The 144179-nt window shown below is 36.3% G+C and overlaps 5 protein-coding genes and 3 pseudogenes across 10 annotated transcripts; 6 read left to right on the top strand and 2 right to left on the bottom strand.

Moving 5' to 3' along the window:
• The first annotated feature begins 2837 nt into the window (after positions 1–2837).
• On the top strand, positions 2838–8694 carry LOC132161775 (DNA-directed RNA polymerases II, IV and V subunit 6A). The gene is made up of 6 exons (XM_059571958.2): positions 2838–3021; positions 6948–6981; positions 7101–7273; positions 7364–7415; positions 8146–8213; positions 8444–8694. The coding sequence occupies exons 1-6, from the start codon at positions 2987–2989 to the stop codon at positions 8511–8513; spliced, it is 432 nt and encodes a 143-aa protein (XP_059427941.1). The 5' UTR covers positions 2838–2986; the 3' UTR covers positions 8514–8694.
• Positions 8695–18540: 9846 nt separating this feature from the next.
• LOC132161963 (putative hydrolase C7D4.05) lies at positions 18541–23283 on the top strand. The gene is made up of 6 exons (XM_059572191.2): positions 18541–18957; positions 19282–19388; positions 21469–21577; positions 21669–21830; positions 22127–22300; positions 23034–23283. The coding sequence occupies exons 1-6, from the start codon at positions 18700–18702 to the stop codon at positions 23061–23063; spliced, it is 840 nt and encodes a 279-aa protein (XP_059428174.2). The 5' UTR covers positions 18541–18699; the 3' UTR covers positions 23064–23283.
• Positions 23284–27739: 4456 nt separating this feature from the next.
• LOC132161669 (P-loop containing nucleoside triphosphate hydrolases superfamily protein) lies at positions 27740–64288 on the top strand. 5 transcript variants are annotated; one of them, XM_088511205.1, is made up of 33 exons: positions 27740–27913; positions 28007–28096; positions 28240–28358; positions 28799–28912; positions 28996–29077; positions 29463–29530; positions 29608–29682; positions 29874–30019; positions 30092–30194; positions 34334–34414; positions 34604–34672; positions 34815–34874; positions 34953–35114; positions 38642–38698; positions 40409–40654; positions 40727–40792; positions 40985–41170; positions 41249–41353; positions 43552–43635; positions 43757–43906; positions 44020–44133; positions 54522–54575; positions 54653–54856; positions 54940–55128; positions 56231–56437; positions 56591–56680; positions 56784–56924; positions 59604–59701; positions 62049–62127; positions 62221–62382; positions 62526–62645; positions 62717–62794; positions 63895–64288. In XM_088511205.1, the coding sequence occupies exons 1-33, from the start codon at positions 27790–27792 to the stop codon at positions 64120–64122; spliced, it is 3951 nt and encodes a 1316-aa protein (XP_088367331.1). In that variant the 5' UTR covers positions 27740–27789; the 3' UTR covers positions 64123–64288. The 5 variants fall into 5 exon arrangements, 3 of the variants coding, with proteins under 3 accessions (XP_088367331.1, XP_088367332.1, XP_088367333.1); XM_088511206.1 differs by having other exon boundaries at positions 62723–62794; XM_088511207.1 differs by having other exon boundaries at positions 62230–62382.
• Positions 64289–68544: 4256 nt separating this feature from the next.
• Positions 68545–109004, top strand: LOC132162253 (uncharacterized; annotated as a pseudogene).
• LOC148583300 (uncharacterized) lies at positions 91857–93235 on the bottom strand (annotated as a pseudogene).
• Positions 109005–115746: 6742 nt separating the features above from the next.
• Positions 115747–116781, bottom strand: LOC148583301 (uncharacterized). Its single transcript, XM_088511346.1, has one exon. It carries the CDS (start codon positions 116779–116781, stop codon positions 115747–115749), a length of 1035 nt encoding a protein of 344 aa, XP_088367472.1.
• Positions 116782–121850: 5069 nt separating this feature from the next.
• LOC132162254 (transcription factor ORG2-like) lies at positions 121851–125130 on the top strand. The gene is made up of 3 exons (XM_059572515.2): positions 121851–122144; positions 124176–124532; positions 125056–125130. Exons 1-3 carry the CDS (start codon positions 121851–121853, stop codon positions 125128–125130), a joined length of 726 nt encoding a protein of 241 aa, XP_059428498.2.
• Positions 125131–141638: 16508 nt separating this feature from the next.
• LOC132162256 (transcription factor ORG2 pseudogene) lies at positions 141639–142919 on the top strand (annotated as a pseudogene). Its single transcript, XR_015909375.1, has 3 exons — positions 141639–141971; positions 142086–142451; positions 142556–142919. The product of XR_015909375.1 is annotated as a transcription factor ORG2 pseudogene (transcript).
• The last annotated feature ends 1260 nt before the right edge of the window (positions 142920–144179 follow it).

Genomic DNA, 144179 nt, shown 5'->3' on the forward strand with positions numbered 1-144179 from the left:
GAAGAAGCAGAAAAGAAATGAGGAATGGGCTTTGGCGAAAAAGGAAGAGCTTGAAGCCACGAAAAAATAAAGGAGGAAGTGCTTGAAGCCACTGATTTGCAGTTCCGTCGAATATCTGGTTTCCGTTCAATTTGGGGAAGACAACATTAAAACTCACCGTTTTGGCACCAAAAAATTCGACTAATGTGACCTTTAGTAAAACGCACTGTTTCAACAAATCTAACAGCAGTAACAAAATTTTAACGGTAAGGATTTTATTGGTATTTCAATTGATTCAGTGAGTAAATTTTCAAAAAAAAAAAAAAAAAAGGCTTAGGGATTTTTTAAATTTTGGCGGATTGACTCAGGGACTTATTATACATTTACCCAAAATATTAAAATAATATGTAACAAAAAAAAAAAACCATGGAAAAACCTATAAAAAAAAAAAAAAAAAAAAAAAAAACCACGAAATATCTAACACTCCTTTAGTTTCTTTCTCTTCATTCTCCAACCCCCTAGGTTTTTGCAGACCCAAAAACCGACTACCCATCTTCCTCCCTCAATGCCGTCGCCGTCCCTCTCAAAGCCGTCGTTGTTCCTCTCAATGCCATCGCCACCCGTCCCTCTCAACTTACCAATAATTAAAAAGTAAATAAATAAGAAGAAAGAAAAAAATATTCTTGTGGCACCCAAAAACATAGGTATCACGCCACATGTCGCCTTGAAACCACAGGTACTAGTCCACTTGTAAGGGTTCCGTGGAGCTCTGTTAAAAAAACTAACGGAATCATGACGAAAGTACTAAGTGAGTTTATTTACCTACCAAAGGTACCATTTGTGATATTTTTTAAAATCAAGGTGGCTATTTGATTCTTGCGCAAAACACACAGGTACTGAAAAGACATTTAACCCTAAAAAATAATATCAATTTAAGACGAAGAGAACATTAAAAGAAGACCTAACATTTCTCTCCATAAGTTTATTTTCAATATTACTTGGCCTCATGTTCCTGCGTTTTTTTTAACTAAGAAGGAAATTGATAGATTTTAAATTAAAGAAAGCATTGATAAGTCTAAATTAAAAGAATTATAAATAAGTGAAAGGCCTTTTGTATACGGCTGTTCTAGTTCTAGTTCTTTTTATCTGGCTTTTGTCTTCTTCTTCTTCTTCTTCTTTTTTTTTTTTTTTTTTTTTTTGTGTGTGTGTTTATGATGTGTAATTCTTAATCAAAGTAAAACAGTTCCAATAGAAGAGGATAATGGTCTCCTTAGTAACGATTTGGAAGATATTAAGACAAAATATTACACTTGAAAAAAAAAAAAATAGTAACAAATCATTTAAAATACAAAACACTTTTTTTCACAACACCACCCAACTTTTTTTAAAAAGATCTTTACTGTTTTAATTTGTTATAAATACATGTAATCAAAACCCATACACTTGAAAAATAAATTACGCATTGGAGTGGGCCTTGGAAAAGCCCACCGTTTTAAATTCTTGTTGGGCCACTACTGTAATTAAGAGAATAGAAGATTACTGGAAGGCCCTCTAGATTCAGCTCTATCAATCTACCGCCAAGATCCAAGCCCAAACCCACAAAGAAAAAGGCCTAAAATTGTCCATAATTGCCCCCAGGCGGGATTAGATCCAGGAGACAATTCCGTCCGGCGAATCTATTTCCTTCCTACAAAAAAAAAATATAATATTAACTATTTTGAGAAATGTTTATTTTTTGAGAAGTGATTTGTAATTTGTTTTGAAAAGTATATTAGTAATGGAGGTGACATCTAAAATTTTTATATCCACATCGCTGATGCTAGACATAGTATATGATAAATAAGTACGAAGAGTATCGTTATTCAAATGATTAATATAACAAGCCAAACGTATTAACTTAAAAAATAAAAAATAAAAAAAAAATTAAAGTGGTTGTGGCTGTGGCATCGTCCAGCTGTGGCATGGGCAGAACGAGCCGATTTTCCAGCGGTGGTGAAGCCTCTCATCGCAGAGGGAATTTTTGGGGCGGAAATTGGGGGAGGGTTTCTAGAATGAATTTGGCAAGGGCGGTGTTTAGGAAGAAAGACGTGGTGTCATTTAAAAAAAAAAAAAAAAAAAGTTAAATACTTATTTTGTCCATGTGATTTAACAACTTTATTTTTTGCCTCCTCAATTTCGTTTTGTATCACAGTTGATACCTCGGTTATGGATAAAAATGGAGATGATACCTCCGTCTAAAATTTGACGGAAATTCACATCATTGTCCCTAAAACCTTGACACGTGTTCATATACATAATTAAAAAAAAAAATTAAATTAAAATTTAAAATATATATATATATATATATATATATATATATATATATATATATATTTGGAAAAGAGGTAGCTTCCAGCCACCCCCATTTTGCCCTAAGGGGTGGCCGATTTGGCCCCCAAGCTGCAAAATGGGGGTGGCCGAAACAACCCCTAAGGCTGTTGGGGGTGGCGGCCACCCCAAAAGGGCCATTGGGGTGGTTCAACCACCTCCAAGGGCCATGAGGATGATTCAGTCACCCCTAGACTGGCATTCTAGGGTGACCGAAACCAGGCCAAACGGGAAGAGTCTTGGGGGTGGTTTCGGCCACCCCATTTTGCCAAATAGGGTGGCTGTCTTTTTCAAAAAAAAGAAGAAAAAATTAATTAATTAATTTAATTTAATTTTTTAATGTTTTTAATCATTTTAATTTTTAATTATATATATAAACACGTGTCAAGTTTTTAGAGGTACTAACGTGTACAAAACTAGATAAAAAAATAAAGTTATTAAATGGTCAAAGGTATCTAACCCTCAAAAAAAAAATAAGTGCCTGACGTGGCATGGTGCTAGCGTTACTTACTTCGAAACCCTAATCCCTCTATTCCGAAATTGTTTTTTTAATTCTCCCGTCTACCTTCACACAGCGATCTTCAAGCTTTCTAACTGCAACAGCCATCTTCAAGCTTCAGACACCAATCCGCAATCAACAATGGCCGACGAAGATTACAACGATTTGGACATGGGGTTATGTCTCTCTCTCTGTATATATGTATAAATATGCTGAAAATTCGTATTGTTTTGAGTTTTCTGTATATTTTCTAAGCTGTTTCTATTCTTGAACATCAAACCCCATCTAAGAATCCTTCAAGAACTTATTGAGCAACCTACTCTGGTACTGAATATTTTCATCAATAATTATCTTATGTAGCCCCCTTTCAACCTCTGTACCTTGTGCTTGAAAACGTGGATATCGCTGTGGCAAGCCTTTTTTTGTTTCATTAGTTCTATTGTAATTGGTTGCAGTTTGGAGTGGGTTTGACCCCTTGATCTCATTTATATGTTTCTGCTACAACGTTGATATTGAATTTATTCAAGAATAGAATATATGTTTTCTCTGTATTTCCGCTTGTCTTCAGCTTGTTTGCGGCTCCAATTGTTGAGCATTTTGTTTTCAATTCGAACTAGAAACATATGAAAAAAGTAAGGGGAACAATGTGGAGAACAAAATTTTTATTAAGAAGCATGGATTTGAGAGCTTGCAGACGCACTCGCGCAGTAGAAGTTTAAGCAGTCTTCTTGCATAAAGAATGTTAATGAGGTGGGCTTTGCCCTGATGCTCTTATGCTTGTTACTTTTTACTTGCAGTTGACCTGGCTTGTAGGTTTTATTATGATAAGTAATAACCAGTCTTATTAAAAGCATAAGGCACCCCAAAGTTCCATTATACAAGAGGAATCACCTAACTAGAAAGGGAAAAGAGAACAAGAAAATCATCATAACTAATCGACAATGGGGACACAAACACTACAGTCCAAAGATACAATGTATAAAAACAAGAGGATAAAATGTTCTTCGATGACCTCTCCAAGTCCTCAAAGCACCTATTGTTCCTTTCCCTCCATAAACACAAAAAAAGGCAAGTAGGCACCATCTTCTAGACCGTAGCGCCCCTCCGCCTTCCAGAAGACCACCAACAGGCAAACAAATTGAAAATACGTCTAGGCATAACCCAAGACATCCCAAAACGACTAAAGATGGCCCTCCACAAAGCATAAGCTACCTCACAATAAAGAAGAAGATGGTCCACTATCTCCTCACTTCTCTTAAACATGCAACATCTATTCATCACAATGACATGCCGCTTTCTGAGATTATCTAAGGTCAGGATTTTACCCAGAGCCGCCGACGACGCAAAAAAAACCGCCCTCGGGGGAGCCTGCATCCGCCACACACTCTTCCATGGTAAGCGCCTACCTTCAGTACAAGCCAAGGAGTAAAAGAAGGACTTGACCTTGAAAAGACCTCTTTTGGAGGAAATCCACCACAATCTATCTTCACACCCTCGTCTCACTTTGACTGAATGCAACACCTAGAGAAAGGAGGCAAAGACTTCTAACTCCCAATCATGTGCCTCTCTAGATAATCTCACATTCCACTGATTGGATCCACCCAATAGCTCCATGTTAGCCGCAACTGAGGCATCCTTCGCACAAACAATACCAAATAAAACTGGAAAAGCTACCTTAAGAACCGTATCTCTGCACCACAAATCATGCCAAAAGCTAATCGTAGTCCCATCCCCCACCTCATGTCTAGTAAAGCCTTTGAGAGCCTCCCACCCTTTCCTGATATTCTTTCACAACCCCACCCCAAAAGCTCCTCCAAGCTCAAGAGAACACCACCCGCCCCATAAGCTGCCAAACTTCGAATCTACCACAACTCTCCACCAAGCATCTCTCTCAATCCCATAGCGCCACAACCATTTTCCTAAAAGAGTGTGGTTGAACACCATTAAATTTCTGATACCCAATCCTTCCTCATTAATTGGAGGGCAAACCTTCGACCAATTCATCAAGTGGTACTTGAACTCTCCACCTATCCCACCCCATAAAAAATTGCGCTATAACTTCTCAATGTGCTTAGCAACACTCACCTGGATATGAAAGAGAGGCAAGTAGTATGTGGGCAAATTAGCAAGGATACTCTTGATAAGGGTGACCCTACCACCCCTTGACAAATACAACATTTTCCAACTGTCCAACCGATGTTCGAACTTCTCGATAACGCCATCCCAAATATGCTTAGCTAAGGGTGTTCGTGAGTGAAGCTGCTCGCGAGCGAGCTCGGGATCGGCTTGTGCTCAACTCGATTATTAAATGAGGCACTTGGTGAACACAAATCCTGGCTGGAATATTAAACGAAGCAGGCTCGGACACACACACATATATAACAAATATATGTATATAATTTTTTTAACAAAAATTTGGTGAGCGAGAGTGAGAGAGTGGGAAATGAAAGTTGGGGTGGAAGATGCGTTGCGACTGGTGAGGGAAATAGAGAGAGAGTGAGACTTTGAAAAAATATTTTTTTGTAGGGGGCATTGTCCCACTGCAGTCTGAATACAACCTGTGAACTTGTCCTACATTGCTAAGAAAACATTACTCCCCAAGTTTGCTTATCTATAAAAAGATGCATATCCTTTCTTTTCGAAACCAAGTGCCTTGATGTATTGATTCAGGCTTCATACTCGGTTAGCCAGACTAAGCAAATGCTCATATGCAAACTGGCTTCTTAAGCCGTTTAAGAGTACTTGAAATTTAAATTTATAAAAAAAAAATTAAATTAAATATAAGAGCCAGCTTGTGAGCTGGTTCGACTCAACTCGACTTATTATGAACTCGAGCTCGATTTTTTGGCTCGTCCTTGAGCTCGGCTCAAGTTCGAGATCGAGTAAAATTTAAACAAGCCGAGCCCGAACAAGGGAAGCATGCTCAAGTTCGGCTCGTTTACACCCCTATGCTTAGCCTTATAGGAAGCCCCCAACGGAAGACCAAGGTACTTCATTGGCAAAGTGGCAACCCCACACCCTAAGATATCGGCTGACATTCCCACTTGATCCACATTCCCCACCGGAATTAAAACCGACTTGGCCAAGTTAACCTTCAAACCGGAGGCAACTTCAAACAGTAAAAACACACTCTGCAAATGACATAATTGGGCGGGCATAGCATTGCAAAAAATCAAGGTGTCATCGGCAAACAGAAGATGAGAGAAAGTAGTATTACCGACTTTGAAGCCTTCTAACAGTCCCCCCCATTAACCGCAGCAGAAATCATCCTGCTTGTAGGCTTGTGAACCCAATTCCTAATCTAGTCCACAAACTCTCTTTTGCTTTGCGTATATGAGCTCTAGGTGATTTGTCGACCATTGTGGGGAGGAGATCTTTCTAGCGAGTGGTAGTATCCGTCAGGATCTTAATTTGGTGCAATATTCCATTATATGAATTATATATACTCACATTGAGACGCCTCTTTGAAGTGAATTTGTATCTTTTTAGAAAGACTTCTTGCATGCCAGTTATCATGAGAAACACCAATACCTTGCTGAGAATAGAAAGTATGAAAGGTCACTCATTGCGTTACAAAGCTGATATCAAGTAAGGATCACAGGTACTACGGCTAGCATTAGCTTATGGGGTGTGGTAAAGAGGACTATGGGAAATGAATTACATTTTTTTCTTCTTTCTGAGCTGAAATTAATTACATGAACATCTGCATAATTATTTGAAATGGATACAATGTCATGCATTAACATCCATAAAATCTGCTTTGAAAGGTGTGCTTAGTATCAAAACTCTGATTCAAATGATTTAAACGCTCCAATTCTAAAATCCAAGTATGATTTAGACAGCCTTTAGGCATGAGTCCTGTGCAAAACCATGTGAAAGAAAAATATGCCTTTCATTTTCTATTTTAATGGATAGAATATCTGCCTCTCTTTTTTCTCTCTATCAATGCTTGAAAGACCCCAACTACAGCACCAATACATAGAATTGCCTGTAGCTATGATCATCCTCACTAATAATAAGATAAAATGATGGGAAATCAATATATATGTATTATGCTTAGGGAAAAATCAGATTCAAATATTAACAAAATGTTTGGCTGCAGATATGAGGATGAACCAGTGGAGCCTGAGATTGAAGTAAGGAGTCATTTTTGCTTCCTGGAAGAATATGATGAACTGAATTTTTTTGGGTTTTTTTTCTTTTCTTTTCTTTTCATTCAAACAGTTGATTAACATATTGCCTGAATGATGGGCAGGAAGGTGCTGAGGAAGAAGTAGAGAATAATAACAATGAAGACGTTGCTGGAGATCCCGTTGAAACTGAGGAGAAAGAAGAGCAGCAACCGGTACAGCGCCCTCGTAAAACCTCAAAATATATGACAAAGTATGAGCGTGCCAGAATCTTGGGTACCCGCGCTCTCCAGATCAGGTTTTCTTTTCATAACCTATCAGTCTAAAATTTTGCTGTCTAGTTGGGTTGATTCCATAATATGATATAATTTTCCTTCTTGGTGAGCAGCATGAATGCGCCTGTGATGGTTGAGTTGGAGGGTGAAACTGACCCACTCGAGGTTAGATTATTTAACAGCTATCTGATGGCACTTTCCTGAAAAAGCTTTGTTAGATTAAATTTTAATAGCAGATCCTTCATCTCGTTCTTTCATCTTATATATTCATGCAACCAGACCTTTATTAGGCTCGATAATTATTGCTGAACTCATGGTTTGCTGCATTCAGACATTGAACCTCATCTCTTTTGCATGTAAAGGCTTGATATGCATAATGTTGACATTGTTGCTTTCATCGGCTAACTTTTGGTTCTGTATCTTTTTTTCTTTTTCTTGTTGTCAAGAATAGGTCCAAGAAGTTCTCTGTTTTATTTGAAACAAAATAGCATATCCATATCAAACTTTGCAGGTTACTAAATTATCTGCTAGTATTCCACTATTCTTATTCCTCAAGCCAATGTCTGTCTAGAATAGTTCCATGAAGTCCTCTTTTTGATTTGAAACAAACTAGTGGTATCCATATTGGACTTTGCATTTAACTAAATTATCTAATAGTATTCCACCATTCTTATTTGATAAACCAATGTCTGTCTAGAATAGCTCCACTGCTATAGGATGATGAAAGTGGAGTTTCCCATTCTATGGTGTGTGATGAACATAATAGGAGAAGTCTAATATGTTTGTAGATAAGAATGGTGAAATCTTTCATGCCATAATTCTTTTAGCTGATTAATTGTGTTTCTCTGTTTTATTGAAAGCAGTTAGTAATATCTCATTTATCCAACCTTTTCAGATTGCAATGAAGGAGCTTCGGGAGCGGAAGGTACCCTTCACCATTCGCCGCTACCTGCCTGATGGAAGGTAAGGTTCTCAATTCAAAGTTTCCATTTTTTTTTTCTTGATTCAGTGGAAATTTGGTTTCTAGCTAAAGCTAAAAATTACAGTTTTAAGTTAGAGAAAAAAATATTTGACAAGTGTGGCTCGATGATTATCCGTGGATGCTGCCTTTACTTTTGGGCATGGGTCTAATTACATGCTTCTTTTTTCTTTTTTTGTTCTTTTCTGTATTGTTTCCATGAATTTTTTTCCAGTTATGAAGACTGGGGAGTCGATGAATTGATTGTGGAAGACTCCTGGAAGAGGCAAGTGGGAGGTGATTGATCTTCTTTTGTATTAGTCATTATTAATGGACTCTAGAAGTTATATATGATGTGCACTGTAATCTTGTATAGCTCTCTTCTGTAGTCCAGAAAAAAAAGTTGGGGAATCGAAACTTCTTAACTTCTTGATTGTAATCCTTTAATGGTGCTTTAGTTAATATTATGTTATTGACTTCGACTTCTTCTTCTTTGGGTGGTATATAAATGCACTTTTTGCGTGCAATTCTAAAGGGAAAAAATAAATAAAAAAATAAGAGAGTTGGAATTCAGAGAACCAAGTGCAGCCATTAATGTAGATTCAGAAAATCAATCTATGGTTTCCCTCTGAATGTCTGTATATGTGAGCTTACGAAGATGTAAGGAAAAGTTTTTAGGCAAATTGTGAATTATCTCTCTATTATTGGAAATAATGGCTAATTAATTGTGTTATAAAAAGAAGAGAGACCTGCTATTTTTTCAATTATTTTGTTCATCACTTATCCAACTCTTTTTCAAATTTACTATTAGATTTACTTACAACACCCATACGTAAGTTCTATAGATTTAATGGTAAATTTGACAAAAAAAAATAGATTAAAAAAAAATAGATTGAATTTGATGAAATTTTTTTTCTTTTTTTTTTAAATGGATAGAATTTGACGTGAATTGAATAGGAAAAAGAAAAATAGCGTTTCTCAAAAGAATGGACTTAGATTCTCTTCATTTCAAATGAAATGGAGAGGAACAAGTTAGTTGGTTTTAGGGGGTAATTTTATCATTTTTGGACTCTCTATTTCTCATTTGGACATAAATGTCCTCTTAAAACAACCAAATGGATCATCTCCATTTCAAGATGAATGTTAGGCTTACAAAGAAATTTTACAGAAAAAATTTTTACAAACTGTTGTTACACAACATGATTGAATATAAGATAAATTCAAATTTTGAAAAATTTAATCATATTGTGTTACATCAATCTTTAAAAAAAAATTATAAAATTTATTTATAAGCCAACACTCCTCTCATTTCAAATGAAATGGAGAGGATCTTTCTCCATATGTGGTTGATATTTTCCTTGTGTAGTGGCCAAAAAAGGGGGCCCATTTACACGTTCTCAGCCACATAAGGAGATCCTTCGGCCACATGATTGCTGGCGAGTGGATCCCAGTCTATCTACCAACCAAAAGAAAAAGGCCCCCTTTCAATGATCAATCCTCGTCTTCAATTCCAACCACTACAACTAGCGAAAAAAGACAAGGGCTATTGATTCGAACCCAACCATTAAAGTCAATCAAATTAATATCAGCCTTAATTTTAAATTCAATCATATTACTCAAATTCTTTTATTCGTAAAATAACTTTGACTTTGGAAACAGGATTGTCTCCAGTTTATTTTAGCTAGATAATATTTAGTTAGTTATAGTGGAGGGGTATTTTTGTCTTTTTACTTTTTAATAAAACAAAAATAACTATCCATTATACCTAACTGAATATTATCCAGTTTAAATAGATTGAATAGATCCTAATTCCTAATTTTTGTTAGGGGCAGAGATTCATAGTAATTAACTATTCAAATTCTTATGAGAAAATGAGGTAGAATTCAGTTGTCCGAATAGGTGGTTGGGAAGGTCAAAAATTATAATAATGCTATATTTATTCCTATTTTCTTACACTTATTTTTTAGGGTAAGTGTAGTATTACCCCAAAAATTATTTGGGCCGTCAGATTTCACCTGGCTCTCTCACAACAACTGTAATTTTATGAGAACTAAAATAGATGGATGAGATATTGCCATTATTTAAGACGATGACCGTTATTTTTCAGTTATGATATCATTATGATATTTTTTTATTATTATGATAAGTAATTTTAGGTGACCTATTTGTATCTTACTAAAACTGATGTGACTATTAAAATTACCATTGGGCTTGTAATTGATCATTGTTAAATTTTAATCAAATGATGATTTTAACAGGCATATCATTCTTAGTGGGACACAAGTAGGCTACCTAGAATTACTTATATTTTCTAGTAGGTGATATAACAGTTTTTTTTTTTTTTTTTTTTTTAACAAATGTAAGGAAAATACTATTGATGAAAAAACACCCCATCAAAAAATGCTGGGCATCTGACAGTATTTATAAAATATTTTACAAATATCAAAACAAACATTTTGAAGTTCTATGTTACATAGGAGTAAATACGAGTAATGTTATAAAGAGAATTAGAGTTTTTAGAGTACTCTCAAGTATGACGGGGCTTCAAATTCTCTTTATCTTGTGCATGCGTGTACGCTTGGCTTTCCTTGACTTTTAGTTTTCATCACTATCCGAATGTGCAAAAACCTAAGAAAAACAATCGAAATGGAACCACAAAATGTCAAAAACCATTATCTGCAAATAAGTTTTATCCGTTAGAATTTAATGGAAAAAATGAACGAATGAGTGACATCGTAAAAAATTAAAAATTTAATATATTAAATTGAGAGTTTTTAAACTTTAAAAGGTCTTATTTTTTAATAAAAGTGATGCATTATTTATATATATAAAAACAAAATATCAAAAATTAAGGTGTAGAAGATAAAATAGAAAAAAGACAAAAGGTTGTAAAAAAAAAATATTCTTTAAAAATTAAGAAAGAAACAACATTATAAATGGAGTAGTGCTCTCTTCTTCTTCTTTTTTTTGACTGTGCTCTTATAAAATATAAATGACTAGCTTTGGAAAATGATTTTTTTTTTTTTTTTTTGGATGGAAAATGAAAGGTTAAAAGAAGAAGAATCATACGAGTACGAGTTCTAGAACAAAAAAAAGTCCGAAGTTTTTTTTTCAGGATACCAGTGGGGTCCACTTCTGGATGACAGACAGTTGGTCCCACATGCCTTGCGTTATCTTAATACCATCAGTTTCAAAATGGTGGACAACGGTTTACACGGTGTCCAACTCAGGCAGCGCCATGTGTCCCCATGTCAAACTCAATCCATTCCATTGAGCTGTCGCTTTTTCCCGTAAGGAAATTATAAACAGGAAAAGTACCTCTGTACCTATATACTCTCCTCGCACTAGTATCGCAATGTGAATGACTTTCTAAATAATTAATTGTGTTAATGTGCTTTTAAATTATCAAAATAATATTAATGCCCTTAGACCAATAAAAATAAAATAAAAAATGACTTTAAAAAAACTTAAATAAGAAAATAATATTTTAATAAATTTGAAAAAAAAAAAAAAAAACATAAAAAGGGAAAAAAAAAACAAAAACAAAAATTAATTGTTTAAAAAAAAAAATTTTAAAGGAAAAAATTAAAATGACCCTTAGTTTTTCATTTTCTTTCTTATTTTTTAGATTTTTTTTAGTTTTTTGTTATAATTTTTTAAAAAAATATATATATTTTATGAACGATATTTTTGTAATTTATGGAGTTTAATTATATTTTGAGGGGTATTTTTGTATTCTCAAAAAGTGAAATGACAAAAATACCCCTCCAATATAATTAACTGAGTATGATCAAGTTCAAATGAACTGGAGATGATCATATTTCCTATAGTAATTCTAGGTGGTCTACTTGTATCCTACTAAGAATGATGTAGCTATTAAAATCATCATTGGGCTTTTGATTGATCGATAATTATTAAATTTTGATCAAATAATAATTTTAATAATCACATCATTTTTAATAGGACACAAATAGGCCATTTAGAATTAATCTGTTCCCTAGGTTTATTTACTCTTAGGCTCTGCTTGAGTGGATTGAAGGTAAGTTTGTTTGGATATTTTCTATGTTATGAATTTTGAAGAGATTCCTAGACCATACACGTGTGATGCCTTGGATTTAAAATTTGTTACTCTCCTAGTCTCCTCCAATCCATGATTTTTCTCTCATTCAATAATATGCCATGCCATAAACAGCCAAACTAATTGAATTATTATATTTATACGTGTTATGGACCTTTCGACCAGACCAATCTATACCACAAAGTATAAACGAAGAAAGGAGAACAAATAAAAAATAAAAAATAAATATTGTCATATGCTTTTGTTTTGTTACAAACTTCCATTATTCCATACGGTTGAAAAAGTTAATAAATATGTAGACTTTTCAATCAAGGTCGAATTTTGATTCATGAGGCTTGGGTTGTCCCCTCGCATTTAACGCTTGGCCACAAATTGTGAGGAGGACCCGAGGCGATGTTTCGGGGAGCGGAAGTGGGATCCACATTACGTGGAGATTCGAGAAGCGGGCCCCACTTTTCGATATGATTTATGGTTGTCATGGGGGGAAATTTGCTGACGCGGATTTAAAACCGCATCCATCGTCGGCCACATCAGCACTTCCGTTTCCAACTTTCGAAAGCCTGCAGAGTTGAGTTGATCGCTTGTTCAGATGTTCTCTCGTCCTTTGGGCGGGCTGCTAAATAGCCTAAATCAACTGAATAAACATATATATAAATGCACATCGTTTTCAGTTTATTTTCAAAATTACCAGGCCTCTTGTTCTTGCATTTTTTTTTTTTTTTCTTAACTAATAGGGAATTTGATAGATTATAAATTAAAGAAAGCATTGATAAGTCTAAATAAATAAAGAAAAAGGAAAAAAAAATCATATTTCCTCATCAAATTTTCAATTTTAAGAATAAAGTCTCTTTTTTTTACCAGATTTTGAATTGGACAATGCCGACATCAAAGTTAATGATTTTTTTTTTTTTTTTTTTTTATCTTAAATTTGGTAAACTTTATTGATAATAAATCGTCAGTGAAGAATACACCTTCAACAAACAATCATCGAGATAGAGCTAATTGCTCTATCAAAATAATATCACTAATACAATTGGGAGTGGTATCCCTCCAAATTCTATCACTGATATCAATAGTAGCCGATTTCGCTATTCTATGAGCCGCCTCATTTGCTTCGCGAGGGACGAAAACACAATTCCAACTTGATAAAGTGAGAAGTATCCGTCTTGTGTCTTCTATTAGATGCCCAAAACGACTCCATAAGCCTGTTTCATTCCGTATAGCCTCCACAATTTGCTTGGCATCTCCCTCCAAAGTTACACATTGTACTCCTAGATCTCGGCATAAGCATACTGCCTGAAAAGCAGCATATGCTTCCCCCATAGCTGGCTCTAAAATTCCCACCCTCGTTCTACATACACTACAAATTTAGAAGATTATGACTTTTATTTATGGAGTTGGGTTTTTTGTTTTTTTGTTTTTCTCTAAAAATGACTTAAGCTTAACGATAAGACATTGATATTAGATGTTGATATGAATGCTGGCGTGTCAATTGAAATACACTGACATATGACATACCATTCATTTTGACGAAAAAATGATAGAAAGACATATTTAGAAAATGAATGATACAGTCCCAACTTGGAGCCAACTTTGGACTAACTATTTTCTTATTTTTTAATTTTAAAAAATTAAAAAAAGTTTCTGAAGCAATAATTTTTATTTTGGTAAAAAATTGGTCATTATTATGAATAAAAGTACAATTTTTATTTTTTTTAAAAAAATACCAAATAAAAGAGGGACCAAAATAAAAATAATTGCTTCATAAACTTTTTTAATTTTTAATTTTGTTATTTTTTAAATTAAAAAATAAGGAAAAAGTTCCTGAAACAAAATACAGTTTTTATTTTTAAAAAAATGCCAAAAAAAATAACCAAAATAAAAATTATTGCTTCAAAAACTTTTTTTTTTATTTTTTAAATTAAAAAATTAGGCAAAAGTTTGCTCAAAGTTAGGCAAAATAGTTGTGCCTTCTAATATTTTCCTATTTAAAATATGCGCAAAACTTAATTATCATATTCTTGAAATTATAAATTCAATTACTTTCTAGTTTTATTGAATTTAAATCCAATAAAAACATAATGACTAAATATGATTGTTCCCTTCTTTTTATCTTCTTTTGGCTTTATTATTATTATTATTATTATTATTATTATTTTATTTTTTTTTTTAATGATGTGCAATTCTTACTAAAGTAAAATTGTTCTAATAGAAGAGGATAATTGTACCCCATAATAACGATGCTTTTCAAATGTAAACTACACAACAACAAAATACTATGATCACATTAAAATATATTTTTTATACCAAGACAAAAAAATGCATTTCAAAATAATTACAAGCATATCAGTTTTCTTCCCATTTTTACATGACATAGGCAAGGGGCCGCTTAATTTCTTTTAATACTAGAAGCCGCCGTACACTTGCAAAAAATATAATGTGTAGAAAATAATTATAGTTTAAAAAAATATATATATTTATGCCTACCTTTTTTTTTTTTTCTTTTTTTTTTTATAAGTATATTTATGCCTACCTTATTTCTAGTTTAATTAGATCTCTCCATAGAGGGCAACCTTTTGATGTTTTAAGAAGTCAAATGACTCTAGTAACCTTTTTTTCGTAAAGGAAAGTTACTGAGAAATTACAAACTCAAATATATATATATATATATATATATATATATATATATATATATTTTTTTTTTTTTTTTTCTAATTAGTGACCTCTGCTTTATGAGACGTGGTCTACAGTTAATTGAGCTATCCCTTAAAAACGTTTTGAGTTTTGAAAATAGTACAAATTAAGAATTGATTTTGTGCCGCTACATTTAAAAAAAAGTGTAGCATGTAAAGCCCACGAATGAAAATTGGTTTTGTAAAATTTTCAAATATATATATATATAGATTTTTACTTTATTTGTTATACATGTAATTAACTCTAAAAAAATTGTACATAAAAATCTCTTCCTTGGAAAAAAATATAAATTAATTATTTTGAGTATATCTTTTGAGAAGTGTTTTTTAGTTTGTTTTGAAAAATGTATTAATAGGGATGCCGCCATCTAGAATTATTTTAATTAAGTATAATTTGAAAAAAGTTTTCAATGAAAGAAAAGGTACTTCAAAGTTCAAACTTTTTCTTTAACCCAACGCTACTTTACTTTTCTTTTTTTTTGTCCCCACTTTCCACTTTCCACGAGTAATATGCTAATATTTCTGACCTTTTTTTTGAGTTTTTTTTTTTTTTCTTTTTCTTTTTTTCTTATAAATTGTTTTTAGAGACTAGAGAGTATTAAGGCATCTAGGGCTAATGATCATCCTATGCCCGATACACCTGGTTATAAATAATGTTAGGGATCATCTTTTTATTATTTTATTATCCTTCTAGCGTTTGTGTGACTTTTAAAATTACTATTAAATTTATGATGAATTACTATTGCATTTGATAAAATGGTTATTCTAAAAGTCACATTAATTCTGGGAAGATAAAAAAAAATGATCCCCAACATTATTCCATGTCCATGAGGATCACTCTCAATAGGATAACACCTAGGGTTTGAATTAGTCTCAAGGTGTAGATAGTTTAGTTTATATTCAAATTTGAATATAATCAAATGTAGTGAAGATAAATGTAAAGATAAATAATATAAATAAAAGCTTCTTATAAGTGCAAGTTAACACCCAACATACCTCTTGGGCTGTTTTACCAAATCATAGTGTCATTCTATGAGGATGTTAAATCATAAGATAGTTGTATGATCAATAATCTTGTCAATTAATAGTGTTAGCTTCCACCTTACTTTAATTTAAGAATTATTGTAAATAAAATCGCAAAATATGTCTCATTTGGGAGTACAATTGAAAGAAAAAAAAACGATAGTTTTTTTTTAAAAAAAAAATCTCGATTTTAAAGGGCAAACTACAATTTTACCAAACATTTGCTTAACTTACTTTTAAAAACTGTGTTTTCATTAACTGCGTCATGAAATAGTAATATTTTTAAATCACATGTTTTGAAACTGCTAAAATAAATGGATAAGCACCGAGACATTAACCCAATGAGATAGAGGTAAGTGAGTAGAGTAATGCTAGAAGGAGAATACTTGTCATTCCAAATGTGATGTAACTTTTAAAATTACCAATATATCAAAATTCAACAATGATCATCTTAAATTATTTAGTGAGTTTAAAAGTTAGATCATATTTGGGATGATACAATGTGGATAATAGTCTTCATTCTAACATTACTTGCGTGGGTAATGCTAATAACTATCATTTTATCTTATTTTTATTCTCTAAATGTTGATGTGAATTTTAAAATCACCATTAAATTTAGGTTTAAAAATGTGCATTTAAAAGTGTGAGAGTAAAAGTATAAGTAATATTTCTTTGTATAAATCTAATAAAAATAAGGAAAAATACAAAATCAGTTCATGTAGTTTACCTTATTTATAATTAGCTAAATGTGGTATGACAATGAGTTAAAAGGTCCCGATAGTATGCAAAAATTGTTACACTATTAGAATTTGTTAATTTAATGGACAAAATTTGATGATAAGATGTAAATTTTCTTTTTGGCTATCATCAAAAGCTAACCCATAACCGGCCCGACAATAGAAGAAAGAAAAAAAAAAAAAAAAAAAAAAAAGAAGAAGAAGAAGAAAGAAGCATGGTTTGCACTTTGCACACCACGTTTTTCCATTTTAAACACATCATATTTTATCGAGTAATACTATAAGTTACTCTTGTGTTATTTTTGTATCACTTCAAGAATGACGTGTCTTTTAAATCATGTGATTCATCACACTATTAAAATTTGATCAAGTGATATTATAAAATAGGAAATACTATGTGATTTCCTAGTATTCTTTTGATGTTCTCCTAGTTCTAGGTAAATATTATTTTTTTAAAATTAAGTGAGAGAAATAAGTGCCATTTTTTTTTTTTTTTTGGGGTTTCTTTAAAAAGTAATATCAACGTAAAACTATCTTACTTTTTGAGTGACATGAGAAAAACGTAAGAAAGATTTATAGAAGAAAGGGTCTATAACCAAAATAATAGTGAAACCTATGAGCATGTCAAAACATGTGATTTAAAAATATAACTATTTCAAGAAACTTCTAAAATAGATGGATAAGCATTTAGACATCAACCCAATGAGATAGAGGTGAGTGAGTAGAGTAATGCTAGAAGGATAACACTTATTATTTCATATGTGAATATGTGATTTGGCTCTTAAAATTTAATAATAATCATCACCAATGGATTGAAATTCAATAATAATCACTTCAAATCCAATCGTGATTTTAAAAGGCACGTCATAGACTCACATTTGGGATGACTCTAAGAAGACTCTAGTGACCTAGTCCTCCTTATATCATTATTATTTTTTTTTTTTTTGAGTGATAGGAGATAAACATGAGTAATAATACAAGGATGACTAAAATCTTCATAGAGTTTTTCAAAATGTGATGTGACATTTTTTTAATTTTTTTATTATTATTATTATTTTTGCTCTGAATTTTTTTTTTTTAATTCAAATAATTCTGCAGAATACAAAAAAACATCTAGAGCCTCAAGCTCTAAAACATCAAAGAGCATATAACTCTAAACACCAAGAGCAGATTGCTCTAAAACAATTACATCATGAATAATATATGGGGTCTCTTCCATCCAAATTCTAGAGAAGCTAATGAAGCGGCTCACGGTTTGGCAAAGGTGGTTGGGAATGGTGGTGTCTCTAAATGTGATGTGACATTTAAAATTACTGATAGATCAAAATTCAATAATGATCATCTTAAATTTAATAGTGATTTTAAAAGCTACATCACATTTCCTAGAGTCCTCTTTATATCATTACTCGAGAAATACAATAGCGACTTCTAAAATTATTGTTTTACCAAGGAATGCTATAAGTCTCTCTTATGTTAATTTTGTGTTCTTCCAAGAATGATGAAGCTCTTAAAATTACTATTGGTCTTGTGATTGATCATCATTGAATTTTGATCAAATAATAATTTTAAGAGTCACATCAATCTTGTCCCCAAGGGGTAGCTCAATCGTCTGTGAACTAGTTCGAATCCCCCCTCCTCCTTCCCTTGTGTGGACATGTAAAAAAAAAAAGCCACATCAATCTTGGAAAGAGACAAAATAAACTTATAAAATTACTGAGTTTTACCTAGTCTTCCCTGCACCTGAAAGGGTCTATAACCGAAATAATAGTGAAACCCAGGGGCATTTCAACAGCACTCCTCACTTTCGGGATCTATATAATTTCTTCCCAGCCACCGCTCTGTTTCCTCGACTTGCACCCAACGGAAGCGAAAGAGAAATTTAATTGGCAACCGTAACCAGAAGGGAAACACTCAAAAGGACTGCGAAATTGAAGAAAAAACCTCAAATGAGACTCGCACAATGGCTCTAATGGCAACGAGAACGAAGCTCCCCAGGCTTCTCTCTTCTGGGTCTCGGTCCCCGTTGTCTGGGAGGCTCGGGGCAATGCGTTCGTCCACTGCGGCGGCTCCGGTGGAGTCGAGGCCGGTGGGATTGGGGATGTTGGGACTGAAAGACTATGAGGACTATCGGAGGTCTTTGTACGGTGAGATCACCCACAAGGCCTTGCTGGTTGACGCCGCCGGCACGCTTCTTGTTCCTTCCCAGCCTATGGCCCAGGTTTGTCTCTCTGCCTCATTTACAAACGCATGTATTGTATGTATGTAGAGATGTATGTGTTTTTGTTCACGTATGGGATTTTTGGGTTTGTGGGTCTTTGTGTGCATGTGTTGGAGGTCTGGCTTTCTGAGTGTTTTTAGTAGTGGAACAGTGAATTGTTTTACTGGGTTCCAAGTGAACGTATGTATGAATTAAATTAAATGGATTTCTGGGTTTTCTTGGGTCTCCTTGTTTTTCTCTTTCATTTGGAGTATAATTTATGAGTTTGGCCTTGTAGATTTGACCTCTCTCTCTCTCTTTCTCTTCGTGTATGCTTCGTTATAGATTTACAGGACGATTGGGGAGAAGTATGGGGTGAAGTTCTCAGAGGATGAGATACTGTACAGATACAGAAGAGCTTATGGCCAGCCTTGGGGTAGATCTCGTCTCAGGTCTGTTCCAATTCTTCTCTCCATTTTCCATTTTTGTTTTGGGTTATTTGGTAGTTAATTATGTTTTTCTCAATACCCATTTCCTTTATCTTTTCTCACTTCGATTTTTTTTTTTTTTTTTTTTCATTTTGTATTTATCATGAATATTTTGTGTAATATTCCCTTCTTTTCTTTTTATCCAATTTATTTGCCCATATTTGCTGCAAGTGATTGGAAAGTGTTTTCTATATTCAACTTTCTTTCTCTGACAAAGCACTGATGCAGAGCAACAAGTGGATCAAAATTGTAATTATGACTTAGTTTCTTTACTAAAGTGATACTTCTGCCAGATTCATCAAGTTACACAAAAGAATTTTCCGTATTTATCCCATGTGTAACTAATGGGTTTGATGTTACAATCTTTCAATTATGACTCACCCGTAGAATTTTATAGTTATCTACAAAAAAGTAGATTTGGGAACTGTTTAGTTATGATTTTGTGTAAGGTTTAGAAACTTTTGTGCCATGATAAAGATATTATTGTACCAGTTTTTGTCTAGCAAATAGGCAAGATGCCGTGGAATTTACTCTAGGGTATTGATCAATGTTCATTACTGATGCTTTTTTTACATCAGCAATGGGTTGTTGGGGAGACATGGCTTTTAATTGTTATGTCCTCTTTTGAAGACATGTGGCCTCTTTGTCAATTCTTACATTGACTTGAGTTGGGTTCTCTACTTTGATACGAGTTGGATCCAAGCATACCAACCATTGATTCAAGAACACCAAGATCTCTGAAGCAATATTTTTGTGGTCAAATATTATATATTATTGGGAGTTTGAAGGGAAAGATGAGGAGATGGGAGAAAAAGGAGAAGAGACGTTGGAGGTTTTTCCTTTAGGTGATTGGATGTGTAGGAAAGAAAGAAGAGGATATTGGGTTAAATTACAATGATAGCCCTTCTTCTGTTATTTTTTCTTTTATTTAGATGAGGGTAATTTTTGTCTTTATACTACACCTCACTTTACAGGCTTCTTTCTGCCCAAATGGCCAACAGCTATGCCTTCATCCTTCTTTCTGCTTTCGTTTTCTCCCCTTCCCCTTCAATCTCCTCCTCCCAGCCAGAGCATTAATTGATGAGATAAAATCTAGTTTTTGAGACAGTCTTGGAGTGGATGAGTTTGTGGTTTGTTTAGAAATTTCACGATTACTAGATGAGTTGAACTCCATCTAACTTAATATCAAATTTGTGGTTTTGATCTCTTTCTCTCTTGACGTATTTTCTTGAATGGATAATTGAAAAAGAAAAAGTTGTCTTTTCCACATGTCAGAAGGGAAAGTTTGGGGACCAGTGCAGGTTTCTCAAGGATAAGCATTCAAGTGGGGGAATATTTTATGCAGGACCATTTTGCATCTTTCCGAGATAATGAAGCCCGGTAGAAAATTTGGAGGGATATTAAAGACTGTATTTGCTTTGTGGTTAGGATGAGAACCAAGTTAACATATATATATATATATATATAAGAAGATGAAGAAGAAACTAAAAAATGAAAAAAGCATTAGGGTAACCGCTGGAACTGAAAAAGTTCATGTACTACATCCCAAAACAATTTTTATCTTTAGATTTGATCTCTTCTCTCTCTCTCTCTCTCTTGGTTGGAATGAACTTACCAAGTGCAGCAATCTAGTAGTTCATTCTCTTGTATTTTAGTTTTGTTTATAAAAGTTCATCATCTAATTACTTAAGAGTATGAGTGCTTTAAAATATTGTCATCAGCGATGTTGTGATCTTGTTCTATTTCTATGGAAATGAGGACAATCCATTTTTTCCTGCCTTCTACCTCTAAAGGGTCCAGTATTTCTCAAGGTATTTTACCCACATGCCATCTTTTCAGGCTCTCTCAAACTAGTGGCAACAGACACACTTCCACATGTTTTCTTGTCTTTACCTTTTCTTACCGAGTAGAATTAAGATTTTACAAGATTATACCTTTTACATTCCCCTTGCTTCAACTGCAAAAGTTCACAATTCTTTTGTCATGTTTATTATGGATCTTTCTCCTCCAGATCAATGATGTTAGGGTTTTTCTTCAATTGCAGATATGTTAATGATGGGAGGCCCTTCTGGCAATATATAGTCAGTTACTCCACTGGATGTTCGGATACTCAGTACTTCGAAGAACTTTATAACTACTATACCACCAAGAAGGTTGGGTCGTTGAAGATTAGCTTTTATGAATTACTTGCTATCAGTTTTAAATATTTATGGCAATAATGCTTCTCAATATTTGTTTTCATAGGCTTGGCACCTCTGTGATCCTGATGCCGAGAAGATATTTAAAGCGCTTAGAAAAGCGGGTGTGAAGTTGGGTGTTGTCTCAAATTTTGACACTCGATTAAGACCTCTATTGCGGGCTCTAAATTGTGATAATTGGTTTGATGCCATGGCAGTGTCAGCTGAAGTACGTTGATTTATTTCTTCTTGGTTATATGTGGTGCTTTTTCTTTCATATGCAAGTTCAATGGGTGTTGCGTGTGTGTTGTACTTGTACTTGCACGTTTTAGCTTGAATTTAATTTAGGATTCGCGTGATCATCATCATCATCATATATATATATATATATATATATATATATATATATAGTTGTCTTGGCAATCTAGTGACGGTCATTTCTTATAAAGGTTTTGTTTTCCTGTACTATATATAGCTTTGGCTACACCTGATCATTTCCCCACCCTTCCCTTCCGCCCTTAACAGGTCGAAGCAGAGAAGCCAAATCCAACAATATTTCTAAAAGCTTGCGATTTATTGGGAGTGAAGCCCGAGGATGCTGTACATGTAGGGGATGACCGCAGGAATGATATATGGGGTGCCAGAGATGCAGGTTGTGATGCTTGGCTTTGGGGAAGTGACGTTCACTCTTTTAAGGAGGTAAACTGTCATACACATCTCTTATTTTTCTGGGTCTTACTTGAAAGAGAGTTTTAGCCTCTCAATTTTGATGTTTGTAATAACAACTTTAGGAAGAGAACATCAAGGGCAGTCTTCAGTTCATTTTCTTCTATTCTTCTTGTGATTCTTTCAATTGTTTTTCGAAACCAGTTGTTCTGTGTGTGAGAGAGAGAGAGGATGTGAAAATCTTTGTTTCTTGAAATTGCCTCAAATACACTCTTGGAAATTCTATAAGTTCAACTCGTCTCTGTTTTAGCTTTCCTTCTTGTCCTTCAAAGCTTCTTCCCATTCTGGAGTTAAATAACAAAGGAGTAGGGTGAGAGGAAGAACGAATGTGAAAGTTCTGAGGGAAAAAGATTCATTTATGATTTCCAGGGAAAAAAAAAATTATAAGATAGAACATGCTATTCAGGAATTTTGAGGAAATGTCCTTAACCCAAAAATGTATATAAAAAAAAGGAGGAAATGATCTTTATGTAAAATGGGAAATTGCTTTGAAATGCAGTAACTAAGTGCATATGTGCAGATCAAGTGTCTTAGCAGAATCATGGGCTGGAAATTTTATTTTATTTTCTCTCCTTATAATTGAAATAACAAATGAAAATTACTCTTCAAAGCCTGTTTACTGTTATGGATTTCCTTCAAACTTCCGATCACGTCATTGCGTCATTCGAAGTGTGCTTACGGTTTCATCTGTATTTTCTTGATGCAGGTTGCTCAGAGGATAGGGGTCCGGATTTAAAAGAAGCAAATGTTCTTAAGCGAGTTCAAGCTTGATTGAAGGATGCTCTAGATATTTACAGGTTTATTTTAGCTTTGTGTAAGAGGTGTATATATTCTTCTCTGGTGTAGCATGTATAAGAGATGTGTGTGGCAGGGAGTGCTGTTCTAACAAAGTAGATAAATAATAGTGAGACGATTTTGTCCTTTCTATGAAATCCCTGTATCCACAGCTTTTTTCTTTTTGCCTGGGCAACGATTAGAAGCCAGCAAAGAATTTCCTAGAAAATAATAATCAACTCTTTTTTTTTTTTTTTTTTTTTTTTGTCTTGCAACTGCAATCTTCATCCAGCACCCAAAAATTGGTATGGAACTGTTGAGGCCGGCTCGAACGATTTTGAGGCCTAACGTAAGACATTTTTTATATTTAAATATTAATTAAATAACAATTATTTTAGTTTTTATATTATAATTTTGGGTTAAGTCCACTTAACTCTCTCAAATTATCACAATCTACCTCAAAACTATCAATTATGACAATTTACCTCCAAACTACCAAAACAATAACAATGTATCCTCCAATGCTAGCAAAATGATGAAATTACCCCTATAGAATTTTTAATAAGACAAAAATACCCTTAAAATTTGAAAAAAAAGAATTAGTATTTTTATTTTTATCTTAGTAAGGGTAATTTTGTCATTTTTTAAAAAAAATTTGAAAGTATATTGTCATTGTTTGGGTAGTTTATGGGGTAAATCGTTGTAATTGATAGTTTAGGGGTAGATTGTCATTGGGTGGTAGTTTGAGGGGATTAAATAAACTTTACCTTATAATTTTTAATTTAATATTTTTTTTGCTTTTGGGATGCAATTACTAATTAAGTTTTTTTCAACACTTTTTTTTTTTTTCAATTGATAATATGGCTAATCTACATTAAAATAATAATAATAATAATAATAATGTCTAGGGTTCTCAACTTCAGGAAAATTATCGTCTAGGGTTTTCAACTTCAGGAAAATTATCGTCTCTAATTTAACCATTTTCTATACTAATAAATCTCTTTTATATATATATATATATATATATATATATATTCATTGACCTGAGTCGGAAATATTTGTATGAATAGAAATAGATACGTCATTAGCTTTTTTATTTTCTTCTAAATTTTCCTCGAGTTCTTCATTAAGAATTGTTAAATTGCATATTTTAGCACGATTATGATTTTTTTTTTAGGTACCATTATGATTATTTTCACTGTCATCTTTATATATATAACTAATATAAGTAATATTTTCATTGTCGTCTTTTTGTTGCATTATTTCATCATTTTCTAACTTTTTTTTTTTTTTTGCTGAATCTCGTGTTCATTTGTGAAATTTTCACCTAAATTATCTCTTATATTTTTATTTATTGCTAGTATAAGATTTATCTAACATATTTTTTCAGTTTCAATTAATTTTTTTATTCCTCTATTTTTATATATTAAACACGCAAAATGTAAATATTGCAACTGTACGTACTTTTGAAGTGGGTGAGACGTAGAACGGTCCAAATAATATTAAAACGTTCTTGAAAACTCGCTTCTCCACTTGGCAACCAGCACCTCTATGGTCCTAAACCTAAAATATAATGTCGCTTGTCACAATTTTAGCCTATTCTCTTAAAGATTATATGATATATGATTATCTCAAAAAAGGGACACCAAATTCAAGTAATTAATGATTATTTTTTTAAGAAAACAAACATTAGATATGCATAGGAAAATATTTGGCTTTAGATCCATTAATTACAATTCTAATGAATTGAGGTCTACTGCAATTTCTTTTACTCAAGTTGTTCATTCAAGATGAAGGGCTTAGATTAAATTACATAATTATTTAAAATAATAATTAAAAAAGTAAAATATGCTTCGTCTTTTTTTTTTTTTTAACATATCTGTATAAGAGAGCGGAGGAGGATTCGAATTAGTGACCTCCACTTCATTAGGCGTGGTTTCAGCTGATTGAGCTACTTCTCAAAAACAAAAGTAAAAGATTAAAGTGTAGCCAAAGGTGTACATGCAGTTGTGATTGCGTACAATTATGTCACATCTATGACTAATGAACAAAAGCTTTATCAAATACTCTCACAACCATAAAACAGTGCACTACAACCTAAGTTCCATATAAATCGATTCTTAACCTGAAATATTATCCTCTAACATGAAATAAAAGGTAGGTCAATATAAAAAATTATAAAGAATTGATAGAACAACTCTTAAGCCCATATAGCATAACTCTTTCAATTTATCTCACAAACGATTCCTCTAAACTTCAATCTCTAACATCATTTGTAGAAAATGATATTTTTGATTCAAGACTTGTTTCAGCTCGAACTTTAAATTCCCTCTATCTTCGAATATTAAAAGCTTTTATCTAAAGATTGTTATTTTCAACATTCTTACAAGAAGCGCTCACTCTTAACAAAATAGTGTAGGAGTTGGTATTAAAAACCAAAACGACGTCATTTTCTATATTATTATATTTAATTATATATAATATATATAATAGTAGGCGGTTAGCCGTTATTAATCGTTTTTGCCTACCCTTAAAATTGCTAACTGCAATTGCTCTAAGCAGTTATGCGGTTATTAATCACCAATTGGAAAAAACCGGTAACCGGGTACCTCAGTTCCGGTTCCAATTTTTGGCACCCGGTTATAACTGAGTAACCATGTAACACATTAGATAATGAAGCGGAACAAAAAAAGCCACTGACAAATGAAAATAATGAGGAATTTTCTGGGCATGATACACATATAAAACCACCTCATCCTGCCTCAACCTAGAAATATTCCAGAATTCAAAGAGAGATCCTTGCTGCTGAAAACCTACTTGGCAATGAAGTTTGCTCATCACAGGATGATATAGAGCTGGAAAGCATCGTGTCCAATGTGCTAGACCCTGGACCAAACTCAGAAAAAGAAAAACGGAAGTCGAATGTATAACAAAAAGCAAGTTCAATTGCAGTGGCTGTATCAGAGGTCCATGTGAAGGGTTAGCCCAAGGGCTGGGAAGGATGCAACCAGTAGATGCGGGATTGACATCAGTAAAACAGACGACGAAAAGCCTTAAAAATGAGGCATATCCTTTTTACTTTAAAAAGGAACCCTCCAATCCCACATATTAATATAAAACTCTCACATTGCTAAAAAAATGGAACCCTCCAAACTTCCTTTTCTATAAAAAGGAGGCATATCCTTCCTTTTAAATCCAAGCTAGCTTGTTGAACCCAATTTTTTTTAAAAAAAAACGGGTTACCCGGTCTAAATAACTAGGTACAAATCAGAATCGGCCGGTTAATCGGGAACTGGTTACCCAGTTTTGATTTCCCAAAATCAATAATTGGGGTACCCTAATTCCGATTTTTTGATTTTGGCCAATAACTGGAAACCGGGACTAGGTTGACACTCCTAGCCTTGCTTGTACACTCTTAATGGTAGAATCATTATTTAAATTGATTGGTCACCCTTTTAAAGAGGTAGCCGACCACTCACTTTGGATTGGTTGACTGATGCAGCGCAACTCAGTAAGAAAGAAGCAATCATTCTCAAAACGTTGAGTCTATCAAGGAACTAATGAATTCTTCTTAAAATGTAAAGTTTATCTAGTATTTGAGGATAAATATAGAAGAAACTCAAACTCTAAGCTTTCTTATTAAAAATTTGACAAAATGCATAAAAGCTATGTTCTTGAGGCTCTAAACATGTATTTATAGGCCCTCAAACTCTTAACCCTAATAACAATACGAAATAAGTCGGTTTTAACAATTCTACGCTGCCCGTTTTGGACGAAACATTTCCCTATTTGGACAACAATAAAACAAAAACTTAAAAAAACATGAATTTTATTCTCCGTTTGCATGCTCGTTTGAACGGGCTAGTGAATGATCCTCTCTGAAATGCTCCGTTTGCAATTCCGCTTAGGCAAGATAACGAACGGAGGTTTTAGGACGTCTTTTAGACAGCTTGTTTGACCTAGTAAACATTGAAATTAGCCAACTCTCATGAAATATGACTTTGTAGATCTCTGAGTTAGCTTTCCAATGCCGCAACTCGCTCCAATCCGAGGTCTGAAACTCTTGATATGACCTTCTTAGTAAAACTCGTCAGGTACGAATTTCTCCCTACATCATACTCTTCAGACTAGAGAGGATTTGCTCTCGAATTCGCATCCTCATCGGAAGAGTCGCTAGTGAACAAAACTCGAACTATGACCTTTTTAATAAAACTCGTCATGCGTGAATTCCACCCTACATCAATTGACCACACATGCACTCTCAACGACCTCAATCCAAAGTTAATGATAACACATGTGCTATTTATAACTTAGGGATGGGTGGTAGTGACACGCATCCGTGGAAACCAAAATGACAAATTTCAGAGAATTGGCTTGTTTTTATTTCATAATTATCTCACAGTAACAAGTAAGAGTCTCAACCAATTTTATTTTTTTATTTTTTATTTTTTAACAAAGACGGATATAATAGTTGATTGAAACTATTAAATCAGTATAAAAATATAGTTTCCAAATTATATTATACAAAAAAAGTCCTTATTATCAAACGAAAAGGCTATTTAAGTAATCCGACAGTCCACACTGTTACTCAGTCGTCGAGGCGGGAAAACAAAATCATTCGGCATTTGCAAGTTGCAGGTGCCCTCATTCACACTGCGCTGCACTGAGAGAAACTTGAGTGAGTGAGAATGGAGAGAATACACGTGGCCGTACGCGCGAGGCCGCTCTCAGCAGAGGAGGCCAAGACCAGCCCTTGGCGAATCTCCGGGAACTCCATTCTTATTCCCAACAACTCCTTCAAGTTCGAATTCGGTAAAATCCACGCATTATTTCCCTCTCAATTTTCCCTTTTCCCTTCAGACCTAACATTCTTTTTCTAAAACTACTCAAATTTCTGTTTCTTAGATCGGATTTTCGGTGAAGATTGCAAGACCATCCAGGTCTATCAGGCTCGAACCAAAGAAATAGTCGCTGCAGCAGTTCGCGGCTTCAACGGTACGCCGAGTAATCTCTATCTAGTTTGAAACAACAATTTCTGCTCCGCTGGCTGTGATTTGTTTTTTATTTTTTATTTTTTATTTTGTTTAATTTTATGATTGACATTATTTTATCATTTATATATGTTTGTTTTGTTGTAGGAACTGTGTTTGCTTATGGGCAAACAAACAGTGGGAAAACGCATACAATGAGAGGCTCAGCCACGGAACCGGGAGTCATTCCTCTTTCTGTCCATGAATTGTTCGAAACCATTCAACAGGTACTTAAAGCAAGATTTATTTTTGAAGTTCCGAAACGTATTTGACTAGATTAGTTTTTGGCTACACAATCACCTTGGAAATGGGTATTGGTTCTAATGTGACAAATTCCATTGCATAATTTCTTAGGGCTCATGTATTGGTACAATGTATATAGGTGATTGGTCTGGTGCTTGTTCTTACTACATTGCTTCAAATAATGAACTCTTCCTGTTCCACTTAAAACTTTCATTTGTTGAGTTGTTAGATCTTGCCTTGAGGAAAGCAATGATATTTTTAGATCATTTTATACTATAGGTATTGTGAACTTGAAGGCAACTTTTCTGTGATGCTACCTAATGATCTTGATTTCTAGCGCTTTGGATTTTTAATTCTGTTCAACTGTTTTTTCACATTGGGATATGCGGCTAAGTAAATGTTATAAATCTGTTTTGTACATTAGGATGTGGATCGAGAATTTCTTTTACGGATGTCGTATATGGAGATCTACAATGAGGAAATAAATGATTTGTTGGCTCCTGAGCACCGAAAATTGCAGATTCATGAAAGTCTTGAGGTACTGTGCTATTTACTATAATAAATTTATGGTAACTTCTTGTTACTAACTTACTGTTTATTCTGTTCCCCTCATGTTTGTAGCGGGGGATACACGTTGCTGGTTTGCGAGAAGAAATTGTTGCCTCTCCCGAGCAAGTCCTTGATTTCATGGAGTTTGGAGAATGTAATTTTTACTCTTTATATTATCTTACTCTTTATATTATCTTACATATTTTTTTCTACATTTAAATAGTGCTCAAAAGCACTATTTTCACTTCTGTAATGCTGCCTATGTGGATTACATCCCTCCTCTTGATACTTTTCGAGTAACATGTTACTTAGCTTAAAATAATATGGGTGCTTAAGTTCAATACTTGACTTTTAAAGGCTCCCATTTCTGAGCTTTTTCTTTTTTATATCTTCACCTATTTGAACATTGATTAACTCAGTCGTCAAATATCTATAATCTTTCTCTCCCTGTTTCAAATCCCTTATACTGATGTCCCTTGCCATAAAATATACTGGCCAAGGGGGTTGCTTATTTTATATTTTTTTGACTTTAATTTCAGCTCATCGGCATATTGGAGAGACAAATATGAATCTGTACAGTAGTCGGTCACACACTATCTTTCGCATGGTATAGTTATTCAGCCTTCCCTTTGTACTCGTTATAGGGTTAAATATGTTCATCTTCATTATCATTTATTTGAATAGATAATAGAGAGTCGGGACAAAAGTGAAGATGAAGATATTGTCAGTTCTTGTGATGCTGTCCGTGTATCAGTTTTGGTAGGTGATTACTGAAACTATCATTTATTTTCCTTTTTTTTTTTTTTTTTTTTTTAAATTTATTTTTCCTTATTCGGTGCCTTCTTTTTTATTTGTATTCGTGTTGATGGTTTGTTTTGATTGCGCTTGGCATGATGGATGCTTTTGTTATGTTATTCACTTTCTTCCTAATTGCTTATTCTTTCCTCCAGAATTTAGTGGACCTTGCTGGTTCAGAACGTGCTGCAAAAACTGGAGCAGAAGGTGTTCGGCTTAAAGAGGGTTCCCACATTAATAAAAGCTTGATGACACTAGGAACTGTGATTAAAAAATTGAGTGAAGGTGCTGAGAGTCAAGGGTAGGTTCCTTGATTGCTTAAGAATGTTATCTCTTTCCATATGTAATTGAACTTATTCAATATTTGTTGCAGGGGTCATGTTCCATATCGAGATAGCAAACTTACACGCATTTTACAACCTGCCTTGGGTGGAAATTCAAATACAGCTATAATATGCAATATCACGCTTGCACAGGTTCATAGAGTCATTTCATTCTTCATTGAGATTGTTGTGTAAAGTTTATTAAGCTTTACAACTCCTTTTATGAATCATTTACTATAAGTCTTTCATTCATATAAGCAGTAAGTGTAGAACATTGCTTTTAGGATTCCAACATGTTTTGAAGACTTGACTTTTGCAACCTGCCTTGGGTTGAAATTCAAATACAGCTATAATATGCAATATCACGCTTGCACAAGTTGATATTCATAGAGTCATTTCATGCTTCATTGAGATTGTTGTGTAAAGTTTATTAAGCTTTGCAACTCCCTTCATGAATCATTTACTAGAAGTCTTTCATTGATATAAACGTCAAGTGTAGAGCATTGCTTTTAGGATTCCAACAGGTTTTGAAGACTTGACTTTTCAAAGGATTTTATCATGCATGTGTATGTGTTGCATGAACTTGTTATACATCTTTTCTTTGGGACTAATTGGTTACTGACTCATTGGTAAGTCACAAAAACTATTTCTTTCGATGTAAAATATTTTTCATGGAAAAATATTTTTTACAAAAATCACTGATTTTATGCGGTTTGGGTGAAACCTTGAAAATGATTCTGAAAGTATTTTTACTGTTTAATTTGCTTTGAACATTAATCTTGAGTTCTTCTCCATGTTCTCTTATCTGCCAATGAATCTAACATCTTGCTCCAGACATGTGACTATGTAAGTGTCCACCTGTGCGCCCCCCTGTTACCCTCTTCGCCTTCTGCCAAGACCCCCTCAGCCATGTCATGGTCCTTTTCTGACTCCAATTCCATTGCCTCCTCTTTGCCCTTAGCCCTCCTGCTGCATCCAAACACCACCAACACCATTGTTGACACGAGCATAGGGATGCTACTCGCCTTCATGATCGTCAGATCAAACCCTTTACTTGGATGGATGAACCATCAGGACCCCCTTTTATCGAATTATCCCACAAGTTGTTGGAAAGTCTGCATCATCCATCCTTTTGCTAGCATAGGATGATGTCGCCTTTGGGGACATGATTGGGAAGAAATTTGTGGTGTTGTTGTAGCTCCCCTAGTGTTGGGGAGATAGTCTCCATAGAGATGGGGAGGTTGGAACAAGAGGTTAAGAGCTGGGCTGGAAGAGGAGGAGAGGAGGGTGTTGTTAGTAGAGGGACGTGGGAAATTTGTTAAATTTAATCTTAATCTTCACTAACTCAACAAACAACCGAACCATGCAATCCTCAACGAAACATGCCAGAACATGCCCTCACACGCTGATAACACTCACGGGAATGGATAGGTGCACTTGAGTGCAAAGGCCAAATAGTTGCCATTATGTAGTTATATAGTGTTAATTTGATTATTACTTCCATGCAAAAGAAGGATGGCAAAGCCAAAAGAAAGCTTGTAGAAGAAAATGGAGAGGGAATGACTCTCAATGAAAAAACAATAAAAGCTGTTCTATTAGAAAAATGAAATACATTGATAGGACTATTACTTTCCTCATACCTAGTTTGAATCCCCTTTGTTAGCGGAGCATCTAGATTGCTTAATTCTTTGTGGTACTCTATTCCGCTTTAGGCCTTTCGTGTTTTTCTTTCCTTTTCTGGAACCGGTCATGCATTTGATCAATGCTGATGATTAGGGACGAAACCAGGAATTCTTTTTCGAGGGGGGCCAAAACATAAAGACATTAACTTTGTAACCTAGAGTCTTGTAGTAGTGAAGCTTATCTTCTTTGTGTATTATTTTTTTCTCAATTTTTCGGTGTTGCTCGATTGTCTGAATTTTCTTTTCTCAATTTTTGTCTTTTTAATTTATTTTTTGTTATTGTTTATTAGGAACTAAAAACTATTATGGTTATTAAATAACAATTAGATATATTGAAGTATGCAATCAATTAACTTAAGACCTGTTTAATTTTTTTGGTTTATTTTAAGTTATTTTATTTTGGTTGTTTTGGTGCCTTAACTTAGTTGATACCCATATGATAATGTATTTCACATTGTAGAATCATTTATTGGCTTAAGACCCCGTTTGATTTCTGTAGAAAACTTATTTAAATTAAAAAAATCTTTCAGTGTAAAAAGTAAAAGCTTATGCTTTTCCGAAACTACCTCAATATGATATGTTTATTGGACATTCTAAAATTTCAGCATGTAATATTCATTAACACTTCAATATCAATAGAATTCCTCAAGGCTACTAAGTTCTTCATGTCAAAAACAAAGAATTAAACAAAAAAAGGGGGGGAAAGAACCATGCAATTATCCTATCTCAATATGCAAATAACAGCGTATGAAATTTTCATACCTTGACGTGTTGCTAAAAAGGCTAAGATTGGGTCTTTTTATGAGTTTTTAAATGAAATTTGGGTATTTATAATTGGTCATAAAAATGTTGAGTTCATAAGGGCCAAACTTAAATTTTTATCCCCAATATAATATATATTTCTCACTATATATATATATATAAGTTTTGACTTAAAAAAAAAAAAGGTTTTGAGAATTGGGGGTGGCCATGGCCCCTATGGGCCACCCCTGTATCTGCCCCAATTGATGATGATCTTGCGTTTGTTGTTTTTATTAATTTGGGTTAAATTCACTTTACTCCCTGAAGTTTCAGAAGTTTTTCAATTTGAACCTCAATGTTTAAAAATTGTCAATGTATCCCTCAAATGTTTCAAAAATTTTCAATTTAGACTCTCCGTTACTAATTTTCGTCTAATTGGGCGGAAATCATCCCATGTGCGTCTTGTGTGGGATTTTGATGCCCTCTATTCTAATTTTGCCCTCATTAAAACTTATGAAATTGTGTAATTACCCTCAATTTCAAAGATTTTAATGAGGGTAATTACGTAATTTCATAGGTTTTAATGAGGGCAAAATTAGAATAGAGGGCATCAAAATCCTACTCGAGATGTACGTGGGATGATTTCCGTCCAATTAGACGAAAATTAATAACGGAGGGTCTGAATTGAAAAACCCTTGAAACTTTAGGGGGGTAAAGTGAATTTTTCCCTGTTAATTTTTATTTGGATTCTCTTGAAGCTACCGAAGCATTTGTCATTTTAATTCTTTACTATTGCTATAAAACCTGGTCAAATCTTCATATATCCTGAATGCTGGGGTTTCATTTATTTAAAAATGCTTGGTGGCATTGTTGATGAAAAGCCAAAACCACTTTCAACCTAATGATTCTGGTATGTGGATAGATATCTCTATATTCTTGATAAAAGCCATTGAGTATATAAATGATAAATATGATCAAATTTATAGTTACTATGGCTATAGTGAGGATTTGACTGAGATATAGGCAAGTGTCTTGATTTGTTGCTAGAACAAATGATATTTGAAATATCTGTCATTACTCTTGTATATCGTGATAAATCTACATTTTGACAGACAGTCGAAACCAGTAGTTAGTGGACATTTTCTCATATTTATTTACATTAAAAATGAGGAGTTGTTTTTCTAGAATATGCTTATAGTTTATGTTAATTTCTGTTCCTTTTGATCTACGTAATAAAATTTTAAGCTCACACTTCTATACAACCTGGTTGCGTTCAGATGGCCAGGTTAACATGAACTGGAAAATTCGGTGTACTGATGAGAGAGGAGATCATTTAGCAAACACAACTATGTACATTGGTGGAACTGAATTTTAGGAGAGTGGAGACAAAATTAAAAAATAAATAAATTTGAGGGGTAAACAATTAATTTTGAAGGGTCCATCTCATAAAAGAACTGGTATTCTGATTGCTATCTGTTCGCACCAATTTGTTTCTGTTATATATTTTTTTTATTTGGAGTAAGTCAAACATGTACATGGTGAGGTGATAACTTTGGAACGCTCATCCACTTGCTCTACGGACTTCCCAAGTATTTCTTGAAAAATGTATCCACTTATTCGAACCATGTTATGTACATTTCATTTTTCTCAAAGTTCTCCGAGAAGGAATTTCATTAAATGCCAAAAGTTAGATTTTACAACTATCAACCAGGGGATATTGAGACTACTTTGGCACCAAATGGGTACAGAAAAATTACTTTCTTTTGTGATTTATTCTTTGCTTGGGTATTTGTGTCTTCTGCATCGTGTGCTGTTGTTTTGAGATGTACTCCCTATCTTGATTGCTTACCACCTTTTGTTTGGTGGCAGATTCATGCAGATGAGACTAAAAGCAGTCTCCAGTTTGCAAGCAGAGCTTTACGTGTTACAAACTGTGCTCGTGTGAATGAGGTTTTGCGCTAATTTTGTTTGCATACTGCCATGATCTTTTTCATTTGCATTCTTTCTTGCAGTCAAGTTCAAATTTCCTTAAAGATGTTTTATAATACGGACTTACTTTGGGCTTTTGGCTGGTCTTTGCATGTTATACGTTGCTTTTTCTCTGCTTTTATTTCAACTTAGTTCATTGTTTCATGCCAGATTTTAACAGATGCTGCTTTGCTAAAGCGTCAAAGGAAAGAAATTGAGGAGCTTCGAGCCAAACTGCAGGTTTGTCCAATTGTTATAATAGGTTTAGGTATTTGAATGGAGTTACTTATGAAATGTAGGCCAGTTTAACATTTGCCTTGTTTTTGTTGCTGTTCTTTCTTTTTTTTTTCTTTTTTTTTTTTTTTGGGCTTCTTTGTTTTAGGGTTCTCATTCAGAGCATTTAGAAGATGAGATCCTCAATTTGCGGAACACATTGCTACAGGTTTGACAATGTCCATTTTATGATTTTTTATATCATTAGAATATGTCTCTTCTAAAAGCTGTGATGCTGGCCTGGCAGACTGAATTGGAGAGGGAGCGAATAGCTTTGGAATTGGTGGAGGAAAAGAAAGCCCAAGCTGAATGGGAGAAGAGGGTACAAGAGCAAGCCAAGAAAATTGAAAACTTAAGCTCAATGGTTTTGTATTCAACTAGGGATGAGAATCGTGACCGTAATAAAAAGGTTTGTACCATGATAAATTTTATGCATAGTTTCATTTGTTCTATTGAAATATAAATAAATTACTGGTATTAGAAGTCATTTTGCCTTGTTATGCAGGCCATCAATTTTGAAGTTTTGATTTGTAGGCAATATAATTTAAAAATAATCCTTCTTCTCCCTAAACTCTCTCCTCTTGCCCTTGCTCTACTTTTTCTCTTTCCTCTAGCGGCGGCGCGTGTAGGTGCGTCTAGCTAGGGTTCGCCTTCCATTCGTCTTACCTGAGTGCGAGGTGGTGTGTTTTTGGCGTATTTTGGTTCAGTTTGGTCTTTTCTAGTGAGCTCTGGTTTGGTTTTGGTTCGTCATTGCTGAGTTCGCCTGGTGTTAGTCTCCTACTGTTGGTGGAGTGCCGATGTGGTGTCTGCTCTCGAGACTTGTTATGCGTTGCTGTTATGGAGTGCCGATTCTCCGTGGAAGCTAAAGCTTTCTTCTTTTCGGTGAAAGAAGGCAAGTCAGAGCTCCGTTTGGAGGAAAGGAGGAAGGGTTTTGTTGGGTTTGTGTTTTTGGGGTTTCATTGTTTTGCCTGGTTGGTGGCTCTGGTGGAGGAGGCGTTGAAGTCTCCCGGGAAGGAGGATTTTGTCAAGTCTTTCCGGGAGGATGTGAAGGTGTTGTTTGTCCGTGGTGGCAGTAACAAGGCTGCCCGGTTTTTGGAGGTGGCTGTCTATGCAGAGGGCGGGCGAAAAGGGATGATTTGGCTCCCTAAGGGTTGTGAAGGGCGGGGATGGAGGCGAGTGGCGGGTGAGCTTAGCAAGTTGGTGGCCTTTCTTGAACATTCGTCTGGATCGAAGGCTGCTGTTGAGGGTTCTTCCGTGGGGAAGGAAGTGCAGATTTTTTCTGGTGGGCCTTTTTTTAGGGCTAATCGTGCTATGGGTGGGGATTCTCTGTCTTTCGCAAAGGCGGTGCGCGAGGTCTACGTTCATGATGTCAAGCCTTATGGGTTGCCGGTTCTGGAGGTTGATCTGTGGGGGTTGGATCTGCTTCCAGTGGCATTGTGTAGAGATGTGGAAGATGGGAGAATGGCGGTGAACTGCTTTGATTTGGAGGAGCAATTGTCTAGGTTGACGTAGAAGAGGATGAAGCATGTCTGGACCTATAGCGGTGGCGAGGTTAGGAAGAAGAATAAGTTCGGGTTTTTTCGCACGTGGAAGAAGATTCTCGTGCTTATCAGGTCTACTTTGGATCGGGTTTTAGCTTCCAGGTTAAGATATTTTGGGCTGGGTTTGAAACCCAACTTCTCTCTTGGGGTTAGATTGAAGACTGGTGGCAGCTGGGTTGGGCCTAAGCCCATGTTGAAGAAGACTTCTTTGTAGGATCACGCGGGTTCTAGGCTTTCATCCGGGATCTCAGATTTTGGCTCTTTGGTTATTGGGCACAGTTCAGGTCACGTTTCGGGTCTTGTTCCAAATCCAGGTTTGGATCCCGGTTCGGATTTTCTTTATCCCCTGGAGTTTCGGATCCCAGAGTTTGTAACACCTTGGTGTCATATTAGAAAGATGAGGAGTAACCTACATAGAGTGGGTGATTTATAAAGATAGTAATAATTGTTAAATCACACATTGCCTAGTTATTAGGTGAAACTGAGCTTTATAAAGAATTCTAGAGAAGCTCAAAATTGACTAGTCCTTTTGAGGTGATAGCGTAGATGTAGCTAGCGCTTTTCATTAGGTCGTTATAGGAAATGGCTAGAGATGTGTAAAGGCATGTGCAAAGTTTCCATGTGTGTCAAAAGGGGAAGGGAACAACTATTAATTCAGGCCTGTATCTGCCTCTACCTGTACCAAACAGACCTTGGATGTGCATTAGCATGGATTTTGTGCTTGGTCTTCCACCTACCCAAAGGAAGAATGATTCAATCTTGTCGGAAGACCATGGATGCTTCAAACGTTGCAAATATTTTCGTTAAAGAGCTCAACAAGTTACATGGAGTACCTACTTCTATTGTGTGCAATAAAGATGCCAAGTTCCTTGCTCACTTTTGGAGAACTCTTTGGAGGAAAGTGGGGACTGAGTTGAGTTTTAGTACTTCTTTTCATCCTCAAACTGATGGTCAAACTGAAGTAGTCAACTGAAGCCTTGGAAATTTGTTGGGATGTCTAGTTGGTGAGAATCCTAGAAGCTAGGAAATTATTCTTCCCTTGGCTGAGTTTGCCCATAACTCTTCTCTCAATCAGACTATCAATACTTCTTTTGAAGTTGTATACGGTTCGAACCCTTCAAGGGTCATAGATTTGACTCCTTTGCCACTTTCTAAGAAGACAAACACAAGGCTGTGGAGATGGCAGATTTTATGAAGAATGTTCATGCTCAAATGAAGTCTAAGATTGAAGAATCCAATGCAAAATATAAGCTAGCAGCTAATGTTCATTCAAAGAAGCTTCTTTTCAAAGAAGGAAACCTTGTGTGGGTGGTTTTGAGTAAAGAAAGACAACCTGCTGGATCTTATACAAATCTGAATGATAGAAAAAGTAGGTCCTTGCAAGGTCTCAATGATAATGCTTATCAAGTGCAGCTTCCACCCCACTTCAACATTTCTAATGTCTCCAATGTGAAGCTCTTATTGCCTTACTATGCGGCTGAAGAAGATGCTTCTGCTACTGTTCCTAGTTGAGGACAAGTATTCTTTTAGAGGGGAAGTCTAATGCAGAGCATTTTCTATAATTTTCTGTAATGTTTTGAGTGTGCTGTCATTTTACTTGAGTAACCAAGATGTAAGGGTAGCATAGCCTATATTAGCTGTTAGAGAATATAAATAACAGATTACCTGCCTTTTGTAATCAGTTTTTGACAATTGTAAAAGAATTTTTAATACCAATAACAGAGCCTAGAGTCGGCTATCTGTTTCCCAGATCAGCTGTTCTTCTTTAAACCCTACATCTCTCTTTTCTTCTTAAATCAGAAGCTTGAAGCATCACCTCACTGCACAATTTATCTTTCGACCTGAGATATATTTGAAGATTTCCTTTAAATAAGATAAAAAATTCTTGATCATAGAAAGTACGTTTGACACTAAGTGTTGTTTGGAAGATTGCTTGCCTAGTTTTCACTTCAGAGGTCATTTACTTGTAGTGCATTAAAGAAGATTATATCAATTGAAATTTACTGTGGCTCTATTTGTGTTTTGGACATCCTACAGGGGATGTCCATCACAGCAGCTGCTGGTCAAAATAAGAAAGATTTAAATACTTGCCTTAATGCTATTTTCACTTGGTCATAGATAATCTATTTGTGTTTCATAAATGAACTAAAGAGTGGCACTTGTTTCCATGGAACCAAAGTCATGACCGGTTTTAAATAAAAAGGTGCCAAATGTTCTTTTTGCAGATTTGTTGGTTACTTGTCTTGAGAGTATTATAACAGTAGGCATCTCTATCCAATGCTCAATTGCATTTTGTGCTCCCTTTGTGCTATTATGAATCACCTTTTTAATTTTCACTCCCTTCTTCAATTTCTCTCTCTGGTTCTTGATAAGCTTTCCTTTTTCACTTCTACAGGAGAAAAGGCGGGATACGTGGTGCCCAGGAAATCTTTCGCGAGAGGTTCTTAGGGAGGTGAACTCTTTTTTTTTCTTCTTCCGTCTGATGTATCATTCATGAAACTGTAAATTACTTTCCTTTTTCTTTTATAAATTTATCATATGTTTTACACTGTACATAAAGTATATATTTCTGCTTGTGCATTTATAACAACAAAAATGAATTTTGTGTTGGAGATATGTGGCTGAGGTGATTTAGATTTGATTTCCTTTACACACATTTTCTGATTTATGGTAATTCCATATTAGGGTGTGTTGCTTCTCTATTTAAGTCGGTGTAGATGTATCATTGTATCATTGGGAAATAATAAGAATTATTCCTGATCTTTCAACTTTTTGTGGTGCCTATCATATTATTGTTGTTATTTCCCATGTGTAAGTAGACTTTGTTAAGCACTAACGAGATTTTGATGCTCAAATACAAAGTACTTTGGGCAGTATAAGGAGTTACTTTGATAGGTTACAATGTTAAACTCTTCATGTGCATAGGTTACAATGTTAAACTCTTCATGTGCATTGGGAGTATATATCACGGGATCATTGATTTTTATTTTTGGTTGATATGTGTGGATGTATGTGTAACAAGTACAGAGTTGATATGATCTGCAAGAGCAATTTTGTGCTATTTAGGGAGTGCCTTGATAGGTTATAATATGAATTTCTTCCGCTAACTTCAGTGTGTATTGGAATCAATAATGGCACCATCAATTCTGTGTTCCTTTTTTCCCCCCTGTCTCTCCGTGTGTGTACACAAGACAAAGTTGATATGACATTGTAAGAACTACTTGGATTATGTAGAGAGTGCCTTGATAGGTTATAATGTGAAATTCATAAGGTGATTTGAGCGGATAGGAGTCTAATGATGGCAACAGTGGATCCCTTTCTTTTATTACTGTTTTTACTACTATTGTATTTTTTTTTTTTGTTGACGAAAGACTTTTGTGAGTGGGACTGCAGTTTAGTGGTTGATAAATTGCTTTCTTCTAGTCATATATCACTTGACTTCTAGGGTTTCCATGTTGATAATCTTGTTTTTTAGCATCTCTCTTTTGAATTCAAGACAATTGTTGATTTCCTTATAATGGAAGATTTTCACAAATATGACTGAAGTGTCTTCCCTTGTCTGGCTGTGAGTAGTGTCTTGTAATTCTGTGAGTGTAATTGATCACTGATTCCAGTCCATCCAATTCCCACCATTGCTAGCTGATCTCTGTTTACTTGATCATTAACAGAAAGGAACATTTTGAGTGTACTGGTTCAAGCTGAAGGCATTCTAAGCATGGTGAGGGAAAATATGGGATTTGCCAAAGAAAAAAAAAGGGAAAAATTTAGAACTTCAATTTGACAAATTTAAGTTTTTGGACTATGTTCTATGTCACATGGACTTGGTAGTCAACAAAAAAGGTTTCATGGACTGGGTATGGACGTCATGTGTGGGTTTCTATTCAAGTGTTGAATTAATTTCCACCATTTTAGAGCATCAGACAGCAATACTTTTACCCATGTCATATATTGTAGTCATTAGCGTAGCTGGGTTAAGGGTTTGGGTAAACAGATTCTACGTGTCATACATAGCTCAGGCTACGTGTTATAAAGAATACTGACGACTCTGGAAATATGCTTTGTTGACCTATTCCTTGCCATGTACTCTAAGAACTCTGGCTGTTCAGTTCAATATGTCAAAAAATGGACTACTTAGCTAATGCTTATTTCTTCTGCAATTTAGGCATCTTTCACCATCCAATCAACAGCTTCTGGTGTAAAACCTAAGAGACCCAAGCGTGATATGGGACCACTTCTTCCTTTTGAAGAACTGGTGAATGAAATTGAAGTTGCTTTGGATGACTCCTGCAAACAAGATGAAGATGATATAAGTAATGCACTGGAAGACTGCTCTCTTCCGGAGCCATGTGCTTTACTACATGTAACAAATAGGCGAAAAATGCCACTCAGGAACAAAAGTTTACCCATGGTTTGACACACACCTTTTCCTCTCCATTTTCTTATACCTGGTTCTGGGACCTAATTTCTGCACTTCTGGCAGGCGGACAATGAGTTAGAGGAAATGCAAGTGGAATATGAAGATTTGTTTTTAAAATTTGAGACTCAGGTTATTATTTTATGCTGGCTTTTTTTTTTTTTTTTTTTCTAATTTATGAATCATAATTTTTTGAAAAGCAACAAAAGGTGGCCACAAATACGTATACACTGGAATTGATACTTTTGTTCTTTTTAAGACATTAGCAAATTGTGGTTCCTTTGTTTATTAATATTATGTTTTGTTTTTAAATTTTTGGTGCAGAGAACTATGGATGAGATACAAATTGATTTTTTAACCAGAAAGCTTATTATGGCTAATTTTTGTTGGGTTGAGAAATCAAATGACTATTCCATGTATCATATCAATAAAGATTCTGTTACTGGGGACAAAAATGTTAGTACAAGGGAGTCGGAGGCTATTCTTGTGATCAAGAGGCTTCAAGAGCAGGTTTATGTCAATTTTTATTTTTTGCTTACTCTATAGGTTTCTTATTTAATTTAATTTTCGAAACTGTCTATCTCATAGATTAAGATGTTGGAAACGGAGAGGTCTTCGAGCCAGCAAAATTTGGATAGTATTGTTGAGATGGCGACAGAACAGAACATATGCGCTAGGGAAAAGTGTGAACAGGTAATCATTGTCTAAATCATGCATGATCTTGTTGTGTTAGTGAATATATGCTTTAAAAATTTGATTGAAGTCATCTAGGAATTTGAAGCTTGAGTCTGTTATAGTGATAAACTTCACTGGATAATGAAAAAGTAAGTGTACTCCATATGAATTGTATTGAATACCTTCAACCATATGAGTTTTCAATTATGCTCGTCATGTTAATTTTCCAAATGCTAAAGTCAATGCACAAGGCAAGCAATTATCCTTTTATTATTATTATTATTATTATCATTTTATATGTAATTCAATCTCGTTAGAAAATCCCAGAAAGGTGCAACCCTAGTACACATCAGGTGCTATTATCCATGTGTATAAAGCGCTGAACATAATCATTTTCAGCTCTACCACCAAAGTTTCTATGTCTTCAAAATTTCGTGCATTTCGCTCTCTTCAAAGACACCACATTAAAACAACGGAGATAATCTCCAAACATATTCTATCCACGTCTCCTTGCCTTACTTTGAGAGGATACATGTCAAAGAAAGAGAAGATCACATCCACCTCCCAATCTTGCATGGGTCTAGTAAAAATTATTTTTTGTTGAATATTTTCATCTCGAAATTGCATATAATCTGCCGCCTAGGCATCATTCAAAAAACTGAACCAGTCTAGGTAAGATATCTTTAATAGTTGATCTCCACATCACACATCATGCCAAAAATTGACTTTTGACCCATCACCCAATCGTTGATACCTGCCTTTATTCACCAGAGAATTCTCATCACCTTCTTTTAACTTTTTATTTTGCTCTACTGGATTGTCAACAGCCTTATAACCAAACATCCTCGTTTCTTTGAGTAGATCAAGAACATATTTGCATTGGGAGAGGAAGATACCATGTCTCGATCTTACTACTTCAATACCGAAAAAGTATTTCAAATTGCCTAAGTCTTTTATCTCAAATTCACTGGTCTATTTTTTTTCAATCTTTATATTTCCTTATTATCAGCACCAGGCAACTCGATTCAACCTATCGTTTTTCATTCAACCCTAAACGACCTGTCATTTTTTCACTTCTAGAACTACCGTTGTAGCTATTAGAGAACACGCCATCGCCACTAAAACTTTTTTATGAAAGATAAGAAGGAAGAATTCTTATTTTTTCTCGACAATTCAATGATACATCTACACTTGTTTATGTATAGAAGCAACACAAACCAATGTGGAATTACAATAAATGAGAAAATGTATGGAAGGAAATCAAATCCTATAATAAAATCAACCATATCAGACGCATATCTTCAACACCTTCTTGGGCACTACCTAGATAATATTAAAGTCTAAAGAGAGGAAAGAACAAGTGACACTGATCCACCACTATTACAAATTGGAGGATGGTTCGCTGTCCCACCACTATTCTTTTGCAATGTGGAATTACAATAAATGAGAAAATGTATGGAATCAAATCCTATAATAAAATCAAACCACATCAGACGCATATCTTCAACACCTTCTTGGGCACTACCTAGATAATATTAAAGTCTAAAGAGAGGAAAGAACAAGCGACACTGATCCACCACTATTACAAATTGGAGGATGGTTCGCTGTCCCACCACCATGCTTTTGCATGCCACCAATCTAATACTTCCTTTTTCCACTCTGTAAGATTGTGCAGTGTTAGAATTTTACCCAACTTGTTGGCCAATTAAAGGAAGCCACTCTAGGTTGGAATTTCGCCTACCAAATTCTTCTCAAAGGGAAAGAAGAATCTGCTCTTTCTTAGACTCTATTAAGTTCTTACCTCAACATCCTTGTCCCTATATGGAAGTCATAACATCCTATCCTCACCAAACCCTCTAAAATTATTAGCATATGGTAAATCAAGAAAGGATACCAAGCTTCCAACTCCGAGTCTTGCACCACCCTAAGAAGTGGTGAAAATAATACACAATAGTTTTTGGATTTACTGTAGATTTGTTTGTCTGCGAAAGAGTAAATTAAGTGTCAGTAGTATATCCATACAATTCTGGAGCTAAATATGGATAAGTAGTTTCTTTGTTTTGTGTGTGTGTGCCTCTATCTGTCTCTCTGTCTGTGTTTGTGTCTGTGTCTATGTGATTCTCTCACTTTGTTGTTTTAGGTGTTTTAGGTTTTGTTCTTTTTGTCTTATGCCACTTATGGATTTTTTATTGGTGAACACTGTTTAATTTTCTTAGCTCAATGACGAGCTTCTACATGCACGGGAAGAGGCTAGGATGGCTCATGAGCAACTTGCTTTCGGTGAATCTGAGAGAATTGATGTATCTTTTGCTTCTCTGATCTCTTACATATTTTTTGGTTTTTTGTTATGTTATTATTGTAAGTTGTATCTATCATATATGCAGATTTCTTATGAGAATGGTCTTTATTACCTTCATTTAGGATGGGAATTCCGATTTTGTTATTAAGCTTTCAGTGGAAGTCCAAGAATTGATGTCAGAAGTCGAAAACTCGAAAGAAGTAGTTGAGAGTGCCTCATCACTTATGGATGAGGTTTCTAAGAGTTTTTCTGACCTTATTGATGTGTTCCTTGTGAGTACTCTTGAAATATATTGTGAGGACTATTTCTAAGTTCAACTAGCATTGCAAATTAATTATTTTCAATATTTTGTTTGCTGTTATCATTCATTTTCCTTTTAATGCAGGATTTCAAGACTTTGATCTACCAGAATTCTCTACAACAAAATTCAATTATTGGTAACCATGAGAAGTTAACTTGTCACTTGAGCCAAAGAGTTTCTGGCCTTGAGAATGAGAAGGTGCGGTTTTTTGTCTACTTTTGGTACATGGGAAATTAGAGAACCATGGTCGTGAGCGTGTGAGGACGTGGTTAGTTGAGGCACAGCGTGTGTGGGTGAGCAAGTGTTCGAAACAATAAGGCCCCGTTTGGTTTGCGGAATAAACCTTTGGATTGGACTAGCTAACCCTAGGTATAGCTATTCATTTGTTTGGTAACACTCTATTCCTAAGAATAGTCTATTTTCATGGGACTACTAATCCCATACACACAGGGTTAGCTAAGCCACTAAAAAATGAGTGGCTTAGCTAATCTTTTCCTGTGGGATTAAAAAAAATCCCCACCCTCTCACACTCACACCGTCTCTCAAACTGCGACTCTTTCTCCTCTCTTCGATCTCTCTTCTTTGTTTCTTCTCTATTTCGTTCTCTATCTTTCTGTTTCTCTTTTCTCCGTTTCTCTACAAAGCAACGATTTTTCACGCCTCTCTCTCTTTCTCTTTCTCTATCTCTCTGTTTCTCCGTTTCTCTACAAAGAATTTTTTTTTCATCCCCCTCTCTCTCTCTGTGTTTCTCTATCTCTCTCTCCATTTTTTTTTTCCTGTTTTTTGATTCCTTCTTTTGTTCCTTTTTTTTTTTTTTTTGATGGCATCCTCTGATTATCACATACCAGTTTTTTTTGGTATGTATATATATTGTAAACAAATTTTTTTCATCCCTCTCTCTCTTTCTGTTTCTCTATCTCTCTCTCCGTTTCTGTACCAGGTTTTTTTTTTTTTTTTTTTTTAAATTTTAATTCTGTTTTTTGATTCTTTTCTTGCTCCGTTTTTATTTTATTTTTTTATGGCATCCTCTGATTATCACATACCAGTTTTTTTGGTATGTATATATATTGTAAACAATTTTTTTTTCATCCCTCTCTCTCTCTCTCTGTGTGTTTCTGTACCAGTTTTTTTTTTTTTTTTTAAAATTTTAATTTTAATTTTTTATGGCATCCTCTGATTATCACATACCAGTTTTTTTGGTATGTATATATATTGTAAACAAAATTCATAACAATTGTTGTATATATACTTTTTAGAAGCAAAAAAAACCCATGAATGAAATTTGACTCCAGTGGGTGTTCTTTGCTTTCTTATACCTTATAATATAGACGTGTGTTGTTTGTTTACAGTTATGGCATGATTAAATTTTTTTTTTGATGAATAAGCAACTTCATTAAAAGCATAAAACAAACATCAAAGTAATGCCAACTACAAGCCCTGCCAACGGGCTAAAGCACAGCCTCACATAGGCCTAACCAACCAGACTAAACCAGAAAAAAACTACAGTAACATCAAACTGCAGCCAAAAAACCAACAAGAAACATCACCAGCAGGACAAACCTCCCAAAACCAGAGACAACCCTCATAGAGAACGATTAAGTTTAGTTACAAGGAACATGATAAAGTTCATTTTTTTAATGGTTAAGATGTTTGGTGATATATTTTTTTAATTAAGAACGATTGCTATACCATTTTAATTGAGTTCCTACAAAATAATATCCAGATGGTTGATGTGCTTTTCGTAGTTTAAAAAAAAAATGGTGATATGATGATTATGTGATTTTTTTATATAAATAATTTTGTAGCATAGTTGCAAAAAAAGAAAGAAAAGAAAAGGCCATGTACCTGACATAATGAAAAACAAAAAAAATTATAGTATAGTTGTTTATGTTTCAAAAAATAAAGAAAGAAAGTCCTTAATAATATAAATTGTATTTGTATTATAAGGGTATTTTAGGAAATTTGATCATAATATGATTTCATTCACCAACATATTGCATTGTGCCAAACGAAGGAATACATAATCAGTGTTCTATTCCAATGTTACAACCAAACAAAGGAATAGGAATAGCTAGTCTATTCTACACTTATATTCCCAGTAGTAGCAAATCATTTTTCAATGGACTAGACATTCCGTGAACCAAATGAGGCCTAAGTCATCAGTTTTATTCAATTTTGTTGTGTCGATGAAGATATGCTATTTGGGATTTTTCTATGTTGACACAAATTCATTCGAGATTCGATCTGAAGAGGGGAAAGGAGACATTTGTTTTGCCGAGAGCAGAGAAACCTATTGAGTAGTGACACTAGGCGAGCTGAGCATGATGTGGCTGAGGTCAAGGGTGTAGGAGTTGGTTATGGGAGTGAAGTTGGGAGATTTTATAGGACTTTTAGGTTTGGGGATTTAGTGTATATAGCACAAGGGGTGCAAATAGCGATGGTAGGATTCTAGAGCTTTCAAAGTATGGTATAGGAGGGCAACAAAGTTTCATTGCTATTTTGGAAGGCCTAGATGGAAGAGGTGGGGTGACTATGCTGACAAGATGAGGAAGGTGGTCAAATTTCTCAACCTCATGTTATTGTTGGGAACAAGCAAGAGAACTTATGGCGGTTTAACGTTGTTATCGAGGTTGGTGGAGAATGGTCGACGGTTGTATGTGGAGGTTCTAGTAGGGAAAGGGCATGAGCAGAAAATAGAAGATTTAGATAGGGAAAAATTGGGTAATACAAAGGTTCAAACATTGAAGAAAATGGATGGTTTTGGGAATAAGGATTTTGTGCTGTTACTCGAAAATCATGCAGGTGGTGATTATGTGATTTTCCATTTGATGGTAAAGTAGGATCTCCTTGATTTAAGTTTAATAACAGATATGCTGGTGTCTCTTAAAAAAGAAGTGGATAGATGCTTAGGCAGATTGGGAGTGGGCTAGTGGTTTGGGTGTTCGAAATATTATTCAGTTTAATCGAGTTCAATTGAGAAAATGGTTATGGCGTTATGCTACGGAGAGGGAGGATTTATAGAGATCTTGTTAAAGTATTGATTAAATGATTAAATTTACCTCTTTCTATCAGCTTAATCTTTTGGAATAAGTGGTAATTTAATATGGTATCAGAATCAGAGGTCTTGAGTTCAAAACCTTTTTATTTTGATAAGTAATGTTTATATCAAAAGCGCAGAGGGGCGCAACCCAAGTACACAGAGAGTATACAAGAGAAAACGCCTAAAAAGGAGAAGAGAAAAGAACAAGAAAATCAAGATAGCTAATCACTAAAGGGGCAAGCCAAGCTGTAGTCCAAGTGAAAAGCATGTAGAAGAAGAAAGCCGTGAGTTCCTCCAAAGATCTCTCCGAGTCTTCAAAGCATCTTGCATTCCTTTCTAACCATAAACACCACATTAGGCATAGGGGAACCATCTTCCACACAACAGCGCTTCGAGAATGCCCACCCGACCACCAACAAACAAACAAATCCACCACCTTACTAGGCATAACCCATGACAACTCAAACCGGCTAAAAATAGCATACCATAAAGAGCGAGCGATCTCACAATGGAGAAGAAGATGATTGATCGTCTCCCCGTCCGATTTGCACAAGCAACATCTATTGATCACAATAAGATTCCTTCTTCGAAGATTATCAATCCTGAGGATCTTCCCTAACATCGCCGTCCAGGTAAAGAAAGCCACTCTTGAGGGTGCCTTGGTGCGCCAAATGCTCTTCCAAGGGAACGGATTAGCCTCTGTGCTAGCCAAGACATTATAGTAAGATCTAACATCGAACTTCCCTTACGAGACGGAATCCACCAAATTTGATCCTCTCCTTCCCTATTCATTCTATGGGAATACAATAGAGTGTAGAATGAGGCTAACGCTTCGAATTCCCAATCATGAATCAACCGAAAAAAGCTAACATTCCATTGAAGAACACCACCTGTGAAGTCCATATTGTCAGCGATAGACGCATCTTTAGCACAAGCTATGTTGTAAAGGCCTGGGAAGACTTCCTTAAGACACACTTCTCCACACCAAACATCATCCCAAAATCTGATTTTGGATCCATCACCTAGATCGAATCTAGTATGGCTGGAAAATAACTGCCACCCCCTACTAATATGCCTCCAAAGACCCACCCCATGGGGCCCAGAAGTGTCAGCAGAATGCCAACCACCCCACTCAGAACCATACTTGGCTTCCACAACAATTCTCCACCAAGCCTCCTTGTCGTGTGCATAACGCCACAATCACTTCCCTAGCAAAGCCTGATTGAACAGTCTCAACTTTCTGATCCCTAGTCCTCCTTTGGAGATAGGAGAGCAAACCTTGTCTCAATTAACCAAATGAAACTTGAACTCATCGTTTAAACCTCCCCAAAGAAAATCTCGTTGGAGCTTCTCTATACACCTGGCCACCGAAACAGGAATAGGGAAAAGGGACAAAAAATAAGTAGGAAGATTAGAAAGAGTGCTCTTTATAAGAGTAACCCTACCTCCCTTAGAAAGATACAATCTTTTCCAACTTGCCAACCTACGATCAATCTTTTCCAAAATATCATCCCAAATGGTTTTGGCCTTAAAGCGTGTGCCCAATGGGAGCCCCAGGTATTTCAAAGGCAAAGACTCCGTTTCACAACTCAAAACACCAATCAAATCTCCCATATTGGCCACATCACCTACCGGGACCAAAGCTGATTTAGCCATGTTCACCTTTAAACCTGAGACAGCCTCAAAACAGACAAGTAAGGCTTTAATGGAACGGATTTGATCAATATTCGCCCCACAGAAAACCAATGTATCATCTGCAAAAAGAAGGTGAGATATGTTAACCCTCTCAGATAGACTGGCTCCCACTGAGAAACCCGAGATAAGACCACTTTCAATGGCAGCAGTAATCATCTTACTAAATGCCTCCATAACAATGACAAACAAAAACGGAGACAATGGATCTCCCTGCCTCACCCCTCGAGAGCTACTAAAGAAGCCAGCAGGAGTGCCGTTGATCAACACAGAAAAGCGAGCAGTCGAAATACATTGCTCTATCCAAGAACACCATTTCTCACCAAAACCACACCTCCTCAACAAATACAAAAGAAACTTCCAATCAATGTGATCATAGGCCTTCTCTATATCCAATTTACAAAGCACTCCCGGTTCCCCAGAACTGATACGGCTATCCAAACATTCACTTGCCATAAGAAACGAGTCCGTGATTTACCTGCCTTTTACGAAAGCGTTCTGAGGCTTTGAAATCACCCTATCCATCACCCTCCTCATCCTATTAGCAAAAACTTTGGCAATAATCTTATAAACACCACTTATGAGACTAATGGGACGAAACTCCTTAAGCTCGGATGCCCCAGGAATCTTTGGAATAAGGGAAATAAAAGTAGTATTAAGGCTTTTTTCAAACTTACCACGGGTATGAAAGTCTGAAAAAACCGCCATAATGTCTTCCTTGATCACTTCCCAACAATCTTGAAAGAAAGCCATTGAAAAACCATTTGGCCCAGAAGCCTTGTCTCTATCCATACCTTTCACCACCTCCAACACCTCCCTTTCCTCAAAAGGAATTTCTAGCTGATCAGCCTCACCCGCTTCCAAACTTTCAAAATCAAGGTTATCCAATCTAGGCCTCCAATTGCATTGTTCGGAGAACAAAGACTTATAGTATTGCACTGCATGATCCCTAATGGTGTCTTGATTAGAAGTAGGATAGCCATTGATACGTTGGGACTCAATGGAATTACACCTTCTATTAGAATTGGCAATCTGATGAAAGAACTTAGTGCACTTGTCTCCCTCCTTGAGCCATCGGATCCTAGATTTTTGTCTCCAACTGATTTCCTCTTATAATAGAGCAATCTCCAATTCCCTAACAACCACCCTTTTTCTTTCCTTCTCGTCTTCACCTAATCCTCTCTCTTCCTCCAACCTATCCAAAGTCTTCAATTCCTCCGCTTTTTCTATGCAAATAGCATTCACATTCCCAAATTCGACATCATTCCAATTTTTGATGTCCATCTTTAAAGCCTTAAGTTTCCGGGCCAAAATGAAACTCGGAGTGCCAAAAAAATTATAAGACGACCACCATGCCCGCACCCTATCTACAAACTCATCAGTTTTCAACCACATATTTTCAAATTTAAAAGGCCTCTTACCCCTATTCAAGCCATCACAATCAAGCAAGATGGGAAAATGATTCGAACACAATCGAAGCAACCTTTTTTGGATTAGGCTGGGATATTTGACTTCCCAATCTGGAAAGACTAAAAAGCGATCGATCCTAGACCGAGAATAGGAATTGGACCAAGTGAACGTCCCTCCTGCAAGGGGAAGATCCGTAAGCCCCTGCTCTGAAATGAAATCCGAGAAATCTGACATTGCGGTGTTGAACCGCGCTCTCCCCGATCTTTCACTCGGGAAGTGAGTGACATTGAAATCTCCACCGATAACCCATGGCACCTCCCACCAACTAATAAGACCAGCCAACTCTTCCCAAAGAAAACGTCTAATAAAATCAAGATTCGGGCCATAGACCCCCGCAAAAGGCCAAACAAAATCATCCTCCACATTTTTGAAAGAACAAGCTGCTACAAACTCTCCCACATAGACCTCGAGCTTCGTGACCACCCTTTTGTCCCACATCAACAAGATGCCCCCCGAAGCTCCACCAGCAGCAACAAAACACCAATCTGCGTAAGCGCAACCCCATAACTTTTTCACAAACCTTTTAGAAATAAACTCCATCTTCGTCTCTTGGAGGCACACAACATCCGCCTTCCATTGCCTAAGCATATTTCTCACCCTTAAACATTTATTATCCTCGTTCAAACCCCTCACATTCCAAGAAATAATCCTTGGCTTCATAACAATTCTCTTTGAGCCCTACCCTTAACCCTCCCCCGACAAGCACTACCTTCATAATTAATGGAGCATGCCGGATTATTGAGTTCTCTTGAACCTCTCTTACCTGCTTTAGAGGCCGCACCCGCTCCCTTTCCTTCATTGCTTGCAATGATATTTGCGACCAGCTCTAAAAGCTTTCCTTCATACTCATCACATGAGATCCCCACATAGTGACTGAATTCATCCACAAGCTTCAAGAATCTGTCGCCGGAATTGGACCCCTTATTCACCAACAGCCCCTTAGCTGGACAGCACGCCAGCGGATTATGATCCTCCACCTCATATACTTCCAGCTCTAGACCTGCCAAACCAGCCTCCTTGAGAGGAGTAGATTTTTCCAATGAAGAAATAGTCACCTCCTTGCTGGTTTTAGAGAGCCCACAGTCCAAAACCTTCTGGTTCGCCAAGGAATCATCCAAGCAGTCCTTCTCCCTTCCTTCCATCCCTTCTATCATCCCAACTTCCACCCCTGCCTCAGAAGATACCAACTCTACAATTCTAGACTCTTTCTCGCATACTCTCAGGGGTAATGAGTTAGAAACGTCCCCAGGTGTAATCACCACTACCTCCTTAGGGACACCTTCCTCTTTGCCGGAAATAACCTCGTAAGCATCCCCTGTCTGCACCTCCCGCGGCACAGAGACTGTCGGAGCACTTGGCGGCACTACCCCCAGAGAAACGAGACCCTTGGCGCCACCCACCGCCCTTCCTGCCTCCTTCACCAGCTTCATCGGCGTCGTCTGCCTCGGACCCAGGTGTAGAACACCCTCCATTATGTTGGTTATACCCATATCGGCACTGATCGGAGTGCCTGCCGGCGTTGCCCCAGAGAATCGAGACCCCTGACGCCACCCACCACCCCTCCTGCCTCCTTCACCAGCTTCATCGGCGTCGTTTGCCTCGGACCCAGGTGTAGAACACCATTCATCATGCCGGTTATACCCATACCGGCGCTAATCGGATCGTTTCCCAGAATACCCATTGCAGATTTCGCCCGTGAACCCATCTGCGGCCGATCCAGAGAACTGTGAGCTCCGGCGACAGAAGAAGATGCTCCTGGTCACCGAACTTGGTCGACGTCCAAGCCTTTTGATGCTTTTTCACTTTCTTCGGCCTTATACGCTTATAGTGCTTAAAAAACTTTTTGGGCCCAGCATTCACCACGTGAGTCTCACCCATCTTCTGTTTGGGCTGAGCCTCAACTCCCCCCAAAACACCAGGATTAGATTGTGCAGGCCCAAGACTCGAAAGCCTGTTAGCACACACTCCTCGTTTTCCTTTTGCCAGTCGCTTCAAACAACACCCAATCTCCAGTTGTAATTTTTCCAACGAATTCCTTAAGTTGGCGTATTCGAATCCTCCAAAAACCACGTATTCTCCGTCAGAAAATTCCTTCCCACCAGGTACAGTATGTCCTTGCACAGTCGCCATTGCATGCGACAACGATTCGCTATCCAACAAAACAGTGTTCGCCGGAGGGACGGATTGCACCGGCGACAAAATCGCCGAAAATTCACTGTCATAACTCTGTCTATCACCGTCTTCCAACAAGACTCCCTTATCCTTCTCCTTGCCCAAAATTTTTGCCGGATACCCCATTGGAGGCTTGAGAGAGGTTGCTGGTCCTGAACAAACTAGAACATCGACTTGACTAGGCTTCAACGTTTGTGGCTCGACTTGACCTGCATTGCTTCCCGACAGCCACTTAGGCACCCTAGCGATAGGTTCTGTTGATGGCCAGAAAAGTTCCTTAGTCGGTCGAACCGTGGATTGCAACACCTCAGTAAAGCTTCTTTTTTTCTTCACTGCTTCATTACTTTGGTTCACATAAGGTTGAATGAACCTCATGGCTATTTGGAGCTCAGACTCAAGTTTGCTCCACCCTTTCTGGGTTTTTCCTTTCGGCACCATTACTGCCCTGCGCTTTTCCCTCCCCTCACATTCTTCAATCACCAAAAAGCTGCCATACCTATTAGAACATTTCTGAGCTAGAATTCGAGGGTATCCCGACTTAGACTGATCTCTGAACACCCTAGAATCCTTCACTGAAACCAACTCCTCAAAGATGTGCAGAAGCCACATTGCTTCATTCCTTGCCAACCTTATAGACCTCACTAGACCCCTGCTTCTCTCCTGGAACAACAAACCAGTATCACCATCCTTCACCATCATTTGAAAATCCTTGGATTCCACTGACCAGCTTCTTAATAAACCCATCTCTCTACCACCGGCAGCCCACCGGAGACAAGAAAACACTCCTCACACACCTGCTCCGTGAAGGAAAAGAAGAGAGAGAAGAAAGCTTTTTTTGTATCAGAGTACATATGGCAACATTCTGAGTTATCTCCAATGCTAAACAGATTTTTTTGAGTTCAAAACCTTGACTCCATCATTTACCCCAATTAAATATTTCATATGTTGGGTCCCACCTATTAAAAGGGAGTTTGAGCCCACATGTAAGTGGGAATGTTAAAATATTTATTGAATGATTAAATTTATTTCTTCCTATCAGCTTACACTTTGGAGTAAGTGGTAATTTAATAGATTGGTGGTGGAGTCTAAATATGATAGTTTTATGGGAGGTTGGTTTTCTAAGGAGGTAACATGACCATTTGGTGTGGGACTGTGGAAATATATATAGAGGGGGTGGGAAACGTTTTCAAAATTTGTTAGATACGAGGTGAGCGATGGCTTAAAGGTCAGGTTTTGGCATGATGTTTGGTGTGGAGAACAACCATTGAAGATATCTTTTCTGAGCTTGTATAGTATTGCACGTTGTAAGGATGCATGGGTGGCAAATTATATGCTGTTTGGAAGTGGGAGTATTCAATGGAATATAGTTTTTACCATCCTCGTATATGATAGGGAGGCGGATTTGGTCTTCTCTTTTTTGGAGATGTATACTCTCTCAGTGTAAGGCAAGGAGATGTGGATAGAATATGTTGGATCCCTTCCAAAGGGAGCAAGTTTGAAGTGAAGTCATATTATCAGGTGTTTACTATACCTAGGTTCCTCTTTTCCACAGAAGAGTATTTGGAGTGTTAATGCCCCTTCGAGAGTAGCGTTCTTTGTGTGGAAGACGACATTAGAGAAAATATTGACTTCGGATAACCTGAGGAAGAGGAATGTCATTGTGGTGGATTGGTGTTGTATGTGCAAGAATAGTGAGGAGTCCATTGATCACCTTCTTCTTCATAGTGAAGTAGCAAGAGATTTTTGGAGTTCGCTTTTCAATCTGTTTGGTGTTTGGGTTATGCCTAGAAGGGTGAGAGAGTTGTTGGTGAGTTGGAGAGGTCAGGTCAGATGTTGACACATTTTGGAAGTTTGGAAGTTGGCTCCTTATATTTAATGTGATGTATTTGGAGAGAACAAAATGCAAGGAACTTTGAAGATTGAGGGATTTCAATGGTAGAGCTGAAAAAGATCATGTTCAATTCCTTTTTCACATGGGTAGTAGCACATAATAGTTTGCTTTTTTTAGTTTTCCTAAGTTTTTGGATGTTTATTTTTCTTCCTCCTTAAATGGAGTTCTCTTGTATATTTCCTGTGTACTGGGCGTAGATAATGAGATTGAATTACTTATCAAAAAGAGAATATGACACTTCTAACATTATCTTGAAGAGTTTTCTGTACACTAATATTTGGGTTTCATCTTCTCATGTACAATCAATTGGTTGATATCCAGAAACAGAGAGAAAAACTAATACTTGATGCTCAACATTCTGAAGAGTCCTTAAAAGTAAGCTTTTATTGGTTTTATTTCGTGTTTTGTTTCAATATGCGTTATAGTTATTGCTAAGTGACATTATCTTGCAGGAACTTTTGGAACAACGGGATTTGGAAAAGGCAGAATTTCTTTCTCAAATTCAAACTCTTGAAAAAGAAATATCAAGTTTATCATCTTATTCCTTGGCCAAGGAAAAGGAAAATTTGAGAAAAGATCTCGACAAAACAAAAGCAAAGCTGAAAGAAACTGAGTTCAAGCTTAGGAATGCAGTCCAGGAGAAAACCAAACTTGAGGTCTCATAATATATTCCTTGATTTATTTTTGGTTAACAAACTTTTAATTTGTCATCTTTCACTAGCTTTACTGTGCAATATAGGGTGAGAAAGCATCTGCTGAACGAGAGATAAAACGGTTGCTTGGTCAGAACTCTCTTCTTGAGCGTGATATTAACAAACGTGAATCAATTGTGGGTAGAAGGCGTGATTCGGTTTCTGACAGGAACTCAAAGGTGTTTGATCCAAAAAGGGCAAAGGGTTTGGCTGTTCCTTTTGAACACACATTGCAGGTGATGAAAGTGGGACTTAATATCCGTTTCTTATATTATCGTGTGTTGAACATGTGAATTGATAGTTGTATTGAATTTAAGTGTTAATGCTGAAGAAGGATTATCCAAATTACTCGTCATTTAGTTGTTGAAAGAATAAACAGGTTTTTTTGTCTTGTTTCAACTTATGATATCATAGGGTCTTACGTAATTCTACCAAGCACTAATTCTGTTGGGTTAGCTTTATTTTTTCTTTGTGAAAAAGAAAAAAAATTACTGGAAAGAGGAGAGTCCTTTCCTTCATAAAATTATTCAAAAGACTACCCTAAAGACTACAATCTACTATTCAAAAGATCTAGATATTCTTTTTTTTAAAAAAAAAGAAGGAAAGAGACACTGACAAAAGCAAGCATCCACTAATAGAATTGGTGTGTTACTTGAGATGTGTTAGTTGATATGAGCTTAATGTAGGGACTCGAACATACAACTGGTTTTGGTACTTTATTCACTAGATGGATCTCAGATAACTGTTTACATCATCAAATATACACTTTTTTTTTTTTTTTTCAAAAGAAAAATAGCTAGCATCTTTTTTTTTTTTTTTTTAAAAAGAATATTATATATAAAAATGATATGGCAACTTCATTGTGCACTTTGCACACATGACATCTAGGTTTTTCCTTTCTTTTTCTGGACAAGAGTCTCCACATTAGTGGGTTGCACCCTTCTGCGCTTTTGATATATATCATTATTACTTATCAAAAAAGAGTCTCCACATTAGTTCACATGAAAAATTTTGCATGCATGTTTTTGAGCTTTTTCCTTTCTTTAAAGTAATGGCATATGGGTGTTATGATCTTATATCTACTCAGAACAGTTGTTTTTATGTTTGCACCTTTTGTTTCATTATCTGCTTTGTGGCTACGCCATGCTACACATTGTAAGTACATTTAGTTAAATGTCTTTGATGGGTCTCCAATGTTTATAAGAGTTTTCTCACCTAGGAAAATTTGTCTTTACCGTGCAGTTCCATTTTGTTGTTGGCTAGAGTGTAAAACACTCCAATTCTTATACTACTCTAATTGTTGTTTTGTCTTTATTTTTTTCTTTTTCTGGTGTTCAGGAAGAAAACAAACAACTGGAAGTTCTTGCATTTGAATATGAGACAGATATTGCTTCTTTGGAAGAGGAATTGGCTGCTTCATACAGGGAAAAAGAAGAGGTTATATCTAGAAATGAGGGTATGGCTTCAGAAATAGAAGCCCTGTCCGAACAGTTGAACATATCAAACAAGGAGCTGAATGTGTTGCAGGAAGAGATTTCAGCACTTGTAAGCTTCTGCATTTGTCTCTTTATATCTACCCGGTTTCATGATTCTTTGTTGCCATGTTGATTATGAAATAACTAAAATGCTTTTCTTTTTTCCTCTCTCTGTCTCTCTCTCTAAAACCTCAAATTTGGAATCTTATTCTTCTCATTCTAGAGTCATTGTTTGGAAGAATCTAAATCCAACCAGCAAGAGATGGAAAACTCTATGAAAAAGTTGGTAGAAGAAAAGGAAGAGCTGGCAATGGTATTTCCTAAATTTGGGTTAAGAGTATACCCTATATCTGCTATATAATTTTGTGTTTTGTTATTGTAAAGTTGGTCATTGGATTGTATCTTGGAGTTTGCAGCAACTGTCTGATTCCCTTTTGGAAATTGAGGAGGAAAGGGCAATATGGTCTGCAAAGGAGAAGGCTTCCATTGAAGTCATACAAGAGAATACTAAGCTATACAATGTGGAGATCATGATGTTATCAAAAGGAATGACAGAGGTATGATACATATTCCACCTGTTAATAGATCTTGAAGAGCTTGCTGCATGGCTTTGAAAGGTTATGAAATTTTTGTTGTTGTCGTTGTCGCTGTCGCCAATCTTCTTGTTATTATTATTATATAATTAGTATTATGATTCATGATTTTGTGGTACTATATGAAACTTTTAGAAATGATGTCCTAATATATATATTCATTTATTCTTGTTTTACTTATAAAAAAAAAAATGAAACTTTTAGGGTTGGGCATCGACTTGATCAGGATCGAAACGTTCAATTATGTTGTCTGACTCGGTGGGGGTCAAAAATCAAAAAAGCCATCTAAGCCAACCCACATCTTAGGGGGTGTCGAACAAGCCGACCCCGACAATGTCGCTTCTGAAGTTGGTGGTCGGTCTAGTAGCCACTGCAAAGATCTAGAGGCCATATGTTGGCGGCTAGGCATAGATCTAGTGGCCACAATGGCTGTTAGTGAGAGAGAGCTTAAGAATGGGGTATATTTAATCATTTAATTAATACTTTACCACTCCTCTCACGTGTGGGCTCAAATTTCCTTGTAATAGGTAATGCTCAACACGTGAAATATTTAATTGAATATAGTGAATTGTGGAGTTTAGGGTTTAAGCTCATGACCTCTGGCTTTGATACCATGTTAAATCACCAATTGTACCAAATTCCACTTCATTTATGAGATGATGCTTTCCTCATAGGCTGCTATTTGATTAATTGCATGCCCGCACCCATACTTCTTAATAAATGTCCATTTGTAACTCTCTTCAACACTCCGCCTGATTACTCTTTTACGTGTCTTTGGTTGTACATATTGGCCTAATCTCTGCCTATACTCCTCAAATAAACTTCAATTCGTTGTGTATTTATGGGCTATAGTCAACTACACAATGGCTATAAGTGCTTACACGTTCAATCAGGACAAATTTATTCTTCTTGTGAGACTTATCCTTTTTATACTTTAAGTGTATATTTAGCAATCTCTCCCCCACGTGTAAGTCCAATACTACACTTGTCATGCACATTTGTAACGATCAAGACTAGTAAGTCCATCGGTCCACATAGTTGTCCACCATCTCTGCTCTAATTGCGAAGGCACCACTATCATCCACTATTTCATAACTACTATTGACTTTGATGTAATTTGTTTGGGAGATTGACATCTTAGGGAGTCTTCTAATGATTATTATTATGTGACAGTAATCACTCACACTTGTAACATCTTTCTAATGTGAAACTTAACATTTTCGATACTCACACGTGTAACCTAATATTATATTATGAAAGATTTGTCTTCGTCATACCTGTGTATAAGTAGGGTGTTCATAAAAACTGAGAACTCAACCCACCCATCTGTGCCTGACCGAAATCGACCAAATTTGGTCGGTCTTCAACCAAGTCGATTTTGGGTCATTTTTAAAATTCCAACTAGGCTCGGGTCTAATGTTGGTTTTAGGAGGTCGGAAAACCAACCTAACCTTAGTTTTAATATAATAATAAATAAAATATAAACAAATCTTGAAAAATATGAGTAATGCTACATACTACACAAACATCTCATAAATATCCCACGAAGCTAATGTGGCTAGGTTTAGCAGCCATTGGATCAACCCTAGTTATATATAACTATAACTAGGGTTGATCCAATGGCTACTAGACCTTGCCACATCAGCTTTGTGGGACATTGGTGGGATGTACTTAAAATATATATACCTTCTTAAACTTTAACCTAACCCTAAGGTCTCGAAGCCCATTTTTGCTGCTCGAAATGTTCTCGAAACCTTCTCATACACTATGCTCTCTTGCCACTATTTCTCTCACTGGCTCCACTGTTCTCACGATCGTTTTTGTCCACCTTGCTCCATTGTTCTCATCATCGTTTCTCTCCACCATTGCTAGTTGCCACCGTAAGTTTCTCTCAGTTTCTTTCACTTTTTCATCGTCATTTGTCACACTTTCTCTCTATACTTTGTTCACATTTTCTCTCCGATTGACCTCCCAACAAACTACTAATTGAAGCAATCAGTCTTGGGTTTGGCTTAGTTTGAACTGAGCATTTAGCTTAGTTTGGACTGTAGTGTCAACTTCCAGCCCCGCTATGGTTCGAAGGTCAACAATGCCTTCCTTTTGTACCAAAGGGGTTGTGTTACACCCATGTATAAGTTCCAACTAGTTCTATCTATTCTTATAATGCTTTTAGGGTAAAGTTCACATACTCAAAAAAGAAAAAAAACTTTCAATTGAGACAATGTCTCCCCCAAAGTACAAAAAATTGTCATTGTCCCCCCAATGACAAAACTACCCTTAATAAAATAAAATTAAAAAAGTAAAACTAAATTAAAAAAAGGGTCTTTTTTTCTTGAAGATTATTTTTTCCCCAAATTTATTTAAGTATTTTTGTTTTATTGAAAAACATCTAGGGTCATTTTTGTCTTTTTGTTGGCTTTAGGGGGACATTGTCCAAATTAAAAGTTTGGGGGGACATTGTCAATTGAGTGGTAGTTTGAGGAGGGTATATGGACTTTTCCCATGCTTTTACAACAAAATGTGGCTTAGCATGTTTAAAATGCAAAATTGTGTTGTGTTTATGGATATAGAATGTTCAAATCACATAAATTGTTGTTTCTAATTCATGGTATCTTTTTGTATTGATTATGTATGTATCATAAGGTGAAGAATGAGTTGGAGTCCTGTAGAGAAGAATGTAGGGTTCTCAAGGAAAGATTGACTTCTTTTGAGGAGAATGCAGAATTGGAGAAGAAATGGAGGTTAGTGTTTTTTTTTTTTTAATTTATTTATTTTTATATCCTTAAGACATGTTTTTGTTATATCTAGATTGATCATAGTTAAATTCGTTCGGACACTAATGCTATAATATAGTTTTTTTAATTAGAGGAGAAATACAAGACAATTAGTAAGGGGTAATGTCATAAGTCAAGAAAGTGAGTTACATCTGCACTATACCTCAAAATGATTGGTCAAAGTTACAATTCCAGTTCCATGGAATCACTAATAAAGCTAGTTTGTCCTATACAACTAATGTGACACTTAGCATATGTCCATACATCTCCTTTACAATCAACCCACCAAATACTAGACTTATTACATCTTCACAATTTGGGTATCACAAGCTCCTCTGACATGCGTAACACCCTCATTAAGGCGTATTCCAGTATCACATAGCATTGTTACGGTTGACAATGATACTATTTATTATGACTCATACAAACGACAAAAGGGCAAAGTCCTCTTACACAAAGAGTATACAAGAGAGCTGAACACCCTAGAGACTTCTTCAATCTAAAAAATTAATCAAATCTACCAGATTCATTGAGTCAAAATTAAGAACATGTATAGCAACCCAATCCAAAAGAGATCTAAAAAAAGAGGATTTTTGAGAAAGCATTTTTTGGACTCGCATTTCTCAAGGAGGCGTTGATTTCTTTCTTCCCAAATGCTCCACATTAAAAATTTGGAAAGTTAGGGCAATTTGGAAAGAATTTTGAACTCACATTTCTCAACTCAAGGAGGTGTCACCACTGCTAGAGGAGAGAGAGAGAGAGAGAGCACACACACCTATATTAAGACTCACAATCATCCCTAACCATTTCTAATATTCTTCCAAATGGTCATCCTGTACGGTCCCCGTTCTTCCTCTGAACATTAACCTTGTATCTGGATCAATCACCTATCTCCATAAGGAATTTTCCTCTTGCCTGAATCTCCATAGCCATTTACCAAGGAGAGCTTTGTTGATCAACATGAGATTTTTTATACCCAACTCTAAGGACTGGGGAGCAAACAATCTTCCAATTCACCAGGTGCATTTTAGGCTCTCCACCTGGACCATCCCAAAGAAAATGTCTCTGAAGGCACTCCAATCTCCTAGCTATGCACGCTGGAAAAGGGTAGAGGGATAAGAAGTATGTAGGAAGACTGTAAAGCGTACTCTTAATGAGATTAAGATGCCCTCCCTTAGATAAGTAGATATTCCAATTGGCCAAACTTTTTTGCCATTTTTTTGACTACCCCGTCCCAAATGACTTTTGATTTAAAAGGATCACTTTGAGGGAGACCCAAGTATTTCAGATGAAGAAAAGAGATGCTACAATTGAGAGTACTAGCCAGCTCTTCAAAGAGCATCCATGACTATCACGGAAAAGGGGCAAGAGAAGGTCCCCTTGGCAAATTATAATTGGAGTTTTTTTGGAATTACTTATAAGACTAGTTCCACCTAGTGAACAATCAATGTGGAACTTAGCACTTGTTCATACAATGCGCATGCCCATACAATGCCTTGATAAACCACCCATGACTAGTGTGTTCCATATCTCTGCACCCAATTATGTCAACTTGTCTAGAAAATGAGCAATGGTCAACGGTTAAAGGGTGACATTTTGTAAATATTGGTTTGTGGTGATAGTCTACATGATCATTTGCCCTTACTTTCAGTTTTGGCCTAAAGGTCTTTCCACATCTTGGTCAGGTATAGATCATAGTCCAGATGCCTTTGCCTGGATGTGATACAAATGATTAGGAAACTTCTAACTGAGTTGGTTTGTCACCTCTTGTTACAATGCTAACTAGAGGGCCAGAGAATTGGATGGAAAATGATAGATAAAGAGTATTGTTGTTTGTCTCATTCTCTAATTTCAAATTGCTCAGGTTGCTTTTCCTTAAGACTTGTTTGGAGGCTATTATACCTGTTGAGTTCATCTTTAGGCTGCAGCATCCGTGTTTGACAGACTCAACCATCAAGGTTGGGTAATTTGGATTATCTTTAATCTGTTTGGAACATGAATCTGAATTCGTGATCAATCATTTTTTGATGTATCCTGAAAAAGGTTAATTGTTAATATAGGTTTATCAATTTTCTTTTGGTTGTATCCTGCAATCTCCTTGAACTCTTTGTTGAGGAGTTTAGTCAACTCTTCTATTAAATGATAAGTACATAATACACTGTTAATAATCTTCATTAATTTCAAGGGTGTCCCTCAACTTTTTTCTGTAATTGATTCTTGTGCTGCTCCATTTCTGGTTGCTTGGGCTTTGACATCATTGTTGTATTTGACTCAATAAACCAAACCATTATGTTTCCATTTGGTATTGATGCAGCATGGAGAAGTCTTTGGAGATTGATCAGCTGGAAAATGACATAAAAGTAGCTAATGTCAAGAGCAAACAATCTCAAGAAGTCAGTTCTTTTGCTTTATCCTCTGGTTCATATTTATGGTTGAAAGACGAACTAGCTGGTATTCATAGCTTAACTTTGTTTTTTCTCCTTAAGATGTTGAAGTCGAATTTGGAGATGCTCTCTGAAGAACATAATCATGCTTGCGACGATGTGCAAATGCTTAAGGAGCTTAATTTTCTCAAAAAAGAACGAGAAGAATTATTGATTCGCATTAGAGAGTTGGATACAAGATCAGAACTTTCAAATGACTTCCAGGTTTCATCCAAATGCATTTTTTGCAGAAGAAAATTATATCTAAAATGAGTAGATAACAATTATCCCTTGCAACTAAGAAACTATTATCAGTTTGTGAGAATTTGTGGATATTTAATGGATTGATACCTATACTTCTTTGGCAGAATCTTAAAGACCAACTTCTTTCTATGACAAAGGAAAGGGATAAATTGATGATTCAGATAGGAGAGCAGCAGAACCATGTTGTTGAAGTGGAATTCGTCAAAAAGCATTGCAATGACATGGTAGGTTGTTCAAAATTTTTCTTCTTATTTGTAGTCTGTCTGGGAATAATCTTATATTATGATGGGTATAGCACCAGTTATCGGAGGCAAAAATCCAAATGGAGGAACTGACTAGGAAAATTTCCAGCATGGAAGTCAAGATGCACAATGTAAGTGTCTCCAAACTTAACATTTTTAGCCTGCTAGCATATCATTACGAAGGTAAACAATGAACACCGTAACCCAGTGGATTTTTACCAACAAAGTTGGGTTCTGCAAGGGATAATCTGATAAGATGATCTTTTGCAATTTTTCTTGAATCGGACACACTAGAAAGTTTAACTCGTGTACCTGCAGTTGACACACTAAGACATGCTATTGCACCGAACATTGGCTTGTAGCTTTTCATTTCTTTAGAAATGAAAATGTTTTTCAAATAGAAAAATTACATTCTACCCCTTGTAGTTAGATTGTAACGCAAAACTTCCTTGAAATTTGGTCTGACACTTTCCCTACCTTTGGTTAAAGATTAAGCTAAAAAAATATCAACATATGAGGTGCACATGACCTTATAGCAAATAATATAATGCCACGTCACTGATTGTTTTATACCATCCCTCGTAAATATTAATTCTAGATTTTATTTTTCATTTTTATAGAGGAGAAAAGGAAAAAAGATTGTATGGAAGATGGTGTTAAAATAATTAGTGATATGGCATTCTCTGATTGGTTATAAGGTCATCTACACCTCACATGTTGGATTTTTAAGTTTAGTTTAGTCCGCACCATAGGGAGGTTGAGTGTCACAAACCAAACCTCAGGAGTTTTTATGTTGTACGGTGTAACCACCAGAGGGTAAAACGTATTTTCCTCTAAAATATATTAGGAACCAAACATTAAGGTTAAAATGTTTTTCTTTCTTTCTCTTTATGAGATTTGTCAAAAATCTCTGATAGATCTATTATTTGTTGTATTTATGTGCTTGCACTGAAGGATTGACTATAATGGCATCATTTTCATGTAAAAGTTAAAGCTTCTTCATTATTGTTTGAATCTTATTGAACGTTGTGACTTATGTTGAGCCTTTTTATTTTTATTTTCTGACGGCAGGTCCGACATGAAACCAATTTTAATTAAAATAAAAAATAAAAATTTTAATGCTTATTGTCAAATAGGAATTCCCAAAATTTTCTCCATATTTTCCATTTCTTTATGCCCTATTAGAAGAAATATCCCGGTGTGTATTCTTTTACAATTTATACTTAAACAGGATGAAGTTGACAACAAGAAGGAAATGGCCAAGCAGAGGATGAGACTCCGTGGGACGCAAGCAAAGTTAGATGCCTTCCGTAATAGATACAGGGAATCAGTGGAGGAGTCGGATCTCATGAACAAGAGATATGAGGAGGCAGCAGGAAAGCTCAAGGACCGGTTGGCTTCCAAAGGAATTGAGGTCCTCAACCTCAAGAAGCAGCTCGCTGCTGCTATGGGGAAATAAATGGAATTTCTCCATGCAATTAAATTATCCAACTAGTTTTCTTTTCCATCAAATTCTTCAATTAGCAAGCATTGTAAATGTTTGGTGGGTGATACTATCGGAACCTCAATGTAAATGTCAATGCCAACCTGTACAAAACTCAAACAAACACCAATACCGTGCTGCTGCCCTCACTAAACGTGCAATTTTTTTTTTTTTAAAAAAAAAAACAATTTCGCCTCACTTAAAAGAGACCGGCTTTTCTCCGGTTGATTTGTCATTTTACATTTTTTTGAACAGGTTTGCCCTTCACTTAAAAGAGACTAGCTCATCTCCGGTTGAAATCAACTGGAGATCTCAGGATCTCAGTTTGCAACTCTCGAGATCATGAGACCTCATAAATGATGAAACAAACTCGTAAGAGTCCATATATTTAGGGAACAAAATCTTTATTTGATGCCCTGATCGATCCCGAGATTCTCTAGATTTGACCATCATAGCTTTAATGGCATTGTGTGCCTATAAAAGGAACATTCTATCACAGTAACATGGACTTTTCACTCTCTGGCAAAAACTCTTGTTCATTTATTCCAAAGAGCAAATAATTGATTTAGGAATTCGACCTATTCTCTGTGGCTCCAGCACATTTTTGGCAAGCTCTAGTACTTATTTGGTTTCCTTGTTTTGCAAAGTGTTTATCCCATCGGAAAACTATTCCAACAGTTTGGCGCTTGAAAACAACAATTTGTTTCCAAGCAATATCCATAATGATCAATGCCCAATCAAGGAGTACTAGGAACGAGAGTGTGCCACGAGGAAGAGGAGAGGTCCGATTGTTAGAGCACCTCCTAGAGGTCGAGTTGTGAGAGATGGAATGCCCTAGACTTCCAAAGATCCATACGGACGAATCGGTTCTTTAGAAAAAGAGCTGCCGCAAATGTCCAAGAAAATGGAGACTCTTATCTTATGTAAACAGAAAAAGAAACAACTTTGGTACTTTAAGAAGAGCTGTTGCATATGTCCAACGAGGAGGCTACTAATCAAGAAGAAACAACTTTGGTAGTTTAACAAAAAGTTATAACATAAATGGGAGGTTTTTACTCATTCTAGTTACATGTTTCTTTTTGTATTATTTCTTGTTTACCTTTTTTAATAAAATTTTGCAATTAGTTATAAAAATTCCAACTAATTACTCATAAATTGATTCTCTCTCTCTCTCTCTCTCTCTCAATTTCCTCCGCTCTCAATGAATTAGTCTTGCAAGGCATCATAAAAAGGTGAAGGAAGGATTGCTTCCATGTCGGATGTTGTCAAAATTTTCCATAATTTTTTGGCTGCAACTTCTGTCTTTATATGCCAATCTATATCAGTTCTTTCACTAAAGCTTTAACCAAAAACATTAATAGAATCATTTAACATTAAAGTTGTAAATATAATTCGTAACAAAATTGTAAAATTTGAACAAAAAGATAGAGCATCAGCTCCATATACTTTCTTTCAAAACATATGAACATCAAACTCAACGAGTCAAACCATAACTCATGTAGACCAAAAAGTTAAGGATTCCATAAACAAGAGCGATGATTAGGGAGAAACATGTACTTGACGAGTTCTAAAAAGGCCATATCTAGAGTTTTAGACCTCGGATTGGAGCAATCTTTGCAGTGTTGGAAAGCTAATTCAAAGATCTACAAAGTCATGTTTCACGAGAGTTTGCTAATTATGACCGTTCGAACGCGTAGCTTTATTCTGAGTAATTTAGAGAGGTGAGAAGGCTCTGTTCGAAGTCCCGTTCGAACGCTTATGTTAATTTTTGTATTTTTACGTTCTAGTTCAGTCCCCATTCGAATGGTGGTTTGTCCCCTTCGAACGCGTAGCTTTGTTTGCTTAAACCGATTTTATTTTGTGTTTTATTAGGTTTTGGGCTCTGTAAATACATGCTTATAGCCTCTAGAAACGCAACTTTTGATATTATTTGAGTTTCATGCAATAAGAATACTCAGAGTTGAGTTTCTTTGTGTTTTTTCCTTAAACCCTAGATAGACTCTTGTGTTTTGAGAAGAATTCTTAGATTTTGATAAACTCAATGTCTGGACATATTTATCCGTTCTTCTTGTTACTATTTTCTTTGCTTCCCACCGAGTTAGCCTGCATCAATAACCCTTTCTTTTTAATTGAATATGACCTTCAGTGGAATAACAAGGTCCTATCAAAATAATAATAATAATAATAATAATAATAATAATAATAATAATGAGTAGATTTCACCCAAAAAAAAAAAAAAAAAAAAGTCCACATACCCCTCAAACTACCACCCAATTGATAATGTCTTACAAACTTTCAATTGTGACAATGTTTCCTCCAAACTACCAAAAACTGTCAATGTCATCCCAACGACGAAACTACCCTTAGTAAAATAAAAACAAAAAATACTAAAACTTATAGAACAAAAACTTAAAACCAAAAAAAAAAAAAAAACTAAAATCCAAAGGGTAGCAAATTTAAAATTAAAAAAAAAAAGTCTATAAGAAAAAAAAATTAAAAAATTTTGATTTTTTTTTTGGTTATAAAAATTGAGAATTTTTGTTTGTTTGTTTGTTTTGTTTTGTTTTGTTTTTTTAAATTTTTTTGTAACTTTTTTAAATAAAAATTTCCGTTTTAAAAAAATTAACAATTTTTGTTTAAGAAAATAAAAATTTTCGTTTTCTAAAACAAAATTAATTATTTTTTTTTTCAAAATTCCATTAATTTAAAAGTATTGTTGTTTTTTTTTTTTTTTTTTAAATGATTTAAAATTATTATTATTTTTTTAAAAAATTAAGGGTTAAATACTTATTTGCCCCAAGTGGTTTAACAACTTTATTTTTTTCCCCATAGGGTTTAGTTTTTTTATCATAGGAGGTACCTCGGCTTTATATTAAAATGGAGATGGTACGTTTGTCTAAATTCCGTCCAAAATTTGACAGAAAGCCACCCCAGCACTATTAAAAAATCGACATATGTCCATATATTAATTAAAAATACAAAATAAAAATTTTAAAATTAAAAATATTAGAAAATTAGGAAAGAAAAAAGGCGCAAATTCCTCAAACCCACAAACTGATGAGGCACTAGGCAAATTCGTTTGGCCTCGGCCTTGGGGTGGAGTCGTTTTTGCTGATTTGGACAAATCGGTGCTCCTCCGGTGGAAGACATCGGTCTTAGACCCCTTAGGCTTGCTCTCGAGCGGGGACACTGGAAGTTCCGATCATTGCTTGTGATTCGGCGTCTCCTGGGACTCAAATTCCTGCGTCGTTTCGTTAAACGTGACTGAGAGTGGCTGCGAAGGTAATTCGTGTTCGGATTTCGAAAAATTTCCACTTTATGGGTTTGGGATTAGAAGGAACAATTTGAATAGTAGAGGAAAGTTGTTTGGGAAATTGTAGCTTGTGATTGTTGAGCTTAGTGAGCTTAGGATTTTCGTGCTTCCCTTTAATGGTTTTGATGGAGAATTTCCTGGTGAAATTTGGGCCATAGAGACGTTTGAGTTGAGGTTCTTGATCTAGAGGGAAATTCTAGTTTGTGGACTTGAGGTGATGAATTTTTGCCCTTTTATTTATTCATTTATTTATTTATTTTAATTTAATTTAATTTTTTATATTATTTTTTTATTTTTTAATTTTAGACTAAACTCTAAGTATACATAAGTATACAAAAGGAAAACTCACGCAACCCACCAAAAACGCATAAGCAGACCCTAGAACCCATTGAAAATCCAACCCAAGAATCTCAAATATATAAGAGCCACAACCATACATAAAAAGACCAAGCTAAAGCCCAAACTAAAGCCTAAAATAACCAAACAAAGCCCAAACTGAAAACCCGTGGTAGTCACCACCTGCCTGTGCTCCTATTGCAACTCAAGAGGGAAGGAAAACTCATTTTTGGACCCAAAAAAACCCCGCCAGAGCAAGCTCTCTCTCTATCAAGCCACAACCACCTCACCCTCCCATATCGTTCCGCCATATTTCAACTTCTAGCTCTGCCACTCTTGAGCCACAACCAACATATGACGTCGCTGCCGCCGCCACCGCTGAGGAACACCAATATTTACTTCCAAATCGTGCGACGCCGCCCATAGAAGTACAGACCAGTGGAAGAACACCTTCTGTAAGTTCTAAACAATATAAGCCTTGAGTACTCTCCCGTAGTAACTGCACTAACTCGCTCTAGAGAAAATTAGGCAAAACCATGCCACGAATTCTAAATATGTTCAGGGACTCATTACGTCTTGTGATGGATATAAGGCACACAATAAACATGCGCACAAATTTTTGGGTTTTTGCAATTCTGTTTTCATGTGCTCCTCCTTGTTATTCTTCTCGTTTTATCATGTATGATGAAAAAAAAAAAAAAAAAAACTATTAGCTCTCACATGTATAGTGGTTGCAAGATAATGCCTTTTTGAGATGGGTTGGTGTTCTTGGGTGCTCTAGGCTCCGTTTGACGAGCGATTTTAGGCAACGGAGATGGCATTGGCATTGTTCACACGAATGACATCCTACAGATCGTACCTCAGAAGCCATCCCATTGTTCGGCAAAAAAACGTGAAAAGTAGCGCTAGGGGTTTGAAGCCTTTCTCCCCCCTTTTACCAAAATGCCCCTGCAATACCGTGACCTGCATATTTCACATTGGCGCTTCAGTTTCTTTAGTGCATTTGTCCTTGAGCTCTCACTCGTTCCTTTCTTCTTCACTGCCTTCTTCTCCAACGTCACTGACCAACCGTGCGTGTGGATCCCCCTAACGCCTTCTTTTTCCTCCGTGACCCAGCGACGGCGAAGACCTTCAACCACTGCGCCACTCACTAGAGCCCGGACTCGGGTGATTTTCTTGAGACAAAAGATTTTAGATCCGTTGAACTGTTGTTTGTAGTTTTGCAAATTTGTAAGTTTTTGAACTGTTTGGTGTCTATTGATTTTGTTTGGTGTCCGTTGATTTTGTTTGGTGTCTGCTATTGTGTGCATACTGTTTGGACTCAGGTGATTTCTGTTTGGTAATGCTGTTGGTGTCTGCTGTTGTGATGAGGTTTTTATAGGTGCAAGAACCAAGTTTTTGGGTAATATAAGAATTGGTGAAGGGGCTAAAATAGGTGCAGGGTCAGTGGTTCTGAAGGATGTGGCTCCTAAGACTACTAATGTTGGAAATCCAGCTAGATTGGTTGGAGGAAAATAGAAACCTGCAGTGATTTCAGCTGGATTGGCTGCCAGGAGAGCCACAGTCTTATCCTCATTCCCCTCACACAAAAGCCCCACTACCGGACAAATATCCTTAACACAATAAAGAGCCCAATCCAAGGGAGTGCCGGGAGGAAAAATACCTAGAGGGGAAGGAAAATCCCCATGCTTCCCATCATCCCTCACAACTAGCTGACGATGAAGGCAGACCATCCTCCCTATTATCCATCACTACGCAATCTGCCAGAGGAGACTGATCAGCCGGCAATATCTGGGAACAACTTAAACCCAGCTCAACCAAACAGCAACGATCCGCATCAGAGGAAGTTGGGTTGAGAAACCCCCGTTGAAGAAGACCCCTCGCCCAGGGGGATTCTTGACAGCAATTACAAGAGGAGTCATAGACTAATCACTAGTGAATGTTTTTGGTGGAAACATTCCTCAATGTCACTAGAGGGGGCAACACACTGTCTTTGTGTATGGAAATCATATTTACACTCTAATTTTCCTGTTGCACCACAAGTCTATGAAAATTTGACCACTAGGTATTAGTGACTTAAGGTAAACCTCTTACTAGAGAGGTTGAGAAGTATAGTAATGCGACATGTCAACTGACTTACATATGTTGCTAATGTAAAACAAAAGTGTTGTCCTTTGGAAGACGGAGCAATGAAAAATAGATGAAGAAGATAGTCTAAAGAACTACTAAACAAAGGTTGTATAGGGACATTACTGAGGATTTCCTTGGGCATTATTATTATTTAATTCAGGCCAAGAAATATTTTGAAACATGTGACTTAATTTAGGATGGGACAATGGAATGGGGACTGTGAGACTTGGCCCAACTTGGTAAGGCTAGGATGATTATGATGAGAGGCAGTGTCATCAGTTTTTCTTCTCCTTCGTTTCTTGGAAGTCCCTTCTTGCAATATCTCAGGGTAATGTCCAATCTTACAAGTTGAAAACAGTTCTCTTTGTTGTTGCTACCAAGTTTGCGCTTCTATTAATTTTCAAATAGTTGTTTACTAAGTGGTTTTTATATTTTGATATTAAATTGACTCTTCATTGGTGTGATATCATCCCCATTTTGAAGTTCTGATTTTAATCTTCATATTTGTTAGTTCTTGTGTGGGCTTAATTCAGTTCCAAAATGCAGATGTTACTGTTTACAAGCTCAAACACTGATATAGAATGCTTAGAATCCAATCTCCACCGTTCATAATGTAGATTCATGTGTTATGAACGTTCCTGCAAAATTTCAGCTCAATCGGACTACAAACGCCCATCAATCGGAGCTGTTGATCAAGACTGGACAGGCCGGGTCCGGACCGCAATTCCCCGGGTCCGGACCTCATTTCCAGAAACGAAAATCTTGCTCCGCAAAGCCGTGTCCGGACCGCCCATTAACATGTCCGGACACCCCGTAGGTTTTAGGCCCAAAAACGTGATTTTAAGTGGATTAGGTCTAGGGTTTTGTCGGGGGTATATATACATCATTATAGAAGAGAGAAGTACGACTTTTCACCCCCAGAGAGTTCGTGTGAGGCTGTGCTTGAGTGAATATTTTGTTGTGAGCCAAATTGATTCCTCTTAGAGGATTTTTGTTAGTATTGATTGTGTGCTTAATTGAAGTCTATCGGAAGGGTCCGATAAAGGAGAATCGCGTTGAAGAAGATTGTGAGCGAGGAGACAAGTTGGAGGCTTGTCGATCTTACAGAGTCAAGGTCTTGCAAAGGGTTGTAAGTGTTTCTAGTGTCTGTAATCTCTGGATAATCTTTTGATAGTGATTTCCTGGGTTTGGCTGCCTAGGAGAGGTTTTTACTTTTAGAACGTTTTCTAAAAGGCTTCCTCTTCGTCACCAAAATATCTGTGTCTGTCTCTTATTGCTTTATATATTTTGGGTGATTGAATTGTTTATTGCTTCATATTATTAATTCCACATAAATTGTGATAAACAAGTTTTTGGAGTCGGCATAGCGATTTTCAATTGGTATCAGAGCTGGTTCACTCCGTGAAGGATTAAATTCCTGAGTGTGATCTTTGTTTCTTGTTTAAGATGTCTCAAACCCTTAACACTGTGCCTAATTTTGATGGATCAAATTATGGCTATTGGAAATCCCGTATGAGATTTTTCTTGAAATCTATAGACGTTTGGCATGTCATTGAATCTGGATTTAAAGCTCCAGATAAGCCGACAGCTGAATGGTCTAATGTTGAAAAACAAACTCGTATGGCGAATGACAAAGCTATGAATGCTCTATGCTTGGCAATTTCACAAACTGAGTTCTCCAGAATTTCAAATTGTGATAGTGCCAAGGATGCATGGGAGATCCTAGAAACTACGTATGAAGGAACTAATCTTGTTAAAGCTTCAAAACTACAAATGTTAGTTTCTCAGTTTGAGGATATTAAAATGTTAGAGGATGAAACATTCAATGAATTTTTTGGTAAACTTAGTGAAATTAGAAATTCCATGATAAATCTAGGAAATAAAGTTTCTGACACTAAGCTTATTAGAAAAGTTATGAGATCACTCCCTGAAAGATTCAAAATGAAGGTAACTGCTATTGAGTCATGCACTGATCTTAATACCATGAGGATAGAAGAGTTAGTTGGTGCTCTTCAAACTTATGAGTTTTCCTTGCCTCAACCTAGGAAAAATAAGGATATTGCCCTTAGAACTCTTAGGAAAAACTCTGATGAGTTATCTGATGAGGATTCACCAGATGATGAGGAACTTGAATTGATAGCTAGAAGGTATTTTAGAAATGAACATAGAATTTCCAAGAAATTTGGAAAACAAAAAGAGAGTACTCAGGTTAGAAATGAAAGAGACCCACGCGGTCCAAAATGTTATGAGTGTTCTGGCTATGGTCATGTGCAAAAGGATTGTGCTAACCTCAAGAGTAATAAGCCAAAAGGTCAAAAAGCTTTCAATATTACATTGAGTGACACTGATGAGGAAGAAACTCCTAATTATATGGCTTTTGGTGCATCTTATGATTCTGATGATTCTGATCAATTAGATGTTCAGTCTGTCCCTGATAATGAATCACATAGGGTTAATGATCTTCAAAACTCCTTTAACAATTTAATGGAAAAGTTTTCTATGCTTAGAAATACTAACTTGAAAATTGTTAATGATTTTAAGAATCTTGAGCTTGAAAGGGATAATTTGTTGAAATCTTTGAGTGATTCACATGTTGTTTGCAATACTCTCAAATCTGAAAATCATGTGTTAATTGCTAAAAATAAATCCCTTCAAAATGATCTGATTGCATCTAGAAATCACTTGAGTAAATTCTCTAGTGAAAAGCTTGATAAAATGTTGCATATTCAAAAGCAATCTAGCGACAGATCTGGCTTAGGATTTGATAAAACTGCTTCTTTGTCTTCTAACCGTGCTTCTACTTCAAAGACTGTTTTTGTTAAACCAGTGAAAGTAGAAGAATCTTCAAGTGAAGAAAAGCAAGTAGTTGCTCCGACTCGTCAAGGTAATAAAGGTAAGAAAATCTACATTGAGCCTCATGCATCTTACCCTACACCTAGAGTCGTGCATCCTCCTAGGAAATTACCTTCACAAAGGTTTGTCCCTACATGTCATCACTGTGGCAAAGTGGGTCACATTCGACCTCACTGTTTTAATTTGAAACCTCATGTGCATATAAATGAAAATTCCTATTCTAGGAAAGAAAGTGAGGGTTTGGTCATAATGATGAGAGAAGTGCTTTCTAGGCTAGATAAGTTTGAGCAAAGTCATAAGTCTAGACCTAAGATTTCTCAAGTTTGGGTTAGGAAGGATGATACCATTCACCCCTTGAGGGGGAGTGGGGATGATCTCACCTTATGTTAGGTGAGTCACCAACATGTCTAGGATTGTCTTTCTTGCATATCTTTGCATATCCTAGAGCATGTTGTTTTTCGTTTTTCATTGCATTTTTGTTTTATTTTGTTTAGAAATTGTATTTTGTTTGTGTGCATTTCTTTTGTGAAAAATAACAAAAAGACAAAAATATTTTACTTTGGTTGTTTTTTTTTTCTTTATTTTGTCTTATGCACCTAGATAGTTCATTAATTTCTTATGTTGCTTTTTATGAATTTAATTCCTTGCATCTTGGAATGTTCTTAATATGCTTGAGATGAAAATTTGTGTCAATGGACTTGTTTTTGTGGTTACCTAAAGCCTGAGCTTATGTGGTACTTTTTGCCTATGCTTTATTTCTTGTGCACAATTAAGCTTATATTGAGGTTTTGTTTCATTTTATTTGTGAGGTCTGTTAGGTAACCATATGAGGTTTTTGACTAGTCATATTTTTCAAATTGACCATATGCTAGTTGAACCTAGGGCTTAAAAATTCCTGCTTTCTCTTTTGTGATAAGCACCAAAAGTTTAAGGACACTTTCTCAAAGAGAAAAATAAACAAAATAGTGAAACAAATAAAATCAAAAGATCATATTCCAAAAGGAATTTATTTCACTGTGTCAAACTTGTGCAAAATATTTTACGAAGAGAATTGTATAGGATGAGAGTGGCTAGGCCCTAGTATGATAAGGTTTGACTTTTAACTTGATATACTTGTCAAAACCTCCTGGTGGTGAAACTTTCTCCTCATTTTGTAAATTGAAAATTTTTCTCTTTGGATGGCTTACCCACACACCACACAAGCATAGGTTGAATGGAACATTTTCTTGGCTTGGGTTAAGCAATATGAGTTTCTAGCCATTTCTAGTCTCATGTATATGTTGCATATTTGGAGCATGTTTGGATATTCATTGTGCAATACATGAGTCATTGATGTGTTATTATGTGTGTTCATTTAACTTTTAAGGGGGAGAAACATGCTTTGCATTTCCAGTTTCCTGTTGTTAATTGAGTCATACATTGAGGGGGAGTTTTGCTGATGTTTCTTTATGATCACGCATTCTACGTCATTTTTTTATTATGAGTTTTATTTATGTCTTCTTGTTCCACATATGCCTTGATGTATTTTGTGAAGTGTTTCAGGAAACATGAAGACCTTTTGTCATTCTGTGACAAAAAGGGGGAGTAAATATGGGGAGATGATGGGATTGGCTCGACATTTTGGTTTTGTCACTGAATTGCCAAAGGGGGAGTTTGTTAGTTCTTGTGTAGGCTTAATTCAGTTCCAAAATGCAGATGCTACTGTTCACGAGCTCAAACACTGATATAGAATGCTCAGAATCCAATCTCCACCGTTCATAATGTAGATTCATGTGTTATGAACGTCCCTGCAAAATTTCAGCTCAATCGGACCACAAACGCCTATCAATCGGAGCTGTTGATCAAGACTGGACAGGCCGGGTCCGGACCGCAATTCCCCGGGTCCGGACCTCATTTCCAGAAACGAAAATCTTGCTCCGCAAAGCCATGTCCGGACCGCCCATTAACATGTCCGGACACCCCGTAAGTTTTAGGCCCAAAAACGTGATTTTAAGTGGATTAGGTCTAGGGTTTTGTCGGGGGTATATATACATCATTATAGAAGAGAGAAGTACGACTTTTCACCCCCAGAGAGTTCGTGTGAGGCTGTGCTTGAGTGAATATTTTGTTGTGAGCCAAATTGATTCCTCTTAGAGGATTTTTGTTAGTATTGATTGTGTGCTTAATTGAAGTCTATCAGAAGGGTCCGATAAAGGAGAATCGCGTTGAAGAAGATTGTGAGCGAGGAGACAAGTTGGAGGCTTGTCGATCTTACAGAATCAAGGTCTTGCAAAGGGTTGTAAGTGTTCCTAGTGTCTGTAATCTCTGGATAATCTTTTGATAGTGATTTCCTGGGTTTGGCTGCCCAGGAGAGGTTTTTACTTTTAGAACGTTTTCTAAAAGGTTTCCTCTTCGTCACCAAAATATCTGTGTCTGCCTCTTATTGCTTTATATATTTTGGGTGATTGAATTGTTTATTGCTTCATATTATTAATTCCACATAAATTGTGATAAACAAGTTTTTGGAGTCGGCATAGCGTTTTTCAATATTGAGTATGCAGGTGCTGATCTATGATTTGCGTTCATCTTATCCTATGCGAGTTAAGAATCTCTTGTGAGTCTACTTGCTTAGCATGGTTATTGTGTTTGTATTCCAATGCGCTTGATATTTCTTTGCTAAAACTAATTTCTTGCTGAAAACCTTGTCATTGTTCTATAGGAATGACAGCCCGATATTGGACATCAAGTGGCATCGTACTCTGAATTCTGAACAACCAAAGTTAATCGCCACTAACAAGAATGTTGTTAGAATATGGGATCCTGAAACAGTAAGAAGTTTTTCCTCTTATAGAAAAGGATATTTTTCAAACTTGTTTTCTTTGATCAATGGCTTAAGAAATCTCCTTGATATTCAGTACCCTTTTCTCGTTGCTGGTCTGTTGGAAGATGGGAAGATTGTTTTCTGACTCATTAAATCTGAGTGACGATTAAGCTGTCATACATGACAGAACTTAAACCTGTTTTTGAGAGTCGATATTCCTTTTTTTTTAAATTTATTTTTATTTTTTATTTTTAAAAAAAGAAAAAAATTCTATCTCTATAATAGTTGACTCTAAATTTAGATTTGATTGCATCTTTCACGTCCTAATATAAGGTTATGTGCATCAAAGTTTTGGAATAAGCATGGGAATATGATGACTCTTCTTTTAGACTGAATTAGTCTTTCAAGTTTGTTTTAAGAATTTAAGAGTTTATATTGGTAATCTTCTCAGTTGTTCTGAATTAGTCTTACGTTTTTATAGAACTTTGATTTTGACATGTTATAATTTGAGTTTATATAAATGATTTTCTTTTCTTTTTTGTTTAGGTGTTTCTCTTGTATACGTTCTGTGTACTTGGGTGCTCCAATTGGTTTTTCATGAAATTTATTTACTTATCAAAAAAAGTTTACATAAATGATAAATATGGATGTTAGTCCTCCACCATCGGCTACATTGATGCACTTTTGGCAGTAAACGGCTCATTGGAAATTTGAACTTGCAGCAGTTGTTGACCAACTGTATGCAGCTGGATATAAAATGTGGAAATCAAAAATGGAATGTGAATTTCTTTTACACAAATTGCTATCTTTGTACTATTATTGAGATGAAGGAAGGGAGGTAAGGGTACTAAGATTTCCTTTGAATTGAAAGTGGAAAGCTCACAAGTAAGAGCAAGGAATACCTAGAAAACCCCAAAAACCAGACAACAGCAGAAGGAAGGACGTATTGCAACAAGATGAGCAGACTTCGATCAAAATATGATTAGCTATAATTCTCTCTCTGATAGAAAGTGAGCCTTCAAAATTTTTCAGTGATGCACCCAAGAAAATCAAGAATTTTCCCAGAGTTAGGGATCAGCTAAAGTGGTAATAAATTGCATTTCTCTTTACCTGAAAAGCATGGACAAATGTTCAGTTTAATGATCTGGAGAAATAAAGTTGAGGCCCTCCTTTTTTAGGACACTTTCATAATTTAGCCCTGTGAACTGAAAGGGGAAGATTTATGGATGAGCATTGGATTTGTTGAGGAATATGACCCAAATTCCCTAGGGACATGGGAGGACATATGCCTTGAACTTTTGTTTTTGTTTTTGGTTTTTTTTTTGCACGTTTGAATGCAAGAGGGAAAAATAGTTCTCTAAAAAATAGACTCTAATAATATGTAGTTGTCCTTGAAGATCCTTCTGCTTCCATTCTAAAGCACTAGAGTAAACCACAATACAACCTCGATTGGACTAAAACATAGAAAATATAATTGATAAGCGCCGAATGTTGCACATTCAAGCCCCTTAATTTACATATGTTAATTCCTTAGAATTGTTATTTGTTTGATTTTGTTTTGTTTTTGTGTTTCAGGTCTTATTTGACAAACCATTGAAAATTGGGTTTAAAAGGGCAAAAAGCTGGACATTCTAGATCTAGGATCGAGCGCAGCTACTCCTGAGCTCGAGCGCACCTGCGCTCGAGCATATGAGGCCAGGGATCGAGCGCATGCCTGCGATCGTGCACATAATAGCTAGGCTCGAGCGCACAAAACGTCGGATTGAGCGCACTCGGGCGTGTATTGCACGGCAGCAATCCTTTTCTAGCGTGGATTTGGTTTTTAGTCTCTCAATTGGACTGGGAGACTGACCTCCGATTTTCTGAGGGTTTCTAGGGTTTTTAGGGTTTTCCTAATCCCTATAAATAGGGCTCTAAACATTGTAAACAGACACACCGCCTTCTAGAGTTTAAATTTCAGTAAATTGTCTGTGAAGCTTAGAAGATCTTGAGCGGCTAAACCCAATTGTGGGGTATTGATGTAACCCTTTCCAAGCACACTGGTTTGATTGTATTTAATTTTTAGTTTTTCAATTTATGCATGTTGATTGTATAACTCTGAGGATTGCTACAATTGATTTCTGTTCTTCATATTAAATGCAATTGCTCTTTAATTCCAATTCAATATTAGTAAAATTCTTATCTTGTCTTAGAAATTATTTTTCTATTATTGAACTCAAATCATTCTTATTTTCTGTGATAATAAGAATGATGGTAATACAATGGTTCTTACTTGGCATGCAATCAATAGGGTTAGATAGACCATACCTAGGAAAGACGGATCGTACTACACCCTAGTTTAGTGTAATTTAGGTAGACGATCCGTGGCAACCGAAGATGGGTTATGCTATTCCGTTGATTGTATGAAATTATTTTTATATGTTTTATTGTTTAAATTATAACATGCATAGAATGAATTGCTAAAATTAAATATGGTTAACCATTGATGTGCGGATCGTGGTGAAATCAATACCCTACTCTCTCTCTCTCACTCATATATTTACTCTCTTTATTTTCATGCACTTTGAAATTACACAACAAAACATTCTCTTTTGAATTAAGTTTACTTTAATCTTTCAAATTTTGATAATTAAACCCCTGCAGTCCTTGAGGTTCGACACCCTCTCTATAGCCCTATTCTATGGGATTCGTCCTATTGCGAGTGGTTATTTTTATAATTAATATTTTTGATCTCAAAAATACCACATCAATAATTATGAAAGATGCAAAGAGCTGATGCCATTGGGACCTTAAAGTTTCTACAATGGTTTTTGAGCTTCTGATTAACGAATGCTAACTGGACAGTGGAGGGTGTCTCATGAATGATAATGAATGATTCTCTTTCATTTTCTCGATTCTTTTATGTTTCCCTTGTGATATATATGCAACTCATAAAGAACATAAGTGTTACCTGAGCTTCTTTATCTATTAGTAGTATAGTAAAATGGTATATGTATAGAAATGGTGTTGCCTTGTTAGATTATGCTTTTTTTTTTTTTTTGACTGCAAACGCTTTAGAGTAGTGTTATTATAATTGTATAGCAGATATCCAATATAATTAGAGTGAAAAAGTTATTAAGCACTGCCAAAGTAAGTACATTCTTTCTCTTTCATTATTTGTCCATAAGGTAACAAACAATACTTTAGTAGACTCATGACTTTTGTGGTCCTTCTGGAGTGATGCGGTTTTAACCGCTTCTTATTTAATTAATTAGACTCCTACTTCTCTTCTTGATGGAAAATCACCACATCAAATCTTGTTTCCAGATAGAAGTCCTTTCCCTTTATATCCATGAGCATTTGGATGTGTTTGTTATGTTCATAATATGAGTTCTCACATAGATAAGCTTGAACCTTGTTTATACAAATGTATCTTTTTAGGTTATTCTCGTACTCAGAAGGGCTATCAGTGTTATAGTCTGCTCTTACTATGGTATTTTGTGTCTGCTGATGTCACATTTTTTTAAGTCTCAGTCCTATTTCCTGATATTCCTATTCCACTTTCGGTTTTCGCTTCTCCATCTGTTCCTCGACCTCAGCTTTAGGTATATGCACGATGTCAAAGATAGACCGTTCAGTTCATGCCACCACCAGTATCTTCCTCATCTGCAGATTCTGCTCTTATAGATCCTTTGGCCCGAGTTACCTATTGCTTTACAAAAGGATTCATGATCCTATGACACATATCATCCCCTTTCTAACTATGTTTCTTATTGTGGAGAGGTTTGCATGAAGTAGGTTTTGAGAAAAGAGGAGGCTCGTCACATCATATGTAGCCTAACTCAAACATATTATTATATAAGCTTAAAGAATACACAAATGACTAAAATACTCTCAAACCCTAATACATTCTTCTAACACTCCCCCTCAAGCTGGAGCATATATATCATATAAACCTAGATTGGAACAAATAAACTCTAACTGGTTACGACATAATGATTTTGTAAACAAATCAGCTAACTGGTCTCCAGACTTCACGAATGTTGTAGATATATCTCCATTGAGTATTTTGTCTCAGACATAATGACAATCGACCTCAATATGTTTAGTCCTCTCATGAAACACTAGGTTAGATGCAATATGTATAGCAGCCTGGTTATCACAAGATAACGGGATAGGAGTAAAAGCTACAAAACCAATCTCCTGAAGAAAGTGTTGTAACCATGTCAACTCAGTAGCTGTATGAGCCATTGCCTTGTACTATGCTTCAGCACTAGATCGTGCCACCACTGTCTGTTTTTTACTCTTCCAAGTTACAAGATTACTGCCGAAGAATGTGCAATATCCTGTAGTAGACCGTCTATCTAAAGGAGAACCTGCCCAATTTGCATCAGTAAAACCTTCAACCCTAAGATGTTTATTCGGTCTATACAATATCCCTAGACCAGGTTGTCTCTTCAAATACCGAATAATGCGAGTAACAACTTCCCAATGTGTAACCCGAGGTGCCTTTACGAACTGACTGACAACGCTAACTGCATATGAAATATTTGGCCTAGTGATAGTCAGATAGTTCAACTTCCCAACTAGACGACTGTACCTGCCAGGATCTTCAACTAATTCACCTTCATCCTTTAGTAATTTCTTATTTGGATCCATTGGAACATCAACAGGTCGAGAGCCCAAAAGACCTGTTTCTTCTAATAAATCAAGTGCATACTTTCTCTGAGATAAGTTAATACCTGTTCGAGATCTAGCAACTTCAATACCTAGAAAATATCGTAGTTTGCCCAAATCCTTTGTATGAAATTGTTCTTGTAGAAATTGCTTTAATTGGGCAATGCCTCCATAATCATCTTCAGTAATAACGATATCATCTACATATACCACAAGAAGGATATAGCCTACACTAGAATGTAAGTGAAATACTGAATGATCCGTCTGACATCTCTGAAGACCAAACTTCAATACCGCTTCAGAAAACTTTCCAAACCATGCCCGCGGTGATTGCTTGAGACCATACAATGCATTTCTTAATTTACAAACAAAGCCCTGAGACTCCCCCTGAGCAATAAACCCAGGTGGTTGCCCCATATAAACTTCCTCACACAAGTCTCCATGTAAGAAGGCATTTTTAACATCCAATTGAAACAACGGCCAATCAAGATTAGTAGCCAAGGAAATAAGAACACGAACAGAAGAAATTTTAGCTACTGGAGAAAAAGTGTCATCGTAATCAATACCATATGTTTGCGTATAACCCTTAGCAACCAGTCAAGCTTTCAACCGTTCAATAGAACCATCAGGATGAAATTTAACTGTGTAGACCCATTTGCAACCAACAGTCTTCTTATTAGGTGGTAAGGGAACATGCTCCCACGTGCCATTATGATGCAAGGCCTTCATTTCCAATTCCATAGCTTGCCTCCAACCAGAGTCAGATAATGCAGCCTGCACTGTCTCTGGAATGGAAATACTGGAGAGATGGGACACAAAACAAGAAAGTGAAGGAGATAAAGAACTAGTGGAAACAAACTGACTAATAGGATGTTGGGTAGTGCAAGAACGTGTACCTTTCCGTAGGGCAATAGGCAAGTGGTCGGATGGAGATGGGAGCATCGAATTTGTAGACGATAAGGATAATGGTGGTGATAAGTGCTAAAATATTTATATTTTCAGCCCTTAACTTGCATGTTTTAATCATTTGGTTTTAGTTAATTAGGCCATTTTAATTCTTTTTTGTGTTTTTCATACTTTTGCAGGCTTTTGGAAGAAAATGAAGTAAATCTAGATGATTTGGGCTCAAAGAGAGAAGATGAAAAAAATTGGAGCTCCCTGACACTGCGATCGATCACAGGGTACCTGTGATCGAGCGTAATACCAGAGAGGACACAACATAAATCAGGGCAGGAGCGATCGAGCGCATGACAGAAGAAGGATCGATCGCAGACCTGCGATCGAGCGCACACGGGCTTCGATCGATCGTACCCGTGCGCAGGAGACACATCAAGTGGCGGCCAGAATGTCCCTCTTTCCATATTAGGGTTTTCCACCTCCCAATTGTAATAGGTCTCAAAACCCTACGAAATCCCTAGGTTTACTACGTTGTCAAGGACTTCTAAAAGCTATAAATAAACCCTTAAGCCTCTAGAATAGAGATACTTTGTAAGGAGAAGAATAGGGGCTCTTCAAGTTCAAGTCTCGGGCTTATTCTTTTCCTTTCTTTTCTTTTATTTTATGAAGATGATTAACATCAATTTTATATGTAGCTAATTTAATTAGTAGGGCTAGATTGAAGCCCTAGTTATGTTTAGTTAATATTTCAATATTGGCGCTCTTGTGATGATCTTGTTGTACTATTTAACTTGATTAATGCCTACTTGCATGAATTCCTCATATGTGTGTGCCTGATCAACATATGCATGTGGTATGGACTAGTTAGTTAAATCAATTTGGATGGCCGAGTCCTGGGTCTAACATAAGTAACAAAAGAATCCACACCGCGATTCTTGGGTAATCAATATGGGGAACCGGGAGTACATGCCATGCCCTAGGCCTCATGTGTTTGTCGATTTCCATAGAGTACATGCTTTTCTAAGGAACAACTTAGTATACATCATGCTAAATCCCTTAGAAAAGAAAAGAGTTAGAGTATACGCCATGCCTAACTCGTTGCTTAGGGAAATCTATAGCCTTAGGAGTATACGCCATGCCCTTAGGTTGGCAAACATTAAATATGCATAACATGATCAAAGCATTGACATATTGTTATATTAGCTAAATATAATTAGTGGTGGATATCAAAGCCCTACCTTTTATTATCATCACTTAAGCAATCAATTTTTGTTTTACTTAAGGAATTTATTTTTATACATAAATTCAGCAATCCTTGTGGGAATGATCCTGTACTTGCACCATTTACTATTATGTTGACCTTGTGCACTTGCAGGTAAAACGTACAATTATTTACCTATTAATTTAGGTAGATATTTTGTACATCAAGTTTTTGGCGCCGTTGTTGGGGATTGCAGCGAATTTTGTTTAAATTATTTTTCTTTAGTTGTGTTATTTTAATTTTCAATTTTCAATTTAGTTGTTAGCAAAAATCAAAAATATTTTTCGTTTTCCCTAACTTTTATGTTTTCTGTTGTAGGTTGCGGATTGGCATTCTGTGATTGCGATCAATCGTCAGCCAGGTGCGATCGAGCGCACACGATCGGACGCACCAACCTGCGATCCAGCGCAGTTCTAGGGAGTATCCGGGCCAGTAGTACTGAAGCTGCCTAACTGAAGAAGTAATTCAGTTGATGCAAGGTCGTGGATCTTAAGCCTCAACCGTTATTCCACTCGACCCTGAAATTGAGCAGACAATTCGACAACGACCTAAAGACAAAGAAGAAGAAGAAGAAATTGAGATGGAAGATTTGCAAGAGAATCCAATTGGGCCAAGACCATTAGAGGCAAATCCACCATGGGTGAGGAGACCAATGAAGCAGGCATACATTCCAGCAAACCTCCATCAACCCTCATGCATAGCATATCAATTGGAGGTGGATGACAGCTATTATATCTCTCCTCAAATCCTTAATGCATTGACTCACTTCAGAGGCACAGTTATTGAGGATCCCAACTTGCATCTTAAAGAATTCTTTGATTTATGCAAGTTGCAGCATGTCCAAGGCCTAACTCCAGAGAGACTCAGGTTAGTCCTCTTTCCTTTTTCCTTGAAAGATAATGCTAAACAGTGGTACAATTCCTTTCCTGCAGATTCCATCCATACTTGGGAAGAATTAATCACCAAGTTTCTGAAGTGGTTTTTCCCAGCCCAGAAGACAAAACGACTTAAAAGGGAACTTCCAATGTTCCAACAATGAGATGAAGATTTGTTCTTTGAGGCCTGTGATCACTTTAATTCCTTGCTTCTAAAGTGCCCACATCACAACATCCCTCAAGATGAGCAGACACAAATTTTTCTATGAAGGTTTAGATGATACTAACAAAGGGATGGTTGATACAGCTTGTTGAGGTATGCTGATGAAGAAGAGCAGTGAGGAAGCCATAGGGATCTTTGAGAGGTTGAGTGAACACACTCAACAATTTCCATCAAAAAGGAGGCATGGTGTAAGGAGCAAAGGCAGGAATGAAGAAAATAGCGGAAGCAAAATCAGATGGTTGCCATGCAGAAGGCATTCCTTATGCTTGCAAACGCCATGACTACTTAGAGCATCTCTCCCAATTAGCCAGCCAGCCAATTCCAAGTATGTGCCACATGTCCTCAAGTAGGTCATACTACTGAAACTTGCCTTTTATATTCATCTGCAGATCAGGAGCAAGCGCACTATGTGGGACAAAGCAACTACCCCTACAAGAACAATTCATACTCCAACACCTACAAGCCAGGATGGCAAAACCACCCTGATTTATCATGGAATAACAATCAAGGACAAAAAGGTTCCCAACAAGCACGCCAGCCAACTCAAAAGTCAAAACTGAACCAACTGGAGAATATGATACACACCCTGGTGGCTTCTCAACAGCAGTTCATGACTTCCCAACAGCAGTTCATGAATTCACAACAGCAATTCACGGCTGATCAAAAAGAATTCAATACAAAGACTGATCAAGCCATTCAAAGACTAGAAGTGCAAGTGGGGCAAATGGCAAAGGAGCTGAGTGAAGGAAAGCAGGGAGAATTTCCAACCCAGGGAGTCATCAGCAGTTAGAAGCAGTCATAGTTCTCAGGAATGGCAAAGTCATTGGAACTGAAGAGCCACCTCAAGCAACTCCAAAAGGACCATCAACTTCTAAGGTAAATAAAATGGAAAAGGTAAATGCACCCCCCTTTCCTTAAAGGCTAGTCAAACCAAAGAAAGAAGAGCAACTCAGTGATATCTTTGAGACCTTGAGGAAAGTAGAAATCAACATTCCTTTATTAGATGCAATTAAATAGATTCCTTCATATGCTAAATTTTTAAAGGATTGTTGCATTAACAAAAGGAAGTTTCAGGAGTATGAGACAGTGGCCTTAACAGAAGAGGTAAGTGCAGTCTTGTTAAGAAAATTACCACCAAAGCTAACAGTTCCAGGTAGTTTTACCATTCCTTGCAGGATAGGAGACCATTCTTTTGAAAAGGCGCTACTGGATCTAGGAGCAGGGGTGAATTTGCTGCCTTACACTATATATGAAAAGCTAGGATTGGGGGAACTTCAACCAACCTCTATCACATTGCAACTGGCAGACAGCATCAAACGACCAAGAGGTATACTGGAGGATGTGTTGGTAAAGGTAGGTACATTTATTTTACCTGCTGATTTCATTGTATTGGATGTGGAAGAATCCCCTATGCCATCACCTTTACCTATTATCTTAGGAAGGCCCTTTATGAGAACTGCTGATACTACAATAGGTTTGAAAAAGGGTATTGTGAGTATGAAGGTAAATGGTGAGACAATCGAATTCAAAATATTCGATGCATTGAAATTACCTCAAGAAGATTTAGAATGTTTTGATGTTTGTGTGATCCAAGATGTTAGTGAGATAGTTTTGCAGGACCAACATAAAGATCCATTGGAGGCCACCCTCACCCATAGTCTCACAAGGCAGGATATTGAGCCAGAGCTTGAAGATATTACTAATGATGTCATTGAAATAGTGTATCACCTTGAGGCTTCTCCAAAATACTCAAGTAAGTATAATCCTCCCTTCGAGATTCTGGAGCCTACTAATCCCTCTCTTGTTCCCTCTGGTGTACAGGCACCCAAGCTGGAATTGAAGCAATTGTCAGAGCACCTAAAATATGCATACTTGGGAGAAAACAAGACACTACCAGTCATCATTGCAGCAAATCTGAGTTGAGGGGAAGAAGAAAAGCTGTTGAGAATTCTTAGAGAACATAAAACTGCCTTGGGGTAGACCATTGCTGATATCAAAGGTAAGTGCATGCATCAAATCTTCATTGAAGACGAAGCAAAGCCAACCAGGGATGCACATAGAAGACTCAACCCACACATGAAAGAGGTGGTCAAGGCAGAGGTATTAAAACTACTGGATGTGGGCATCATCTATCCCATCTCAGACAATAAATGGGTCAGTCCAAGTAGTGTCAAAAAAGAGTGGGATCACAGTGGTGAAGAATGAAGATGATGAACTGATACCCACAAGAGTAACCACTGGGTGGAGGGTATGCATTGATTATAGAAGATTAAACAAGGTAATCAAAAAAGACCATTTTCCATTACCCTTCATTGACCAAATGTTAGAGAGGTTAGCTGGCCATAGCCACTACTGTTTCTTGGATGGGTACAGTGGCTATAATCAGATTGCAATAGCACCAGAAGATTAGGAGAAGACCACCTTCACATGTCCTTTTGGCACATTCGCCTACAGAAGGATGCCGTTTGGCTTATGCAATGCCCAGCCACATTCCAGAGATGCATGATGAGCATTTTTCAGACATGGTAGAGAAAACCATTGAGGTATTTATGGATGACTTTAGTGTTTTTGGGTCTAGTTTTGATGAATGCCTCCACCATTTGAAGAATGTTCTCAAGAGGTGTGAAGAATGCAACCTAGTGCTCAATTGGGAAAAATGCCACTTCATGGTTCAACAAGGCATTGTATTAGGTCATGCTATTTCAAGCAAGGGCATTGCGGTGGATAAGGCCAAGATAGATATCATCTTCAAACTTCCCCCACCTCTGACAGTAAAGAGGGTGAGGAGTTTTCTTGGATATGCCGGGTTCTATAGAAGGTTTATCAAGGATTTCTCCAAGATCTCTAGACCCCTCTGTGCATTGCTAGGGAAAGAGGCCAAGTTTGAATGGACTAAAGAATGCATGACTGCCTTCAACACACTAAAAAAGCTGCTCACTTCTGCACCAATAATGCGAGCACCTGATTGGAGTCTACCCTTTAAGCTCATGTGCGATGCCAGTGACTTTGCCTTGGGAGCTGTCTTGTGTCAAAGAATTAATAAGGTACCTCATGCAATATATTATGCTTCTAGGACATTAAATGATGCCCAGTTAAATTATTCTACCACTGAGAAAGAATTATTAGCTGTCATATTTCTTTGGAGAAGTTTAGATCATACCTAATTGGCTCTAAGGTCATTGTATTCACTAATCGTGCTGCTTTGAGATATTTGTTTGCTAAGAAGGATGAAAAGCCAAGACTGATCAGATGAGTATTATTACTGCAAGAGTTTGATCTTGAGATCAGAGATAAGAAGGGCAGTGAGAATGTGGTTGCAGATCACCTATCCAGATTACTTCATGAGGAAGAAGGAGATGAGCTTCCATTAAATGAAAAGTTTCCAGATGAGCAATTATTTGCAGTTGAGGTCCAAGTTCCATGGTATGCAGACATTGTGAAGTATATAACTGCCAAGGTTTTTCCCCTAGGAATGTCTAGTCAAGAAAGGAAGAGGTTGATGTCTATATCTAGACAACACCATTGGGATGACCCTTATCTGTTCAAATTTTGCCCTGATCAAATCATTAGAAGGTGTGTCTCAGAAGAAGAGCATTGGAGCATTCTGCATCATTGTCATCAGTTTGCATGTGGAGGATACTTTGAGGCCAAGAGAACAGCACTTAAGGTACTACAATCTGGTTTCTATTGGTCTATTGGCCTAATCTATTTAAGGATGCCTTTTTGTTTTGCAGCTCTTGTGATAAATGCCAGAGGACATGCAACATCTCATCCAGAAATTAGATGCCAATGCAAAATATTTAGGAGGTGGAGCTCTTTGACGTATGGGGTATTGATTTCATGGGTCCATTTCCTAATTCATATGGTTATTTGTATATCCTTATGGGTGTGGATTATGTGTCCAAATGGGTTGAGGCTGTCCCCTCAAAGACTAATGATCACAAAGTGGTTGTGAAGTTTTTGCAGGACAACATCTTCACTAGATTTGGGACACCAAGAGTAATAATTAGTGATGGAGGGAGCCACTTCAATAGTTATGCCTTTGCTTCTTTGATAAAGAAGTATGGCATCACTCATAAGGTTGGAACTCTGTATCATCCCCAAACCAGTGGCCAAGTGGAGATCAGCAACAAAGAAATCAAAGGTATCCTTGAAAGGACAGTAAACCCAAATAGGAAGGATTGGTCCCTACGCTTGAATGATGCACTATGGGCTTATAGGACTACTTACAAGACACCTATCAGTATGTCTCCATATCGATTAGTCTTTGGGAAAGCATGTCATCTACCAGTGGAGTTGGAACACAAAGCATATTGGGCCATCAAGCAGTTTAACTTTGATATAAAACAAGCTGGCAACAAGAGGAAGCTACAACTCAATGAACTGGAGGAACTGCGGCGGGATGCTTATGAGAACGCCAAGCTCTACAAGGAAAGGACCAAAGCATATCATGACAAACAACTAGTCAGGAAGGAGTTTCATGTAGGACAAAAGGTGTTGATTTATAATTCAAGATTGAAACTTTTCCCTGGTAAGCTTAAGTCAAGATGGTTTGGACCTTGTATTATTACTAAAATTTTCCCTCATAGAGCGTTGGAGGTTCGCAATCTAGAAAGCAATCGCATATTCCAGGTTAAGGGAAACAGAGTAAAGCCATATCTCGAAGTGAAATTGCTACCAAGAGATGAAGATCTGGCACTCCAATCTACCCCCTATGCACCACCACAATCTGAAGCATCTACTTCTGGACAGCACTGAGAAGGGATCATCGTCTGGCTGAAGACGTAAAACTTAGCGCTCATGGGAGGCACCCCATAGTTTATCCTTTTCTTTTGTTTAAAGTGTTTTCAGTTAAAATTTTTTTATTTAGTTTTCGTTTTGTTCCTTTTTACTTGTTTGTGTGTTTTCTTATTTTGCAAGGACAAGTGTGCTTCACTTCAAGTTTGGGGCCGTGCTATGAGCAATGCTTTCCACGACCATATCGACCATCTCCCAGGTACATTCTTTCCTTTACTTAGACACATTGGGGACAATGTGTCATTTAAGTTTGGGGGTATAGGCACACATGTTCACATACACTTTGTCCCAATTTCATGTTATTTGTTTTGTGTCGTTGTTTGTTCATTTGAAAAAAAAAAAAATAATAATTTTATGCATATTCATGTTTGCTCTAGAATTTTAAGTTGATCTAAAAAGAATTGTGATTTGAATTCATCAGTGAACTTAAAATTTTGAACACATGATCTGATGAGTGAATCTGTTAGTTTGGTTACTTGTTGAGGATAGTTGAAAAATCACATATTTGATTTGATCACACAAGCACATTAGCACATAATTTGTGAGGAATGACATGAGGTCTAATATGTGTGTTTCTGCATCTTGGATGAAATTGGATGACTTATTAGATGACACTATGGCATATATAGTGATGAAAAGAAAAAAACAAAAGAAAAAAAAAGAAAAAAAAGAAGAATAAATAAATGATCATTGATGGCTTTTCACTAAGTAACTGGACCTCTTGCCTCAAAGCATTGAGTGTTCACGTCAAAAGGTGAAAAATTTGGATTTGATCAATGTCATGGTTAGTTGGTTTTGTAGCCTTTTTGACTTGAGTTAATAGGTCCTTAGGGGTGTCTTTACACCTAATGCCCTAAAACCATCTGGTTTGGGAGTCATTGACTTAACACTTGCTACAAGGGTCAAATAGAAAGCTTAAGGGAACCAACATTGCACAACCTGACCCAAAAAAAAAAAAAAAAAAATGCCATTGTGTCATTCTAATAGGAATTTCAATGAATTCTGAGATAAGGAGACATTGCATATTGGAAAGAATTGGAAGCCTCATAATTTTGTACTAATTCACTCTGCACAAATTTCAAACTTGTGGTGATTTAGCATGTCCTTTGTAGGTAATTGCACTTTGAGATTCCAATTCATTGTGAAGATGGCGTTCATCTTTTTAAGCTTGCTTATGAATGAAAATTATGATCTTGAAGTGATGCTTTAACTTTTGGAATAACATGAACTCTTGCATGATGTTTGAGGGTAACATTTCTGGAAAACCCTCACGAGACTTCACTCGTCCACTAGGGAGTTCCTAGGGGTTTAAAATGCTTGTTTCATATGCTAAATGCAATCGTACATCTCACGAAAGATGGATTTATCTTTTTTTTTTTCTATTTTTCCATTCCTGTTTTTAGTTTTGTATTGCTAAGGGACTAGCAATATGTAAGTTTGGAGGTGTGATAAGTGCTAAAATATTCATATTTTTAGCCTTTAACTTGCATGTTTTAATCCTTTGGTTTTAGTTAATTAGGCCATTTTAATTCCTTTATGTGTTTTTCATACTTTTGCAGGCTTTTGGAAGAAAATGAAGTAAATCTAGATGATTTGGGCTCAAAGAGAGAAGATGGGAAAAATTGGAGCTCCCTGACACTGTGATCGATCATAGGGTAGCTGGGATCGAGCGCAATACCAAAGAGGACACAGCATAAATCAGGCTAGGAGCGATCGAGCGCATGACAGAAGAAGGATCGATCGTAGACCTGCGATCGAGCGCACACGGGCTGTGATCGATCGTACCCGTGCGCAGGAGACACATAAAGTGGCGGCCAGAATGTCCCTCTTTCCATATTAGGGTTTTCCAATTCCCAATTGTAATAGGTCTCAAAACCCTACGAAATTCCTAGGTTTACTACTTTGTTAAGGACTTCTAAAACCTATAAATAAACCCTTAAGCCTCTAGAATAGAGATACTTTGTAAGGAGAAGAATAGGGGCTCTTCAAGTTCAAGTCTCGGGTTTATTCTTTTCCTTTCTTTTCTTTTATTTTATGAAGATGATTAACATCAATTTTATGTGTAGCTAATTTAATTAGTAGGGCTAGATTGAAGCCCTAGTTATGTTTAGTTAATATTTCAATATTGGCGCCTTTGTGATGATCTTGTTGTGCTATTTAACTTGATTAATGCCTACTTGCATGAATTCCTCATATGTGTGTGCCTGATCAACATATGCATTTGGTATGGACTAGTTAGTTAAATCAATTTGGATGGCTGAGTCCTGGGTTTAACATAAGTAATAAAAGAATCCACACCGCGATTCTTGGGTTAATCAACATGGGGAACCGAGAGTATATGCCATGCCTTAGGCCTCATGTGTTTGTCGATTTCCATAGAGTACATGCTTTTCTAAGGAACAACTTAGTATACATCATTCTAAATCCCTTAGAAAAGAAAAGAGTTAGAGTATACGCCATGCCTAACTCGTTGCTTAGGAAAATTTATAGCCTTAGGAGTATACGCCATGCCCTTAGGTTGACAAACATATTGTTATATTAGTTAAATATAATTAGTGGCGGATATCAGAGAGGAAGGGAACAGGCAGCGGAAGAGATGCGGCATCAGGTGCAAGGGAAGAGTCGCTTAAGGAAGTAATAGTAAGAAAATAGGGGAGAGACTCATCAAAGGTAACATCAATGCAAGTGAAGTAGCGTCGAAGGACCGGACTATAGCAACGGTAGCCTTTCTGGGTTGTGGAATACCCAGGAGAGACACATTTGGTAGCACGAGGGTCAAGTTTATCAAAACCAGGGCCCAGATTGTGAACATAGCAAACACACCCAAAAACCTTCAGTGGCAAGGAGAATGGGGATGAAGAAGGATATAAAAGAGAATGAGGAGAGGTCCCTTCTAAGACCGAGGAGGGCATCCTATTAACTAAATAACAAGCAGTGAGAATAGCATCAGTCCAAAATTGTTTGGGAACATGCATATGAGACAAGAGACAACGTGCGACATGCAATAAATGGCGATTCTTGCATTCAGCCACACCATTTTGTTGTGGAGTGTGAGCACATGAGGTTTGATGGATAATGCCTTTATCAGACAAATAAGACTCAAAAGAACGAGAGGTATATTCTTTAGCATTATCCGAACGCAAGATACGAATTTTCTGAGCAAATTGAGTCTTAATCATATTGCGAAAGATTTGGAAAATAGAAAATAACTCGAAACGATTTTTCATTAAAAATAACCATGTCATACAGGAAAAATCATCCACAAAAGTAACAAAATAGTGGAATTTATTGGACACTGCATTAATGGGACCCCATACATTAGACTGAACTAACTCATGGACTAGAAACCCTAGGAACAACTAGTGATGGAAACGAGGCATGATGATGCTTACTAAGCTGACAAGCTTCGCAAAACACACAATTGATGACGAAGACTCGGGACTTGATGCTTCAACGTAGAGAGGGAAGGATGACCAATGTGATAATGCCACTGAAGAGCGGATGTGGACGACTGCAAAGCATGAGAGGGGGGTGTAGGTGCTATATCCAGATAATATAATCCATCAACTTCATGCCTTATACCAATCATCCTTCTCATCTTGAGATCTTGAAAAATACACAAAGAAGGGTAAAAACTAACGGAACAGTGAAGGGTTTTTGTAATTTTACTAATAGACAATAAATTAAAAGGAAAACCACGAACATGTAGAATAGACAACAACTCAATATCAGGACTCAGATGGGTAGTGCCTGAGCCGACCACTTTGGAAAGGGAACCATTAGCTAAGGTGACACTTTTAGGTGTAGCAACAGGATGATAATTAGAGAGGGAAGTAGATGAACCAGTCATATGATCATTGGCGCCAGAATCGATAACCCAGGGGTCACTAGTGGAGGATAAAAGACAGTGAGATACAGTACTTGATTGAGCAAGAGTAGCAGTGGAAGAGGTAGAAACCCACTTATGGGCTAAGAACTGAGCATACTCATCTTTCGGAATGGTGATCAGATCATTCTCGAAATTTGAACTCGAATGAATCGGTGGCCCAGATGGGGCTGGAGAATCCTCGTGAGAAGCAACCTGATTGGCAAACCCAGATGGTGTGCCATGTAAATCCCAACAAAAATCCACCGAATGGTTAGTACGACCACAATGAATGCATTTGCGAGGCCCATGACCTCCAATGTGACCACCTCCCTGGTAATTGCGTCCACCACAAAAACCACGACCACCTCGACTACCACGTCCACCACGGGAACTATTAAAGCTACCACGAGTAGCAATAAAAGCAGCACAATCATCATTACGTTCCGTGCTCAACAGAGAACTATGATCAGAAATAGTAGCACACTAAAGCCGAGAAAAAACCTCAGGAAGCGATGGGAGGTCGGAGCCACCCAAAATCTGTGCACAAACAGACTCATACTCAGGTTTCAAGCCAAGTAGAAACCAAACCACATCTACATCTTCACGTTGCTTTTCCATTTTCTTTAAATCAGTGGAGAGTGGTTGATACATGCCTCTCTCCTAACAAATGGCGACAACCTGATTGTAGTACTCATCGACAGTTTGATTACCTTGCTCAAGCCCAAAGTATTGTTTACACACCTCATAAATCCGAGTGATGTTCCCAGTACCAGAGTACATATGCTGGAGATGATCCCAAATTGCCTTTGGAGTAGGAAGATAAAGACACGAGGATCCAATATGGGGCTCAATACTGTTCAACATAAGAGATATAATTTGATTGTCGTCCTAGTCCCAACTACTCGCAGAACTAGGATCCGAAGGCTTCCCGGATTCCAAGTGAGAATACAAACCTTTCCCGCGCAAGTATATTTCTACGGATCGCGACCAATAAACATAATTTTTGCCATTTAGTTTCACAAGTGTCATAGGGGCCGGACCCATAGAAGCAGAAGTAATCAAATCGGAGTTAGGTGCCATAATGTGGTAACTAAAGGTCAACAACTACAAGATCCCACCAAAGAATAAACTACCAAGTAGAAATAGGCAAAAAAACTCAACCAAAACAGACCCAATTCGAAACAAAACTTGCTGCAAGTAACTTAAGTCAACTAAAAATAACCTGAACCGGGCTGAACAGGGTCAGAACCAAGCTGAACAGGGTTTGAATCGGGTTGAACAGAGTTGAACCGGGCTGAACAAGGTATGAACCGGGCTGAAAAGAGCTGAACCGGGCTGAACAGGGTCTGAACCGGTCTGAACTGGGCTGAACCGGTCTGAACAGGGCTTGAACTGGGTCTGAACCGGGATGAACAGTGTCTGAACCGGGCTAAACAGTGAAAAATCAAAATGCGGACAGCCTTATCCCGGTTTGAGGTTGGGATATCCTTATCCCGAATACGAGCAGCAAATCCTTGTAACCAAACACCAAGCTTCTTCTTTGTAAATAGTTGGAGAATCGCTGGAAAAGGACCAAACGTTGCTGTGACACCTAAATCTTGCTGGCGACACTCAGACCGTGCAGAAAACCACCCAACCAGCGTCGAAAACCACCCAGACAGCGCTGAAAACCACCCCGACAGTGCCAAAAACCACCGATAATGTGCTGGCGACACCCAAACCATGCCGAAAAACACCAAACGACAACGCATAGAACCTCCGACGACACGCAACTACTGCGAACGTGCCATTGACACTCAAACCGTGTCGAAAAATATCCAACGACGACTACACCAACCAACCACCAAAGACAACAACTACACCAATTCTGCCGATGACAACTGGTTGGAGATGGTGGTGAGATCATATTATTGGTGAGAGTGAGCTCGGCGCCATCTCCTAGCACGGGCATGAAGCCCAAGAATTTATATTTCTTCAATCAGCAAGATGAATGGGGGCGAGAGATAAAAAGGAACAGATAAAACGTTGGAGAAAGGAGAAAAAAAATGAAATAGAAGAAAAATACACAATATTAGGAAAAGTATAAACCCTAGGCTCTGATACCATGTTGAGAGGTTTGCATGAAGTAGGTTTTGAGAAAAGTGGAGGCTCGTCACATCATACGTAGCGTGCCTCAAACATATTATTATATAAGCTTAAAGAATACACAAATGACTAAAATACCCTCAAACCCTAATACATTCTTCTAACATATGCTTTATCTGTTCCGTATTCCTGTTTTATTACCACTCTCCACTTCACATCTTCCTATGTGTCTTAGAGATGCTTTATCACATGATGGATGGAGAAAGGCTATGGACAACGAAATGATTGCCTTACATTGTAATGAGACATGGGCTCCACTTGACATCTTCCTATGACTGCCATACACTGTCTTCGAGCTTAAAAGTTTGGAATGCTCCATTAATTTTGATGCTAGAGGCAGTGGTAATAGTCAGGGTAAAGGCAGGACTGTTTGGCAGGTCTAGGGCTTCTTTGAGCTTTTTTTAATTTTTAATTTTTTTTAGTTTTAATTTTTCTTTTTTTAGCATTATCTTATATACTTTCTGTCTACTAGGGTTGCACACCTTCTCACTTTTGATATGCAACATTACTTATAAAAAAAAAACATTGTAATGAGACATAAGATCTTGTCCCTTTACCTTATGATAAGAAGCTTGTGGGTTGTCGTTGGGTTATACTATTAGATATTGATTATATGGTACCATTGGCCGTTTGAAAGCCTGTCTTGTTGCCAAGGGATACACACAAACTTATGGAGTGGATTATGCTGAAATATACTCTCGAGTTGCTAAAATTGCTTCAGTGTGGGTACTTATTTCTCTAGCTGTCTCATTTCATTGGCCTTTATATCAGCTTGATGTGAAGATTGCCTTTCTACATGGCGATCTTTTTGAAGAAGTGTACATGGAGCAACCCTTGGTTTTGTTGCTTAGAGGGAGCCTGACAAGGTCTGTAAGCTGAAAAGGGCCATTTATGGGTTGAAATAAGCACCTAGAGCATGATTTGGAAAGTTTTTAGGCATTACTCGAGTTTGGCATGAGTAGATGTCATAGATCATTCAGTTTTCTATATTCATTCTGGTAGCATGTATGTTTTGCTAGTAATATATGTTGATGACATTATTGTGACCAGCAATGACGAGGAATTTAGAATGTGAAGTATTTTTTGAGTACTGAGTTTCACATTAGAGACATAGGCACGCTTAAATATTTTCTAGGCATTGAGGTGGCTTGGTCAGCTGACAATATAAGTCTTTTTCAAAGAAAGTATACATTGGATCTTTTAAAGGATTTGACGTTACTGGGGTCCAAGCCTACTAGTACTCCAACGGATCCAAATCAGAAATTGACAAATAATCATGGGGAATTGTTAGATGATCCAGGCAGTTATAGAAGACTAGGACTAAAGTTGAATTACCTTACTATTACTCAGCCCGACATCTTTTTTTGCAGTATGTGTAGTAAGTCGATTTCTTAAGAAACCGTGAATGCCCAATTGGGTTGCCGTGCTACAGATTCTTGAGTATTTGAAAGGATCACCAGGAAGAGGGACTTTTATATTAGGATCATGGTCATTTGTGTATTGAAGGTTATACATATGCAGATTGGGTTGGTTCACCATTAGACAGAAGATCTACCACGGGCTATTGCACATTCCTTGGAGGAAATTTGGTGACTTGGAATGTCAAAAGACAAGCCACTGTTGCGAGATGTAGTGCTGAAGCAGAATATCAAGCTATGTCCTATACATCTTGTGAACTTATATGGTTCAGAAATTTTCTTATGGAAAAGTTTTTTAAATTGGAAACACCCCTGAAACTATTTTGTGATAATCAAGCAGCCATCCATATAGTCACAAATCCAGGTTTCCATGAACATACAAAGCATATCGAAGTAGATTGACACTTTGTTCATGATAAATTGACTAATAAAGAGAAAGTCCTTCCGTATGTGAAAACAAAAGATCAATTGGCAATTTTTTTCTTCAAAGCTCTAGGTCCTTAATTGACAAGTTACATTTATTTGTTCCAAGTTGGGATTATATGACATATGTTCTCCAACTTATTTATTTGTTCCAAGTTGGGATTATATGACATATGTTCTCCAACTTGAGGGGGAGTGTTAGATTAGGATAAAGAACGCACTATCTATTGCCTTAGATAGGGTTAAGTTTGTGTTATTAGTCGAGGAGTTTGAGCTAAATTGTGTAACTCTTCTTTATAAATAATAATTGGTGTGTGGGGTGATTATGAAAATTAACCCTGCCTCTTATTTTTCGCAACAATAACCACACTCGATTTCCCTTCCTCACTATCGTCTCTCATATTGTTTCTCTTCCCTTTCTTCCACTTTTCATGCTTCCTTTGTACATTCACAGCTTTGAAGTCCCCTTCATCTAATGCCAAATATTAGGTTTGCTAAACCCTAAACTGATAATTGGATTCTATTAGCAACATTATAATTTCCCTTCTCTCGCTGTATCCCTCCCTCCCTCTCTCTACCTCTCTCTCTATCTCTCTCCACATTTTAAACGTTTTAAAATTCCATTAGTTGTCTTTGTTTGAGTTACATTTTAGTCTTCATCATTCCTCCATGTATTGCAAGGTTGTCTAACAGTTTATAACTACAATGTGATATATTCATGACGTGTTCTGTATATCTAAAGAGAAGGTTCTTGTTCATTAGCCCCTCTTTTTGTAATTTTTACGTATATGGAGATGAAACTCCATTTTTCTCTGCAAACTAATATCAATTTAGAAACTGTTATAAGATCAAAGCCTTTGCATGTAGTGTTATTTTTCATATGATTTTCACACATTGTCTCAGTTATTAGTATATGTCTCAATATTAGCTGGTACATATATCCACCTATATATGTATGTATATTGCTTTCCTGTGGACGATTTTTGTGTGTTACCTGAATAATTTGGATATGGCTAATAGGGGTTCTTCGTCTACCTCATCACTCCTTATATTCTAGGCTTTTAATTGATTTTTTTGTTGTCCTCAGGGTGAAGACATGGCCAACATTGAGCCGATTGCAGGAACTATAAATGATATTTGTACATTTAGTGGCAGTGGGTTGATGTTACTGGCTTTGGACTGCAGCCAAATACCATCTTATTTCTTACCTGCTCTGGGACCTGCCCCGAAGTGGTGTTCTTACCTGGAGTGTGTTTTTCATATGTTATTTGATTCATTCGCTGCTTTAGGTCAATCTCATTTGAGATCTTCTTGAGTTACATAGCTGATGTTCTCTAAGTTAATCTTACAGGAAGAGCTAGAGGAGGGTGCACAAACAACAATATATGACAACTTCAAATTCTTGACAAGAGAAGACCTTGAGAGGTTGAATCTGACTAATCTAATTGGCACCAATCTCTTACAAGCCTACATGCATGGGTTTTTTTGTTGATTATCGGCTATATAAAAAGGTAAGGCTGTCTTCATTTCTATTCCTTATTTTTCACAAAAGATATAGTGTACGTGCTGTTTTTAGAAATATTGATATTTGTTGAAGATGTTTTGTTTTCCATTCACTGGGTATGTTGTATGTTTTTTTATTAGAAACATTTGTAAGAAAATAGTTTTGAGTGTGTCAAGCTAGTAAAGGGACATATATGTTATGCATAAAACCAGGTCAAAGTTGTTAGACTTGTTTCAGGAAATGATTGTGTTGTTGTGGTTTCTTATATGGAGTATAAGTTGTTTGTTGGAGATGTCTTCTTGAGTCAGTTTTAGGCTTTGCTGATTTAACTTTAGGGTTGAATGATCATTAAGTAACTTAAAATTGTTTGTCAAGACTAGTGAAGAAAATGTAATGAGGCTTTAGATATCTCACTCAAGATGTTGCATCTCAAAACAATTTACTTCTTTACTTTCTCTCTCTATTTTCACCTCATGATCTAGCTCTTTTGTTGTTTGTCTAATTGCTTTATTAACTTGATAATATGCATATCTTATTTTGTGAACGATAAAGTTTTCTTCCAAACTGGGTTGAAGGAAATTCCTTCAGCCCAATCTATTAAATTGACATGTATTTGAAATGTAATTTTTCAATTCATGTACAATGTAGCCTTGACATGTGGTTTGTAAATTCTCTCTCTCTCTTTCTCTCCTGTCGGTTTTTGGTGGTGCATGTCAACGCTTCTATGTTTTTTTGGGGTGTCGGCGTTGTTGTAGTCCACAATGTTTGATTGTTTGTGATGGTTTCTTGAGTTGGTTTTATGTAGAGGCTAAAGCTTTTGAGCTTTCGGTAGGAATAGATGAGTCTGTTTTACGCTTGGTTGAAAATAGTCACGGGGTATCCAGAGTGTGTTTTTGGGTCAAGTGAGTGATGCTTGGTTGTCGGTCACAATGGAGTTGGTTCAAGGAAAAGAGTCAAGGTATATAATCCATTTTTAGCTAAGAGATTGATGCAACATAAGATTGTGGAGAACAAGAAAAACAAGAAGTAGAAGGGATAAATATTTCTAAGATTGTGAGACTATCACAAGAATCAAAGAAATCTTCTTAAACAATAGAGACTATCTATGCTTTAAGGAAAAACAAGAAGAAGAAACTCAACTATAAGTATTCTTATTTAACAAAACTCAATAATAATCATAAATTGAATTGTTAAAGGTTATAAGCATATATTTATAGCCCAAGACTCCTAGTCCTAAGATAATAATGAAATAAAGTTAATTTATAAGTCTACGAAAGTTAATTAAATCAAATAAAATACTAACAAAGAAATCTAATTCAAATAAAGACGGAAAGAAAAGATAGAATAAACAACTAGCAAAAAAACATAATAAAAGACTAAAAGATAAAATAAGATAAGATAAGTTTTGAATTCCAATCTACATCAGAGAGATCTGACCGATATTTGGTGGTGGCAGAGTATGGGGGTGGTGGTTGGAGTGGCTTTATTGTAATACTGGAGGGGCAAGGGAGAGGTTGGAGAGATTGTGCCCGTGAGCTAAGAAAGGTGGTGGCTTTCATCGACCAATCTTGCAGCTCGTATTCTTGAAAATGAGGAAGCAGAAAACGAGGAGAAAGATGCTGATGAGAATAAGACTAAAAAGAAATCAAAGAAAAAGAAAGGACTTAGCGCTGAGATACTCAAAGATGAGCGGTTTGCAGAATTGTTTACAAATAAGGTATGATAATGAGATCATTTTGGTAGTGCTGTTTTGTGGATGTCCTTTTCCTTTTCTTTTTAGATTTTTTTTTTTTTTTTTGTCTAACCTCTTCTATAAAAAAATGTCTCTATGGTGACCAACTTTGTACAATGATTACCAAATGTCTCTTGAGCTTAGAAGTCGCCGTGGCATCAAGAATCTGTTAATGAAGAATATTATTAAATCATAAACCTATATATGAATTATGCTCGCTTTAGTTGGGTGCTTCCTGTTGCATACTGCTTGTGTACTTAGGGCGTTTTGCGCTTTTAATAAAATTTCTCTTAACCAATATATGGACACGCAAAAGCCAGATTTTGGTGATTATTATGGAATGCTTTCAACGGTTTAATAAAATGTTTCAAAATGCATGCTTTCAACATCTAATCCTCATCTTCAATATTGGGTGAACCAAAAAAAAGAAGGAAGCAATTTTAGCATAGGCTGAAATTTATGTGGAATTGATAAAAGTAATTTTACTTGCCTCTACGGTTGTAAAGAGTGAGGGCTTCTCATGTATTATCTGTTTCTGGATGGGTTCTGAATCACTAGAATGTTCCATTTTATGTTTTTGTTTCTGATTTTGTATCCAGGACTTTGAAATTGATGAGTTCTCCCGCGAGTATCTGGCTTTACATCCTATGCCTGCCAAGAAGCAACCATCGTTAGTGGAGGAACATTTTGAACCTGTTATGGAGGATGAAGAGCAGAGTTTGAGTGATTCTGATGTCACGGCATGGCGAACTTGACAATGACGAAAGAAAAACAAAGAAAGCACGAGTTCCAAGGTGAGACTTTGTGGCATATTTTTGCTTTGTGTTGCCTTTCTAGGTATGGTTAGATAGATCTGTCATTTTGTTGAGTTTTATTGAATTTTCTTTTTACTCCCCCATATTGTGTATCTTGAGCGTGTGTTGAAGGGTTTAAACCAGGGTGCTTGGATCCTTTGTATCGTTATCAAAAGTGAAATCTTGGAAACTTTTTGTGCGACTGATGATTATTTTTCTTGAAATTCTTAGATTGTATGAAGTTAAGGATGGGCGACATGCAGACACATTCTGGAACGATGTATCACTTTCGAACGAGGACGTTCTTCCTATTGCAGAGAGACTAGCAGCTCTTAAACATGATCAGCCGCATTCTGGTGCCCCACGTGATGTTAAATTTGGACCGGGAGGATCACGAGAGATTTCCTTCACTTCCAGAAGCTCAGCCAAGTACAAGGAAGACGACGACGACGACGAAGTGCAGCATAAGAAGAGAAGGGGAGTCCAGTCACTAGGGCTTAAGCTGGATAGATCAAGCTTCGGGGCCGAGGGAGAGGAGGAAATCATGGGAAAGGAGGAAATCGTGGGAGAGGAGGAATCGCGGCTGAGGAGGAAGTCTCGGCGGTGGGAGAAGAGGCCGTTGGTGAAAGTGTTGCGCGGGTGCATTTTTGAGCTGCTTAGGGTTTATGTTTTTTGTTCCTTTTTTAGCATTTTGTATTATACGGAAAATTTTGTGATCTTCAAACTGTTGATAATGGCTCAAATTGTCAACAAGTGTGAAGATAATTGCTGAAAAATATCAATATTCAAGTTGTGGGCTCAAGTCATATTTATCTATAAGAGGATAAGGTTAGTTTTAAAAGGAGTCCAAGAACAACTGGAATTTGATTTTTTGGAGAAAACGTGTGTGGATAAACATGTGGGTTGCAATGCTTATCTTCATCATGAAAAGACTTTGTATTCATGATGGTTTCGTTTTCCCAGTAGCAATTGGATTAAAATTGTTCTCCTATTTTTCGTGATTAGCCACTATAAAAGGACATGCAATCCTTGGTTTACTGGGTATTTGAGATGGACAGTTGAGTGAGGTGTACAAGGGGTTAATGGCTTGGGTTTGGAATATTAAACTTGAGCGGTTCAAGCTTGTACTATTATACTCAATATTTCTCAATAGTAAAGAAGGAGACCGGATTACGCCCTGTGGACGTAGGCATATTGCCGAACCACGTAAACTCTTTGTGTATGTGTGTGATTGATGTGTGTTCTCGTGCGTTTTCTTTTCAAACTTGTCTTTCGCATAAAGGGCTGGTGGGAAATTGGTAACCAATTAATTATCAATTTTCCCAACAATTGGTATCAGAGCTTGGTTGCGGATTTCTACTAGTTAAGAAGAAATGCAGTCCTTGAAGTTTGTGATTGAAAGGTTCGACGGAAGAATGAACTTTGGCTTGTGGCAAATACAAGTCAAGGACATCCAATCTGGGCTACACAAAATATTGAGAGGAGCAGGCTCGGCAGATTGCTCCAAAAACGCTAATAGTGTTTCTCTCGCTGCAGTGAGAGATGATTATGATGATGTTCTTTGATAAGGGCATGTACATCCTCTGGCATGACCGCTAAAAATGTCAGGATAATGGATGTGTTCTATTAGCGGGTCCACATTTGCATACGAGACATTGGTTTGGTTTTTTGATGTTGGGTATGTGGTGGAAAAGGGTGTCGATGGCTGATGAACTTCCGGGGGAACCAAACATGGAAGTTGCACCATATTTTTCAGCAGGATTTTTTCGACATGTGCCGAAAATGAAAATTCTTGGAATGGTTTAGTTCTAAGTGCATGTGCTCTTTATGGTGGAGCATGATAATTCTTATGGAATTATTACTGTTGGTGTAGACAGTGTTTTGCAAGACATCCCAGGACGTGGGGATGGGCATCCGTCAAGATGCGGACCTGAGGTCTCAGGTGGAGGTTGTCAAATTTTCGCCAAGGTGGAGATTGTTGATAATGGCTCAAATTGTCAACAAGTGTGAAGATAATTGCTGAAAAATATCAATATTCAAGTTGTGGGCTCAAGTCATATTTATCTATAAGAGGATAAGGTTAGTTTTAAAAGGAGTCCAAGAACAACTGGAATTTGATTTTTTGGAGAAAACGTGTGTGGATAAACATGTGGGTTGCAATGCTTATCTTCATCATGAAAAGACTTTGTATTCATGATGGTTTCGTTTTCCCAGTAGCAATTGGATTAAAATTGTTCTCCTATTTTTCGTGATTAGCCACTATAAAAGGACATGCAATCCTTGGTTAAGTGGGGATCCGGAAAATCCAAATTGGTGAGAACACTTTGTGACTTTTCTTTACTGGGTATTTGAGATGGACAGTTGAGTGAGGTGCACAAGGGGTTAAGGGCTTGGGTTTGGAATATTAAACTTGAGCGGTTCAAGCTTGTACTATTATACTCAATATTTCTCAATAGTAAAGAAGGAGACCGGATTACGCCCCGTGGACGTAGGCATATTGCCGAACCACGTAAACTCTTTGTGTATGTGTGTGATTGATGTGTGTTCTCGTGCGTTTTCTTTTCAAACTTGTCTTTCGCATAAAGGGCTGGTGGGAAATTGGTAACCAATTAATTATCAATTTTCCCAACACAAACACCCCTGTGAATCTGTGATTTTGATCTTCGACACACATACAGACAAATTTTGCCCTCAAATCTCAAGTGAAAAAGGAAAATTGGCCCTTCTTAGGACGGTAATAACCATGATGGGATGGATGCATCCAGAGAATATATATATATATATATATATATATATATATATATATATATATATATAGGCTCAAGTTGAGTGAGTACCGGGTCTAACTTGGGTCTTAGGCCTACACGGCTCGAAGTAAATTAATATTTTAGTACAGAAAGTAGTGTGTTTGCCAGTGTGGTCCGGATCTATGAGGTAAGGTATGACATACGAGTCTTGTATATTGAACGAGTAAAAGATATAAAGTCCTGGGGAACCATTGCTGATGGTGACCAGAAAGAAGAGATATTTAAAAGGAAGACAGTAAAATAACAAACTAAAAAATAAAAATAAAAAAAAAAAGAAAAAAAGAAAAAAGAAAAAAGGTATTAACGTTGAAATTGAGAAAGTGTGAGACTATGAGAGAGTAAGAGCCTGTTTGAGATTGTGTTAAAAAATAAATAAATAAATTAAAAAAAAGGCTTGAAAGAGCTTTTTAGAAAAATAAAATCTCATTTTTAAGCTTCTTGCCAAACTGATGTCTTTTTGCTTTTGCGCAACTTTTCAAGTACTAAAAGAATTTTTGAAGTTCCCTAATGTTAAATTACACTCAAAGTATTTCATTCAAACACACACAAAGTATTTACAATGACACACGAATGTCTAATTTAGGCTTAAGTTTGTTTGGGTTATATATAATAAGCAAAGACCAGTTGGTAAGAATTTTTGGTTTTTAAATGGATAAAAATTTCCTACATACCAGGTTGTAGGATTTCTTATAACTCACTCTCCAAAAAAGTGACATATCTCTTACCATGTGAAAATAACTTGTTCTTTTAATAGCGTTAATAACCAAGTATATGCTTTTCACATGCTTAAATGACACTTTACTTTTTAGATGATGGATCGTAGGAATTCTTTAATTTTTGTTCCAATAAATATGAGGATGGCACCATTTTTGTTACTATTATAATCGAAAAGCCTAAGAGAATTGTGTTCCAGTTGAAAACCAAAAAGTCCAAGCTATTGGAAAATCGGGCTTGAGAGCTAGGTAAGGCTACAAAAATGGTTTTGCTCAAGCATTCTAAGTAGGGCCATAAATTAGTATGTTCGAAAACTTGCTTGATATATTTGTGATTGTAGAAATTCGCCCGATTATTAAGTGACACATATCCAACTTGCTCAACAAAACTCAATTAAGGCTTGTGAGCCTAACTCATATAAAGTTTGACCCAACTTGCTCTCCCAACTAGATTAAGGCTAACGAGCTTAGCTCCTATAAACAAACATGTTTATATATGTGTATAAACATATAAGAACTTAGTATTAACTAACATATTAAGTTATTAACTAGTTGGTTAATATATACTAAATAATACTAAGCAACTAACTAACTATGTAAGCATAGTTTAAGTAGTTAACTATAGTCTATAGGTCACTTTGATTAAAAAAAAGAAAGAAGTTACTTAGTTACTAACTATTCTAAGTAAATATAATATTACATATTAATTATAATACTTTGATAATATTATTACTATGAATTTATGTATTATATATATATATATATATATATATAACATGTTAACTAGTTAGTTCATAAACTAACATATATAGTAAGTTATTAATAGTTAGTATATAACAATATAACTAGGGTAAATATATTATAAGTCACTGGGTCAATGCGCCAAAATTAAATTCTCCCTAAGTTATTTTTTTATTTTATTTTATTTTTTTACGAAAATTTAACATCTAATTGATATGACTACTTCCTATACATATGAATTTCATTGGAATTGAGAAAAATATATGAAAAAGTCAATTATTTTTTTATTAAATTAGTATTAATTTTGATTTGGTTTTGGAAATTGTGTTTGCAAGGGTCGTGTTAAAAGAAAATGGTAAATAATGTAGCGGGGAATGTTAAATACTAGTAGTCTTCTTCTTTTTTTTTTTGTTTTTGTTTTTTTTAATGTAGTTTTGTGCTTCAGATTCCATTTTGGGTCCTTAATTTTTGTTATAATTTTTATAATACTTATTACTTCTATTCTACAAATAGTTTTTTTCAATGTTATAATGCGAAAATATGGTTGAATAAAAAAAAATAAAAATCTATTTGACTGGACTTCTTCCTATATCTTATGGTTAGGTTTTTGTTTATGCTCGAGTTAAGAAGTGCGTGAAGAGAAGGAAATTAGTTAGTAATTACAAATAATTTCTTAAAGACCTTATAAGTAAATTAAAAAAAGCAAACCGCCTTACTGTCAAAATTTTTTAACTGCTGTTATATAAGTTGAAACACACCGTTTTAATGAAGCCTACATCAAACTATTTTTTGATCCTACATGTCCACTGTTGACACGTAGGATCAAAACTCACTAGCCAAAACTGTGAGTTTTGGCTAACTTGGTGGTTTTATTATTTAAACCCCCAAATTTTTTTCCTCCTTCCCCGATTCAACGACAAAGGATGAAACCCATGCAGCCCACAGAGCTCCCCCAACGCACCCAGAACCCACTGGCGGTTCATTAGTCCAACGTCGTCACAACCTTTCCGGCGTCACTCCGTCACAGGTAAGAAGCCCGAGATTGGTGATAGGGTTCCATTGATTCATTTTTTTTTATTATTTTTTTAATTCAAAAATTTTTAGAAAAAACGAAGGTATTTTCTGGAATTTTTTGTGGGTTTTGTTGGTAATACAAGTTATGTAAGACTATTATGTTTATTGATGAAAGCTTTTTGTTGTATTGGAAGCTTTATTGTTGAAACCCCCATCCCCAAGCTTTTTGTCAAATCTGTGTTGGATTTATATATAGTCCTTTGACAATTGGTTGTATTGGAATCTTATATATAATTTATTGCATTTTATATATACTTTATTGCTAAGGATTGGCGGTGGATGTCATAATGGAATTTTTTGGTTGTGGTTCTGGAACTTTTTGGTTGTGGTCCATATTGGTTGTGGTCCTAGAATGAGACAAGTCAGCGATACTTTATTCCATTATTAATTGTGAACTTTTTTAGGCTTAGTGACTTTGTCCATAATAGGCAGAAGGTATGAGTGGACTAACTTGTCCTTTGACAATTGGTTGTGGGTCATAGAGAGGGTTGTGTATAATTACAAAAAGAAGGGGTGGTAGTTTGGTATTTATGGCACATGGGTTGGGTGATTGTCCATTATTTATCACGTTTCAATGCACATAGAGAAAACATATACATGCAAACTTTCATGCAGTTTTGAAAATATATAATGCACATGGAGTGCACCAACTCCGCTCTCTCCGGCCGAGTATTGCTTTGATAATATTAGTCATAATATGACTTTTATTGTGATTCAAATTTCATATTGGTAATTTTGTGGCAGATAACTTGGTCTTTTCTTCTTCTTCTTCTTTTTTTTTTTTTTGAAATATTGTTGGAGAATTTAACTCCCAAGTGAAAGGAGTTAATGTAATAATCGGGGCAACTTTTATTATTATTATTATTATTATTATTATTATTATTATTATTATTATTTTATGAAAGATAGACATAAAAGAGCATGCATTTTGTCCGCAGGTTTTTTTGTTCTCTGATACCATTAAATTCATTCTAGAAATTTTTTTTTCTTACACTCTTTCATATGCTCACAGATATGGTTGTCAATATTGTAATACCTTGATCCCATATTGGGAAGATGAGAAGAAGCCCTCATAGAGTGGGTGGTTTATAATGATAGTCATGGGTGCTAAGTCCGACATTGCCTAGTTACTAGGTGAAACTGGGCTTCATAATGAATTCTTGGGAAGTTCCAAATTGACTAGTTTTTTTTTGGTGATAGCGCAGATGTGGTTAGCACCTTTCCCTAGGTCGTTACAAATATAAACATCCACGATGGTGGGATAATGCACCATACCCCATTTATGTACGTTGGTGATGACATCCATCAAGTAAATGGGTATGATGTTGACTATTTGAGTGTTTGGAAAGTTAAAGAGCTGGTTCGTGATTTATGATACTTGAATGACTTTAACTGTTGGTATAATGTCGGTGACAATCATGATCGAGTGATACATTTGAATAGTGATACAGACGTTGTAGATTTTTTTAAACATTGTTGATAGTTACAAATCAGAAGTTGTTCATTTATATGTTGAACATATGGTAGACGATGCTGTAATGATAGAGGAGTATTTTTTTTCTTGAAGCTCGTGAAGCATAAGATGGAGAAGGGGGTGGTGGGGTGGATGAAATACCTAGGGCTACCTGCGAAGATTGAGATGGAGAACGACAAGATGGAGAGTATGAAAATTCTTAATCAAGAAATTGTAAAAGCCCATAGGTTAAAACTAGGGCTGACCGTACGGCTACACCATCCAAGAAAAGGACCTCCACTGACTATGCATCTCCAAGCGGGCAACCGACCACCAGCCGAGGAGATACACGTGATTCTATTCTTTTCATTTTATTTATGTTTAGTTTATTCTTTTAAATTGAGATTAGGTTAATCAATACAATTTGTTCTAATTCTTTTGATTTTTTTCAGGAAGAGGAAGGAAAGCAACTGCTGTTAGGACTCAAACCAAGCAAAGGACCTCTACCGGAAGTGCATCTCCAAGCGAGCAAGAAAGCAAGCAACCGACCACCAGTAGAGGAGATTACATTCTATTCTTTTAATGTAATTGATGTTTACTTTATTCTTTTAAATTCAAAATGCTTAGTGAATACAATATATATATATAAATTTGTTTTTTTTTTTTTTTTAGGAAAAAAAAATTACCTCCACCTACTGTGCATCTCCAAGCGAGCAACCGACCACCAGCCGAGGAGGTACACATGATTCTATTATTTTCATTTTATTTATGTTTAGTTTATTCTTTTAAATTGAGATTAGGTTAATCAATACAATTTGTTTTAATTATTTTAATTTTTTTTTTTCTGGAAGAGGAAGGAAAGCAACTGCTGTTAGGACTCCAACCAAGCAAAGGACCTCTATCAGAAGTGCATCTGCAAGCAAGCAAGCAACCGACCACAGTAGAGGAGGTGACATTCTATTCTTTTAATGTAATTGATGGTTAGTTTATTCTTTTAAATTGAGAATGCTTAGTGTATATATATATAATCTTATTTTTCAAGAAGATGAAGGAAAGCAACTTCTGGTAGGACTTCAGCCAAGCATAGGACCTCCACCACAAGTGCATCTCCAAGCGAGCAAGCAAGCAAACAAAAAACATAGACCGACGAAACAACTCAAAGCAAGCAAGTAGCCAAGTGAAGGACCTCCACAATGGAAGATACACTTGATTATATGTTTTTTTTATTATTATTATTTTTTCGGTTTTGGTAGCAATAGTTACACACACACACACACACACACGCACACACACACACACACACACACACACACACACATATATATATATATATATATATATATATATATATATATATATATATATATATATATATATATATATATATTATGTTTGTTGTTGTTCATTTGTGAATTCTGGTAGTTGTTATCCTTTTGTTCTTTTTTACTTTTCAGTAAGAAGAAAAACGAAGAAAAACATAGAATGCTTAACCTATTTTGCAAGATGAAGAGGACAATGCTAATGTCGGTATAGGGGAAAATGTTAATGTTGGTGTGTACACCGTGCCCGAAACAGGTACAAAAAACACAAGGTGTGGTAGGCCATGGAAGACCAAAGTGATTCAGGATATTGACGAAGTCATCAAGGAGCTATTGAGTGCCTTCGAAATAAATGATGGCGAGAATGAATACCTATTCTATGATATTGATGAGGTCAATAAAGAAAAGGCTGGAACGGTGTACTGGTGGGACAAGGTTGACTGTAACATAAGTGAGACGGGAGACGAGATTGGGAATCAAGAATCTGATGATTTAGGTGATGGTCTTGCAAGTTTGCAAGGCAGTGATTCTAACGATGTTGGAAAGAAGAAGCAGTATAGGCAGTTCAATGAGAAACATGACTTGAAAATTCGAATAACGTTTGAAGTTGGGGATCAGTTTGCAGATACATACTCCTTCAAGCGGGCACTAAAGACTTATACTGTGCAGAAAGGGTTCGATTACCATTACAAGCACAATGACATGGAGGATTCATGCCTCTATTGATGCTAAGAGGATTTGTATACAAATTAAAACTTTCTACCCGATTCATATTTGTGGTAATCAGTACAAAAACACTAGATGCGATGTTAAGTATCTTGTTAATACTTATAAGAAGGACTTCAAAGATGATCTCACATGGACACCGTATGCATTGCAATAGAGGGTGAAGAGAGACCTTTACATTGATGTTTCCATTGCTCGTTGCTATAGAGCGAAGAAGGAGGCATTGCATCAACTTTTTGGTTGCCATTCTAAACAATATCGCCTCACAAGGAGATACGCGTCAGCAATACTTAGCACCAACCCTGGTAATAGTGCTTACGTATAGAGAGATGGAGCATTCTTCCCAATGATGTATATTTACCTTGATGCGTGCAAGAAGGGGTTTAAGTATGGTTGTCGGCCCATAATTTGTTTAAATGCTTGTTATCTGAAGGGAGAATATGGAAGGCAATTGTTGTGTGCTATAGGCAAGCATGGCAACGACGACATGTTTCCCATTGCATTTGCTGTGGCCGAGGCAAAGACAAAAGAGTCATGGCAGTGGTTTATTAACATTTTAGTAGATGACTTATGCGGGGTAGAAGGAGAATTTGGTTGGATTATTTCTGACAGGCATAAGGTATTTGGTGTAATAAACTACTTATATTCTTACATATAATTCAATGCATAAATGTATGTGTGTAGGGGCTTGGAACTGTAGTTGATGTTATGTTGCCACATTCTGAGCATCGCTTTTGTGTTTGGCACTTACATGCGAACTTCAAAGCGAAAGGCTACACGAGGAAAGCTTTTAAGGATGAGTTGTGGGGGGCTGCACGAGCAGCCAATATTTATGCCTTTGACCACCACATGCAGAAGATCTTGTTAATGGAAAAAGATGCATACGTTTACCTTAGTGGTGTACCTAAGGCATCATGGTCTAGACAGGCTTTTAGTTGCCAAACCAAAAGCGATATGTTATTGAATAACTTGGGTGAGAGCTTTAATGCTTGGATTAAAGAAGCTAGGAGTAAGCCCATCCTAACAATGGTTGAAGATATTCGGTGGCAAATAATGGCACACTTTCAGCAAAAAAGTAATGGAATTCGGTCGATGCAATACACAATATGCCCAAAGATTTAGAAAAAGTTGGAGAGGTCAAAAAGTGATGCAAGAAATTGTATCAGTCGGTGGCAGATTGAATTAGAGTTTGAGGTCGACCACGTGTACGATGCATGACGTTTAGTCAGGTTAGATCAGCAAACTTGCATATGTGGGAGATGGTAGCTGAATGAGATCCTTTGCTCACATGCTTATACTGCAATTTACATGCATAAACAAAAACGGAGGAATATTTGGATGGATATTACAAGATGGACAAGTACATGCAAGAATATGCAGCTCGAGTTTATGGCATGTACGGTCCAAAGACATGGCCAGCTAATGATCCATGTGATGAAATCATGCCACCTATCATTGGAAGGGCTCTTGGTAGACCAAAGATTGCTAGGAGAAAAGCTGCAGATGAGCCGACTAACTCCTACAAGCTAACCCGTAGTAGATATGTTGTCATTTACCTTTGAATTCGAACCGGAAGAGGTCGAAAACAAAGAAATATAAGGCAAAAAATGATGCTACTAAAACATAGGTAAAACTAAGACATTTTTCAACATGCAGTTCATATACCAAAATTTGTTAATTTATCATTAATTCTAGTAATATAAGAATTGTTGTTGCTATTTGTCTTATTGTTTGGTTAATGCATTCTAGAGATCATAATCTGTTTGTTTATGTTGTTTTTAGGAAGATTTTTGTTTATGTTGTTTTTAGGTACATTTGTTACTGTTTTGGAGTATGATGGATTGAAAAGTATTGGAGTATGAGGTGGACATCATGGTCATGGTCATTATTGTGCCTGATTATATGAATACTAGAATGCTTAGCATGAAAATGTTTTGTCTTAATGTTTAGTTAATGCATTCTAGGAATCCCAACATGAACCATAGGTGGAAGCAGAAGCGGGGTCGTCACAGCCTTGTGTTAGTACATGTAGGGTGACTCAGTCACAAGTAAAACGATACTTTTTAGAATACACATTTCATATACCTGTGCAATATGTTGTGTAATAGTAACTATGTAATATTTCATGAACCACAGGCGCAAGCAGAAGCAGGGTCGTCACAACCTCGTGTTCATACACATAGGGTGACTCAGTCACAAGTAAACTCGATACTTTTTAGAATACACATTTCATATACCTGTGCAATATGTTGTGTAATAGTAACTAAGTAATATTTCATGAACCATAGGCAGAAGCAGAAGCGGGGTCATCACATCATGGTAGTTCACGTAGGGCTACACGTGTACTAAGGAGCCGAAGATGTAGTGCTACGCAATGATGTTGTCTTAACTAACCAAGATGATGTTAGTGATGTCGTGTTAACAAACTTAGAGTTCATTGTGTTAAACACTAATCACATCCCCCATTACTTTTGTTTAAGACGTTATTTTTTTCTTGTAGTGGATGAATGTTGTTAGAATATATGAAAAATATATAATATTTTTCGTATATTTCATAAGGGAAAATTACAGTTTACACCCCCCCCCCCCCCCCCCAAAATTGATAGCATTTTTCAATTCGAACACCAAAGTTTCAATTTTTGCAATCTACTCCGCCAAAGTTCCAAATTTTTGCAATTTGACCTATTGTATCCAAAACTTCCCATATTGCCCCTAATTTTTTTATTTTTATTTTTTATTTTTTTTAAAAAAAATCAGTGGCTATCTGGCCATTTTTGTACCCCCACATTTGTTTTTTATTTTCTTTTATAAAAAATAAAAATTAGGGGTAATATGAGAATTTTGGAATAATATTGGTCGAATTGAAAAAAATTGAAACTTTGTGAGGGTGGATTGCAAAAATTGAAAGTTTGGTATTCGAATTGAAAAACGACGTCAACTTTAGGGGGGTAAAGCGTAATTTTCCCATTTCATAATTATGCTGATATCAAATATTCTCTATTTATGGGTTGATGGTAATCAAATATTAAGATTGTAATCAAATCAAGGGGATTTGATTACAATAATTGTATTTAGACATTATCCTATAAATAGGAACCTTTGTATTTTAGACCAAAAAAAAAAAAAAAAAAGGGTTAATGAGCACAATGTAACCCTAAGGGGGTATTCCAAGTGGTGGATGTAGGTGTCTAACACCGAACCACCCGTAAAGTTCTTTGTGTTCCTTTTCTATATTGTTTTCACTCATATTTCTGCATCTTCATTATTTTAACATGGTATCAGAGCTATTTCAACATGGTATCAGAGCTACTTTCTTGTTGCCTTCAACGTCATTGATGTTTTCGGGTGTTCTCTAAAACAATCTCATTGTTCTGCTACATCAACTTGCCACGCTCCTCTTTGCATCACCATGCGTGCCACGCGTGGGTCAGGTTCGGTGCGCCGATCTAATAACCGCCCAAGTGGGCTCATTTTCTTTTTTGTTTTGGCCCAAGCTAGCCCTTTTTATGTTTTAGCCTAGTCGGCCTTGGCCCATTGTTGGCCCTTTTGAAGTTTGGCTCATTGTCAACCCTAGCCTGTTGTCGGCCCCTTTTGGATTTTGGCCCGTTGACGGCTCATTTTGAAGTTTGGCTCATTGTCAGCCCTGGCCCGTTGTTGGCCCCTTTTTAAGTTTGGCTTATTGTCAGCCTTGGCCCCATTGTCAGACCCTTTTGGAGTTTGACCCGTTGTCAACCCTTTTGCATCTACATTCACCAGCCAGCTGTTGTCGTCGCTGGCCGCCCCGCCAGCCTTTATCTTTTCTGGCAACCACCACCATCTATGGCTCGTTCCTGGCCTCCTCCACCACCGTCATCATTGTTTCTGATTTGAAACTTAAGGTTCCAGAATATTCCACATTGAGTTTGAAGGGAGATGTTAGAATATATGAAAAATATATAATATTTTCCATATATTCCATAATTATGCTAATATCAAATATTTTCTATTTATGGGTTGATGGTAATCAAATATTGGAATTGTAATAAAACCAAAGGGATTTTGATTACAATAATTGTATTTAGACATTACCCTATAAATTGGGACTTTTGTATTGTAGACAAAAAAAGAAGTTAATGAGAACAATGTAACCCTAAGGGGTATTTCAAGTGGTGGACGTAGGTGTCTAACACCGAACCACCCGTAAAGTTCTTTGTGTTCATTTTTTATATTGCTTCCGCTTATATTTCTGCATCTTCATTATTTCAACAAATGTAATATGCCACAATGTATGACAATTGTGGCGCTTTTGTTACAACATTTTTTGTTAATTTTGTGTAATGTGCCGAGTATGTATGCAATCTGTAATTTTGGTACAATATTTTATGTTGATGAATTTATTTATGCCTATATTCTAATTTCTTGTATACAAATTAAGTTTGACATACAAGTTATGTAATAAATTCATCACCAAATATAGCGTACTCACATTCAAATCAGAATAAACACTAACTTATGTTTAATTATATAAATGTAAAAAGTCAAACAATTTTTTTTGTGCCTGCCTAATCCGGTGATACAAAACATGTAATTGAAAGTTATGCATTAATGCCCTAAATACAACCTTTCCATGCCTCAATGCCCCATCAACCAATGACAAATGAGTAATACACAAATCACCAACGAAAATACCAACATTTATGTTTGGATTCTCAGTCTGGTTCTAAGTGATGACACTTTATCCTTCAGAGAATTAACTTGTTTATACAACCCAGGTAGGACCTCCCGTCCACGAGCACAGGTTTCGTCATCATATAATTGGAAAAAATGACATTGTCCAACTTTCTGTCATTACACAAAAAAATTGACAATGAATACTAAAATTACGAACAAGTACAAAGTAACAACCATTTCTCAACACCAGATTACCCAAATTCAAATACCTTTTTATGGTCATACATAACACACCTATAGAATCACTTTCCATAATTTTTTATAGTCGTGGATGTTATAATTGGGGTTGTAAGGTTGCACCTACACTACACAGGTTCCATATCCTCTTTGACCGACGATATTACAAATGCCGATGACATTGAATGTTCATTCTACAATGAAACCCTAAATCATTAGCAGTAATCCGCCAAAACTCTTATGTGTTTCACAAAATAAAATTTACAAACCTTTTTCTACTTCCCAGTGTAGAATTTGGCTTCATTGTCTCCTTCCCCGAAAATTTTCTTCTTCCTATTCATTGCTTCTTTTTTTTTTTCGCAAGTCAAAAACCTCTTTCACACATGCAACAATAATTACTCTTAACATCATCCACAATGTTCTATATGTTTACATCCTTCTATACATTCAATTTCCACACCGTTCTATATTTTCTGTTCATCGTTTGGCCACTCCAAGGGGAAGAAAACCCCCCTTTTTAGTCTACCATTCTCAAATTGAAACTCCCCAAAACAAGATGCAGTAACTAAAGGGAACCCAAATGAAATTTATTAACTGAAAATTCATAACAAAATTCCTCAAGAACACCCTTTGCATTGAAACTCAACCTGCAAAAAAATTAATCTAAGCTCTTTCTAGAGCCCCATCCGTGAAGTTCAAAGCAACCAAAAAAACCGAACCCAAATCTTTTCCTAAACACCCATCAACCTACACAATTCTAGAAAATAGCTTTGTTTTTTCCAAAATTTTTTGAATAAAAAAAAAATCGAATCAACAGAACCCTAGCCCTTATCTTAGACTTATTACCTGTGACGGAGTGACGCCGGAAAGGCTGTGATGACGCCGGACTGATGAATCGCCGGTGGGTTCTGGGTGCACCGGTGGGTGCGTCGGGGGAGCTCTGTAGGCTACGTGGGTTTCGTCGTTTGTCGTGGAATTGGGGAAGGGAGGAAAATATGGGGGTTTAAACAATAAAACTCCCAAGTAAGCCAAAACTCACCGTTTTGATCCTACGTGTCAATAGTGGACACGTATGATCAAAAAATAGTTTGATGTGGGCTTCATTAAAACGGTGCGTTTCAACCAATATAACAGCGGTAGTTAAAAAATTTTGACAGTAGAGATTTTATTGACATTTTGATTGACCTATGGAGTAAAGTTTTGAAAAAAAAAAAAAAAAAAAACTTAGGGAGAATTTAATTTTAGCGCGTTGACCGAGGGACTTATAATATATTTACCAATATAACTATATTGAATAGTTAGTATATTAGTATATAATTATATATAAACATATATACTATAGTAATACTTGTATATATTATACTAGACTTATTACTTGCGCACATTATACATATATTATAGTTTCTACTCTTTCGTAACATATAATACTATATTGTTAATTTGTTACCTATAGACTATAGTTATATACTATATTGTATAATATGCCTTGTATAATTACATATTGTATATTTATACTATAGATAAATGTATAGAGGTTGTTTAATAATTTGAGTTTGAACTCCTCTCGGATCAGAAATTAAAAAAATTTAACAACCTAACTGGAACTCGATTGAGTGAAGTTTGTCAAGTTTCTAGATCAACTAGAATGGTATTTTCAACAAGCTTGAGTTCGCCTAAGCTTCGAATGAGCGGAGCTTAAACACCCATTTCATAACTAAACAAAGCTTATAAGCTAGGAAAGTGAGAATATTTTGTCTTTTACCTAATGTGGTCTCTATCTCCCACTCTTTTTTTTGAAAACTATTGATAACTTCTCATTGATAAAGATTATAGAGTGGAGCTAGGGTAAGCTCCATCAACAATCAAAAGATAGAGCTAATTGCTCCATCAAAACAATATCACTAATACAATTTGGAGTTTGATCCTTCCAAATCCTATCACTGACATCTGTGGTGGCTACTTTCTCAAGCCGGTGTGCTGCCTCGTTCGACTCACGGTTGATATGAACAACATTCCACCCTTGTAATGAACGTAAGATGCTCCTTGTGTCCTCTACTAAGTGGCCGAAACGACTCCAAATGCTCGTTGATGAATTGACGTCCTCCACGAACTGTTTAGCTTCTCCCTCTACGATTAAGTATTGCAATCCCAGTTCTTTCCCAAAACTAGCAGCATGGTAAGCTGCAAGGGCTTCCCCTGATGAAGGCTCAATATTTCCAGTTTTGGACTTACATATTGCTGCAACAACCCGTCCTACCTCATCTCGGATTACAACACCAATCCCCACTCTTGCATGTAATTTGTTTATAGCCACATCACAATTCGCCTTGTGCCAGCCGTGAGTAGGAGCAACCCACCTCTTCCCTCGATTGTTACTGTTCACAGCTTCGACAACAAAATTCTGCTCATGGATCTTTTTATATTCCTCTACAAATGCGTCCGTGTCCTTGATGATCACGTTTGGGCTGGTAAAAACTCCTTCATGAATCCACTTGTTTCTCCTAAACCAAATCTGTCTTGCTACTTGCACGAACAAAGCAAAATCATCCGTATCACATCTGGTATGAAGAATTTCCACCATCTGCAGAAAGTCAGCCCCATCCACAGCACATTTTTGGAATACTCTCTTGCTACAACCCCACACATCCATTGCTGCTGGACAGCACCAAATGGCATGGAGAACTGTTTCCGGCTCCTTCTCACAGATTGGGCAAAAAGGCTGTTTCACCACCCTCCTTCTTAGGAGATTATCCTTTGTAGGCAATAAGTTGTGACAAACTCTCCAAAAGAAATTTTTTGCCGCGTTTGGAATCGATAATTTCCATAACGTCTTCCATATGCTGCTCCCCTCCCGCTGCATTGAACCTTCTGGGCTCTTACTTATTTCCATTTCGTTTGCTAAATGGTAAGCACTCTTAACAGAAAAAATTCCAGAATTTGTACACCGCCAAATCTGGAGGTCCGGCTGGTTTGTATGACTAATCGGTATGGAATTTATGGCTGCAATCTCCTCCTCTGTGAAAATACGGTACAAAAGATTTTGGTTCCAACCAATCCTTTCCCAATCTATAAGCTCATTCACCTTGCTGTTTTGAGACAGCACTTTCGGTGGAGAGTGAACTTTGAATGTAGAAGGAATTGGAATCCAACTATCACCCCAAATTCATGTAGATTGGCCATTTCCAATTCTCCAAATTGTCCTAGCCTCAATGAGGTCTCTAGTGCCTTGAATACTCCTCCAAGCGAAAGATGGTTTCGTTCCCAACTTTGCTTCCATAAATGAAGACTTTGGGTAATATTTTGCTTTTATGAATCGTGCCGTAAGACTCTCGGGATTTTTCAAGAGACGCCAACCTTGTTTCGCCAAAAGAGCCTTATTAAAACTCACCAAATCTCTAAATCCCATACCTCCACGATCTTTTGACAGCCCCATCTGACTCCACCTCATCCAATGTATACGCTTTTCATTTTCTTGATGCCCCCACCAAAACTTCTGCATAAGGGAATTTATCTCGAAACATAATCCTTTAGGGAGAAGGAAGATGCTCATGCTGTAAATCAGAATGGCTTGGATCACCGCCTTCAGTAACACCTCTTTTCCCGCTTGTGATAGAAATTTCAGTTTCCAATCTCCTAATCGTCGCCTTACTCTGTCTCTGACACTTTTGAACGCCTGCTTACGTGATCTTCCCACAAGGGCTGGCAAGCCAAGGTATTTATCATATCTTTGTGTTGCTGGGATCCCTGACAACCTTAAGATTTTTTGCTGTGATTCTGGAGTTGTGTTACGGCTGAAAAAGAGAGACGTTTTAGCTTGGTTTAAGCGCTGTCCCGAGGCCATCTCATAAGCATGTAAAATCCTTGTCAATCGTTGCCAATGTAGAGGGGTTGCTTTGCAGAACAACAGGCTATCGTCGGCAAAAAATAGGTGACTTAATCGGGGTCCTCTCTTTGTCACTCAATGTACATGACATATGCACACACGTGTTTGCATGGTTGTAGGTTGTAGGGAGCTAGAGGTGCAATATGGTGCTTTGATGGCTCACAGAACACTTAGCACAAAACACTAGTGTGTAACGATCGTGATCGATCGTTAAATTTTGGATGATTGTTATTATGAGATCTAGTGCTTGATTTGAATTGAAAGATGCTAATAAGTATGTTTCACTAGTTGAATTTACTTGAGTGTTAATAATATGATCGTAAGATTAAATGAAGAGAAATTTAACAGTCAAATTTAAGTAAGTGTTACTAATAAATATGATTTAATGGTTATAATTGCTGGTTTTGTTACCCTTGAAGGGTTGGCTATTTCTATAGCATGACATATATAGCTGCTCTAATGTATTATGTTTTATTATGCAATAAAATTCTCCCATTAATCGGGTTAAAAAAAAAATATATGCACACAATTTGATTGGATATATAAATAAGGTTTTGTTAAGGGGACAAAAATATCTTATAAACTGAAAATTCCTCCTACTCAGTGTCTAAATATGTCATGTATCCCTAACATTGTTGAGAAATACATAATTTTTAGGAGAAATTTCATAAAACTTCCTTAAACTTGCACGCCTTTTGAAATTACCATCTAAAGTTTAAAAACCTTTTATTAAGGATACCGGATTTTCAATTTCTTTCAATTACTCCCATTACGTTAGGATTTTCCGTTAAATCTTGTCAAAATTTTCAAAAATATCTCTGTTTTTTATTAAAAAAAATAAATAAAAAAATTGTAAAGATTCAAGCGTTTATTTTGTTTTATATATATATAAAAAAAACATATTTGCAATATTTTTGAAAAATCTTTGCAAATATTTTTTATTTAAAAAAAATGGGGTATTTTGAAAATTTTGACAAGATTTAACTGAAAATCTTAATGGATACCCTTAGTTTTAAACTTTAAGGATAGTGTCAAAACGAGTAGAAGTTCTGGAAAGTTTTTGTAAAGTTTCTCATATTTTTTTAATAGTGCATATTTCTCATATGCTTTTTTTTTTTTTTTTTTTTTTTTTTTTTTCAGAAAAAAAAAACACAACGCTTTAAGAGATTGAATTAAAGAAATTCTTACTATTCAATTAATAAAAAGGAATTTACTCTTTTACCCCATTGTCTAACCGCTTTTGAAGGCGGTTAGGAAAAACCATTAACTACCTAGGCGATTACGGTTAGAGGTCTTAGGTTTTGAAAAAACTGTTAACTGCTAACCGCCTTTATATATATAATACATGAAACAATGTCGTTTTTGTATTTAAATATATAGAGAAATTTAGAAATGATGTCGTATGTAGTATGTAATTTTCTACCATCAATATATATTATTCGTAAGCCAAATTAATACATCAGGAATTCCATTAGATTGTGGGTGTTGAAACTTGACCTTGACTTTTAATTAACCCTAACTATGGTACATTTAATTAAAAATGTTATCATGATGATATAAATCATTTTGATGGTGCATTAATCTAGTGCTAAATTGAAGGGACTTTGAATCGTGCATTCAGTTACCTGGCCTGCAAGCAAGTTACCACATATAAACGTATTTTATGAGTCTTGCTGAGCTAGGCCCCAAATTGCTAGCTTTCAAAGTGCCGTGTTAGAAAGGTTAATTAAAAGTAGAATAAAACCATGGCAAATATCGTTAAAGTTAACTTCCTCTAATTGGACCAATCTTTTTTTTCAAAACTCTTGATGGCAGTAACCACATAAAATGCCATAGCCTTTGGAATAAGAAAGGGTGCCGGAGAAGTTTCTTCTTCGTCGTTGTTTTCTTTTTGGGTCAATTGCAAGAGTTCTCCTATCATGCTCCCAAGAGTCAGACAAGTGTCTGCTAAAGTCTGACGTGGCTTTACTAAAAAAAAAAAAAAAAAATTGTAGAAAAATCTCTCTTCCTAGTCCTGCTAGATTTTGTTTTGTTTTTATTTTTTATTTTTTGTTAAATTTTTATGAGTTAATATTAGTTTCTAATGCCTCAAAATTTATTTTTGGATTTAAAACTAAAATCTAGGGGTGGAAGGTTAACCCTTTAGGGATGGTATCACTTAAAAAAGGATTTTATCATCATAAATTTAGTGTTAATACTTCAAATTTAGTGATAATACCTCAAATTTAAATTTTTCTTTAATATCTCTATTCTTCAATTTAAAAAACAAATTAAAAAAAAAAAAAAAGGAAAGAAAGATGAAAGAAAGAGAAAGAGGCAGATGTCTGACGCTTGAGGCTGCCGGAAATCTCAATTCCAACTGCAATGCATGGAAAATTAAGAAACAGATTCTGGTCTGATGGGTCGTCATCCAAGACCAAAACGGGTCAAGTCGTTGCCGTCCAATCACGGGCAACAGATCGATCACAAACCTCTGGGAGCCATCAGCCATGCATGTGGCCGGTAACATTAAACGAGGAGAAAAGTGAAAAGGATGTCTAATTTAAAAGCCTCCATGTGAAAATGGGAAAAATTTAAAGCCTCCACGTAAATTGAGGCCTTAACAAAGGCTAGCCCACGAATTGGAATAATTAGCTGCATTTAAAAAAAAAAAAAGGAAAAAAGAAAAAAGGTACTTTGAGTAGGACAGAAATTTCTCTAAATCAGTTCGGAGAAATCTTTTTTCGACTTAATTTAATAAATGCCAAGTATTATATTACCATGAACAACGTCGTTTTTATTTTTAAAAAATGGTTAATTACGTTTTTAGTATGTATGTTTGTAGAGTTTATTTTTTCCAATTTGGGGTTCAAATCTAATCACAATGGTACATGACTTATGGGAAAATACCAACTTAGTACCTTAGTTAGGTTCTGTCACACGTGTCATCACATAAAAATGTTATGCGTGTCAAAAGATAAAAAATTAATAATTTAAAAACTAAACGCAATTTTATTTTATTTTTTTTGAAATTTTATGGGGTAGCCCAGCCACCCCCAATGGCCAGAAAGGGGTGGCCGAAACCACCTCATAAATTTTCATTTTTTTTAGAGGGTTTAGTTTTTAATAAATTTTTATTATTTTTTTAGGACACATTCTATATGATGATACGTGACATTTCGTTAGTTTGGGCTAACGAAACCTAACAAAGGTATTAAGTTGATCTTTTACATATAAGAAAAAAAAAAAAAAAAAGTGCAAATTTAGGTACTAAAAATGTAATTAACCTTAAAACAAAATTGAACTTGCTAATTTCTATTTTAAAATTTTTTCTTTAAAAAGCAGTTAGCGGAAGCAGTTAGTGAATTTTACTAACCACCTTTTCACTCTTACTTACCATTTTCCTCCCTCTTGTCATAAAAGTTTTTTTTTTTTTTTTTTTAATATATATATATATATATATATATATATATATATATATATATATTGGCTTCTCCACTTCGTTATTTTTTAATGGTGTTTGCATTTTAGGAAGGAAAGAGCAAAAAAAAAAAGAAAAAGAAAAAGAAAAAAAAGGAGTTTGAAAATTTTTGAAAAGGTAAGATAGGTAGAATTTGGTAGCTAAGATAGACCCGCAGAAAACAACTTAAAAAGGGTTGTTGCGTAAGGAGGAGACGAACAATAGGCAGTCTCCCAAATTTGGCTTCTTCTAGACAGCTCTTTCTCATGCGCACGCGCAATTGGTTTTTTAATCTTCTTAATTTCTATTTTTTTTTTTTTTTCTTTTTAGATATCAAGTGGGGAAATACAATCTTCCTCATTTCTTTTTAATATACTTCCATTTTCTTTTATTTATTTAATTACTTTGTAATCCTCAAGTGGGGAAATGCAATCTTGCTCATTAATTTGTTTTTAATATACTTAAATTTTCTTTTATTTTCTGCCCTTAAATCGCAGCCATCAGAAAATCCTAGGGAAGTAATATCCTAAATAATAAATATCTTCTCCCCACCAGCCACCACTATAAATGGTGAATGAATATTCATGTTTATGAGCATCTAATTATTTCTTACGAAAATAAACAGACCAACGTCAACATGTTAGCGCTATTCCCACCACCATTGTTATGGACGACGACGACGTCGTTGGAGGAGAGCATAAGCCATAATCATGAGCAGCAGCAGAGCTACGTTTACGAAGACACTGAGTATAAGCTATCTCAACCGCAGGATCATGATCAACATCGGTTTCCGAAATTGGCGAGTTTTAACGGCGACCCGGCCATGGTGGTTAAGAAGCTTAACCACAATGCTAGCGAGCGTGATCGTCGCACGAAGATGAATACATTGTACTCCTCCCTCCGCTCCGTACTTCCCGCTGCTGATCAAACAGTAATTTACTCTTTCTCTCCCCTTTCTTTTCAGCATTCCCAGCAGATTACTTATAAGAAAGTCTGTTTTCTAAGTTTAAAAAATATGTCTAAAAAGTCTAAAAAAATTTCACATCAGACTCCTTAAAGGAACCCTAAACATTAAGATTGCTACAGTGGAACTCAATTTTTTTGGGTTCCACTATTACAATCCTTATAATTATTAAAATAAAATAAAAATTATTCTCTCAATTCTCTCCTCTCATATATATAATATAATAAAAAAAATCAAATATTTTAATGATATATGAAATGATTAAGGGATGCTATTGGGGTGCATTTTGACATAGGGAAGCAAAAAGTAGTTTGGATTCTTAAATGTAAAAAAATAACGAGAAAGCTGCTGTGATGCTCTAACTTTTGCTGAGCAAATATATATATAAAAGAAAATTATTGCGAAAAACAAAACCCGCAACAATAAGGATCCTTGCAATTTCCTAGCTAGGATTTTAAAATTTCAAAATTTAGACTGTAGTTTGCATCAACCGACCGAAAAAAAAAAATGTTGCTTATTATAAATGTGACATGTTATTAATGGAGTTAAAAAAGAATTCCTTCCAAATGACTAGTTCTTTACTTTCACAAAAATGCTTTATTCTTTAGAAAACCAAATGAGTTAAAGCTTTTAGAACTTGATATAAAAATCGGTTAAAATATATCCATGAATGTTGACATTTTTTAAGTGGTTCGATGTAAAAAAGGACCTGAATTTCTTAATTTTAAAAAGTTGCACAGAATCTTGATCCGGGTGGGTTACCGAAGGCGAATGAAGCTTTGACCTTCATTGATGGCATCTTGAATAACTCATAAGGGGTGATAGTATATACTTCAACTATACTCTAACTTGTTCCCGTTTGTCTAGGGGAGGATGAGTGACTGGATAATCTTTTTTCCTGAAAATTCACAAACCCTATTTAGCTTTTGTTATTTAGGTAAGTGTAAAAGGAAATCTCTTAGAGATATTGTTGTAAAGATTTGGCTGCTACTGTCTATCTCATCTGGAAAGAGAGGATATTTGAGGTTAGTTTCTAAGAAAATAGATGTCTCCAAACCATTGTGTTGAGGTTAATTAAGAATTTTCTTAATTAAATGGATTATAGTTGTGTCACCCGCCCAGGAGTGTTAAACGAGCAAGCCGTTTGCGAACGAGCTTAGGATTGGCTCGTATAAGTTAGGTTCGTACTTGACTCGATTATTAAATGAGGTGTTTCGTGAACACAAATGCTGGCTTGAATATTAAACAAAGTAAGCTCAGCTCGACTCAGTTAGGCTCATAAGCAGCTCGAATTGGTAGTTGTTCACACATAGTTGTTCATTTTAATATTAAAAATTGATGATTTTTTTTTTTTTCCTAATAGCATCCTTTTATTATAAAATGATGCATATCCACTATCTTCAAAACTAAGTGTCTTGCTGTCTTGACTCAGGCTCCATACTCGGCAAGCCAAGCTAAGCAAATGCTTATATGCAAGCTGGCTTCTTGAGCCGTTTAAGAGTACTTGAAGTTTAAATTTATAATGTCCCCAAGAGCTAGCTCAATCGGCTGGGACCACACTTAATGAAGTGGAGGTCACTAGTTCGAATCCCCCTCCCCCCCTCTTGTGCGGATATGTAAAAAAAAAAAAAAAGTTTAAATTTATAATAAAAAATAAATTAAATATAAGAGCTAGCTCGCGAGCGAGTTCAGTTCGGCTCGGCTCAACTTATTATGAGCTCAAGCTCGGGCTCGATTTTTTGGCTCGTCCTTAAGCTCGGCTTGAGATTGAGCTCGAGTAAAATTTGAGCGAGTCAAGGGAAGCTCACTCAAGCTCGGCTCGTTTACACCCCTACACCCGCCTATATTATTGGGTCGTTTCAAGGTTAAAGGAATTGATCCGTTTTATTAAATGGGTTGAGTTTGGATTAACTCCTATAATTTTATGTCTACACTTCAACACTACCCAATAGAAAACACTATATATTCATGGTTTTCACACTCTTAATGGTTCTACAGAAAAAACTAAGTGTTCCGGCAACAGTTTCCCGTGTGTTGAAGTACATTCCACAACTACAAGAGCAAGTGGAGGGATTGCTGCAAAAGAAGGCAGAACTTTTATCAAACTTTTCAAGGCAAGGAGATGTAAATTATCTAGAGAAGCAGAGTAAAAATGCAGCAGGGAAGTCTAGTTCTGCTGTTTCTGCAACTTGGCTTAATGATAGAGAAGTTACCCTTCATATGACCACTTATAAGTTCCACAACTGTTCTGTATCTGAGATCTTGCTATACTTGGAGGACAATGGGCTTCTACTCTTAAATGCTTCTTCTTTTGAGTCTTTTGAAGGAAGGGTGTTCTACAACTTACATGTTCAGGTACCTTTTCTATGTTTTTGCTTACTTGTTTTGCTATTTCAGTTCTTTCAGGGGAAACTTTACTTATTTTTATGAACTTTTATCGCTTTTGGAATTGCTTTCTTAAAGTTTTTTTTTTTAAAAGATCTTAGTTTAGTGCGTCCAATTTTAAAAAGTTTGCAATGTTATCCATCCATTAAGATTTTTTGTTAAATCCTAATGGAGACCTCGGAAATTTCCAAAATACCCTAAGAAAAAAGTAATTTTATAATTTTATAAATTTTACAGGAATATAAAAGTCATTTATCGCATTTGCCGTTTGATTTAACCTCAAAGCCTACTAGTAAAGGTTACATTGCAAACTTTTTAAAGTTTGATACATTAATTGACAGTTCTTAAACTTTATGAGATGATTGTGAAAGCGATGAAAGTTCAAGGATTAGTTGAAGTTTCTCATAATATTTATTATGGATTAATTAAGTTGTTAATTAATCTATAATCTATGCTAAGATGTTTTTGTTTTGAATTTGTTTGGATTATACAGGTGGAAGGAACGAATAAATTGGATTGTGAGTTTTTGAGTGAGAAGGTCATGTCCTTGATTGAGAAAAGGGAATAATATTATTTCCACGAAAAATCTTGCTCATCAAAATCCCGGTTCCACATATCATAATTAATTGATTGCTTTCTTGGACCAAAAATGGATTAATGCTATTCATCCAAAAATAAAAAAATAAAAAATAAAAGGGATTAATTCTCAACATAATCTAACCGGACCATTGTTGGACAGAAGTAAGCACATTTGCAAGAGATTTGGTAAAGAAAATAAAGAGACATGATGAATATGAGAAATGCAAAATTGATCCAGATGGTTTACTTGTTTTGCAATTAACTCTTTATGATATCAAAATAAACTCAGAAGTCCCAAAGGTATACAAAAAAGACTATTTACTCTTTATAGTGAAATTCCATCAATTGACTTAATAAATTATGATAGTGTGATATGTCAAAGCCAATAAAATTGTGACATGTATCCTATTTAGTATTTCATTAAGTGTTACACTTATGGAATTTGTTAAGTTAGTAGACGGAATTCCATTGTAGGGAGTTACATAGGGAATTCCACTGTAGATGCACGTGAGTTTTTAATAAAATTTATTCCACAGAAGAGAGCCCATTTTACAAGAATATGAACTCTCTCTCTCTTTCTATGATCGGTTTGGTTGCTGAGAAATTTCTTGGGAGTGTGGAAGAGAAACTTTTGATGCTTTAATTTGGATTCCTACGGCTTAGTTACCTACTTGTAGTGGGAGGAAACGTCCTAGGAAGAAGAAATCATGAGTAAATGAAAATTTACTGGTGTGATCTGGCGTTTTCATGTTCATTCTATTTGGTGTTTCAAGATGATGTGTCAAACTCCTATTAGAGGTTGTCAAAGAGTGGGTTTTACATAAAAGCCTAATAGAAGTTATTCTTCTCACATAAACATACAACTAAGAGAAGCTATATTATATATAAAGGTATGCAATTAGCAATTATTAACCGCCTCCACCTACCTATGAAATAATTAATCACACCATCCTAGGTGGTTAGCTTTTTTTTTTTTTTTTTTTTTTTTCCCAATCACCTACAAAAAGGGTTATGCGGTTAGCAGTTATTAAGCGGTTAATAACGGTTTGCTTATACACTCCTATTTGAAAATGCATCAAGCTAAGATGATAGTCATGTAAACATGAAGTTATTTTATTGGGTTTGACATGGTCTTACACCTATGTGTTGCAATTTCCATTAAACACCCTAACGAGTTAAGTACATAGGGAATAATATGATAATAGAGCTTACATTAAATATAATCATGTTGGAATATAGTGATAAAGAAATTGTTGGTTTTATCTTGGGGACAAGGGATGAATAAACAAATATCAATTAAAATAACAAGAAAAGTTGAGCAAAAAGCCAAAAATAATAATAATAATAATAAATAAAAATAAAAACAAGTCTACATAGAGATTAGAGAGGGTTGTGGGCAATAATCGGTTGCTGGGGTAATGGTCAAACATTGGACAAAGTGAGAATTTTGGGCAAGGAGACTAAAGAACATAGAGAGGGAGATTATGGTAGATAAAACCACGAGAAATAAGGGAGAGAGAATAAAAGATAATAAGTGATGATGTTGGCTAATTTCATGCCAAGGAGGACTTGAAATAACTAAGAAGACTGGCTTGGAGGCCTGTCAAGGTGAGCCGGTGGGAGATACTTTTCATGCCTAAGTTAGTTGAGAACTGGGAAAAGACAATTCTTCCATGAGAGGAAGAGTTTTGGAATTATTGTATGCATTTCGAATGAGTGAATGAGGTGCTTCCCTCCGCTTTTGAATCATTTTCCTCTTCAATCAAAGGCCATTCATTCCTCATATGACCATGCCACGTTTTTGTCTTCTAACTAAGTTGCGTCTGGTTCGTCCATGAATCAAGGTCATCGGCTCTGGCAAGGGGTGTCTTTGATAACCCTTCCTCTGTCATGGTCAGGTGGCATTAAATGCCTATTACTCTTGTGACAGGAGGAATGTGGCGCTCCCATACCATCTTTAGTGTGGGTTCTCCAGGAAAGCTGTTGACACAGTGAGGTTTGAACCATTTTAGGTAGCATGAGTAATTGTGTAACACCCTGCACTAAATTAGGGTTAAAGATACCCTAATCAATGTCTAAATGTGTGTGGTATTGTTGTATTAGCCTTAAATCCCAAAAGAGGAGAAAAATGGAATTTTCAGACACTAAGAGTAATTCTTGAGCAAGCCGATTGAATGTTTCATAAATTATTCAAAATGGTGCAAGACATTCAGACGGTGCATTAACATTCAAATGGTGATAGTCTGCATGCAGATGAATTATGCCATTTTAGCATAAGTTCATTTGGAGGGGGGGCTTTGGAGGATTTTTGGTTCCCATATTCAAGGAAGGTAACCTTGTACCCTAAGCTTGGTTTGTTTCGTGATTTATACCTTGCTTATTTCTGGTTAAGTTTCTAATTAGTGTCTTTTTTTTAAAAAAAAATTTTATTTTTTGTGTGTGTGTGTGTGAGTGGTTGATAGAAGGTATATGTTGATGATGTTTTCTTGTAAGAATATTCACCATTTTGGGTTGATTGTAACCATACTAGCATTTCTTCACTTACCACGGTTTTCCTATAAATATGGGCTTTTGTATTGTAAACAAAATTAAGTTAATGAGAACACAATGTAGCTTTTGGGACAATTTATAGTGGTGGACACATGTATCTAATACTAAACCATTCGAAACTTCCATGTGTCTTTTCTTTCTCTAGCTTCTGCTTTTCCTCTCTATATTTAATTATTGGGAAACTTTACTTAACCCCCATAATTGTCATCACTTTTGCAATGTCCCCCATAAAGTTTAATTTCTCTCAATTTAGTGTATCAATCTTTTAATTGTTTGCAATCTCAGCCTTCGGTTAACTTTTCCTAAATGCATCCATTTGTTTTCGAAAAAAAAAAAAAAGAAAAGAAAAGAAAGAAAAGAACAAAATTTCCCGAAGTGCAGATCCTTGTTTTAGTTTTTACTAGGCATGCCCTCCGACTATCATAGAAATTTGCAGTTGGATTTCCCTTTATACCAAAATAGAAGAACCCAATTATCTTTAGAAGCATGGGTAGTCTATAAATCCCTCGCCGACCCACTAGTGGACCAATACTTTCTTCTTTATAACAACATTTTTAGAAATACTGAGAAATACTAGGGGTGATTCAATGAACACCCTTCGTCTTTGTCTTGTTCCTAATTTTTAGTGTTTTTTTTTTTTTTGTTTTTGATGAATTTATATGTAGTATTTTTGTCTTATAAAACATTTTTGGGGGTCATTTTGTCTTTTTTCTTGCCTTAGAGGGAAATTGACGATTTTAAGTAGTTTTTTTTTTTAATTATTATTATTATTATTTTATGGGGGGGAGGAGGTGGAGGAAAGAGCATTGTCAATCGAGTCGTAGTTTGAATGGGGATATATGGACTTTTTTTTCATTATTTATATAAAATTCAATATGATATCATAGCCACTTTCTTATGAACTCAAACATTCTCTTTTAATTTTTTCGATGTTCTTCATGGTGCTGACTCCTTCGGAGTTCCTGCTGAAGTGTCATTTAATGCCATTCAACCGCTGCCTACGTCGGAGGTGTCCTTTCGAACTATACAACACATGAATTGCAAGCTTGGAAGGCGATCTACACAATGTTTCTGGAAACAGCCCAATCAATCATTTCACGCAACCTCATGCATTGCTAGAAGTTTTGGCACGCCATTCCATGTACCACATGCGTTGCCAAAAGTCGTCCGTGCACCGCCTCAAGTTCTAGGTCATCGACCCACATGCCACCATTATTATCCATGAGCCTCTCTTGTACTATGCATGAGCTACAATCGTGAATCGGATTCGGGTTACCGGATCCAATAACGGGCACAAGCGGATCACTACACACATGACTGAATAACCGCCTAAGTGGGTATACGATCAGAGACTTCTTGAATGTAATGTGATTTTCCTCCTTACCCATGTATTGGGTTTTCATTCATATAAAATAGACGTTGCACGATCTGATTTACAAGGTAAAGATAAACTTTACATTTACGTATTTGAGTCTGCCTCCTACTCTCAGATTATCAAACCTTATCATACTACACTAGAGTTTATATTAGGGGTGGGCAAAAACCCATCCAACTTGCAAACCCGGCCTGATCCACCCGAATTTGGTGATTTTTTGCGGAAATGGATTGGATTTTGTCCAACCCGTACAGGGCGGGTCGGGTTTCGGGTAGAAACAATTTTGGGCAGTGGGTACCCGGCCCGCATTGCAAATAACATAACCTAGGAAAAAAAAAAACCCTGATTTCCTCCTAACACTCTCGTCGCACATAGTACACTTTCACTTTCATTTTCTTTAGTCTTCACGCAGCCACACAGCACGCACACAACCCTTCCAGCCGAAATAGGTATCTCTCTCTCTCTCTCTCTCTTCGCTCTCTCCAAGCCATCTTCGGCAACAACTACTCTGACGCCCTCAACTTCAAGTCCTTAATGAATCTCACAGACATTTGAAAGGCTTTCCGTCGCCATGGACATCCAGTGCCCACCTCATTGCCAGCCTTTCGTATAACAAGTATTTGTCTTGAAGTTTTTTCTGAACGTAAGTCCTCTATAAAAAATACCCACCCCGCCCCGCCTTACCCGCACTACCCGCCCCACTTTACCCGAAACCTACCGGATATTGCATGTTTTAGCTGGATTGCGGGCCTAAATTTCAAAACCCATAGGGTGTGGGCCAGATAGCCGAAACACCCAATACTCGGCTTGATCTGACTTGTGCTTAGCCCTAGTTTATATCAATCTTATTAGCATTCTGATTTATTGAGTTTGAGTTTGACTTGAATTGTTTCTTATCTTCAATTGTAGTTTCAACATCCTTCCACAAGTTCAACGCGGGGTAATGTACGTTTAACTTGGAATATATATAGTAGCTGAAATCTTGTGGAGACAATAGACTTTGTATCCGCTAATTGATCGGAACAAGGAATAAACAAACTTCAAGAGATTTATTTGCAACTTTATCATGTACAAAGTAAAAATCAATTTCCACATGCTTCGTTGTTGCATGATATACCGAATTAGCTGAGAGATAGATTGCACCAATGTTATCACACCATAATTTTGGAGGAGATTGAAGGACCACACCAAGATCACGTGATAGATACTGTATCCATGAGATTTTTGCCGACGTGTTAACAAGAGCTTTGTGTTCAGCCTTCATACTTGAACAGGACATTGTAGGTTGATTGTGAGAGTGCCAAGAAATTAAATTTGATCCCAAGAAAATACAATATGCACATGTAGATTTATGATCATTGAGGCATCTGGCCTAATCCGTTACAATTAACCTAAATGGTTATGAAATTTTATGGAAAAATTTTTCTTTAAAAAGGGTAGAGGAAATTCTCACATACATTGTTAATAATACATATAAGAATTACATGTTCTATTAATCATATTAAAATTATATACATGAAAATCACATACTTGAAGAAAATTCCTCCAACTTAATTTAAAGAAAAACCTCAATCTATTAAAATTTGTGTTTTCTATGTTTCATTGTTTCTTATCAAAACAAAAACAAACTAAAACACAAAACACCTCAAAAAAATAAGAAGTCAATTTTCATTATCATATTACATCAAAATAATTTTCAAAAAAAAAAAAAAAAAAAAAACAAGGAAAAAAAAACACATTAACAAATCAATTAAAAAGAAAATGATAAACTAATAAATCCTTTTTTTTTTTAATTTTTAATTTTATTTTTTAAGTGGTAAAGTCAAAACCCCTTGACAGTAAAGACTCAGAAAATAATCTTAATCTAAATAGAATGTTTAGTTCTCACTTTCACGTGTAATCTCAATAATTTACTAAATATTAATTACCATGTGAGATTCCTACCCTAATTTTACCCACCAATCTCTCTCTCACAAGATCTTTTCCCTCATTGACCAATAAACCCTATCCATGCGGCTAGTTGAACTGGTCACCCTCCATATTCTTGTTACCCAAGTTACTCAAACTGCCCTCATAACCATTTTCAAAGTACCAAAATTATATATAAATATTTCTTTTAATCGTGTAAATAATTGAAAATAATTGTTTGCATAATGTACAGTAATTAGTATTGCTCTCCTCTTACCAAGAAAGTAAAAGCCAACTCAAAGAACCCACTACTGATCATCTTTTATTAGAAGGGTCACACTAAATTTTTCATTTCAAGTGAAATAGAAAATGTCGGTCTTATAAACAACATTTAACGATATAGATAAAGTCATCGGTTTTCATTTCTTCACACCCAACCTAATGGAGGAATAAACGTAATACAAGTAGGTCATTTATATTTGGGTTCATAGATCAGGTTCGTGTCGTATCATGTCGAGTCATGAATATGTAACTATACACATTGATACGAATACGACCCATTTAATTAATTGTGTCAAAATCCTAAAACTTGTACCATAAATCATGATACGAGCACAAAAAGTTCCACATACAAGTAGGTCATATGATGTCTAGTAATCATCAGTAATGTTGGAAGAACTAGTGATTAGTAACCCATCTAACACTATATATTTGAAATACCTTAGTATATGTTTCACGGCTTGCCAAAGAAACTTTGTAGGACGATGCATAAATTGACATGCACGATTGATTGAAACTGCCAAATCAAGTCTTGTAAGTGATAAATACTGTAAGGAGCCAATCGTGCTCCTAAAAGAGATGAATCCTCAACCGGATCTCCCTCATATGCCGTGAGAGTATGAGATGACAACATAGGGGATGAATTTGGCTTGGCCTCTAACATGTTTGTACGTTTGAGAAGATTCAAAATATACCATCATTGAAGAGAGCAATAAGTCGGATTTGAGCTATAAAACTTCAACACCCAAGAAATAATTGAGTGAGCCAAGGTACTTGACAGCAAAGTCATTGCGCAACTGGTGAAGAAGATCATCAATGGCTAATGGGATTGAATTCATGTTAATGATGTCGACATAGATGAGTGTGAACACTGTGAGAGATGCATTTTTATATCTGAACAATAAGGGATCGACCTTGGATGCAAAAAATTCAAGGGTCAAAAGCTCACCACTTGGTTTGGAGAACCAAGCACGAGGTGTCTGTTTTAAACCATAAAGGGCTTCATCAAGTTTGCAAACATGTGATGGAGAGCCCGGATGAACAAATCTTAGTGGTTGGCTCATAAGAACTTCTTGAGATAGAATTCCATGAAAAAAAAACATTTTGAATATCTATTCGGCACATAGACCAAACGACTGAATATGCAACAAAGAGTATGGTACGAATGGTTGTAGGCTTCACCATTGGACTGAAAGTCTCCTCAAAATCAATCCCAACTTGTTGATGAAATCCTTTTAACACAAGTCATGCCTTGAGTCGTTCAATTGAACCATCCGCTTTTCTTTTCAAGTTAAATACCCACTTCTATCCCTCTATATTATTGGCAACAGATGATGGTACTAGAGTTCACGTCTTATTTTGTAACAAGGCATTGAATTCAGTTTGCATGGCCTGTCGCCATTTTGAAATTTTCATGGTTGATGAGTGACACGTAGGTTCTAGTAGAGCTGCATCACTAGATAATGTTAGTAGTGCATGAGGGATAGGATATCTGACAGTTCGATCCGTGAACTCCTTAGGGCAATGGATACTGTTTCGTGCCCTTGTAGTCATTGCATGTGTTCGGTGTGGGGAAGGGAAGTTGTGTTTGCACTAGGAGACTATGTTTCTAGAGATATATTGGGAGACACAGATGGGATGGGAGAAAGTGATTGAGTTGGTGACATAGGTTGTTAAGATGCAGTAGGTGACACAGGTTGGTTAGGAGACATGGAGGATTGAGTTTGAGTGGGAGATAAGGATAGCGGCCTAGGAGTTATAGTGGATGTAGGATATGAGGTAGAGATTGAAATGGATAGGGAACTTGGGAGAAGACATGTTGGAGTGATAGGTACCGTGAGTGTGTTGAGAGCATAAGGAAAAACATTTCCATCAAACACTACATCACGTGAAATAAAAATTTTTAAGAGGGACAATGAAAGCATATATCCCTTGTGATGAGAACTATAGCCCAAAAAGACACATAGTTGAGAACGAGTGGCAACATAGGTAAAGAGATAAAGCAGGAAATAATTAAGTTAAGCATCACAATATGGTTATCACAAAGGCGCCAATATTGAAATATTAAAGAGACATGATTAGGGCTTCAATCTAACCCTACTAAAGTATATAGTTACACATAAGTTTGATGCTAATCATCTTCATAATAAAATAAATAGGAAAAGAATAAATCCGGAAAAACGCTTCTTGAAGAGCCGCAAATTCTTTTCCTAGAGATTGTATATATTTTTCTATGTTTACAGGCCTATTTATAGAGGTTAGGGGAAACCTAGAAGCACCTAGAAACCCTAGAAATAATAAAATAAACCATAAAGGCTCTTTCTAAAATAAGGCCAGCCGCTACACTGTTCTCTGGCGTACGAGTGCGCTCGATCGCAATGTTAGTGCGCTCAATCGTACTACTGTGATCGATCTTGGTGTTGGGTGCTTGAGCGCTGGTGCACTCGAGCCTAGGTCTCCTGCGCTCGATCGCAGTTCTAGCCAAATTACACTTTAAGTCCAAAATTTTCAGGAATGCCTCATTTTCTTCCTTGACCTATAAAAACGCAGAAAACACAAAAAATGGTGTAAAATTGCACAAACTAACACAACTAAGGAATTAACAAATATAAATTAAAGGGCTAAAATATGAATATTTTAGCACTTAACAGAAGAAACGATTGAGTATCAAAATCATTTAGAGGTTGTCCAAAAGCAGTTAGTGGATCATTCAAGGCTTTGAATTTATGAAAAATAGTTGGGAACGGAGGAGTTGCTTTCCTCAAGGTGACTAACTGAAAGTGTACCTACATGGTGCGGGCATAGGACTGTAACATGAACATCTTCTCAAGGGAGATCCATAGGTCACATGAGGTGACATAGCCAATAGCATGGTAGATGAGCTACTCAGTGAGAGTGGCGATAAGGAGACTAAGAACCATTTGGTCTTGTTGATACCAAAGACTAAATGCAAGATCTGTAACTGTAAATGGCACCTCAAAAGTTGAGGTAGCACTTGAAATGATTTTTGAAAGTAGGGTTATAGAGCCATCAATGAATTAAACTATATTATTGCCAATGAGGTAGGGAAGAATAGTGGTCTTCCAAGTAGGATAATTATTCTTTATGAGCTTAACAAAAGTCTGTAGATTGGAGAGGGTGATGGTAGGCGTGTGGGTGGTCATGCTGGAGGAGGCTGTAATGGAGGTGGTGGTCGATGAAGTAGACATTTTACTTATAAGTAGCAAAGGTAAGGGACATTAGTCGTGATTGCCTCTGATACCATATAAGATCACAAACTTCTTGAATGTAACGTGATTTTTCTCCTTACCTATGTATTGGGCTTTTGTTCATATAAATAGATGTTATACGATATGATTTACAAGGTAAAAATAAACTCTACATTTACGTATTTGAGTCTTACTCTTATTCTCAGCTTATCAAGCCTTATCATACTACAATAGAGTTTATATCAATCTTCTTAGCATTCTTATCTATTGAGTTTGAGTTGGACTTGGATGATTTCTTATCTTCAATTGTAGCTTCAACAGTGGGCAAGCTCAGACAATTCTTGTGTGTTGAATTTCGGTCGTCACTTAATCCAATAACTGCCCAAGTGGCCGCCAGCTCACACACATCACGTGTGTCGGATCCTAGTCACTTGATCCAATAATTGGCCCAAGTGAGCTACCCTAGCTTGTTTCCCAACACACTGCCGGCCGCTGTCTTCGGTTACTGTGATTTGTTGTGGATTTATGATAATTGTAAGGTTAGAGAGTATCATTTTTCATGTTGTTTAAAAGTAAATCTCCTATTGATTAAGGTGTTAATGTATAGATCTATGTGCTTTTAGGTTTTTTAAAGGACAGCCTTGACCTTTGTAAGAATTGTTGAATTTTTAGTAAAAAGCCTTCCCCTTTCCACTACATTTTTGTACTTTCTATTTTTTATTTTATTTTATTTTTTTGTGATGATTGTTGATAGGTCCCAGTTAGAGTCAATAAAGATAAACTGATAATCTCCACTTGGGGTGGGAGTAATCACAATACAAATCTCCACTTAGGGCTGAAGAAATACCACAATACAAACACTTTCTTTTATATCTTTCCTCTTCTAATGACACATATATATATATAAACTTAATACAACAACGGTTACTACTTTTACTAAAGAAAACTACCAACAATTTAAGTAAAGTACCCACTTAACTAATAATTATACAGAATCTTAAGTAAACTACCCACTACCCACTACACATGTTAACAAATATTGACATTAAAGGATAAAGTTAACAATTGAAGTTAAGAACTACCACCCATGTCTTATCCCATGATGATGAGGTGGATGTTGAGTCATATGACACACTATCAATTTGTTAATGCATGCAATAGATAAAGTCAATTACCAATTAATTAATTTGAGAATTCTAAGATTGACACTTCAAATTAATTATCCTTTCGAATTAATTTTGGGAGCGTTACGCTCCAAGACCCAGAAAACAAGTACTTTAGCTCCACCCAACTCCACCAGCTGTACACATGGGAAGAAGCTATATATGGTTATTTATGTCAAGTTGCAGATATCAAAACTTTACCAGTCTCCCCCAGTTTTTCAAGAAGGAAACTCATGCACTTTCCACAGGTTTCTAATCAACTATTTATTTATTTATTTATGTTTTAACGCGGTTACTAGCCGATTATTTGGGATTTTTTACGCCATGGACTTTTTCTTCTACAGCGTAATATATAGCAACTCTTTTCCAAGTTTGTTTTGGACTTGGGAAGCTCATTTGGATGGTTTATTCAAACCTTTATGCTGTACAGAAGGAGCTTTATATGCATGGGTTAATTCTATATGTCAAGTTGCAGATATACCCCAAGTCCATGGTAATTTTGGATGATTCTGCAGAAAAAAATGGTAATTATGATACCAAGTGTGGCAGCTTGTGAAATCTATACAAATTATTTAAATCATTTTGCTTTTGAGAGGGCTGTATGAATCCACCCATATTGAATCATCAACCTACACATTTATTAGGTGTAGGGCCCTCGACAGAACTAGGGCTTTTTATCCGGAGGTGCCCAAATATATATGAACATGATTAACTCTAAAAAATACATATATATTCAACTTTGTAAACAAATTTTAAAAGAAAAAGGGTTAAATACTCTTTTGCCCCATAGGGTTTCAAGACTTTATTTTTTTTCTTCCTTAGGGTTTCATTTTTATCAGAGAAGGTACTTATGGTTTTCATAAAGACCAAGATGGTACCTCCGTTAAAATTCTGTCCAAAACTTAACGGAACGCCACATCAGCACCAATCAAATATCACCACGTGTCATATAATTAATTTTTTTAAAAAAATATATTTCAAAAAATTAAAAAGATTAAAAAAATATATATTTTTTCAAAAAAAAAAAAAAGAAAAAAAAGAAAAAAGAAGTTGAAGTACATTTTTACATGAACCGGTGGAAGAAGCAGAGGGCTCGGTAAGGAGACGACGGGCAGCCCTGGGAACAAAGAAATTGAAGAAGATTTGGAAGTGGGCAGTCGAAGAAGCATCTTTTTTAATCTCACAGGGCAACCATTTGTTGCCTAAGTCCTCAAATATGCAAAGTTTGGAAATTCAATTTTGGAACACTACCAGTAGGAGTGATATGAACCCCAACAGCATCAACTCTGCATTTACCCAAAACCCAACAAAATATTCACAATTAAAAAAAAAATGAAAAAAAAAAGAAACAAAAAACAGAGTGAGATAGGGGAGTGAAGGTGTGACGACCATCTTTGAACTTCTGTAAGGCCTCAAATAAAGGCTTCTGGTTGTTCTTCTTGAGATACTGCAAAAATATCAAATTTGAACAGTGGTGATTGATTAGAAGCAGAGTGAGAGACACGGGATGAAGGAGAAAGTTTGTTGATATATATATATATGCATGCCTTGCCAAGGTAATTGAGGATTCGCTCGACGAAGAGAGATGAGGACGATGACACTGCAGACAACGGAGACAACCCAAGTGGGGGTATACTCCAAAGTTTGTCCCAAGCCATTTGAGGGGTGGCTGGCCACCACCTTTGGCCATGGGGGTGGCCTGTTCACCCCCATTTGGCCGGTTTGGGGTTGGCGAGCCACTCCCACAAGACCTTCTCTGCCATGGTCATGCTCTACGGCCCCAACCCCCATGAGACCCTCTTCGCCATGGCCAAGTTCTACAGCCCCTTCATGTCCCTCTGCCTTGGCACTGTCACCATCGTCGTCACCTCCTCCCTGGACGCCGCCAAAGAAATCCTCCAGACCCACGACCAAACGTTCGCCAACTGCCTTGTTCCACTCCATCACTGCCTAACCCATGCCAAAGACACCCTTGCCTAAGCCACCCCTTGGGCTCCTTGGGGGTGATGAACCGGCCAAATGGGGTGGTGGCCAGGCCACCCGCATGGCCAAAGGGGGTGGCCAGCCACCCCCCAAATGGACAACCACCCCCAAGGAGCCCAATGGATGACATTTGATTGGTGCTGACATGGCATTCCGTTAAGTTTTGGACGGAATTTTAACGAAGGTAATATCTTGGTCTTTATGAAAACCACATGTACCTCATGTGATAAAAATGAAACCCTAAGGGGGAAAAAATAAAGTTTTGAAACCCTAGGAGGCGAAAGAGTATTTAACCCAAAGAAAAATTGAAAACCAAGGGGGGCGTTGAGCTCCCTTAGTCTATGAATAGTTATGTCACCAATTAGCTAGGTGGTGAATGGTGATACTTTGAGAAGAAGATTTAGACTGTTAAAACAGTTTTCTTCATGGTGCATGCGCTTTCTTCAATATGTCGTCGTCGTGCACTCCAAATCGCTAAACAAGAGCAAAAGCGTCAAAGGTCCGCTAGTGTCTATGTCGTGGAAACTTCGATGCCAAAGTCAGTTTCTTAGCGAAATATGGTGCGTCGGTGCACAATAAATCAATATGCTCAAAGGGACTTAATTGAGCTCTAATCCGTGATTTCTGGTATGAGAGAAGGTAATTTTGTACCTTATGTAGGGGCCAATTTATAGACTAAAGAGTTGAAGTAGACTTGAATTATCTCTCCTGAAGAGTTGAGATAAGGTTGAACTAGCTCTCCTTAAGAGTTATCTCTTGCAGAGTTGAGATAAGCTTGAATAGCTCTCCTTGCTTTAGTTAATTGGGAGTCCAGAGAGCTCTAATTGCACTTGGGCTACTCTAATTTAGACTTTGAGTACGATTTTGTGACCCATATTATTCTAACAGAGTCCCACCTGAATTCTATCTCCTGCTATTTAATTAACAGCCCTGTCGGTCTTGGGCCCAAAATCTGATGGGCTTGTAGCGTGAATTTATTCCCAACATAGACCATGTTTGTGATTGTGTTTGAGAAATAGAGCTTTTAAGTGTTTTTTGACAAAAACTTCATTTTTAAGTTTTTGCCAAAAGTGCGTTTTTACAATTTTTAAGCTTTTTAGACTCTTAAAAGCGCTTTTAATGTTTTTTACCAAATATGTACTTTTTTTTGCAACTTGATTTTTTAAATGTTAAACGCACATTTAAGCTCCTCAAATGCACACCTAAATAAGCCCTTAATGTAACTTATGAAATGGAGAACATTCAGTTAGTGTATTTAGGAAGGGTAAAATCGTCCAAAAAATAACCATTCACCCCTCCTAAGTACACTAACTTGAAATTGAGACGATCGGTTTGCCTTATGATTTAGGTTTTGATATTAAGGGTCAACTTGATGGAATCTCTTTCTTTGAGGGTGGTTTGGGAAATAAGTTGGTGTTGTCCAAATGGCTTGTTTTCAATTTTTAGAAACTATTTTCGGATTCCATTTTTGAAACACATTTTCAACTAAAAAATAACAAAAAATAATTTTCTGTTTTTGTTCTTTAAAAAACACTTTTAAAAACAAAAACAAGAGACAACATTTGCCAAACGTGCCCTCCATATCCAATTAGATCAACCAGATTACTTGTACGGTTCGGTTTGAAAAGTCATTAACAATGGTTGCTGAGGTCTGGCATGACGAACATCCTCCTTATGGGCCATGGCCCATGGCCATTACTATCCAATGTTATGTTGCCCCGAGTACTACCAAGTTACATCACCATATTAATGGATTTTATTTTTCTTTATTTTTCTTTGTTTTTCTTTCATTTTAAAAATTTACAATCTCAGTATTTCATGTTTCAATCCCTTTTAATTTCATTAATTTTTTTTTAAAAAAAAAAGAAAAAAAAAAAGAAGCAAAGCTTATATATATATTGAATTTTCACTTTGTTTTTAGGGGATGTTTTGGGCATTTTAATAAAAAAGAGGTTAAAATATTTAAAGGGACCAAAACAAATAATACCCGCATTGCAAATTTTTAAACTTGAAGATTATCATTGTAAAACTGTTTACAGTTCGGGGAGAGTGTTTCAGAGAATGTAAGTAATGGAGTTTTCCCAAAACTTTTAAGAGAAGAGAGAAATTAATTAAACTAATTAATCAAGAGCAAACAATTATAAACTATATATATGCATTAATTGAAAGTTGCAGGTAATTTAAAATATAGGGAAAATACATTTTATCTCCCTAAACTATTTACCCATGTGCACTTTTAACCTCAATGTTTAAAAAGTGATACTTTACATTTAAAGTATTTGACATTGACACTTGGCCCCATGAAACAGACTTTACCCTCTTGAAATTTTTTGAATTGATATTTTATCTCCTGAGTTGACACTTTACCCCTCAAAACTTAGTTACTCCTAAGTTTTGGGAGTAAAGTGTTAACTCAAAATACTTCAGGGGGCATGACAAAAAAAAAAAAAAAAAAAACTTCAGGAGGGTAAAGTGTACTTCATGAGATCAAGTGCCGATGTCAGATACTTTAGAGGGTAAAATATCACTTTTTAAACATGAAGGTTAAAAGTGCAAATAAGTGAATAGTTTAAGAGGTAAAGTGTATTTTCTCCTTAAAACATTCATATTTCGTTACAAGTTTTTTTTTTTTTTTTTCTAAGCAAATAAGGAAAGGGCTACATGGGAGGATCTTTACCACTTCTGATCCGAAAGGAAAAAGAAGTGGGAGATCCTAACAACGAAAAAGGGGTGGGCTCCCCAACAACAAACCCAAAACGAACTAAAACAGTGCAATAATAATTACAAATGGTAGGAAATGGGTCAAACAAGTGACCCGGTCCTCTCAAAGGGCCGCACAAGACAGTACCAGAAGCTAAAAGAGCACAGACAAAATCTGAGCCTCCAGATGTCACCAGTTTATTCATTGGCTAATGATATATGGAGAAGAATGGCATGTTTGCATTTTAAATAATTGTTTTGTCAATAAGATTGGGAGCCCTATCTAAAAGTACGTGTGCCTCCCACCGTCCCACGCGATGTTGCACTTCAGCCACGTGCATGTGTGTGGTAAGCCCAGTTAGGGCACGTGCATACCAGCCTGGCACGTGCAGTTTACGTGTCCAATCTCTGCTAAGTTCTCTCTAGGTAGAGAAGTATATAGTATTCCAAGTGGGGACAAAGAAAAGGAAGAATTGACGTCAACTCATACAAATCTTCTTATTTTACTTCCTCTTCGTCTTAATTTGTGATTTACAAGTCTATGATTGATACTGTGTTTTAGTTTAAGGGTATAATTGAGTTTGCGATTTTAAAAATAGTGATTTGAAAATGTGATTTTTAAAAATGCAATTAAATATTTGGTAAAATTGCAATTTGGTGTTTAAAACCATATTTGGCAAAAAAGTACCAATTCGTCTGCGATTTGAGAAACGTAATTCCAAATGATCAATTTTTTACGATGTTTAAAATCACACTTTTTGTCTAAGAAATCGCAGTCTCTAACGCACCCTAATTCATAAACCAATCTTATATACCTTTGACATTGCGATTTTGTAAATAAAAAATGTAACTTTAAATCAAATCGCAGAATATAAGTTGTTTAAGATTGCATTTTAAAAAAAAGTTCAATTTGAAAACATAAAAAATATGGGTTTTCAAATCGCAAGTAAGAATTTTTTTAAAAAAATGTACAATTAAAAGGTTAATATGTGATTTTGTGAAGCGCAAGTAAGGATGCATGGTATCCTTTAAAATCCATCACCTAAACTAGAATAATTGCATAAAAATATGCATAAACCAATGTGAATGCTTTAACAATACCAACTTCCAACCAATCCTATTTATATTATATAGTGTAGTTTCTAGTTTAGCTTCCCATAGTAAATGGTTAATAAATAAGTATTATTGCTTAGGTAATTGGCTTAAGTCTTAACAATCTTACAATTTCATAATCCAATCTCCAACCAATCCTCAACCAATTAATCTTATAAATACATGTCATCATCCTCTCCCTTGATTAACAATCCAAATCCCAAACAACCAATCCACCATGTGTTGTTGTGCATTATCACCGGCGCCACTGGTGCCATCCAATTATAATGGATGGTACTTATTAGAGAATATTCCCATAACCAATTACCAGAGCTATGTGCATGGAGACCCCGAGATATCGAAGATATCGGAGTCACTCATCAATTTCTCTACTAATTATCATCCGACACAACTCCAGCTCGACCCGGCAAGACCACCGACAGCCATTACTGGTGATTCCAAAATTGTGTCGAAGAAGATTTTCCATAACGCCAGCGAGCGTGATCGTCGTAAGAAGATGAATGGTTTGTACTCCACTCTCCGTTCCCTGCTTCCAGGGGCAGACGAAATGGTATATATATATAATTACCTTCGGATTTGAATCTCTTGGGTCTCTTTTTGTTTTTGTTTTTGTTTTTTTTTTCTTTTTCATGACTATTTTGATGATGTCGTTATACGTTGACAGAAGAAACCAAGCATTCCGACAACAGTTTCACGGGTGGTGAAGTACATACCAGAGCTACAGGAGCAAGTGATGGGGCTGATTCAAAAGAAGGAGGACCTTTTGTCGAGGATTTGTGGGGAAGGAGATCGTGAAACTCGTCAAGAGAAGAAACCAAAAAGCAAAGCTTGGAGTTCATTGTCGACAGTTACAGCAACTCAACTTGATGGTGGAGGAGAAGTAGTGATTCAAATATCGACATATGCGGTGCACAAGAATGCATTATTGTCTGAGATCCTTGTCTGTTTAGAGGATGATGGGCTTGTGCTGCTAAACGCCTCATCCTTTGAGTCCATTGAAGGGAGGGTCTTTTTTAATTTACATCTTCAGGTTTGCTTTTGTATAAATATTATTTAATTTATAACAAATTAATTCATTAATTAGGCTACAATTAATCTCTTCTAATACTTTTTCTGGTTTGGGTCATATTGCAGGTGGAAAGAAGGGAAAGATTGGAGTGCGAGAGTCTAAGTGAGAAACTCATATCCCTGTTTGACAAGAGGGAAGCTCCGCAGCCTTCCATGATTCCAGATAATTTTAACCGTTGAAGTCATATAACATCTACATAACATCTTATGTGATTCGATATCGTGGGGCCTTTAGTTGCCAGTGATCAAACAGGTTGAGATAGGCTTTGCATGAGTTTTTAAGCATGATTATGCTACATGAGACACTTAAGATTGTAACACACCACTATAATCCGTAGCAAACGTTTATGGTGGCGCACTCAATCGACATTGATCCGATGGTAACAATTTCTTTTTTGGTCATTTCACTGATCTATTTATAATTTAATGACTTAATACTGTGCACATACATAGTACCAAAACATGATTTTAATCCAGCCTATGGGTCACTCATTCCGTGACACGACCACATAGTTGCAACTCGTTCGATCTTATAGATATGCTGATTGCCTATAATACTAAATTATACAAATTTCGAATAAAACTTGCATCTAAAAATCAGCTTGTAAAGGGAGAATGTTGTTCAAGATCTTAAATATACATGATTTAGATTGCACTTGAATTATGTGAAACATATCAGCTTATTATTGTAATACTTAGATTAATACCCTGATCATTGACTTTCCTCCTTCTACGTGAGGAAAGTCAATGATCAGGGTATTAATTAGTGAAACAAATCTGACCAGCTTCAGCAATTTCTAATTGATAGATGTTAACCGCGATTCAGAAGATTATTATGGTGAGTGTTTCAAAAAAAAAAAAAAAAAGATTATGGTCAGATACAATGGTTTTGAAACCCAACTTCCAAGTCTATCCTTCTATTACCTTCAATTTTTTTTTTTTTTTTTTTTTTTTTTTTTTTTTTTGGGTTGGGGCGGTGGTTGTTATACATTGTGGGCCTAAAAATAGAAGCTTCTTGGCCTTTCGTTTAATTGGGCCAAGATCCAATATTGGTAGGCCGAATGATTTATCTTGGAGTACTTTCACAAGTACTTTCAATCTCTCTCTTGGAAATGCCTAATATATATATATATATATGTGTGTGTGTGTGTGTGTTATCATTAAAAATGTCGTACCAATTAAAACGTTAAACAAGTACTTTTAAAGTATTTAATTATATAAAATAATTTTGTAGATACTAAAAATTTTTTTAAAATTTTTTATGCAATTTTAAGCAGTCTTAGATGGTCTACATGCAGGCAGGGGGGGATAGAAGAAATAGAAATGAATGACAAAGTGAGAGCCGACAGGAGACTGACAACATAATTCTAGAGGGGACTCTTGGATTGCACTAGAGCCACTTAAGTTTTGATTGGAAGGTGTGTGTGCCATTGTCTCAAACAAGTAGCAGGCTAATAATGAAGGTTCACAGGCGCAAATTACGGTGCTAATTAATCAAATGGACCGCTGTAATCAGATTCACTAAAAGTCTAAAAGTATTCCATTTTGTTATATAATAATACTACTCTAATCTTGTACATTGACAATTTGGGAGCATTGGGGCCAGTAACAACAAATTATGGTTCAGTCTTAAAGGGTAGCTCAATCAGTTGAGAATCACGCCTTATAAAGCGAAGGTCACTAATTCGAA

The sequence above is a fragment of the Corylus avellana genome, chromosome 10 (genome assembly GCF_965113065.1).
Source record: "Corylus avellana chromosome 10, dhCorAvel1.hap1.2, whole genome shotgun sequence".
Classification (NCBI taxonomy): Eukaryota; Viridiplantae; Streptophyta; class Magnoliopsida; order Fagales; family Betulaceae; genus Corylus; species Corylus avellana.

Coding starts and splice junctions, on each gene's coding strand:
- LOC148583301 (XM_088511346.1), bottom strand. CDS start 116,781: ATGGAAATAAGTAAGAGCCCAGAAGGTTCAATGCAGCGGGAGGGGAGC.
- LOC132161775 (XM_059571958.2), top strand. CDS start 2,987: ATGGCCGACGAAGATTACAACGATTTGGACATGGG. Junction 7,274..7,363: donor ACCCGCGCTCTCCAGATCAG/GTTTTCTTTTCA, acceptor CTTGGTGAGCAG/CATGAATGCGCCTGTGATGG. Junction 8,214..8,443: donor CGCTACCTGCCTGATGGAAG/GTAAGGTTCTCA, acceptor ATTTTTTTCCAG/TTATGAAGACTGGGGAGTCG.
- LOC132161963 (XM_059572191.2), top strand. CDS start 18,700: ATGGCTCTAATGGCAACGAGAACGAAGCTCCCCAGGCTTCTCTCTTCT. Junction 21,831..22,126: donor CCATGGCAGTGTCAGCTGAA/GTACGTTGATTT, acceptor CGCCCTTAACAG/GTCGAAGCAGAGAAGCCAAA. Junction 22,301..23,033: donor ACGTTCACTCTTTTAAGGAG/GTAAACTGTCAT, acceptor TTCTTGATGCAG/GTTGCTCAGAGGATAGGGGT.
- LOC132162254 (XM_059572515.2), top strand. CDS start 121,851: ATGTTAGCGCTATTCCCACCACCATTGTTATGGACGACGACGACGTCG. Junction 122,145..124,175: donor TTCCCGCTGCTGATCAAACA/GTAATTTACTCT, acceptor ATGGTTCTACAG/AAAAAACTAAGTGTTCCGGC. Junction 124,533..125,055: donor TCTACAACTTACATGTTCAG/GTACCTTTTCTA, acceptor TGGATTATACAG/GTGGAAGGAACGAATAAATT.
- LOC132161669 (XM_088511205.1), top strand. CDS start 27,790: ATGGAGAGAATACACGTGGCCGTACGCGCGAGGCCGCTCTCAGCAGAG. Junction 29,531..29,607: donor CACACACTATCTTTCGCATG/GTATAGTTATTC, acceptor TTATTTGAATAG/ATAATAGAGAGTCGGGACAA. Junction 30,020..30,091: donor GAAGGTGCTGAGAGTCAAGG/GTAGGTTCCTTG, acceptor TATTTGTTGCAG/GGGTCATGTTCCATATCGAG.